At 45.1% G+C, this 144,179-nt stretch overlaps 1 protein-coding gene and 1 pseudogene across 1 annotated transcript; both read right to left on the bottom strand.

Moving 5' to 3' along the window:
* Window positions 1-9,373: 9,373 nt before the first annotated feature.
* LOC127192312 (40S ribosomal protein S2-like) lies at window positions 9,374-10,243 on the bottom strand (annotated as a pseudogene).
* Window positions 10,244-41,006: 30,763 nt separating this feature from the next.
* Insc (INSC spindle orientation adaptor protein) lies at window positions 41,007-139,007 on the bottom strand. The gene is made up of 12 exons (XM_051149258.1): window positions 138,774-139,007; window positions 115,179-115,524; window positions 113,934-113,986; window positions 112,180-112,303; window positions 99,090-99,203; window positions 90,190-90,315; window positions 59,051-59,222; window positions 55,236-55,414; window positions 48,264-48,330; window positions 45,390-45,545; window positions 44,378-44,454; window positions 41,007-41,135 (listed from the first exon to the last, which is right to left on the bottom strand). The coding sequence occupies exons 1-12, from the start codon at window positions 138,827-138,829 to the stop codon at window positions 41,007-41,009; spliced, it is 1,599 nt and encodes a 532-aa protein (XP_051005215.1). The 5' UTR covers window positions 138,830-139,007.
* Window positions 139,008-144,179: the final 5,172 nt, after the last annotated feature.

The following is a 144,179-nucleotide window of genomic DNA, read 5'->3' as shown; positions in this document are numbered from 1 at the left end:
CTAGCAATCCGATCTGAGATAACCAGCGTTTCAAACGGCTCATATTTCAGATAATGCTTTTAGCAGGCGTGTTTATTCCGATTCACATCTCTGATAGTCTCCATGAACAAAATCCTATAATGTTCTGCCGTTTCCGGACATACCCTATTAAAGTGCCTGTAAATTATAGAAATTATTTTATCGTCTGCATTAATTTCCTCTTGAAACATCTCAACACATCAACTCAAAATTAAGCATCAGGATTCTGCAGCTGCATTTAAATGTGTTAATAATCACAGGTAAACAAACTCAAGGCTGAAATTGTCCACAAAGAATAGAGGGCAGCTGGTCGGAGGCTCACAAACACAATACAGTATAATTATATGCTGAGACGCTTAACCTCCAGAACACATGGAAAATTCACAAAGATCAATTGCTCATAAAAAAAGAAAAAAAAAAGAAAAAGTTGTTAATCAAATGAGAGAGTTATCCAGTAAATGGTTAGAAAATTGATGGGAATTCCTTTGATAACACCATTTTGATTTGATTAGTTGTACTATTTTTATATCTTTAGTAAACAGAGTTTGATTAAACCACTGAGCTCTTTTGCTGCAGAAATATTACAAACTCATTAGTGGCTAAGAAGAAAGTACAGAAGGAAGATTCAAAACTCACTTTTAAAGGCACCCCCTGACAATCCCTGCTCCTTGCTTTCTGCTTGCATTCTAGCAGTCATTAAAATGAACTGCCCCAGCAGCCCAGTTGGCTGGTTTACACAACACAGGTTGCTGAAGACTAGTGAGTGGCTGAGGGGCCATCAGGCTTGGTTTCTTCCACTGCTTCTCTTTTTGTCTGGAGACTGACACCTGGGAAACCACGCCCCCCAACACAACCCCAAGGTTAATTACAGGATTTAAGAATAGGATCAATTGGAAGCTGGAATACAACTTTATTAGAACTGTTAAAGAACAGATCCCAGGACAGGCAAGCTGTAAATTCTGGCAACTTCCCAGAGGAGGAGCATAGAGGAGAGATGGGTGGGTGAGCCATTTGTGATACAGGGTAAGGTCTGCCACACAGCAGCAGGCAGCCACAGAGAAGGAAGAAGAGAGCGGCAGAGAAAGAGGAAGGAAGCCCAGAGTTTCAGAAGAAGCATAGTTATGTTCCGGCCAGCGTCCAAAAGAAAGAGAGGAAAAAAAGAAGAGTTGCCTCTGACCCAAAAAGGTAGGAAGACCCCACTGAGCTTCGTTGGCTGCTTGGCTTTAGGGACCTCACTGGGGAGGAGAGGATTCTTGGAAGAAAAACTTAGTATCTCACTAGAGGGATAATTATTTGGTGTATCTCTTTAGTATGGCTTAAGGTGAACCAGTCTCTTTAGGGGTGGTACCTTGGTTAGGTGATGGACCCAGTACAACGGGATTGTCAGCTCTCAACCCAGGTCACTGATTCTATTCTCCTGATTAAAAGTTTTCCCTAATGGGCCTTGATTGGTGCTCTCACAAGATGGCTCTCTGTCTTGTCTTCTTCCTGTAGTTGCCAGTGTCCTAACTGCCTCTTCTTACAGGGACGCTCACCACACTGGATTAGATTTCAAGATCTATCTCCAACTACAGTCATTTTCTACAGTCTTAGACTGTGGGAATTCAACATAGGAACTGAGGGATGAGGACACGACTAGATGCTAAGTCTTCACCTCTATTTTGTAAGAGTGTTGCTTCCTTAACATAATTACTCTCAAATGCTCACAGGATGCAGATCTGTCACCCACATCAAATCACAAGTGAGCCTGTTGACTTGCCACTCCTAAGACTGCCTCATCTCTCATGTAGATGATTCTGACAGCAGCTTCTTGCCTGACCTCTGCTGATATCCAGCGCCTGAGCGATCTTCCACAGAAAAATCTTACAGCTGCCTCCTTGCTTAAAATATCTCCTGGTTATTTAAGTATCCAAAAGTTCTAAAACGTTGTCAGTTATATTTATATGTATTTAATGGAAGGAAAGAATCAAAATATGCAAGTGTGCACTTGCAAAGAGTTCAAGAACAGAATCATCTATAGCAGAGAAGACGAAATCGCCGAGATCCAGTAATATATTAAAAATTATAATGTATTAATATATAAGGTGGGTGAACAAACATGTATTAAAATAGCCACAGAGAGGCTAAGACAAGGGAATATTTACAACAATGGGGGGGGGAGGTCTTGTCTGTTAAATTAAAATAATAAAATCTGAAAAAGAAGTCAATTCTGTGTATATATTTTCTATTTTTTAAGAATAATTAAATGTAGTGAGATAATCAATTATAAAAAGGTGAAGGTGAAATTATTTTCCTGATTGGGTGGGCTTAAAAGCAAAAATTTTTTATTTGCTTCAATGACACAACGCTTTGTTTTTTTAAAGCTATACTGCTTATGTAGCTAAGGCCTTAAAAACAAAAGTTCTGATAATTTCTCCATCATCACAGATATAAAATCAGGATTTTGAGCATGGTGTCCTGAGAGCTTTTGTACTGGAATCAGCCTTCCTTCCCACCCCACCCTCCACCTCACCACTCCCTGCTCCCCAGGAGCAGCCACAGAGAATAAATAACTAAAATGAATCTGTAGGATTGTATTTTAGAGACTAGAAACAAACCAATTGTGGTTTACATTTAAATCCTCTAAGCAGGCTGGAGAGGTTAAGAGCACTGGCTATTCCATTCCCAGCAACCATATGGTAGCTCACAACCATCAATAACATGATCTGGTGCCCTCTTCTGGCCTGCAGGCACATATACAGGCAGACTATATAAATAATACATAAATAAATCTTTAAATCCTAATAGTTCACAGCCCTCCACTCTCTTCATAATCACCTTGTATATTCACTTAAATTTGCTTACAAGAAGTGAATGTTCAAACCCACAGCAGTTATCTTGCTCAGCTGTGATTTCTTTTTTCTTTTTTCTTCCTTCCTTCTTTCTTTCATTTGTTTGCTTGTTTTTTGTTTTCTTTGAAACAGAAATTTTCTGTGTAGCCCTGGCTGTTCCTGAACTTGCTCTGTAGACCAGGCTGGCCTCCTATTTACGGAGAGCAGGCTGTCTCTGCCTCCCAAGTGCTGGGATTGAAGGTATGCACCACTACTGCCTGGCTTGATTTCTTTTAAAAAATGTTTAATAGTGTGTGTGTGTGTGTGTGTGTGTGTGTGTGTGTCTGTGCGCGCGCGCGCGCACGCACCCGTGGTACCTGTGGGAGCCAGGAGAGGAAGTCAGAACTCGAGGCAGTTGTGAGACACCTGACTTGGGTGCTCCTGTGCCAGAGAAGCAAGTGTTCTTAACTGCAGAGCTGCATGTCCAGTCCCCTCGATTCTTTAACTCGTGAGAATTTCACAGAACTGTCTTTTATTCCCCATCATGCCTTGCTCCTTACCCTAACCCTCATACTGTAAGTTTAGACTTCTTAAACGTTTAGCACTTACTACCCCTCTTTATGAAAAAAAATTCTTATGTGACCATAGGCGTAAAATAGACATACAAATAATGAATCATAAAGAAATTCATTTAAAACAATTCTTATGACCATGTAACCTTACTATCATTTAAAGATGAAAGTAAATTTGTTTCCTAATGACATGAGTATGCTTTGTTTATTTTACATAAAGATTAAATCAGGGCTGAATATTTGATGCCACAGAATGTATAGGATCGCTAATGTTTTTTAAGACTATTAGCTATTTTGCTCTTATAATAAGTGATTATAAGAGCAAGAACACCTCTTTGCAGAAATGTATGGTTCAAAATGACCAGAGGATGTTGTGTCCCATTTAAAATGGCCAGAATTCTGTTTAAATCCTAAGCCAAAACTCACTGAATGACTTTTTAAAAATGAAATTCAAGTCAGTAATTCAAACAGCACTTTTAATAATCAATCACTTAAATATAATTCAATCCCAATATATACTAATTTGATAATTATATTCCGATGAATAATGGCAGAAAAATATTAAAAGAGTTTGTTTTCTGCATTTAGATCATTAAAATTTTATCAGCAAACATTGTATGCATAGCAAAGGCATCTCTGTGTTTTAAACACATTCGTCTCAAGTCTGAGCTGAGTTGTTTGGGGCAGCTTTCTTTGACACTGGATGGTGTGATAGCTAGATCACTGCAAAGTACACATGCTGTCACATACTACACAGGCAATCACTGTTAGAAAGACCTTGGACGTGTTACCTGTTTGATTTTGAATTAATGTTCAGTCATTGAACATTGAGACTAAGTGCATAATTTGTAACACTTTACATAAAACACTTGTTAGTCACTGTATGCAGATACATATTTTTAAGTGCCCATAAGGCTCCTCTCTTCCTTCATGTCAGAGATAAAGCCCTATCCTGGCATCCATCACCACAGAGTAGTTTCCCTGAGTGATAGATACCGTACTCAAGGTTAGGCATGCGATAGGCGTCGTATTGCCACACACAACGCTTCCTCTTTTTTTTTTTTCCCCCTCATGGCCCCTGACTTTACATGTAGTCCTTCCCCGGCTTTGTGTTTGCATTCTGCTCTCTTATCCATGAATATGTCAGGCCATCTCTTCAAGTAACTACTTCTGCATTCATTTTTTCCTTCTTTGGTCATTCAAGTCTAGTTTGCTCTTTAGATTTAGGGCTCGATCCTCCTTCCTTAACTCAAGTGGTTCCTGACAACCCCTATCTTTGTCTAAGGCGAGACCAATTTCTCCATTCTTGTCTCACGTTATTCTGTCTTCTACTGGGGTGATTTCCTCTGAGAGCAGGAGTCACACACACCCCTTGAGCTGACCACTACACCCCGACACCACATTGGTGATGACCACTACACCCCGACACCGTAGGAACTCAGCTCTTTCTTCAGTAATGGAACACAGAAGAACAGCGCCTAGCTCAGTGTCCAGCCCCCTCAGGCTGCACACACAGTGTTCTCTTCCCTCTGCCATGGCATTATGAAGTCTGTATACCACACAGTGTGCCCTCTGCCCAAGCAATGCCCACGAGGTGAGGAGGCCCAGAAGTCACATCACATTCCCTCTCCACAGTGACTCTTGAAATGTTTGCACTCGCAGTGAGAGGGAGTGCTGACATTGCTTCACAGCGGACAGACATGTTGGTCCTTACAGCTCTGCCAGGAAGAACCCCCATGGAGACCATTCAGGAAAGTGTGAGCAAGGGTGAGCAGAGGGGAAAATAAGGATCAAGAAAAAAAAAGGGGGGTGGGGAATGTGAACATTGGCTTTCTCAGGATGGTGAGATGCTGGAAGACCGTCTTTTCTGTATCTTGGTTTCTAAATTCTCTATACGCAAAGCACTCTGTGCTCATGATAATACAGTGTTAACTCTATGAACAAGTCAGATCTGCCTGACCTGCAATGACACACAGGGGACTGATTGAGACGCATGCCCGCATCGACTCACAGGGGTAGTTCCCACAGCCTGGGGGACGCAGCCTTTCCCTAGACAGCCTGGGGAGAGACAGCGCGGACATAAATGAAAGTAACTATGGCTCAGTAGCCTTGCCAGATCATGGCTTAACTGGAAAGAGTGTGCTCAGTAAGCCTGAGTTCACCCACTGCCTAGCGAAGCTCTGATGGGCAGGACCTCAGAAAGACAGTTGCTAGGTCCCAGAGACAAAAGTCCCAGGTCCCTGCCAATTTGAGCGCAGTTGGCCTGGCCACTGCTCTGGGTGAGCTGGCTGCTGCCCATTTGAGCTCCCCTCCTTGAGGACACTGATCTTCAGGCCACACATTCCTCATCCTTTCTGACCTCCATGTAGACACTTCCAGTCCCAACAATAACACTTGAAACCAGCTCCCAGAAGGGGAGCACACTTGCTCACTGTGGGCCTTTCATCATGATAAGATTCTGTGACAACAGCGGGGCCTTAAAGGCACAGGGTGTCTAATTAGGGTGCCCTGTTCAAACCCAGCTCTAACACTAGCTGTGTGGTGTTGACCAAGCCCTCAGACATGTCCGTGCCTGCGTTCACTCTTCTGTAAACTGGTGATGTTGATCAACCATCCCCGCCTTAAAGGCCAGCAGAGAGGAGCAGGGGGCTGGCCTGCATTCAACACTCACCAGCCTGAGGATGAGGAGGGAGCTTTTTTTTTTCAATGAAGAAAAGGAGGGGAGCATCTAAAAATCCCTCATTGGCTGATATTGAGATGAGAGTTAAAACCCCTCAGATCTTGGTCCCCACCTTCCCATCTAGGAATCATTTGTTCATTTTTTGTTTTTGTTTTTGTTTTTGTTTTTTGTTTTTTGTTTTGGTTCTAGAAACAGCAGGGAAAAAATGCATCTTTTTTTTTTTTCCAGAGAAATTCCAGAGGGACAGTAAAAGGGAGAGAAAGCAGGGGAAGAACAGTGGCTGAGAGGAGAGACAGAGACAGAGACAGAGACAGGCAGAGACAGAGAGAGGGAGGGAGAAACAGAGAGACAGAGACAGAGAGAGAGGAAGGGAGAGACAGAGAGAAAGAGAGAGAGAGAGAGAGAGAGAGAGAGAGAGACAGACAGACAGACAGACAGAGACAGATAGACAGACAGAGACAGAGAGACAGAGAGAGAGGGAGGGAGAGAGAGCAGGAGGGAGAGAGAGAAAACAGATTGAAACTGCCAGCCTGGCAGCAGGAATGAAGCCTCAGAAAAGATGCTCACTTGCCAGCTGGGTTTTGCCAGTGATTTTTTTTTTTCTTTTTCATTTGTGTTCACACTTCCCCCTCTTGTGGCTCATCAGAAAATCACAGGTGCTGTTTAGCTCTCAGAACTGGTGGATGCGCCAGGTTAAGGCAAGCCAAGACAACTAGGTCCAACTCTACTTGAATTACAGAACAGGGAGGGGAAACAGGCTATGTTGTACACCCCCCCCCCCCCGGGCCAGATCTCTCTCCAAATGTCAGGAGAGCAAAGGGAACCTTCTGTTCCCATCTTTAAAGGGAAGAGTAGCTCCAAGAGACCCAAAAAAGCCACATCCTCCAAGGAAGACACCCTCCAAATGGGGCTTAAGGAGCTACTGGGATAGAGTAATTTAGGGACAAGCCAGCAGAGAGACAGATGATATATCCAGGCAAGTCCAAAGGAAAACTGATCGTCTATTGCTGTACCTACCCTGCTGAAACCAGCTCATGCCAGTTGGTTACACTGTCACTGACACCTAAAGTGCCCCTTCTTCAAAGGGTTGAGTAAATGTCTTCATCATGTCTACTGGCAACCCCTCCAGGCCCTTACCTCTAGTGGCCACACCTTATTTCTCTTCCTAATACAGCCCAGCCTGGTCTGCTTTCTGTTGCAATCGTGTGTGTACGCTTGTCCCATCCTCCCCTAGGGATGGAACAGTAAAGTCTGAGCTTCGTGCAACTGCAGGGGTCCATCCTCCTGTGAGGAAGGTGTGTAGTAACATTTCGTGGATATGAGTCATTCACATACAACAAATCCATCCCATAACAGAGGGACTAGGGGAGGCAGTGTCTGAAGCTAGGGCCCTAGGACCTTTCCCTGAGAACGCTGCAAGAGCAGTCATCTACGGCCAACTTAGCTCACCTGTGCTTAAATGATCCCGGCAACAGATCTCTAAATGCTTCGAAGAGGATGGATGGATGGATGGAGGAAGGGAGAGAGAGAGGAAGGGAGGAAGAAGGGCATATAGAAGAGAAGGTGGAAGGAAGGAAGAAACTAGAGGAACTCAAGGAAGATGAAAAGCAGAAAGGAGAAGTGAGAAGGAGAAGCTAAGTGGACAGGGAAACCTAGCCGCAGGATGCATGCCTATCCATACCCACTGGAGTTTTCCTTATATCTTTCCCAGTTTTGAAATATTCCAAAAACAAAAAGTTAAGATAAGTGCAAAAATCAACTCTATTTTAGACAGCTTATATGTTTAAAAGTAAAGTAAGTATGTGGGCAAACAAACAAACCAAATACGTATCAAAATGAGTTTTCCATCCCAGAGCACAGGTGGGCTTTAAGGCTTACAAGCGAAACAAAGCTGAGTATACATTCTGTGACTCTGTGTGATTTCCCAGGAAGACATTATAGCTTTTATCAAAACATTGCAGGTTTATAAGTCCCATACCACCGCCCCAAGTGTTAAAAAAGTGGCTTACAGGGAGACAAAGGAACTTGTATTAGGGAGTCAACAGTTGTAGAAGGCTAGATTTCAGAGACAAGGAATAGCTTGGAAAGCCTTGAGCCTTGACACTCCCCACCCCATCCACATAGGAACGCCAAGCCCAAAGCAGGGTCAGTGAGTTGACTCCAACAAATGAAACATGTACCACCGATTCCTAAGTAACAACTAGGACCAGAATGATTTCCTTATGTCATGGGGCTCCCCTGCCTCCTAGAAAAGCCATTCTGAAAAGCATTTCCAGACAACAATGGCCATCTTGTCAGCTCTCATGGACAAGGGCATGCATCTTTATTTGAAACCAGATGAACGCATTCTCACAGGGCCGATTGCAATGGAAGCTTTGTCGGGTGGGCTTGAGGCACATCACGGGGACCACAGATATTCTCAGCTGTAAGATAGATGGAGCAGGCCACTAACTAAGATTGATGGATGGTGCCAGCCCTGGAAGACCAAACACAATGCTGGGATGGCCAAGTGGGGGAAGAAAATTAGTTTGCTAGATTAGAACATATTAACACAAGTCAGACAACTGTCATGTCACAGCTCCTCACCGTAATGCTGATTGGCAGGCAAGCATTTCTGATTCTGATGGCCATGGAGGCGAAGCGTCTGCAATCTGTCTCGCATGACATTCCACCGGCTGGCAAGTCCCCGCTGCTAGAGAAGTCAGCTTTTCTTAGAAATCTGTCCCCCTTGGGTCTTGTTTGTCAGGTCCCCAGGCCAAAGGTGCATGGTGAAATGGGGCCAAACAAGGTAAACTAGCTATCAGTGGTGTCAGCTGCCAAGAAATAGGGAGGCTTCCTGAACTTCATTCAAGAAGTACTGTCAGACAGCTAACAGGCCTGGTACTGGGATGGCGAGGGCAGAGAGATACAAAGACAAGGCCCCAGCCCCAGGGAAGGTCTTACATCACCAGAGAGCCCAAACTTACATGTGTGGTCAAATTCAGTAATGAAGCAAAGCAGGCTGGCGTTGGTGGTGGTCCCCTGGTTAAACCTTATCTGGTTGATTCCAATGAATGCCACCATCTTGCCTCTGTCACTCCTTTTTGGACTCCACAGAAGATAAGCACACCCATTTTTCACTAATATTAAGCGAGCGAAATTGGGAATCAGTCATGAGTCACTGAGACCCAAGTCCTGACCGGCACGGTGTGATTGGCTTCTACTGTCTGGAATTTTCAATATGGGTCTTTGTGTTGTTTGTTTGTTTTGTTTTAACAGACTTAATTCACTTTATTTTTCTTGTATAAAAACCCCTATGTGGTAGCCAGAGCTGGATCCTGGGTCCTTTGAACATACACTCTGGTGTGGGTTTTCATGAGATGGCCGGTGAATTCCTGATAAGGAGACTTAGTGAACACAGTCTCTTTCCAGAGGTCGGGTGTCAGGTAGCTGTAGGCCTTGGAGATGGCATCAAAGGTGGCCTTGGCAAAGTTGCTCTGGGTGGCAGTACAGCCCCTGGCTGACGTATAGCAGTCATCAATACCAGCTGTCATCAGTAGCTTCTTGGGCACAGGAGCAGAGACAATGTCAGTGCCTCTGGGGGCAGGGATGAGACACACCAAAACAGAGCCACAGCAGCCTGTCACCTTGCATGGAACAGTGTGTGGCTCTCCAGTCTTGTTCCCCCAGCAGCCCTTACACACAAGGATGATGGAAAGCTTGGCCAAGATGATGGCCCCTTTGATAGCAGTAGCTACCTCCTCGGAGCATTTAACACCAAGACCAACGTGACCATTCTAGTCCCCAATAGCAACAAAAGCCTTGAACCTGGTCCGCTGGCCCAGCTGTGTCTGCTTCTACACTGGCATGATCTTGAGAACCTCATCCTTCAGGGATGCTCCAGGGAAAAAGTCAATAATCTTAGATTCCTAATAGGCAGAGAGAACAGGTAGATCTCCTCTAAGGACTTGATCTTCATGTCCTTCACCAGCTTGGTGATGGAGATCCACTTCTTTTCTTCAGATTTTTCTCCATGAGCCCTGAGGGCTCAGCCATGGCTGCAGGGTGCCCATGACTCTGGCCCCTAAAAGAGCTGCTGAATCCTCCATGGAAGCTGCTGAGGCCTCCTAATCCTGGGCCTCGGGCCCTCTGAGCACTCCTGCTGCCCCAGAGGCATCCACCATTTAGTGTTTTCCCATGGAAGAAGAAGAGGATCTTTGTTTTGATTTGGGTTGTTTTGTTCGGTTGGTTGATTTTTGTTTTGTTTTGTTTTTGAGACAGGAGAGAGAGAGGGAGAGAGAGAGAGAGAGAGAGAGAGAGAGAGAGAGAGAGAGAGAGAGAGAGAGAGAGTAGCCCTGGATTTCCTGGAACTCACTTTGTAGACGAGGCTGGCCTTGAACTCAGAGATTCACCTGCCTCTGCCTCCCCAAATGCTGGGATTAAAGGTGTATGCTACCCCACCTGGCTTCAATATGGGTCTTTTAACTGGTGTGATGAAATAGTAAATATAAAAGATATTTGTCAAAGCATGTATCTTAGTGAAGGAAGGATACGTTATGCTAACTATGGCAACAACCCTAAAATACAAATGGCTTAACACAGGCAACACAGGGTTCTCACCTCTGTAAACGAGCTGCTGTTGGCCACCTTCTCTGAGTTATTAACTCTTCTCAAGCTAATGGTTCAGAGATGCAGGCTGCTTTGAGAGTGATTAAAGTAACTCCATCTTGTCCTGATCTTCTCTGACTCTATTTCATGTCTGCTCAGAATGTCTCCTGAGATGTTCAGCCCTAACAACACCTTGAAGAACAGCCTTGGCAACACATTCAGGACCTTCCATGACCCTGACCATAGCCCAGTTGTATAACCAAATATAGGTTTGAACTATAACCAAAACAAATGCTACATATTCCCCTTGACCTGCACCTGACAATGACATCATTTGGGTTTTGCCTTTATAGACACTGTGCCCCTAAGCTTCAGTGCCATGAATTCTTTGGGGCAAGGGGCCTGCGCTTGTCACCAGCTAATAAAGGACTCTAATTTGGCCTTATATGCATGGTGGTCTATAACTTTCTTGCCTGGACTATATAGCACTTTGTTCTTTCAGGCTCCTTAATTTCAGTAGGGGGCCATGGGAGGTAAGAGTCACACACACTGACTTTTTCATCCTTTGATCCAGAAGTCAGGATTGCACACGCATCATCAAGTGTATACATACCAAGTCTGCCCAGGGCCTCTACAGTTCATTGGCTTACACCAATCTTATGACATTGCGGACCTTCAAGGGGCTTGAAGAGTGGGGGGAACGAGGATGGAAGGTGAGTGAATGCCTGTGCCACAACATGCCAGCCCTCCCTCTTCCAGAATTTCCTCCCAGAAATATTTCACCATTCTGAAAATTTGGTGATCTTTTCTTGTCTGAATCGCTTCAGCCACATGATACTGTTACTCTGGGCGCCATGGGTCTCAGTTTTGAAAGTTCATATTAGTGGAGAACCACACTGTATGCATTTTGTGACTTTACTTTTTGCTCAACATTCCTAAAATTTAGTCAAATTTTTTTCTGCACAGTCACAGCTCACTTTCCAGTGTTTTCATAGATTGCCCCTGAAGGACTATGATGAGCTATGTGCCCATGCCTACTGATGAATGAATGTCGACAAAGCCCACACCTATGCCTGAATAAACAACTACAGTGCCCACGCCTACTACTGAGTGGATGACTACAATGTCTATTCCTACTGTGGAACAAATGAAAGACTGCAAGGCCCACACTGAACAAACAACTACAATGCCCCACATCATCAGTTGAACGCAGGACCGCAATGTCCACGACTACTGTCAAATGAAAGGTTACAGTGTCCACATCATTGCGTGGACACTTGGGTCATCTCCAGGTTTGGACAGCACAGAAATGTTATGCGCCATGCACATTCTTGTTCCTGTCTCCTGAGGAACATGAGCAAAACTGTCTCTACTGAAAGTTAACCAAAGCAGAATGTGTAAGGTACAAGTTGGCACATTGGGTGGCACATTGGGTGGCACAACAAGCTGGCACAATGGGCAACGACATTGATAAATGTGTGGATATAAGAAAATTCTGATTACACAAAATCGTAATCGCTAATGGATTATAAAACAAGCAAGAATATGTATTTTAAAAACAGTAATGATTCTTTACCTGGAGGAGACCTGATAGGCTGTGATCATATGGTTGAGGAGGAGGTCCCCTTCTGCCACAGGCCTAGGGGAGGGGAATAGGGTGAAAGAGTGAGGGAGGGGTAACAGGAAGATACAAGCAAGGGTATAACAATCAAGATGTAATCTGAATAAATTATTTAAATAAAATAAAATAAAACAGTAATAATTCTCTATCAAGAATTGATTGAAGATATATCCTCGAGTCCTTGTAATTTCCAGAAAGGTGGCAAATTTATTGTTTAATTTTTGGCCTCTATTAGCTAAACATACATCACTTATTTCTGGGATAATTACAACATGGAAATAACTAAGAAAGAAGTATAATGCAAAAACAATCTGAAAACAGGCAAGAACTAAGAGTAAAGAAAGAACAGGGCACACAGAAGTTACAGAATAAGGTAACTGATGATGCCTACAATATAAACATGAATCCACTGAGCCCATTTAAAGACAGGTATCAGTGTGTGTGTGTGTGTGTGTGTGTGCCCACTGTGACCAGAGAATGTCTTCAACAATAGCATCGGGTCCTGGTTCTTCTTTCTCTTCAGTTGATGCTATATTTATTTTTTGAAACCAGTTGTGCCTTTCTGAATTTGTGCCTGGACTGGAAGTATTTGTGCACCACTGCACTTACTTATTTAAATGTTAGTTCTGACCCAACTTTTCAAATCATCTGTTTTCGATTGCCATTCATAAAATTTTCTAATGAATATAGTAGAAGAAATCAATAAATTTTCTCTTAAAACAACAAAACTACACTACTTCAAAACTATGATAGATGCTTAGATGAAAGTTACAGATGAGTAGATTTGTTGTTTAACTGGCCTCTTGGGCACGAGAAAAAAGGGAAGAATTGGACACTAATCCGAGGCTGTAGGCCTAAGCAATTAGATGGAAGAGTTGCTACCATCAAAGATGAATGTGGCTATAGGAACAAGATGCTCCCAGAGGTGGAAAAGCATCTAGATAAAAGCACTTCTGTCTCATGAACAGCAACCAATCTCTAAGGGCTTGTGAAGAATTTCACAATGAAAAGAAAAACCCACCACGGAAAATCTATAGATCATCACTCTGCAAGAAGACCTCAAGGTTGATTAACTATACAAACTCAACACGATGATTCAGGAGAAGCTGTGTGTCTGAAGAGTCAACAGTTGGCTTCTGAATAATTAAAGAACAACACAGCTCAAGAATGCACAGTAGGATACGGCCAAAGGCTGCTGCACAACTGTCCCACACGGTGAGTGGTGTGCCGTGACATTGTGCTCAAAATGGTGGAGTGCCTGCCTGCAATGTCCAAGGCACCTGGTTCAGTCTCTTCCATACAAGGGAACAAAGGAAAAAATAATATAGCCAGTGTAAACTGCCTTCTATACAGAATGAGGCCTTCTTAGTTACTAGAAGAAATTTCTCTAGTATTCTTTAAAGAAAACAAAATAAAATGCAAAACAATAAACCCATTAGGAATTGCAGTCAGCTAGACACAGACAAAAAGGTACCGCATCACGGCTGAGAAAGGACAAAAGGCCTGCAGAGGGTGGGAAATTGGATGTGCTGCGCTGCACCTAACAACACTTAGGAGACCACTGCCACTGCGAGGGTTACAAACAGCATCAGCAGCGCCTCCAAAGGAAGGCTCGGAGCATAGGGGAAGCCATGATAACTCATAACTGTGACTAATTGAACATTTAATAGGCCAGCTTAATATATAATAAACAAAGATTTAATCAAAGTACCCAATCCAAAAAGGATTACAGAGCATTCTGAATACCTGAGCACCTGGAAGGAAAAAACTGTGTTACCATACTGATGAAATAATGACTGCTAATGATATATACATATATACCTCTGAAGACAAAATTGCTGGCATACTGAGTGGAATATCATTGTTTCACAAGCAGTGACTGTTAATTAATTGGCATATTTTATTATAAGGAATTCAGATTCAAATGAATGCAAAAAATGTAAAAATTGCAGATTACTCTGTACTTATCAGTATGAATAGCAAATGTCGCATTTTCTGTATCAATTTGAAGTTAGCATTGTAGATATTTAGGGTAAACCTTACTTTTAAATAGCATTCTCGAAACCGATGTTATCAGAAAGGCTGCCACGGTGTATAAGCTACCCATGTTATCACCCAAATTTCAGCCCCTATGACTGTTTCAAAAGGGTTATCCTGGGATTGCTGTATGGTTCTAAAAATTCTGTAATTAAACTATAATATGTGTCTACCCTAAGTTACCTGGGGTAGCTCACCAGTCCTTACTAGCCAATGAGTTTTTTCTGACCACAGAACAAGAGATGAGATACAAGCGGAGCCTGGTACTCTCTCTGAAAGAAGAAAATGGAACTGGAAGTATAAGGCATCTAGAATTAAATGGTTCAATTCTGAGAGAGAGTGGGGAAGGGAGTAGTGATTTGAAAATTAGGTTCCTTTCAAGGTTCTTATTGCATAGTGCGTAATATAAGAAAACAATTTAGGGCTGGGGAAGACTTCAAAGGGTGGAAATCTCTGGCACTTAGACAGGGCTGGGAATAAGATGGTCCTACGATCCAGAAGAGGAAAAAAAAAAAAAACTTCTACCACGTGATGACTACACAGGAAAGCATTTCCTAAGTAGCAGGAAAAAAATGTATCTACAAGCTGAACGCTACTTTGGTTCTCCCAGGCAAAGGTTATAAGCCAGCCTGAAAGACTATGTCCAAACCCTAACACAAAATTCAAAGGTGTTTATAAAAATACAAAAATAATACAACACTCAAAAAGGTAAGGTCCACGATGTTTTGCATCAATGCGATAATAAAAAGGCACATGAGATGAGGACCTACCAAAAAATGGAAACTTCCAAATTGCACAGGCAATAGGATGACACAGCTAGTTTATAATGAAAAAAACTTCTGTAAAGACATCCTGCGTGTTCATGAAGGTAAAGGCCATCAAGAAAGTAAAGGGATGACAGGACATCTTAAGACATAATATCTAAATCAAGGATCTAGAGGTAAAACTGAAGGCCTGTCATGAGAGTTTATTGGTTGGGACCACCAGCAGATTTGATAATTTAACATAAGACATGTGTGAACTTGAAGACATAGAAATAGAAACTATGCAAAATAAAGCACAATATTAACAAAGACAGAAAGAAAAACCGCTGAACAGCACATGAATGAGCCATGGGAAAATATCGGACAGGCTAGTATGAATGTGATTGGAGTCTCTGAGTAAAAGAGAATGATGGACCCGGGGAAAAAAAAGAAAGAAAGAGAAAAGAAAAGAAAAAGGCCATCTGAAGAAACAATGCCCCAAATCTTCTCAAATTTGATGAAAATAAACAGATAAAAAAAAAAAAAAAAAAAAGCCAACAGAGCCCAAATTGTAATATTCATGAACACAAGCTTTCTATTGCTATTCTAAATACCATAAGCAAAAGCAACTTGGGGAGTCAAGGGTTTACTTCATCTTACAACTCCTAGGTCACACACCATCGTCCAGGGAGGCAAGAGCAGGATCACGGAGGCAGGAACAGAAGCAGAAATCATGGAAGAGAGGAAAGCTGCTGAGCGGCTTACTCGGCATGGCGTGCTGGATCCGCGTCCTTACACAACTCATGACCACTTGCACATAGCGACTGTTTTGTTCATTCTTTTTTTGTTTGTTTGTTTTGGTTTTTCCAGACAAGGTAACTCTGTGTTATCCTTGGTTGTCCTGGACTCACTTCGTAGACCAGGCTGGCCTCAAACTCACAACAGTCCGCCTGCCTCTGCCTCCCGGAGTGCTGGGATTAACGGCGTGCGCCACCATGCCTGGCTTGACTACTTCATTCTTTTGTCCATGCATTTCCTGCGAATGGCTGCATTGTCTCTCACTAAAGCTGGATCAACTTTAAACTTCTCTTTTACAGTTGATATATCCGGTCGGCTTTGGGTTTCTGTTGCTGTGAGGAGACACCATGACCACCGCAACTCTTATAAAAGGAAACATTTGATCGGGGCTGGCTTACAGTTCAGAGGTCTAGCCCATTATTGGCATGGTTGTGCAGGCAGACATGGTGCTGGAGAAGGAGCTGAGAGCTGAGCATTGGATGGATAGGCAACAGGACGTGAGCTGCCTCGAGCTTCTGAGACCTCAAAGCCCACACCCTAGTTATGCACATCCTCCAACAAAGCGACACCTGCTCCGAGGCTACACCTTCGAGTAGTGCCACCATCTTTGTGCCTATGGAAGCCATTTTTATTCAAACCACCACAGCAGTATAGAGCAGTATAGAGCAGAAGAGGGCTTCCTTTTATTCCAATAAAATATTGGGGGGAAATATATCTTTGATCTATCCCAGTGTAGTCTCGAACATGTACTCAAGTAACATGTTCCAAAATTCCATGTTTGTATCAGTCAGGATTCTCTAGGACAGAAGAGTGTGTGTATGTGTGTGTGTGTGTGTGTGTGTGTGTGCGTGTGTGTGTGTGTGTGTGTGTGTTACAAATAGATTCATTCAATTGACTTAAACAGTCTACTCTGACCTGAGCAATTCAACAATGGATGTCTACGGGCTGGAGAGGCTGAGAACCTGGTGACAGCTCAGTCCACGAGGCAGGATGTCTCAGTGCTCCCAAACTGGTACTGGCACTGGAGGATTCCCAGTGACCTCCTGGTCTTCAGTCTGTGTTGGAAAGCCAACGAAGCTGGGTTTCTGGTGCCACTGGAGGATGGTGGCAGCTGTGGTAGTGACAGTGAGCAGGCGGCAGCCATCAGCTCTTCCTTCACACTATAGTTACATCTGGGATGCCACTTGGAGGGAGGGCCAGCGAGCGGCACCAGTCTTAGTGCCCAGATCCAGTCAAGCTGACACGATCTTAGTATCATTCCTGTTCTCACACTTGCACTCATAGCTGGAAAAAAAATCAAGAAATTTCCTCAAATACGTGGTGAATGCCATGTGGACCTTCCCTGGGTTCCCCCTCAGTGAACATCGTGTTAGGTTGGAGTCCTGGGATGCTTATTTGAGTTGTCAACATGGCTGAGCTCTCAAGCATGGGAGTCTCTGCCCCTCTGCACACTCACAGAACCTTTCTGCCCAGCAGAACAAGACTATTTCAATTTTCAAAAAGTGTCATATACTTCTAAGTTCTACATTGATTTTATGATGACTGGGATATAATGCTAAAATATAAGGATACAGGAAAATGACATAAAACATATGCCTAAAAAATCCTGGCCATATCAAAGTCATAATTTTTAATGAATTATAAACAAACATAAAATAGAAAGTGTAGGCAAACCCATGAGTTAATTCTTGGAATGAGCTAACAAATTTGCAAGCTTCTGACAAATTTGAACGAGGAAAATATTTTGAAAAAGCTCAAAAAATACTACTAATTAGTAATAGGTTATAATCCAGATTCAGTAGGAGTTAAGAAGATTAAGTGGTTATTCTGAATTTTATGAATTTTCTGGCAATAACCAATTGAATAATTTATGAAACTCACCTCTAGATAAGGTGACCCAATCTAATAGTTCGTAAGTACTTTGAAGTGGTACCAAAAAAAAAAAAATCTCATGAAGAATACCACATGGACTTATTGATGAGTTGTACTGACAAAACTGTTAACATAAGTGATTAAAGAATGAAATTTACATAACTTTGATGAAGACTACATCACTTTGATTCCATACCCTAATTAAGGAGGCCTTTTGAATTCAAAGAACATATCCATACACATTAGACTGCATTCAATCCGTGTCATTTATCATGTCATGCATTTTCCTCTAGGTTTATTTTGTGTATACACATATGTAGGATGTGGGTGGGTGTGGGTGTGCATGCGTGTGCATTCATGCATGGGAATGAATCTGTAGGCATGCCATGGCATGCTTGTGGAGTTCAGAGGACAAGCTCAGGTGTCAGCCCTCACCCTTCACCTTGTTAGGCAGGATCTCTTTGCTGTCAGCAAACTTCCCATGATTCTCCTGTCCCTGGCTCCCCGTAGCAGTTCTGGGGTCACAAACACTCATATACTACGTGTAAAGGATTTGCATAGGTCCCAAGGGTTTCAATTTAACAACGACTTTTTCCCACGAGCCACCTCCCTGCCCTATTTTGCTTAATCCACAAAACACTCTCACTGCTTACTGCCTCAACCACAATCACCAATACCTACTTCCATTCATTTATTTGTCACCTTCTCTGCTTTTTATTCCTTCTTACATCTCATACTTTCCTTCAAGGCCGCACTTCTTCTATTACAGATCTCCTCTTCACGGGTTTCTTCAGTGAGGGTGTTGGACAAAGTCTCCTGGGCATTTATCAAGTACTATTTTCCTTTACTCTTGAGAAATAATTCAAATTAAGTGCTCTCTTAGTATGTGGTGGAGAGAAAAATGTCCATTCTCAAAGACACCCATGCTCTAATGCCTGGGATCTATCCACAGATTGCGTTATATGTCAAAACGGCATTTACAGGTATAATTAAGGTTAGTGACCTCTACCTCCTGAGACTATCCTACAGTATCCAGGTGGGTCCAACCTAATCATAAAAGCCTTTAAGAACAGAGAACTTTCTCTGTCCCTAGTGAAAAACATGCTACAGGAAAGGAAGAAGAGAGTCGAGTTGCAGGAAGACTGAAAAATTACCAGCAGGAAAAGAATTTCCTATTCTATTGCTGTCTGAGATAGGAAGGCCTGAGTCTAAGAACCAGAGAGATGCTTTTAGGAGATGGGGCTGAGCCCAGGGGCCAAGCAGCAAAGAAAGAGGCACTGCAGCCCCATAGACCAAGATTATGCTAAAGACGTCAATGCACTGGTTAATGGAGTCTTCCCACTCAGAGAACATATTTGGGAGAGCTCACAAGAGCACAACTCCAGCTCCAGGGTATCTGGTGCTCTCTGCTGGCCTCCCAGGGGCTTGCGCGTATGTGGCACATGTTTACAAAGACAAACACACACACACACACACACACACACACACACACACACACACACACACACACACACAGTAAAAAGACTCCAAAGTCACATTCTTGTCTTTCTTAGGCAATAACAAATTATAATGCAAACCAGGGCTTTGCATGGGCGTGTGTATCCAGCCTACCTCAAGCAAAGTTACTCAGGGATCTTAGCCATCTGAACTACCTCACCCTGGTTCAGGGCTCCATATTTACATCTTTATAAACTCCCGGATGGACCCAGAGAAAGAAGCAGGATTAGATGATTCTAAAGAGACAGTGGGGTAGTGGGGTAGTGAACTTGCAGCTAGGGGCAAGTGGGCCAAGGCCTGACAAGATTTTTTTCTTTTTCTTTCTTTCTTTCTTCTTTCTTTCTTTCTTTCTTTCTTTCTTTCTTCCTTCCTTCCTTCCTTTCTTCCTTCTCTCTCCCTCTCTCCCTCTCTCTCTCCCTCTCTCCCTCTCTCTCTCCCTCTCTCTCCCTCTCCCTCTCTCTCTCCCTCTCTCTCTCTCCCTCTCTCTCTCTCCCTCTCCCTCCCTCTCTCCCTCCCTCCCTCCATCTCTCCCTCTCTCCCTCTGTCTCTCCCTCTCTCCTTCTCTCCCTCTCTCTCTCCCTCTCTCCCTCTCTCTCTTTCTCTCTCTCTCCCTCTCTCCCTCTCTCCCTCTCCCTCTCCCTCTCTCCCTCTCTCACTCCCTCTCTCCCTCTCTCTCTACACAAAGGACAGAGCAATTTCTAAGCCTGGTCCTGAAAACAAGGCCTTTGTTTTGTGTGGTTACCACATGGTCTCGTCCTCTCCCTTTCGAATTTGACAAGCAAATTGGCATTTGTGTTTCTGAGACTGCCATAGAATAGTGATTGTTAATTATACCCTAGATGTCCTGCCTCATTCTGCCATGGATGTATTATGCTAAATGTGTTTAGTGAGCAAAAGATCTTAAATTTGATTTCAAGTTGCCTATCTCAGCATGCCAGTCAGACCGCCCCAGGTCAGAGAGCTCTTGAGGGGGCTGCTAGTCCCTGGTTCTAACACAGACCAGGAAGTATTCAGAGGGTCCAGCTGATGTCATTGAAAACTCTGTGAGCCTCTTTGGGTTGCATATTAATATCAGATTTAAAAAGATATTGTTAGAGTGTTAACTTCAGAGACAGTGGTTTGCATAAGAATCTATCTCTCTAATTAGTAAAAATTCTGACCTTACATCTCAATCCCAAAGCTGGGTAAGGGACGCAGTTACCATGCTAAATAAACGTCAAGGGATGAGATATGTGAATAAAGGTGTCTGTCTCTAAAAATGAATCTACTGGTTCTCACTGTGTGGCTTTCCCTGCACAGCCCCTCTGAGTTGATTCTCAGCAGATTTGGCCTAAACTGGAATGCTTTCACTTGACAGCCATGGACAGCCACAGACATCACAGGCAGGATTGTAACTTATTGAGTGCTTTAGAATTAACAAGTGACATTGGCACACCAGTCATAGGTATGGCAATATGCCTTTAATATTTTAATTAATTTCTTTGTATATATTAAAAAATGACATAGACTATATAGCAAGTATCTGTGTATCTACTGTATAGATTTAAGAACTACTGGTATTGTGTTACAGATGCTGAAGGTCTTTTATCACTAATGAAATAGACTAATATACTCCTTCCTTCTCTCCATGGGGTAGATATCACCCCTGTAATTGTTTCCTTGCACTAATGTAACAAATACCTGCAAGCCAGGTATCTTAAAGAACAGGAATGTATCATCCCATGTTTTTGGAAGCTCAGAGTTTGACATAAAGGTATTTGACAGGGCTGTGGGGGTTAACATTGTCAACTTAGCTGGATCTACAATCACCTACGAGTCTCTGGGTGTATATGTGAGACGTTATCTCCATTGGGTTAAGGAGGGAAGACCCACCCTAAGTGTTGGTGGCTCCATTCATTGTGCAAAACAGTGAAAGTGAACCGAGGGAGAACATTCACTGTTCTCTCTTTCCTGGCTGTAGCCACAATGTGACAAGCTGCCTCAAACTCCTGCTGCTGTGATGTCCCAGTCATGATGGCCTGCGCCCTCAAACGGTGAGCCAAAATAAGTCCTTCCTTCCTTAGGTTGCTTTAGTCATATAATTTGCCACCGAGACAAAGATGATCAAAGGATGTAGGCCTAAGGTGGCCAGGGCCAGCTCCGCTTACGTTCTAAACTCGACTGGGGCAACAAAGCTCCAGCCTCACGTGGCGCCCTCTGCAGGTGTGTGTGGACATCCTCATTTTAATAAGTGCCTACCATATTTGATCAGAGGGCCCGCCTACTGTGATAGGACCTCAAATTAACTAATTATATTTGCAGTGACCTTAAGGTCACATTCTGAGGAATTTCATCATGTGACTCCTGGAGGGATAAAAGTCAACCCACACCACCATCTAAGTGTTAATGCTTTGATAATATTTAACTTTCTAATAACTGTGCTGTAATAATGATGCATTTTCAACTTTGACATATCTAGCTTTGTACTCTGCATATTTTTTTAAAACTTTCTCTTTTTTAACCAAAAATATTTTTGAGATATATTCATATTTCCAGTGCATTTACAGTGTTTCATCAGGTGAATTTGCCATCTCTTCTCTCTACTGAAATGTAAAATAGCTACACAGTTCAAGATGGCACCCAACCTGGAATAATAAAAGCATGTGTTTGGGGCTTGGATCACAGGAGCTCTCTGTGTGCCTCTGCCTGCATTTCACAACCTTGCAGTGTTTGTGAGTTCAAGTATCAGAAAGAAGTCTTACTTATTAAGTCTTACTCATTGTTGCTTCTTCCAGGCAACAAAAAGAAAGCCTCTTCACAACTGCAAGACACTGTTAAACAGTGTTTCAGCTGGTGACCATGATCAACTGTGGCGTTTGAGCGAGTTTCTGGGATCTCAGCTGAGTGACCTAAGCTAACGGAATAAACCTTTAAGGAATAGGTGGGAAACCCATTCCCTTGACCTCTAAGAGGGGCTTTTTTTTTTTTTTTTTGTTGTTTTTTGTTTTGTTTTGTTTTGCTTTGCTTTGTTTTTAAACACAGGGTTTCTCTGTGTATCCCTGACTGTCCTAGAGCTCACTCTATAGACCAGGCTGGCCTCAAGGCCTCAAACTCAGAGAGATCCTCCTCCCTCTGCCTCCTGAGTGCTGCAATTAAAGGCATGTGCCAGCCAGCCTCTAAGAGGGTCTTTAAGGAGGAAATTTATCCCATTTTTTTTTTCACATCTCAATTTGCTTCTCCCACATTGGCACATTAACTTTTCCAAGGTAGAAGAAAAGGGAGTGGGGATGTGAAAGCAACATTTAATTATAGCTTCCACAAGGCCTGAAGGACCATTCCACACAATTGGGAGGCTGCGGCTGCCTGTCCAACCTTCTTTCTGCCTTCACTCACTAAATATAAACAATGCCTGGCTAGTGAAGGCACATGTCTTGTTTACTGGGATATATTAAATATTCCTATATGTGCTGACAGACTGTTTAGTGTCTTTTCATATTATTTTAAAGATGCTAACAGAATGAGGGTAGGGTTTATTTTTTTCTTAGCTTTTTATTGATTCTTTGTGACTTTCATATCATCCCACTATTTTTTAAACTTTTTATTTTTAATTTATATATTCACTTTACATACTGGTCGTAGCCCCCTCCCTTCTCTGTCCTCTGGTCCCTCCCTCCCACCATCTTCCCCTTCTCCTCAGGAAAGGGAAGCCCCCATCCCCACCCCACCAAACCAACCCAGCATGTCAAGTCACATCAGGACTGAACTCCTCCTCGTTCACTGAGGCCATGTAACAGCCCAGTTAGAGAGAAGTGATCGAAAGCAGGCAACAGAGTCACCCCCTCAACTTATTAGGGGACCCACATGAAGATCCAACTGCTCATCAGTTACATATGTATAGGGGGACATAGGTCCAGTCCGTGATGATCTTTGGTTAGCACTTCCTTCTCTGTATGCCCCCATGGGTCTATGTTAGTTGACTTTGTTGGTCTTTTTCACAACATTCTTGTCCTCTCTGGGTCCTTCTATCCGTCCCTCTCACTTTTCCACAGGACTCCCAGAGCTCTACTTAATGCTCGATCTGATCTGACCAGCTGCTGGATGGGGCCTCTCAGAGAACAGTCATGCTAGGCTGATACTGATGGATTTTCCTATGTTGTAGTGTCACTGTCCCTACAACCCTGGGATGGTGGATGATGAGTTTGATGTCTTCTTGGATTTGGTTGTGCAAGTATTTTACTGAGTATTTCTGCATCAATGTTCATAAGGGAGGTTGGTCTGAAATTTTCTTTCTTTGTTGAGTCTTTGTGTGGTTTAGGTATCAGGGTGACTGTGGCTTTATATACTGAGAATGGCAATGTTCCTTCTGTTTCTTCTATTTTGTGGAATAGCTTGAGAAGTGTTGGTATTAGCTCTTCTTTAAACGCCAGGCAGAATTCTAGGCTAAAACTATCTGGTCCTGGCCTTGTTATTGTTGTTGTTGTTGTTAAAAAGACTTTTGATGACTACTTCCATTTTCCTAGAGGTTATAAAACTGTTTAGACTGTTTATATGACCTTGATTTAACTTAGATAAGTGAAACCTATAAAGAAAACCATCTATTTCTTTTAGATTTTCCAGTTTTGTGGAATATAGGCTTTTGAATTTCCTCAGTATCTATTGTTATGTCTCCACTTTCATTTATGATTTTGTTAATTTGATACTGTCTCTTTGCCTTTTAGTTAGTTTGGCTAAGGGCTTGTCTGTCTTGTTGATTTTTTTTTTTTTTTTCAAAGAACCAGATCTTGGTTTCATTGATTCTTTGTAGTGTTCCTTTGTTTCTAAGTTATTGATTTCAGTCTTGACATTGATCTTTTTCCTGCAATCTTCTCCTCTTGGGTATGTTTGCTTCCTTTTGTTCTAGAGATTTTAGGTATGCTTTTAAGTTGCTAGCATGAGAACTGTCCAATTTCTTTATGAAGGCACTTAGTGCTATGAGCTTCCTCCTCAGCCCTGATTTTGCTGTATTCCAGAGTTTGGGAATGCTGTCCCTTCATTTTCATTTAATTCTAGAAAGTTTTTAGTATCGTTCTTACTGTGGTATATTTACACTGTGGAATACTACTCAGCTATTAAAAGCAAGAAATTCCTGAAATTTGTGGACAAATGGATTGAACTAGAAACAATCATGATGAGTGAGTTAACCCAGGAGCAGAAAGAGTCAAATAGTATATGCTCACTTATATCAGGACACTAGGCCAAGGAGCATTTCCCATGAGAGTCTTCACTTACCAGAGGGGAGGACATCCTATTGGGACTCTAGGTGAGAGAATCATGGGAGAATGGGGAAATAAAAGGATCTAGAGGGTCCTAGAAACCTACAAGAAGAACATTATAATGGGCCCAGGGGTCCTGCTCAAACTATGGCAGCAGCCAAGGACAATATGTGCAGTAAACTTCGAACCCCTACCCAGATCTAGCCAATGGACAGGACATTTTCCACAGTTGAGTGGAGAGTGGGGTCTGACTTTCACACAAATTCTGGTGCCCCATATTTGACCACATCCCCTGGATGGGGAGGTCTGGTGGCACTCAGAGGAAGGATAGCAGGCTACCAAGTAGAGACTTGATACCCTGTGAGCATTTACAGGGGGAGGAGGACCCCCTCAGTCACAGTCATAGGGGAGGGGAGTAAGGGGGAAATGGGAGGGAGGGATTAATGGGAGGATACAAGGGATGGGATAACAATTGAGATGTAATATGAACAAATTAATAAAATATATTAAAAAATCATTCTTTATTTCTTCCCAGCCCAGTGGTCATTGAGTAGAGAACTGTTCAGTTTCCATGAGTTTGTAGGCTTTCTGTTGTTTCTGTTGTTAAAGTCTAGTTTTAATCCATGGTGGTCTGATAAGAAATGTTTCAATCACCATAGATGGAGAAAACAACATTTCATTAAAATTCCAAATTTAAACAATTTCTTTCCACTAACCCAGCCCTACAGAGGACACTAGAAGGGAAACTCCAACACAAAGTGAGTAAGTACACCCAAGAAAACACAGGAAATAAATGACTCCACTGCAGAAAAACCAACAGAAGAGAAACACACTACAGCCACCAATATCAAAATAACAGGAGCTAGCAACCATTGGTCATTATATCTCTTAACATTAATGGGTTTAATTCTCTAATTAAAAGACACAGGCCAACAGAATGGATGTGTAAACAGGATCCATCATTCTGCTGCATACAAGAAACACACCATAGCAACAAAGATAGACATTACCTCAGAATAAAGGGCTGGGAAAAAGTCTTCCATGCAAAAGGATCCAAGAAGCAAGTTGGAGTAACCATTCTAATATCTAATAAAATAGACTTACAACCATTTATGAAAAGAGGTGAGGAAGGACACTTCATACTCATGAAAGGAAAAATCCGCCAAGATGACATCTCAATTCTTAACATCTATGCCCCAAATATGAGGGCACCCACATTTGTAAAAGAAACATTACTAAAGCTTAAAGCACACATCAGTCCCCACACATGAATACTGCACTCTCATCAAAGGATAGGTCATCGAGACAGAAACTAAACAGGGAAATAAAGAAACTAACAGATACCATGAATCAAATGGGCCTAACAGATATTTACAGAACATTTCACCCAAACACAAAGAAATACACCTTCTTCTCAGCACCTTATGGGATCTTCTCCAAAGTTGACCATATAGTTGGTCACAAAGTAAGCCTCAGCAGATACAAGAAGATTGAAATAACATCTCACTCTTGATCATAACTCACACCAAGCAGCTGATATGTAAAAATCCCTCCTGAAGACATGCCCTGTGACCTATCTGCTTATCTATAGTCTCTGCTGCTCAGGGGCTCTTATCATGGTGCCTGAAAGCTAGAGAAATAAAGCAAATCTGACAGTCAAAAACAGGGCATCCCTGAGGTAGGCTGTTTCATCCCATAGCAGAGATAAAATGACCACCATAACATCCAAGGACCCTGCAAGGTCCTTGCAGGCATAGATGAGGGAAGGTCAGGGTTGTGGAGAACTCACAAGGCCTCTGGTCACCGAGCTCCCAGTATGGATGGCCATACGGGGTTTCCTGAGAAGTTATCTCAGACAAAGAGGTGTCAGTGCCATTACCCAGCATGCTGCTTCTTAGATGATGGTAGGTCTGAGCTCCTTCTGGTTTTCTGAACCCAAGGAGTTTGGCCTTAGGACATCAGTGCTAATCCTACTGCCTGAAAAGCCCATGCAAAAGGCCCATGGCACTCCTAGACACTGGATGCTGGGGGAAAAATGCTAGAAAACAAGAGAGAACCTGTTTTCTGGAGGCCAAAAAGTAAGTTGGAAATGAATCCAGGAAAGATATCCATTTTCTTTGCCTGCTGCTCTGAACATTAAAATAACTCATCCAGGCCAAGTATAGGAAACAAGGGAAATCTTGAGTGAATGTTTGTTTCTGACATGGGTACAGCCATGTCAGAGAGCCCAATGTCGCAGGTCTGTGGGAGTGGCAAACCCTTCCCTGAGGGAGGCCCAGATGCATGGCAAAGCTTTCCTCTGGTCTGAGTATAAATGACAGGAGTGTGTACATGCCCACTGTGTTTTCTTCCACTGGCAGTTTCCAGCCTGAGGACTGCTCCCTAAAGAGACAGTTTCCAAGGAGATTAGTTAAACTCGCCTTGCTGCTCAGGTGTATATAGTAACTGCTAAACCATAGTCTGGTGTTTTGTATTTGTTAATTGCTTTCCCCAACCACCACCCCCAACCCCCACCCCAGCCCCGAGATTCTTAATGCTTACTACGAGCAGACTATCATGTATCCCAAGTATTGCTGTGTAGCCTTGCCTCCCTGTTTGAGCAATGAAAGGCCTACACCTGGGTAGTGCAGAAGGATAGAGTGGAGCAAAGGCTTTCGGGTTTTGAGGACAGAAGGATCTTGGGTATGGAGAGGTATCAGTGGCAAAACAAAGGGCAGAATCGCCATGGCACTGGAAAGAACCTCAGGGCCAGGAGGAGGGACTCTCAAGTTCTCGTGGAGGAAGAACTCTCAAGTTCTCATGGAAAGAAGTGCCCATATGGACATAAGCAAGTGTTTGGGGATTACGGATGGGAAATAGCCCAGATAGAAATGATTAAAGCAGATGGCCAGGGATGGGGCCTCGCAAGTGATAAAGATAGCTTAGGGGGTTAATATCTACCCGGCCCCAGGTAAAATAAGGATTATATAACAGTTGTCTGTGCCTTTTATTAATTATGATAGCCTGTTAGATAGATAATAGCGCAGTAATAATTATAGTTATTTAATAATAGAGTTTATCAGGAATTTTTTATTTACTACAATAAATAATTCTGCCTCTTTGTTTATCTGTATGCAATAATCCCAGGCCCTTGTTCATCTTTATCCAATAACACATCAACTATGTATAATAAATATGCTGACCTTTGGGGTGCTGTCGCTTCTCCAGCAGAGATCCATGTACGCAATCCCAGCATTCCTCAGTACACGTGTTTGTCCTTACTCATTCTCCTGCTGCCAACAGATAGGCCAATCTCTGGAGACATTCAAGAACACCCAACTGAGGAAATGGCTCAGTCCAGAGAGCTAGCGTCTGAGAATCTGCATGAAAATACCATGTATGAAAATGCATACCTATAATGCTACTGCTGTAGAGGCAGAGACAGGAGAAGCCTACGGATTTTGATACCCAGCCAGTCAAGCTGAATTAGTGCCAGAGAGTCATAGAGGAAGACAGCTGATGTCAGTATCTGGCCTCCATGCACATATGTACACATATACCCCCAATACATTTACCAGACATATAAATAAGCAAACAAATAAAAACAGCTTATTCAAAATTTGGAAATTCTCCCAAAGAAATGAAGTTGTGAGTCAGCTGTTTGTGTGGTCTTGCGCTCCACGGATACCATCTAAATAGGTCTCCCCAAGTGGACTCTGAAATGCTCTAGAGGTGTAGGCAAGTTCCTTGGTAAATATTAACATGTTGAGGTCTACAGAAGAAAAATTTTTGAGCATCCTCACTCACTGATGCACGTGTGCGTGTGTGTGTGTGTCTGTGTGTGTGTGTGTTTGTGTGTGTGTGTTCCTCAAGGGATATGTGGGTTCAGAGAAAACAAAGCCCAGCTGGGAGCGGTGAGTGGGGCTTATATTCCAAAAGCTGCTCTTTATCTCAGCTTCCCTGAGGGCAGATACCCAAGGAATCCCACCCATCTGCAAGGCTGCTCTCAGCTGTCGCCTGTGGTTACCATGATCTGCAGTGAGAAACATGGTTGTTTCACTTGATGGTGGAGTCTTCCTACATTGGGACTGATTCCGTCTCAAGAAATAAAGAAGAGAAGCCACAATCCTGAAAGAAAATGCCGGCTATTGTGTCTATAAAGGGATGGGAATCTTGTTTCTGAATGATGACAAAATCTGAAACTAAATATACAGAAATTTATGGATTTTTCTATAGACAACTGGACTCTGTAGTTTCCTTTGAAGGTTTCAGATCGAATGAGTCTGCTCCCACCCCACTCCGTACTCTCTCTATAGATAGATACAAAATATATATATATATATATATATATATATATATATATATATATATATATATATATAATTACACACACCTTCACATATAAATATCTTCTTTTCTGCTTCTATCAATCATGTAGAGCCCCCCAAAATATCTGTAAAAAATCTGAATAAAAGTCACCATAAGGAGGTAATAAGATTCTGAGCATAGACCGTTCCACTGATCCTTATGTAGAGAGTCTAAGAAAAAAAATAATACAACTCTTGTCCAAGGCTTGAAAAAGGAATCAATAGTGTGTGCTTTCCACCTTGGCTTGTCTTTGTCCTTTTGTCCAAAGCTAGAGTAGAGGGAAGCCACTTAGAGATTTTTCTGGAATTAGTCAGGAGTCATTAAGGGCGTCTGCTTTCATGAAGTTATATTTCACTCCCAATCCCAATCTTTCTCTCTGAAATAATTTTCATGTGTAGATTGGTAACTTCAGTAAGTAGATAACTAAAGACTCTAAATAATAAAATATTTAGAATGTCAATTACTTTTCTCAAAGAAAAAGTTTGGAATTATCAAAATATATTTCAATTTTTAAGATCACACGTGATACTTGAATATATATGTATATGTGTATATATTAAATGCAGGTGTGCCAAGGACAGTGATAACCAGCTTTGGCCCAATCCTGGTTGTGTGTTCTTGGCAACCAATAGTGTCTCTGGTGCCATGTGCTTATTTGTAAAAGGGGGTCAGTGAGCATTCCTGAGAGTTCTTTAGAATCTGGTGATATAGAGCCTGCACAAAAGCTGGCACAGAGATGATGCCAACCATGGCAGCTGTCTTGGGGTCACTTTTGCTGTGATGAAACAATATGACCAAAAGCAACTTGGAAAGGAAAGGGTTTATTTGGCTCACACTTCCACATCATTGTCCATCACTGAAGTCAGGACAGGAACAGGGTAGGATCCTGGAGGCAGGAGCTGATGCCGAGGCCATGGGAAAGTGCTGCTTACTGGCTTGAGCCTCATGGCTGGCTCAGCTGTTTTCTTATAGCAGCCAGGACCGCCTTCCCAGAAGCGGCACCACCCACAATGGGCCGGGCCCTCCCACATCAGTCACTAATTATGAAAATGCCCTACAGGCTTGCCTGCAGCCCAGTCTTACGGAGGCATTTTCAGAATCAAGGGTCCCACCTCTGAGATGACTATAGCTTGTGTCTAGTTGACATAAGACTAGCCAGCAGAGCGGTAAAGTGGTAGTAATATGTGTCTCAGTTGAAAGGTCCGGCTTTTCTATGCTTCTGCTCTGCAGTTGCAAGCATGTCCCTGCACTCCTATGTAAAGGATATGGAGATAAGATGAGACGAGCTATGTGTAACCCCCATGCCCCAGGATTGACCATCTTTACTTCTAAAACTGAGTCTACATGTGAAGCACTGTCATGTGGGACCAAGAAACCTGGACAGATGCAATGGTGAAATTAGGCTGTGTTTATTGAGAACTTGCCCTTAGACACTGTTTTATTCACTTTCCAATCATTAAAACATTCAATTATGGCCACAACTCTATGAATAAACTAATCTGGCTTCCTCCGGAGTAAATCCCTGAGATTATTTGCAGTGTATTGCTTTGCTGCTCTGGCACCTCTCTCCTGATGTCTTCTGTATCTCTGCTGGTGGCTGAATCTCCTACTTCCTCCTAAAACTCCTCCTCTCCTGGCTGGCAGGAAGTCCAGCCCTATTATCTCCCCTGCTCAATGGTTGGCTGTAAGCTGCTTTATTGGCATATCAGGGGACATTTGGGGAGCCATGTTTATCAACATTGAGACAGGAGATTCTCAGAACAAGGACTGCAACCTCTATGGAGAGTATAGAAATTAGCATTTGAATTACAAAATAACTTTATGTTCCCTTTTAGTCTAATCTCCCCCTTTTAGTCTAATAAAAGGCTGTTTTTCTTACAATAACAAACTATATGTAATAATAACAATTATGAAAATTACTAGGTAAGATTTATATTTGTATATTTGGCACCCTTGGATAAAGTATTTGATTATCTATAAATTTATATCATCCTAAACAATTTAAGTTTAAACATGAGGAGATAACTATCTAGTCTTCAACCCCATCAGCAACTTAAGAAGGAACAAATATTACCTAAATATGTAGGTAGTGAGGGCAAGCAGCTTCCAACAGTATAGAAATAACAGAGATATTTGGCTGCCTGGACAGTCCCCGCAAATTTTTCCATAATGTTGGAACATCATCTTCAGTCTTCTGGCTCAGATTATCTGACAGACTTTTCTATGAAGCAGGAATTATAAAGGACTTGTCTACCTTGTCCTTGCAAAGCTCTGGAGTCAACTCTCCCGCTGAGGAAAGGGAGCCCACCATCATTAACTGAGTGCCAAAAATGATTTTCCTGAGACATCAGACTTCAACCTTATCCAGCAGCATCCCATAAAGGGATGAGCAAATTATATTACCTGTCCTGCTTGGTCTTCTTGATTTCTTTTCTTCTCTCTGTAGCACAGATCTTCAGGAGGTCACTACCTATGAAATCTGATTTCCATCAGTTTGGATGGAATACATAGCTTTTTGTTTCCTGTTGAGATGAGAGCATATTCTCCTCCCCAACACAACACATTTCTTGTCTTCCATTTTGGAATTAGGACATTTATATGATGATCTAACTCAGCAGTCCTTTCTAAAATCCAATGTATCTTAGCAGATGTGCTATTTGTCTCAATAATTTTGAAATAGATAAATGATTATTTAATCTATTTTGGGGAGATACTATATTCCCCTTCTGTTTTATGCCCACCTTTTAAAAATTGTTGTTATAATTGTTTGAACCATAGGATTATAATTTATATCTGTGACAAGTTTCATGCCATAAAGACTAAAAAACTATTGTATTCCAATGCATATACATGCTGAAGCACCATCTGCTCCAATTTGCAAGGGCACCATCAAGACAGTCACCATCTCTGACAAATGTGTAACCTTAGAATCATGATCTCCAGAGTTTAAGGCAAAAACTAATTGAAATTCTGAATGTGAACCTATGGCATTGGTGCATACATTTCAGCTCTCTAATCTCCATAAAATGCAGCACACAAGACACTTTATGACCTTGTCCCAAGGCAACATCAACAAGATCTGCATTTCTGCTTTACCATATAGACCTTCATCCAGTAACTGAACCTTGACAATACACATGCAATATCCAGTCTGACCAAGTTGGCCTATAGCCAAAGCCTTTCTACCCAGCATCTCAGTGGGCAGCCATTGTACAATTTCTTCAAGCCTTTGTGCATTTTCCTCTTTTGGAATTACCTCTTGTAAGTACTGTTACTGTAAGCTCCAAATTGGATTTTTCCAAAGGTGCCATATTTTGATTCAATGACTTCTCCAACCTCTATTCTATGGCCTTTAATTTAGCCTCCAATTTCTCTGTCTTTTCTTTCTCCAAGTCTGTCTTATTCTGACCTCTCCCAAAGAGGATATACAGAACTGCAGTTGTCACTAAAAAAAAAATTACTTGCATGCTAAGAGAAACAACCTCAAATGGAGTCCAGAAGCCCCTGTGCCACTGTGTCTTCCTCCATTTTCAAAATAGGAAATCTTCTTCTTTAATCTCAAAACCTCTCCCTAAGGACTTTACTTTCTTAGACACAGCTTCCCTTCTCGACCTTACCAGTTCAGATGCTTGAGGTTCCTCAGTCTGACTCTAGCTCCTGCTCCTAGAGAGAGGCTTTTCTGCAGTCATCACTGGATCTTGACCCCCCCCCCCCCATTCTGGGAAGCTATTGGGCTCACAAGCTTTTGCTGCAGCCAGAAAGTCAGGCCAGCGAGAGCCCTTTCTCAAAAGGATTTGGCTTCTTGCCTTGGCTAGGAAACTCTGGCTTCGAGAAGCTTGCTTGTTTCCTTTCTTTTCTTTTCTCTCTTCTCTTTCTCTCTTTTCCCAAGGGCTTTCTAAAAGAACTGCCTCTGGGGTTTATATAAGCTTTCGTTCTTCTGTAGCTGGCTGAAGGTCTTGCTGATCTGGGTTGGGGAGACTTAATGAGGAAGCTAAAACCTTGATTGCTCTCTTTATGAGCAGAACTAAGAAACTGCTTTCTGTTTAAGTTTATACTCTATGTAAGTTTGGGCCCACTTGTTACACCAAAATGTTAGTGTTATTTTATAAAACTAGGTTTGTTTCTTTTTTTTTTTTTTCTGTTGAGTTATATTTTTAATTATTTTGGGTTTTTTTACATATACATTTATATTATTATACATATATACAATAGATTACCTATGGCAAGAAAAACCGTGACACAATCAGGAATTATATAAATGTTACCGTCTTAGTGTTTTGGCTATTTGTATTTCACAGCCTTGAAGAAAACATTTCTCCTATCTTGGTGCATCTAAATTTCTGAATGTAACCTATCTATTTTTTTATTAATTTATTCTTGTTACATCTCAATGGTTAGCCCATCCCTTTTATCCTCCCATTCTTCCCTCCCTCCCATTTTCCCCTTATTCCCCTCCCCTATGACTGTTCCTGGAGGGGATTTCTTCCCCCTGTATATGATCATAGGGTATCAAGTCTCTTCTTGGTAACCTGCTATCCTTCCTCTGAGTGCCACCAGGCCTCACCATCCAGGGAACCTGGTCAAATATGAGGCACCAGAGTTCATGTGAAAGTCATACCCCACTCTCCACTCAACTATGGAGAATGTTCTGACCATTGGCTAGATCTGGGTAGGGGTTTAATGTTTATGGCCTGTATTGTCCTTGGCTGGTGCCTTAGTTTGAGTGGGACCCCTGAACCCAAATCTGCCTATCATAATGTTCTACTTGTAGGTTTCTAGGACCCTCTGGATCCTTCTACTTTGCTATTCTCCCATGCTTCTCTCATCTAGAGTCCCAATAGGATGCCTTCCCCTCTGTCCCAGTTTCCTGGTAAGTGAAGGCTTTCATGGGACATGCCCCTTGGGCTAGTATGCAGATATAAGTGAGTATATACCATTTCAGTCTTGCTGCTTCTTGGTTAACTCACTCATTATGATCATTTCTAGCTTAATCCATTTGTCCACAAATTTTGGGAATTTCTTGTTTTTAATCGCTGAGTAGTATTCCATAGTGTATATGTACCACAGTTTTTTTTTTATCCATTTTTCCACTGAGGGACACTTAGGCTGTTTCCATGTTCTGGCTATTATGAATAAGGCTGCTATGAACATGGTTGAGCATATTTTCTTGTTGTGTGGTGAAGCCACCACACCAATCGCCTCTGCCACAGGGCTCCGATCTGCAAACATCAGCCGTTGTTGCTGCTGCTGCTGTTGCCACTGCTGCTGCTGCCGCTGCTGCTCCAATCCAAGAAAATCCATGCTCCTCCTGTGTGCAGGGGCATGCAGGTCCTCTGCACCCTGGTCCCTTCGAACCGTGGAGCACTCCTGCTGCTGTGGTATGGGGACCTCAGTGTTCTTGGTTCAGAAATCTGTGCAGTTCCCTGAATTGTTTACTGGAGCTTCTAAACACAGTCCACACTGCTCGCCGCCATCTTGGATCTCCATCAGAACACCTATCTAGACCTAAAAACATCTTAACCCCTAAACAATTAAGGTTCATTGTAAAACTAAGCTACTTTGTCTTCAACTCCCTCAGAGACTTGAGAAGGAGTAAACTTGATTATCTGAGTATGCCAAGAGTACAGGTTAGTAGCTTTTCAAATGAAAAGATGACTTAATCCGGCTATCACACAAATAATTGGGGCTCTATTTTATTATTTAGATAAGCTTCATAGCACAAGAACTGAGCAGTTATTACTCTAATCTTAACCCTCTAAGCTAATTTGGCTTCCTCATGGTTTACATCCTAGAGATACTTACACTTCATTGCCTTCCTGGCCCAGCTCCTCTCTCCTGAAGTTTTCTGGACTTCTCGGATGTCTGCATCCCCTACTTCCTCCTCTAGCTCCTCCTCCCCTGGCTGGCAGGAAGTCCAGCCCTATTCTTTCCTTTGCTCAGTGATTGGCTGTAAGCTGCTTTATTGCATACCAGGGGACAATTTGGGGAACAATGTTAACACAACACTGAAACAAAAGATTCTCAGAACAAGGATTGCAACCAGATACCGGGGGGGGGGGGGGGGGGGCAAAAATCAGCATTGGAATTTCACAATAGTCTTATGTCTATAAAAGTTAATATCATTTTCTCATCTTACAGACAAGAAAAGCAAAACCCAATGAGATCTGAATCATGCCAAAGACACAAACTGCATCTACATAGAACCAGGATTCAAACTGACAGCCTCAGAACTTAACCACTCTACTTTATCTGAATGGCCCGACTGAGTTGTTCCTTGCATTACTCACCCCTTTCCCATCTACATTGAAGATAATCCCAGCACAAACTCATTCTTCTTTTCTTTTCCTGAGCTACCAGCAATCCGTCAGGGTACATATGCTAAAAAATTATGGCTCTACAAAGACCTCAAGCCTTTCCAGACAGCCCTGCAACTAAGCTCCTGCTCCCTACATAATTGGCCTCTGAAGTCACATAGGTGTGGGCTCCATCTGTAGTGGGCATTGACTTTTGGTTTGACATTGCTAAGCAGGACCATCGAGCCTTAATTTCCTCAGCGGCAATGGAGACTGTGATTGGGTCTGATTCACGAATGTAAGACTGAGTGGTCGTACAGCCTCAAATGCCTGGTAGCTCACAGAAAATAGGTGTGTCGGGTGCTTTTCTTGTTCCTGGGACCCCAAATATCCAACAAAAAGAGAAAGGATTCATTTCGTTCATAGTTTGAGACTATAGTACATCAGGCAGGGAAGGTGTGATGGTGGCAGTGTGAGGAAACTGGTCACAGTGGGTCTGCTGTCAAGATACAGAAAGAGAGATGAATGTTGGCTTTCAGTTTCTCTCTCCGTGTGTGTGTGTGTGTGTGTGTGTGTGTGTGTGTGTGTGTGTGTGTGTTGTGTGTGTGTGTGTGTGTGTGTGTGTTCTTTTGTTCAGTCTGGAAACCTAGGACATAGGCCGGTCTGCCAGCATTCGGGATGTGTATTCCCTCCTCAGTGGAACCCCTCTGGAAAACATCCTCGTAGATACACCCGGAGGTGTATTTCCTAAGGCACTGTAAGTCAGTCAAGTGGACAGAGAAGATGAAACATTGGGCTGCAATTAACATTAATTCCATCCTTTGGGACAAACTTCAAGAGATCCACTAAGCTAACAGCTGTGCCCACTCTCCATCCTTCAGAGTCTCAGAGTAACATTCTTCTGCCTGGAGCCTCTGTTATGACTTCCCGCCTAGAGCACCCCAGGGGCCCAGAACCTCAGCATCTAGGATAGTCTATGGCCCAAAGCCACTTTAAAATTGGTGAGGCTTGAGGGTCTCACTAGTTAAGGCTCAGTCACATCATCCTGCCTGGGGAGTGGGGGTGGCATTTTTCTGTATCCTGTGGGTTTTAACTCCAAATTCTACCCAGCTCCTGATGTCTTTCTTTCATGCCTGTTTTAAACTTTCTCCTCCAAAAGATCACCACTCTGTATAACATTATATTTTGAAGACACCTCGAGCCTTATTTTGAATTTTCCTTTCAATGTCCACCTCCCTGCTTTATTTTTGCCCCTTCTTTGAGTTATTAATATAGCTTCCTTTGTGTGTAACACCATCTCTCCATACCATTACTGTGTGTTGCACAAAGACATTACTACAGGGATGATAATTATTTCAAGGTTTTTATAGCCCGGACAAGGCATGACAAAGTTGTGGGTTTCCTAAAGGCAGGACCTCTCATCCTGGAGCATGCAAGGTGGTTTTTTGTTGTTGTTGTTTTTTGTTTTGTTTTGTTTTTTGCTTGTTTGTTTGTTTGTTGGGGTTTTTTTGTTGTTGTTGTTATCTTGGTGCCTCTGAATAGGATCAGCTCACTCAGTCTTAAATCTTCCTTTCTCACTCTAAACCACAACTGATATTTGAAAGTGAGACCCACTACCCACTACTCCTAGCTAGTCTTAACCAAGCGGAAAGCCAGTAACAAAGAAATGTTCTCTATGACTTTTGAATATATTCTTAGCTCTCCTTTGGAACACTTTCCCTTTTAAGGCAAAATGTAGTGCCCATTTTCCCATCAACCCTCAGTTTATAACCTGTGCCCTTACTCATGGGTCTGCTCGGTCATAACTGGTGATTGTCCAAGTAGAGAGAGGAGGGGAGGGAGTGGAGGGAAAGGAGATACAGCTTTGGTTCTGGATGCTTCATTCTGATGAGAGTGGTTGTCTGGTGAGTGAGGGCTGGGTAATTTTGACACAGCCAGGTCTGTTCTTCCTTGCCTTCCACCCTGCTCTCGCATGAGGGATCCGGCTCCTCAATATTCTTTCACCTGGCTGTCAGAGGACTGAACGTCAGGAGGCACTGGTGGGAGGTCAGAGTGTGAGGGGAGGGGATGCAGATGCCTCTGTGCCAAGGCCTCTCGCTCCACATTGCTAAGAGCCCTCAGCTGTTAACCCCTGGCTGACTCAACAGTTTCCAGTGGCTCTCTGAACTCACAAGTCCGCAAGTAGTTCTTTTACTAGACTTCACTTGAACTGTCTGAATTAAATTCTGTGTCCTACCAGGAACATGCCTGATATACATATAAAACTACAAAGTACCACGCTGAAGATTTTCAACATACATATTTCATTTTCTTTAGACTCGGCTATTTCTGTCTTACTGACCAACTAGCCTGCAGAGTGGGCAGAGCTTTGACCTGCAACTCAACAGGTCTTCATTGTGTGTGCTCATGAGAAAATTACTTTCTTCCTATCAACACAGGCTCCAGTTTCCTGAATAACTAAATGCAAAGTTCAACTTTGACCAGTGATGCTCCAAACAGGGAACCACAATCTCCAGGGATTCCAAATATTCTTTTAGTAATTCTCAGAGGTCAAAACTATTTTCATAACATCAAGGACTGACTTACTTACCTTGTATCTCCACTTGATGGCATGACTAATGGTGCCCAAGGAATGGTAGATAACACTGTACATTCAAGGTTCAAGACAGTGGCACCAACGGCACTTCTGTTGAATTCTGCCACATACCTCAAAATCCAAGTAACAATTTCACTTAGGAATATTCCTTAATAAAGTACTTGAAAATGTTGATTTTATTAAACATGAATGAGAACAGGATCCTAAGTGTTTCCACTTTATACTGAGATATGAAAGGTGTCAGTTCCAAGGAGAAGGCAGAGAACAGGATCCTAAGTGTTTCCGCTTTATACTGAGATATGAAAGGTGTCAGTTCCAAGGAGAAGGCAGATGCATGACTGAGTTGTGATCTGGCCATTTTTCTTCTGCTACTTATAGTCAAAAGACTAACTGACAGGCAAACTATGGCTGCTAAGACTGAGATATCTGGAAGATGCTTTCTCAAAAACGAATTGAGTGAAGCTCTCTTTCCAAAGAAGATAACTGATAATATTGTCCTGAATGATATGATTTTTGAGCTCTCAAGCATGGCACCTTCCCAGTGTTTAAAGACTTTTCTGACGAGACCAGCCATGACATTAACAAGTCATGTGTTGCCATATGGTGAAAGGTGTCGACCCCCAACAAACATGTCATGTAACTTAGTGAAATACATCAAATCCCTCTTTCTTGTGCCTGGAAAGATGGCTCAATGGTGAAGAGGCGTTCTTGTTCTTCCAGAAGTCCTGGGTCTAGTTCCAGCACTCACATGGGGACTAACAGCTGTCTCTAACTACATTTCCAGAATATCTGGTTCCGTGTGCACTCTACACACATGGCGAACAGACATACATGTAGGCAAAGCATCCAAACACATAAAATAAATAAAATCGCATTTTAAAAACCCTTTCTAACTGTGCAAGCCTTGCACAGAGATACAGAGCCATTTATTTGGTGCCTCAGTTCCATTGTCTCAGCCGTAAAGAAAGTTTCTTTATGTCCTCATCTGCAAAGTGACCTTCCCTGGCCAGAAAAGAACTAAATAAATACTATAGGGATAAATATTAATGTATTCGAAATTTAGCATAGAAGCTTCAAAACAAGTCCTTGGAGATGGCAAATGGCATGCAAGTGCTTCTCACTATTATCATCATTGTCACTTTTCTTTGTGGGCTTTTGGGACAACCATGGCTCTGGTAATAGGAGTTGTGACATTCGTATTCCAGCATAGCTTACAAGCTACTACTGACCCCAGCCAAATGAATCAGTAATATGGTCATATACAATGATCTGCGAAGAGTGAGGAATGGCCATGGTCATTGTGAGGGATAGAGGAGATGTTGGGTGTTTAACCCAGACCCCGAAGCATTTATACTAACTGATTTATATTAGTATTTGGATGGTTCATAAATCTCTCTTAAACTTTATAAAATCATATCATGGGGCCAGCAAGATGACTCAGAGGGTAAAAGAACTTAGCACCAAACCTGAGAATCTGAGCTAGTCCGGAACAACAATATAAACATCTTCCAGTAGCTATCCTTTGACTTGCGCGCGTGCGCGCGCGCGCACACACACACACACACACACACACACACACACACACACACACACACACTAAAACCATGCCACAGCACAATGATATCATAACTTTCAGGACTCAGAACTCTGTGTACTACTGCTGAGCAGTGATAGTGAAAACACACAGCTTTGTGAAGAGTCTGGAAACTCATTTCTGTGGTGTGAATACTGTCACCATGGACAATACTCATTTCTGTGGTGTGAATACTGTCACCATGGACAATACTCATTTCTGTGGTGTGAATACTGTCACCATGGACAATACTCATTTCTGTGGTGTGAATACTGTCACCATGGACAATTCTGTGGTGTGAATACTGTCACCATGGACAATTTTTACCTATGAGCATGAGGACGCTGGACACAGAGCTGGGAAGAAATTCTCGGTCTCCGGCCACTTAGGCACCACCTCTTTCCCAGGAGCCTTCTGATGAGGACTTCTGCACTGTGCTCAGCTCAGGGCTCCCTCCACCCGAAGGTGTCAGTTTAGCAGGGCAGAGGGACCAAGGGAAGCTGAGTTTTGGTGTATTCAGAAGCACATTTCAAATGTACCCATAAAACAAGACAACTCTCTCTGTGCTTTAAACCATGAGAAATCTACAAGTAGAACAATATGATAGGCAGATTTGGGCCCAGGGGTCCCGCTCAAACTAAGGCACCAGCCAAGGACAATACAGGAGGTAAACTTTAAACCCCTACCCAGATCTAGCCAATGGTCAGAACATTCTCCACAGTTGAGTGGAGAGTGGGATATGACTTTCTCACGTACTCTGGTGCCTTACATTTGACCATGTCCCCTGGAGGGGGAGACCTGGTGGCACTCAGAGGAAGGACAGCTGGTAGCCAAAAAGAGACTTGATACCCTATGAGAATATACAGGGGGAGGTAATCCCCCTCAGGAACAGTCATAGGGGAGGGGAATAATGGGAAAATGGGGGAGGGAAGAATGGGAGGATACAAGGGATGGGATAAACATTGAGATGTAACAAGAATAAATTAATAATAATAAAAAAAAGAATAACAAAAAAAAACATGAGAAACAAAAACTGAGTTTAAAAACATGAGCATATGCAGGGGGAGGAGGTCCCCCTCAGTCACAGTCATAGGGGAGGAGGGTAAGGGGAAAATGGGAGGGAGGGAAGAATGGGAGGATACAAGGGATGGGATAACCATTGAGAAGTAATATGAATAAATTAATAAAATATATTTTTAAAAACATGATTAAAGCAAAACATAAAAGGACATATTTTCATGATTCCATTTATTAAAGAAAAACATTTCCTACAGTATATTTGTCCAACTGCAAAATTCACTTTAAATTTCTGAAAAGAGTAAAACTAACTTTTTTTAAAAAAAAAATGCTGGGCAGTTAAAATACCCTGGTTCAAAGTTAAAAAAAAAAATAGGCAAGAGTACATGTTGAGAAGAGAGAAAGCGTTATGAAGGGGAGTCACCTGTGACAACCTGCCAGGTTAACCTTGACACAACTCAACTTCTGTACCTGAACAACCACAGAAGTCAAAAAGAAAGAAATAGGGTCGGGGGGAGGAAAAGAGAGAAAGAAGGAAAAAAGAAAGAGGAAGGAAGAAGGAAGGAAGGAAGGAAGACAAAATGACCCCTGAGGACCAGCTATTGACTGATGAATATTTCCCTTTCTATTTCATGTAAAAAATAAATTACATATAAATAAAGAGGTGAGGAGAGCTAGCGTGTTCTGAGATGTGCGCACAGTGTGCCTCCTCTCTCACACAAAACTCTCCTCCATGTTGCTACACAGCAAGAAGGAATCCACAAGCCGAGGCTGGACCAGCTGCTGGAAATCAGAGTCCTGAAGGCCTTCTGGGCAGACCCCAGCCAACCGACGCAGGGCAGCCTGGGAGAGAGCAGAAGAGAAGACTCCGTCAGCGTGGGCTCCAGCAGGTGTGTGCTTCCTTCAGCCGCGTCAGAGATGCAGTTGAGAAATGTGGCGATCCCATTATCTGACACTTGCCCCATCATACTTTAGCAGTTGCCATTTTGGTTGTCACCACAGTCGGTCACCTGGTTTCATTTGCATTTGAGCTATTGGAAGCTCTTAATGAACTTAATAATGGTTTTCAACTAGTTGTTTTAAAGGTCTGTTTTCTTAAGGATCTAGTCAACTTAGTGATGTCTGGGACTTCAAAATGTGTTTGTCTCAGAGACCGGGACTTCCAGAAGCATCCATAGACTCAAATAATTGCTCTCAGGTGCTGTGAGTAACTTACAGAAATAAGGGCTATTCACTCACCTAAAACTGCAGCAAGCCCCACACAGCAAGAGTGCTATAAGATGGGCAGGAAAGAAGGAGGCAATGGGAAACACAGAACGGAGGTAGATAAAGGTGGTGTGGTGAGAAATCCAAGTTTAAAAAAGGAGGGGAGAGAGCAGGAGTGGGGTAGGGACAGCACAAGGAAGCAGGTCTCCTGATCTGCCCCACTGAGCACAGGGCTCACCTCTTCCACTCCTGGGTGGGTTCCTGTTCATGTGCTCCCTAGGGTGTGTCCTTCCCGCTCTTTCCTAGACAGTAGCATTCAGCTATTTTCACCTCCCCAGCAAAGCCGTCCTTGGTTACCCTCACAAAGGAACAATCTTTGTCCTTCTCCCTGTGCATATGCTCAGAGGCTCTGCACCCCCCTCACGCCTTGTTTCAGAGCCTCCTTCCTGGGGAGGGTTAAAGTCAGTCATTCCTGGGCCTTATGCTCAGACACCCAAGTATTAAACAAAGTCAGTTGCCTACTGCCAGCTGTTTTGCTATAGGAAAATCAATCCTGTTTGCCAAAGGTGATCTGGGCTGCCACTTTCCTTGACATAGGAGACAATAATCGAATTGTCCTCCCCCCACCTGAGGAAAGAGATGGTCTGTCAAAAAGCCCATGCCTCGAGAGAATTTCAAGTAGACTATCAAAAGGCAAGCTGGAGCACAGAGGGATGCCGGGAAACATCAGAGGATAAGGATTTGGCTTTGAGCCTCCAGGGCTGAACAACAGAGTAGAGATGGTGTTCATTTGGGGGTGTGGGAAAAGACAATGCTTCGAGGCAGAGCTGAAGGCCTGGAAACAGAGGGGGCCTTCGGGCAGTGTCAGGTCAGAGCCACACTAGGAAGGGCTGAGTGAGTGAGTGAGCAGTAGCTGGGGTCAACAATGGGAAAGTCTGCGCAAGCTTGGTGAAAACATCACGTGTCACACTCTCGCAGGAGAATTCACTAAGCATCCACAGCGAGGATGGGCTAGAAAGGAGCTCTCCTTGCCATCCATCCACCTGTCCACAGATCAAAGGCAGCCCCTCTCCACAGTTTCTTCAAGTGACTGAAGCCTGCAGCCAGAAAGTCTATGTACTCTCTCAAGAAACACAGTAAACATGCCAGTAGCAGTAGCGACAAGCGCTCACAACTGAGGCAGCCTGTGGTTTCCCAAGTGCTTTCCATGCCCTGACCTGCACCCATCAAGCAGTGAAAATAAGGGAGTTAAGGCCAATCATTATGTGCTTGTCAGCTATGAATTTCTCCTCATTTTGCTTGATAGGAAAATAGACCCAAGATGGTCTGTGAACTTGGATGAGAAAGGTTTTTATCTTTCCTCTTCTCTCCTCCTCTCCCCTCCCCTCTCCTCTCCTCTCCTCTCTTCTCTTCTCTCTCTCGCCTCCCCCCCCCCCCGTCTCTCTCTGATGCCTGCATATGTTGAAGGTGTTTTCAAATAGTATTTACTACCAGAACAAGCACATTTTAATATGCCATGTGCGTAAATATGGAATAGTCATTTAAAATAATTGGTGCCCTTTTAAAACTCCACATTAGTCTTTTTTTTTTTTTTTTTTTTTTTTTTTTTCATTTAAAAATTACCAGAAGATGGGAGGGAAACTTATTAGGAAGAAGGAATCCAAAGTGGACAAGCAGGACAGAAGGAGCTAATTGAGGGGTGTGTGTGTGAATCTGCTTAAAATACATTATATATGTTTGTGAGACTGGCAAGAAAAGATTCATAGAGGAAGTTAAAGTTTTCGCCAGACGTCAAAAGGCACAGAGGAGGTAAGAGTGTCCTGAACGTCCCAGAACAAAAGCTGCAGGACAGCTGTCTCCCATCTGTCTCCACAGCTGTACCCCAAGCCTAGAGGAAGAAGTGGCACATGTATCCACGCAGCAAATGTTTACTAGATAAGCGTCACAGCATTGTGATCTACTCGATGACACACTGCTCACCAAGGCACAGCCAGGACAGGCCCACTAATGGCAAGGCCAGCTGCTCCTGCAACTGCACGGTGCCCAGCAAGGAGGGGGCCTCTGCAGTGACTCAACTTGAAAAAGAACAAAAATGAAAACAAAAAACCCCCCACATTCGCTGCTTCTCTCTTGTGTTCTTTGAGAGCCAAAGATCTGGTGTTCTGTTCTGGAAGACAGCTCCTTCCCCATGAGCCCACACTTCTGTCTGCTCTGCCACTCTGCTCTGCGGTTCATCTCAGACTCATAGGAAGGAAGTGTGAACAAAGCATGCAACGCTCACATGCCACTACAGATTAGTTCAAGTACCCAGGACCCAGAAGTGGGAAGCTCCTAGGATGCACTTGCTCAAGAAGAAGGTCTTAGCCACTGGTTGAGTAACCCTCACTGTCCTGCCAAGCCCTTTCTAGTCACTTCCACAGCTTAGGGTGTAGCTACCTGGCTGGAAGGCCCGGCAGAGTGTTTCTCTTGGGCGGGAAAGGAGAAACTTTCTCATAACTGCTCCCTTTAGGCAGACAGCTGTCTATTTCCTGACCCCTGTGCTCTGGGGGCTCCATAACATCAAAACTACCACCTAGCATCACTCCAGCTCACTTCTCTGGTTCTAATCTGCTGTTGGTAGTTCGAAGAACCTAAAACAAAAAACCACTGAGATTGTGGGAACTGGATGGAGAGCCGCTTCTCCATCCTCATCCTTCATTTGATTTTCATCACAACCTTATCAACCAATAGAAATAAGCATCAGCATTATCATTTTAATATAAAAATCTAAAGCCTGGAGAGGTATCAAGGCTTATCCAACTTTGGCAGGACCAGCTGCTTTGGCCTCAGTCTGCCTTTCTCGGAGCCTTGGTGGACGCTGAAGGCAGGCTGCAACTTACCAGACAGGCCACCAGTACCGCGTCGCTGCTGTTCCTCTCAGACGGGGATCTGCAGAGTTCAATAAGGCGAGATATACCTGCCCAAGACACAAGGAGAGTGCCGAGAACGAGTCAGAGAAGCCTGGCCGGGTGACCCAGAGGTGCCGGCCAGCTTCACCCACACAACATGTCTATGCCAGACCACAGAGGAGCTCAGCTCGCCTGGAGGAACAGTTCAGGAGACTTTCTGCTCCCCGCTCGCTCAAGGCCAAGGAAGTAGAATGTCAAAGCCACAGCTACAAGCAGCAGAGCACCGGCCTGGGCTGCTCTTTGGTAAATGCTGCAAGCACATCACCTCGTCCTCTGAGCCTGGGCTTTGGAGGACATACTTCCTGCTTTACAGGCACAGTGCCTAACATCGACACCTATGCACTGGGGTCACCCAACCACATTTCTCCAATTCGCTATGTCAGTCAGATAAAGTATTTTAGCCAAACATTTTTAGAAAACTGTAGACCCTGTTAACATTCCCTGGAGATTTGCTGAGCGCATGTTGCTGTAAGCCACAAAGAAGATACACATTAATGCTAAAATGGCATTCTTCCACCCACGCAGAGAAGCAGGGCCTGTTCTGTCTAGCAGACGTGCTTTGAGCCTCACTCTCGTGATTCACGCAAGCAGACCGTTCTCCTTTCTGTCACCTCTCGGGGCAGATATTGGGATCTCCAGAGCAGGGGTTCTAATCCTTCCTAACACTGCAACCAATTAATACAGGGAGGATGAGTGGAGAGCGAGCGAAAACTGGGCGGATGAGAGAGAAAATGGCTAAGCGAAGGCAATAATCAGGTTCTGAGTGGCAAGGAGGCCGCAGGTTCTGGCCAACTATTTCTCTTGTTACAATTCAGATTAGGGGCTTCGACACCAGCACCACCCAGCACATGGAGAGTGGGGCTCACCTCGGTGCTAACCCTCTGCCCACTGACAGCACTCCGAGCTCCCCAATTCCCTTCCAGCTGCAGGCAGCATCCCTCACCACTGAGCCGCACGGCCTCCCGGGCCACATCTGGGTCTCGGCAGAGGCGGGCCAGAGTCACCGCGGCTTTCTGCTGTACTCTTTCACAGGCTGCCACTTCGGCGGGAGTCCCAGACCTTGGCTTCTCAGACAGCATGCCCATGATGGTCTGCACACCTGGGAGGGAAGCATTAGACTGTAAGCACAGGTTAGACCCACTTCCGGTGCAGAGCTTTCCAAGTGGTGCTAGTTGGGCAGATCGATGCAAGGCGCAAGCAAAGGCTTCTCATAGGGGAGTCTCAAACAGCGGTGGAAGCCGGATGTGGTCACCTCTTTCCTCTCCTCCATAGGGATGTGTCACTAGACTGGAAAGAAACATCCAGAAGACAATCCCACTTTTAAAAACAACATTATTGATTCTCTATCTTTCACACTGTGTGTGCGCACAGTAAACGAACATTCCCCTCAAACATTCCAACAGCCTTACGGGGCATGACCGTGGTAACCCTGCTTCCAGGTCCAGAGTGGTATCAGCCTCTTTCCCAGAGCACACAGTGCATGGGGGTGCTGGATGAAAGCTGAGCAGCTGGTCCCATTACTTGTCACCTCTGACGGGGCTGTCTCTGAGACAGGTCAGAGGTGTCAGTAGATGTCTCAGGTTTGGGCTGGAGAACCACTACAGCAAATGCACTCAAGGTGGGAGCGCCGGATGGAGGCTACCTTTGGTTCACCCAAGAGCCTCTTGTCTTCTCCCCAAACTCTGCCTCCTGTTTGTCCTATAAAGCACACGCACACCCATGCCATAGCCTGACTTTGCCCACTTTGTCTGTGGGAAACATCTCTTTCCCTCTTATTCTTGCATAGCAGGAGAAGCCTACCTTCTGTGTGAGCTGCCCTTAAATCACTCCCCCTCCCCCAACACACACACACACACAGCCTGGTCTCGACCAGCCATCTTGGAACTTAAACTAGGCATGATCTAAAGATATGCTTCCATTTGTTTCGTTGCTTCAAGAATTATATTGTGTGCAAGTTGATGAGTTCCACGAGAATTTGGATTTCTGTTTCTGAGCATGTTTCTTCTGAGTTGACCATGGTGACCACACATACATTTCTGTGTGGCCAGAAGCTTACTGTTGTGTCTTTGTTTCTACCTTTGTTTTGTATTAAGACAGGCTGTGCTGTGTATCTCAGGCTGGCTTGGCCTGGACTACATAGCTGAGGCTGGCCTACAACTCAAAATCCTCGTCCTGCGGCCTCCTAAATGCTGAGATTATAGGCATGTGGCTCCACACCTGTCATAAGTTTACTTTTTATTAATAAAACTGGTCTATTTTTTCTACCTTATGTATTTTATTGTGTCTGGACCCTACAGGCACCTACATGTACAACCTGTGACTTAGTTGTGGGCTCTCAAGGCTCAGACTATTAAACACGGCTTTCCCTTATTGAGACCCAGGGGTTTCCTGGCATCTAGTGGCCTCTGAGAATGTCACTGCCACTTGCATCCCTCAAATCCTGTTCTACTTTTACAAAAACCGCCCCCTTTAAACACTCTCTGTGAAATCCTGTAAGGCTCCCACCATTTAAAAAACAAAACAAAAACAAAAACAAAAAGGAGCTAGGCCTGGTACACGGTTCATCCTGGCCAGACACTCCTGACACTATTCACTGTCATTTGCCCACAATCCTGCGAGAGGGAAAAGTTCCCAAGGCCACACGTGTGGCTCCAGCGCCCGTGCTCTGCCCGCCCCCTGTGCGCTATACTGTTTTAGATGGCTTATTCGTCCTCACTTCAGTCTAGGCAGGTCCTCGTTCTGGACAGGGAAAGCCTTTAGGACGAATGTGGGGGCTCATTAAACTCCACACCCTCACTGTCCAGCACGATGCCAGGCACACAGTAGGTCCACCTGCGGGCTCAGTGAGTTAGTCAACGGCACTTTGTAAGCCACAAAGCATGCTCCAGATGGCGGCTACCCCAACCTTAACAGGCAAGTGGCAGCCCGCTGTCATCGGCCACTTGAGCCAAGATTCCAAGTGCTGACGGAAGAGAGTGCAAGTGACAGCACGCAGCCTCTCCTCTTGGCCTCAGCTGGCTCAGCACAGTTTCTCATTATTAGCTCAGTCACATGAAATTAACACAAAATGGTGTGTTTCAATTAGTCCTGGGGAAGTGCATGTTTGTTAAGACAGCAGGGCAGCCTGGGGGAAGGGACTTTGAGGAGAGCTGAGGTACGCAGGCTCCCTGCTCACTCTCTCTCATTAGTGTCTCTGGTCTCCAACTGCTTGCTAATTGCTCCCTCATTCCTCAGTCACAGGAAGCCCGAGCCACACCTTGTCTTTTGACAGAGACTGCTTGCACAAGCCTTCAGGCTGACAGGCCCGGTCCCACCTCCCCCTGACCGTGAACACACAAGGTAGAACAGAGAGGGCAAGTTGGAAGAGCAATGCCCTCAGAGAGTGATGGGGGCCGCCCTGCCGCTCTCTACTCCTCATCCTCACTCCTCCACACACTAGCTTTCCATGGAGGCCAAATGCAAAAAGGCAGTGTCTCCCACTTTAGGACAACCTTACCTCCTTCACTGTGTCACTGTCCCCATGCCACTAACACCACCTGGCATTATCTTCTTTCGTTTTTGTTTTTGTTTTTTTAAATCTCCCACTAGAATTTAAGACTATGAAGGCAAATAAGCATTTCACTTTTGACCAGGATATCCATGGAATCCCCCTCCCTCTCTGTGTGTGTGTATGTGTGTTTGTGTGTGTTGGGGGTGGACATACTTATACAGACATAGAAACATATGTGTATTTATCTATCTACAATAGGATTTATACAAGCACAAAGGCATGTGGCACCATATACCCTGATAGTCCACATGGCATGCCCTGACATACCATTCTCCTGAATGATGTCAGAGGCACACTGCTCCAGCACAGACATATTTGCCAAGATGGTCACAATCTGGAAAATAAATTGAGAAACTATAAAATAGACATACATGGTTGGTTCCCATGTTACTCTCTTTGGGCAGGTCAGCTTGGAGCTGCAGAGCTCCCATCCAGCCTCCTGTAACTCTGTCCATCCTTCCACGGCACTGTCTTCTTTTCTCATGGGGTCCTGCCACCCAGATGTCAGTCCCAGTGACCGATACCCATTAATCAGGGTGTGGCACTGGATGCTCACCTGGGGCCCCAGTAGAGAACAGCCTCATACTGGATGAAACTGAGGCCCAGATGTTTGAATGCAGGGACCTTCTTAGCCTGACCCCTAAGACTCAGACAAAATTGGTAAGTTCCAGACCCCTTGATGTTCTGGCTTGGTTCCTTGACGCTTTGATTGATCCTATGATTGGGTTCCCCAGTGTCACTTTGATTGGGTTCCCCAGTGTCACTTTTTTTCTCTGTGTCATTTACCTTCAACCTGAGATGGGTGAAGGCTGAGCTCAAGGCGAAGAGGATGCACAAAGGGTAGGTGCTGACGAGAAAGTTTAATTTGGCTGCACCTAACACATCTCTGCCCTACAAGCCTCATGTAGAGATCACCACCAAAGGACTTGGTCATTAGTGGCAGGGTACTGGCATTCCATGGCCATCCTGCCTTCGTTCCAGTCTCTTGAGCCTTAACACACTCCAGTTCCACTGCACAGCCAAGGGGCCTCAGCGAACCCACAGCACAAAAATAGATTAAGACATATCCAACAAGAGAACCAAACTGTAAATGGTGCCAATAAACAAATAGCCTAGAACGGAAGTGTGCTGCTCTGAACAGAGATGGACTGTAACAAAGAAACCACACAGTGCAAATGTGCCCGTCTCTCCAGATGCCAACAGCATGCACAGGTGGCGATTGAAGTAAATAGTAAAATCTAAAGCATTTCTCCCCAGTGTGAACCCACTCCCCGGAGAGCTTCTTTCCAAGCTGGTGACATGGTCTAAGCAGGAGCCATGCAGGAGGCATCGATCCTCAGGGTGGATGGTAGGGCAGTATCTGCCAAGAAAGAGTGTTAGCTGGATTTTAACTAGCTTAGTTTTATCTCATTCTCTCCATAGTAAAGCATCTAAAAGATCTCTTAAACAGAAAGGAAAAAGTATTGTCACGCTAATAGAGTATCCAATACTCTGCTCTCTCAAGACACATGCTGGCCATGGAGGCAATACCTCTGTGTGTCAGCCTCTCCCCACTCAGACCTGGTCAGGGCCTGGATGAGTAAGTAGCGACTGGAGTGAGATGTTGGGGGAAGGCAGGGAAAACCCTTAAAAGTGTTAATTCTGAAGTCAACTGCCATGCCCAGTGTTTCACGAGTAGGGTGGAAGGTATGCATTGGACATTCTTTTTCTCTTCTTTTAGAATAGGGAACACTTGTGGGCTCAGAGAAAGAAGTTAGAGAGAAGAGATGGGGTATAGATGCAGCCCTCAAATAGAACGTTCTCCAAGAGCCGTAAAGTTCACAGTCATAATAGAGACACACGGGCTGAGTCTGTCAGATACAGTGCATTCAGATGTCTCTGGGCTGCCAGTAACATCAAAACACAACCTGTTCCCAGCACACAGGGCTGCCACGGCCCACCCATCACCAGACAGGCATTTCTGTATTCAGACTACTGTTTGACCTGTACATTCATGAAGAACGGAAGGAAGAGAAGGAAGAAGGAAGAGAGGAAGGAAAATAAAACCTTTGTCTGCAGCAACGCCTTCATTATGTGGCAATCATTAGCTGAGTCACGGGCACCAGGTAGGTCTTTGTGTTGGGCTAATTTAGATCCTGTTAATGAAAATTACTTCCTCCTTACAGAGCCTGTACCCCATGTGGTTTTCTGAGGTGCAGATGAAGTAGTCAATTAAACACAATTTGAATAAATGCCAATTATACCCTGCTTGGAGTCTCCCTTTTGAAACACACTTGTATGCACCGTGCTAAAGAAGGGAAAGAAGCCAATGTTTTCACCTAGCAGTTAGCCTCACAACTGGAGTTTTCAGGACAACTGGTTTACCTAGCTGGAAGCAAGCTGGCAATGCTATCAAGATATGGAATGCAGGAGCCAAGTTCATGGTTTATCCTGGCCCAGCTTATTCAATTGGTGTAAAATCAAAGCCTATTTTTTCCTGACTCTTCTGCAGTTACTTGGTGAACATAGAGGACATTGGCCTCAAAAAATACCCTAGATGAGAGTAGTGTAGGCTCAGTTTCTGGCTCCGTTTGTTGTTCTTAACATGACTCTGGCAGTAGTACTCAACCTTATGTGCTTGGTTAATGAAAGGGTATATATTTCCTACTGCTGCTATAACAGATTACTGCAAACATTTTCAGTATCTTTCCTGAAGTCCTAAATAGATCATATTTGATTAAAGTGCGCACACACACACACACACACACACACACACACACACACACACACACACACACACACGTTGATTCCGGGGTCTCCAGGAAAGAACTAAATAAACTGTAATCTATGTGATGTGCACTTGCTCCCCCTTCTCTCTCACCTGTGCACTTTGGGACTGGAGAGATGGTTTAGTGCTGCCAGAATTCAGACTCCAGTCTCCAAATAACAAGTTGAGAAAGGCCCAGGTTAAAGGAGAGACCTTGCCTCAAAAGGAATGGTGGGAAGATGTGGAAGACACCTGACATCCTCTTATGGACTCTGCGATTACACACAGGTATGTGCATCTGCATACACTTGTCCATACGCCCTACTTACTTAAATAAATGAATAAATATTTATTTTTCTAAAGGTTTCGCATTTTATAAATCCTAGAGAACTTTCAATTTGGGACAAACATTCATTATCTTAAAATGAGAGAAAAGGAACTTTTAATAATGAAATCTAAGCCATTTTCTCTGGCCCTGATCCTCCTCCTTCCTCATGTAAAATCGTGTGTCATTACACTGGACCCACTTGGGTAACATTCCGAGGTTACGGGCCTTATCCTGTTTGCTATTTATCAGTTTGGGGGAATAGGAACAGGCATCTCTGTGGAGCATCACTGGGTATAACCACAGGAGGTTTTGTTTGTTTGTTTTTCAAAACAGGGTTTCTCTGTGTAGCCCTGGCTGTCCTGGACTCTCTTTGGAGACCAGGCTGGCCTCGAACTCACAGTGATCCACCTGCCTCTGCATCAGCAATTTTTTTTAAGTCATAAAACTATTATAAGCATTCAGTGTGTCTTATCAACCACCCAGAACACTTGTTAAATTAAGCAAGCATAACATGTTTCTACAAGGCAGGGCCTGAAAGGACCTAGACCTGATTGACTGATTCAAGGAGCAAACGCAATGTGACAGTCACACGAAGGGGTTGAACATTGATGTCACCACGAAGCACTGGGAATGGGAGATCCTCTCAAGGGAATAAAAGGTCTCATCTTTGGAAGAGCCTTTGGTGGGTCAAAGGAGAATGGGTCCACATTCCTGTATTCAGAGTCTTGGTTCCCAGTTGGTGAAACTGTTTGAGAAGGATCAGGAGGTGTGGCCTAGTTGGAAGAGGTATGTCACTGGGGTGGGCTTTGCAGTTTCAAAAGCCCACCCCATTCCTGTCGAGCTCTCTACCTCCTGGTTGTGGAATAAGATGTAAGCTTTCAGCTACTGTTCCAGTGCCATGCCTGCCTTTCTGCCTGCTGTCATGTTCCTTGCCATGACAGGCATGGACTCCAACCCTCTGAACCTAGAATCCCCAAATACACTCTTTCTTTTATGAGTTGCCTTGGTCATGGTGATTAATCTCAGCAATATAAAAGTAACTAAAACAAAGCCCTTCCTTAGCTAGAAAACAACCAACACCTCCAGCAGCATTCTGGAGTCATTTTTCATTTGGAATGTAAAGGCCTTAGGAAAATTGAAGTAGATAGCAAATCAACCTAGACCAGCAGGGGATCTCCCCATATCGCTAGTTTGAAAACAAATGTTCCTTTTTGGTAGGATGTAGGTTGGCTAAGTCTTCTGATGCCAGAACACACGGACAAAATGCTCACCCTGTGCTCCCCTAGAGCACGTGGTTAAGAAATGCTTGCTCACAGGCAGACATGAAGACATGGCCCAGACTGTGTCACATTCCTAGCAGTCTGAGTTTGGCTCTGGAATCCTCCGCACCCTCTCTCATGATGTGTGTGAGTGCATATGGAAGCCCGAGATCCATAATTCTCCGCCTGTGTATACTGAGTGGTCTGCACTAGCCTGGGGCTCATCAGCTCAGTTTGGATGACTGGCCAGCAAGCTCCATGGACCTGCTTGTCTCTTCTTTCCAGCACCAAAACCGCAGGTACACGCTTTCACGCTCAGCTTTTATGTGGGTTCTACAGATCTGAATCAGGTTCTCTTACTTGCGCAGCAAGGATTATTCCCAACTGAACCATCTCCCCAGACCCAGCTTAGAGTCCTTTCCAACCTTTATCACACATAAGTACACACACACACACACACACACACACACACACACACACACACACACACACACACTTAGATGTGTCCACATACAACCTGAAGACATACGTGCCACCCATTATTTCACACCATACAACTTTCCCCCACTGTATTAAATTGCATTTCCTGCCCTAAGTTAGACATCTGCATCTAGATCCATCCCATCTATCAGTTACTTACCCCAGTCACTACTGAGCACTTACTTCGATTCTAAATGCTCTATGAGCACCACCCCATTTAATCCTATAAGGGCCGGAGGGAAGAAGAGATGTCGCTATCTTCATAACACAGATGGAAAAATGTGGCTTAGAGAGATTAAGAGATTGGTCCAAGGACACACAGCTAGGAAGTGATGGAGATGGGATTTGAGCTCAACTGTACCTAAAGGTACAGAGTTTCTACTCTTATTTTACACATGTGGCAGAGATTTATAAACTACTGAAGGCCTTTGAAGGACAAGTCGCTATTACATCCCCTAGTAATTGGCATTTCTGATGAAGGGATTCCTGATAAAGTAGTGTTCACACTGAAGTCCCAAATGATGTAAAAAGTGGTCATTCTGAAATGCCAAACACACCAGGGTTGTCTATGGGAAGTGCAGGCAGCACACTGCCTCTGTAAAAGCGATTCATAGTGAGGGTCATTGAGTTTCGGTTCTAATTACCTTCTACTTCAGAGGTCACTGACATTGCTTGTGCAGAGTCTTGGAGGCTGTCCTTCCTATCCTGTTGTGTCTGTGGTTAGATCCCTGAACAGTACAGCCTCTGCACAGCACTCCACGGGTGTGAAATCACAGGACCATGGAACTGCCAGGTGTGCATGGTCTTCTTTTTCTTTTCCTTTTTCTTTTCTTTCTTTTTTTTCCCCCAAAGATATGGTCTCAAGTTGTCTTCAAACTCTCTAAGTATCTGAGGGTGACCTTGAACTTCTGATCCTCCTGCTTCCACTTCCTGAGTACTGAAATTACAGGCATGTGCTATACTGCCCTGCTCTGGGAGTTCAAGTCAGGCTTTTGTATACGGTAGGTATATGGCATTCTACCAACTGAGCTACATCCTCAGCCTAGGACAATCTTCCTGATGCCTGATATCCAGATGGAACCCGTACTATCTTCTTCTAGATGGGCAGACTATCTTCTTCTAGATTGGCAGACATAAATGGAAGACCCCAGACCCATGGCTAAGTTGAAAGCTGCTCACACCCCAAGGGTGAACACAGAATGGACTTTGTCAGAGAGGCTTCTGCTCAACAAATTAAGTGGACTTGGCTCGCCTAGATAATAGAGGAGTTCTCACTGTCCAAACAGAGGTGCACTGAGTACATAGCCAAGACCAGGAGGCTTTGCACAGCGTTGGCGTCACTGGCGTGCTCATTACCGGAAGCCTTACTGGGCATTTAATTTCTTAAGTATTTCAGGGGAAGGTGAGCACTCAGAGCCCAATTTATCTTCTTTGTCTTCATTACAGAGAGCCCTCTGATCACCTTAATCCTCCCTCTGCCACAGCAAAGAGCCATTTGTTTCTTTAATGGGTATGCTCTCACTAGCTAAGTGGCTGCTTGGAGCCAGGGCAGAAGGTGAAGCCATGCTGAGGACAGTGGGAGATGTGTATGGTTCAGACAGAGGGACTGGGGGAAAAAACCCTCCTGAATCCAGACGCAGGAAAGTGTCCACCTGCCTCCTACGTGTCCACATTCTCACTCTTTTGAGATGCCCTTCTCCTAAGTGTTGGTGAGACTCCATGAAGGGCACTGCCATTCCTTGTGCTCAGGTGAGGGACTCTGAAGAGTCACGGGAGAGCCACGCCAGAAACAACATCCCATTCTACACACAAGGAGACTTCATGCTGCAGGTTCTCACTCAGTGCTGTGTACAGGGTTTAACAACCCCAATGGGCCATCTACCCACTTTACAGCATCTTTGTGCCAGAGTCTACACCAAGAGTCCGTATTCTCTCAATCTTTTTTTAAAAATCTGGTTCCTACCTCAACTCTGCAATTATGTATACACATTTCACAAATGAAGAAAAGTGGATTGCCCAAAGCAACATAATTATCTACAGTAAAGATCTGATGAACCCAAAATATCTGTCTTCAAAAGCTTTGTTCTGATTATAATTACTGGATCTCATCTGACATGACCAGAGTAAGCCTTGCATAAGGCACTTGATGGCCAAGGTGCCTGAAACCATGCCACGTGGTGGAGAAACTCAATAGGTGCAGCCATCTAGGTAAAGGAAATCCATAATGAAGACCAATAGATGGCAGAACCTCCAGCCATGACTAGCACCTGTGGGTACAATAGGCACTGAGCATCGCCTGTGAGAAGCCAACCAGTCAGGCAAACAGCCGAGTCTGTGTGGACATGGTCTCTACCTGTTCCCACCCTGACTATCTGCGGGTGCGTCCAGCTCTAAGGAGTGAACTACAAAGTCTTCCTGGTTCTCACCTGGTCCCGAGTATAAGGTGTGTCCACTCTCTGCTTGTCACCACAGGCTTCCAGGAGGATATGGATGGCATTCAACCTCAGCAGCATCTCACAGGCCATCTTGTCAAAGAAGGTGATGTTGGCAAGGGCCGCAGAAGCCAAAAGGAAGACTTCTCCTGATGAGGCCTCTTGGCACAGTTCTGAGAAGTGAAAAGAGAGAAATCGTTCAAGGCTAAGTGTTTGCACATGACTCATCTCCCTTAGTCCCCACGGTAGCTCTGAGTGGGCGTCTTGGCAGGCCTTTTAGAGGTGAGCAAATTAGTTAGTGGAGAGGGAACCATGCTATCTGCAGAAGTAGCAGAGCTGAGACAGGAGCCTTGTGTGTGATTCCTGCTCACCCACAGTACTTACTGGGTGAACCCTAGGTACCTAGAGTCTTTTCATGGTAGATTGGACCAAACAGGCCACATCTTTGTCCTTTTGGGTCATAGTCTCTGCCAGCAGGCAAGGGAAAGCGGACCTTGCAGAGTTGATGTGAATAGTTGCCAATTATAGTAAACATGAGAGAGAAAACAGACAAGCACTAAGGTAGAGAATAAGTGGAGAACCAATGGGTCACTTAGGAAGATGTATCGAAGGACACGCCTTCACAGATGAAGCCTAACAAAAGGTGAGGAGCCAGTCATGAAAATATTTGGGGGGAGGACATGTTCTAGATGAAAGGAGTAGTGTGTGCATACAGAGGCCATGGGGCAGGAAGGAGTTCCCATCTCTCCAGTGATGTACACTAGAATGTTAAAGTTGCCTGAGTGGCAAGACTAAAATTGAAGGAGATACTTTGCCTTCCAGATGCCCACTGCATCTCTTTTTAGTCTTGGTCTCAAGATGGCAAGGGCCATCTGGCCGCAGAAAGTATTACACACGCTCTTGAGTGGCAGGGCTCTCTCTCTCTTCAGTCCTAATGGTGTGACTCAGCACTAACCAAATGTCCCTACCTGCAATTTGTGATTGGCCTAAGGCCTTTTTTTAGAAGGACAATGCCTTGATCCTTACAGAACCTGCAATGGACGTGCACCTCAAGAGACAGAAGAGGCGCTGTCCATGGTGCTGCTTGTTTCTATAGCCCTGGCTTCCACGTCTCAGCTCTAACTTGGGTCAGCAGTCGGGATGTGACAGGTCAAGGCCTATCCTTCTTGTAACACTTCTACAGAGACAGAAGAAGGAAGACCAAGACAGGCCCCCCTTTCCCAGCAGAATAAGGAAGTGCAGAGACAGTCCTGAGCTCGGCCCCGTGCTGGCCTACACTTCAGAGTTCTGACTCTGCAGCTGTCATTTCTCGGCATCCTCATGGGTGTAGCTGTGGGTCGCCCCTGAAGTGGGATGGGCAGGGTTATCAGTTACACATCTACAGTCTGCCTTGTGCTGCACCAGTCCACTTGGACCCACCTTCAAGGGAGAAAGAGATATGTAGAGATATGGAAGCTGAGTTTCACAGGGGGCAGCCAAAGGTACCACTTACTCTAGGACAGAAGCTGCTTTAATTTTTCACCTCATTTGGTCCTTTTATCTTTACAGTAATCCACTTTTATTGTGACTTTATAAATTAAATACCTGATGCTGCAGCTTGCTGAGCTCTTACATCCAGTAAGGAACAAATCTAGGTCAATCTTATGCCCAAATCCTCATTGCTTCTGTTCTTCAGGTTACATCTTGTTTCAGGCCCTCAGACTCATCCTCGGTGATGTCCCCATAGACATAGACTTTGGCCCTATTGGAGAGTAATGTCTACCTCCGCGGTGTTCTGCTCCCTGTTGACCAGCCCAGATGTGACCACCAAACATCTACATCTCATCATCCAGAGCTAGGGGTCACAGATTAGACAAGTAATTAAAAGCTCCTCACAGCCGATGCTCCCCTCATCCTCTGACTAGAGAAAGCATCTGACTCCATCCAAATACAGGTCTTTACATCTGGGCTTTGGTGTGGGACCACTCTACTTGCAGATTTGTCCTTAGGGGGAAATGTTGCCCCTTATCCTAGTGCACTTGTCGTTGGTGCTGACACATAGATTATTAGCACAGCCATTTAAGTGCCTTTTAATTTTGCTGCACATTTATTTGAACTACAGTCTGAGTCACCTGGGGTGTGTTAGGAAGATTAAATTGAGGATTCCAGTGACTCATTTATAAATGTTTCCAGGGAATGGCAAGAAATCAGAGGGCTATTTCTCACCAAAGAACAGATCTCTGGCATCCTGCCCAGAACTTGTGTCCCATCTGCTGACTCTGTGAATGGGCTGAAGAGTGCATCTTCAATGGGGATGGGTTAAACAAGAAGGTTCTTCTCCAGGGGAAAATGCAGTCTGGACAAAGGAACAGGAACAGGCACCTAACAACAGTGAAGGGTCGTTTGGAGTATACACACTTCAGCCTGTTTATTATTTGGAGAGCTTCTACACAGTGTGGCATTTAATTCTCAGATTAAAATATGTCCAGCCTTCCCTACAAGGCAATAATCTGCTGGGTTTAACTCGTGCCTGACCACATTCAGTCTGTACTTGTGCTTGTCAGCTTAATGCGGATCCCAAAGCCTCTTGTTTTCCTCTTCTTTTCTGGCTTCTTTCAAGTCGTTTCATTCCTGCCGAGTCCTGGTGGGAGCCTGGCATGGTGGATCATGACACTATCCTTCTCTCACACCCTTTCTGGGCCTCCAGATTTCACACCAGAGTAAGCACGGGCTTCGCGACCTCCTGAGATTCCTCCAGCCAAGGCTCTGTCTGGATCCCATGTTTTCTTGCTCTTGAAGCAATGTAAATGTCGGCACACTATTTCTCCTAACTCAGGCCCTGTGGCCAAGGTAGACCGTGAAGTCCACCTAACTGATGTTTCCTGTATGTAGAGCTCTATCTGAGTGGTAAATCCTAGAACCAGAAGGCACCACTTAGAGAAGTGGGTTCCAATCCCTCATTATACATAGGAAGAGAGTTGTCAAGTGAGACTTACAAGATGCCCTGGTAAGTGCATGCCAGAATCCCACACAATTGTGTTGCTGACTGGTAGCTGTTATGTAGAAAGCCAGAACCCAAGCTAGCAACTGATATCCCAGTGTGCTATACTGTCTCTAAATCCAGGCAGTTTTCCCAGTTATTCCCAGACCTGGTGTGGCAACTCCAAGAGCCAGCCCTGATTATTTTTCATTTAGTTTTGATAAGAGATGGACATAGAGATGGTGAGTAACACAGGTAGGAATGGAAGTGGAAACTCAGACCTTGCCACAAAAGGTCCTGAGCATTATTACCTAGTTTCTGCAGGTTGGCAAAGTGAAGGCTAGACAGAGGACTATGGCTTTCCTGCCATGCATGCATAGGTCTGGATAAGAGGCCCAAGAAGAGTTGATGTGTTCATGGCCCCATGATGGGAGGCCAAAAGGTGGGGTTTACCACAGCAGGTAGGGGCAACTGAATGGCTAGTTCTCTCTGGGAAGTCACTTGTGCTGGTCAGTACTGCTCCAGCCATTGGGTGCAATGACTGAAAATTTAAGAATACAGACTATTTAATTCAATAGTCAAAGTTGGAGTCCCTATTTGTCCCTGATTCCTATAGTCTGTTCTCCTTCTGAAAAGCCATAGATCCCTAACTACTGTTCAAGTCGATGCTGAAGAGCTGCTAGCTTTCCAATAGGAGACCCCTGATCACAGGGCTCCTCAAAGCTGCCCCTGACCCATTGATGGTGAGGGTTTGGTGTGGACAGGCAGGGAGTGCTTCCTGGTTCTTCTTGAAGACAATTGTGCTGAGGCCCTCTCACCAAGGGGTCCCGCTCACCCCAGGGTAACTCACTGATGAGGGCTGTCACAATTTCCTCCATGTTCTCCAGGAAGCTCGTGAGGTGCTGGGTGAAGGACAGATGTGGGGAGGTAACCTGAGCCACCACGGCCGCAGCCTCGGCTCGAGTGGCCTCTGAGTGGCTGTCATCAGTCAAGATATCAGCCAAGCACAGGATACCATCCACCTGCAGATGGGGAGAGAGAGAGAACTTCCTATGTATCTTGAGAGGGAGGGTGCCGCTGCTTGTAACCGTCCCGAGACAGGGCCAACACCTCTCACCTTTCGCTTCTGAGAACAGCTCACATCCCTTGCAGAGCCAGAGAAACCCTGAGGACGTGCCCCTTCCCAAGTGACCCAAAGCTGGACATTTAAACGCCTCTGCTTAGAGCCCAGGAGGGATGCATGACCTCCCGTAGGCTTTCTAGATAGCAAACAGTAAGCCAAGTGTCCAGAGGCTGACCTCAGCCATGCATCACTACAAAAAGCAGCAGAAACAGTGGTGATCTTAGTGATCTTCTGACCCTGAGCTCCAATCTGGGCTCCATCTTTCACGCTGTGTGACTTCGCAACCCTGACACTATCCTGTCACACACCAGCAAAGTGTCAGAAGGTCAGGAGATGATAAGAATGGGTGATGTCTTACAGAGAAGACAAGTTCAAGCAGTGTGGGCTCCCTTCCTCTCCTCTTCACCTTTGGCAGCACGCTGTGCTCACTGCATTCCTTCCCTGTCTTGTTCTCCATAGAAAGAGTGCTGCGCCCATGGAAGCCGTGCTCTCTCTGCCCAATCAGAGAGGGCTTGTTTCCCAGCCCTACCCCAGACAGACTCGCTTTTGGCGCAGTAGGAGGGCAGCGTAGTGCGCCGGGTTCCACACGTGGTAGAATGTGTGTGTCGCTGCATCAAGCATCCCCAGGTCACAGAAAGAAAAACTAGGAAAAAGCTCTTCCGCCTGCCCTGGATCCTTAACTTTCAAACTCATGGGTTTGGGAGGGGATGACCTGCTCCTCAACACCCAGGGCCTGAAAACGACATGACCCGTCTCCCTGAGGAGTCAGTGGGTGGGCCTTAGGGGGAAGCAGCAGGATCTTGCCACAGACAGATCATAAGTGTTCCTGCAGCTGCTCAAGGAGCGAGGATGAGGATTGAGGATGCCAGACGTCTAAGGACAGCCCTGGGGCAGGGGGCATGAGGAGGGGTGACAGGGAGGAACACAAAGATGCCTTGACTAATGTCCCCGCCACCTGCCTCTCACTTGATCCTCCTGTCTCCGTATCCCTACCTCTTGCAGGGGGCATGAGGAGGGGTGACAGGGAGGAACACAAAGATGCCTTGACTAATGTCCCCACCACCTGCCTCTCACTTGATCCTCCTGTCTCCGTATCCCTACCTCTTGCTACTAGCTCTAGTGGCCCCCAGAGCTCGCCTTTCATTTGATTAATTACCATCACCTCCCATCCTGTGCCTCCCTCAAATGGCTCTGGGGACCTGAGAGGTCCATTAGCTGCAAAGGCCATTGGCAATTTCAGACTCAAAGGAGACAAATGCAGAAACAAGAGCCCAGGAAACAGGCTGCAGTAAAAACCCACCTGAATGTGCTTAATAAAAGGAACAAAGCTCAGTCAGCCTGCCCCTGGCAGGTCTGGACTCAAACCAGGTATTTTATTAACAGGCCTTTAGAGAGGCCTGTTTGAGCCCACATGGCAGCTGCAGGCCTAGAAACAGGAAGCAGCTCTATTGCCAACACAAGAAGCCTCTCAGCTGACTGGCTCACATCCCCTTTAGAGCATCAGTCAAGAGCATTGCTAAGAAGCTATGAGGTCTCCAGTGGGAAAATGTCCCCATCCGTCCAGTGCCCTCAAACTTGTCTTGGCTGTAGCTACTGCTGCTACCCTTGTCTCTTACTCCATTGGAACACCAGTCAGACTCAACCAAGCATGCTGCTGCTCTGATTCTCAGCTGATCTGAGTTGGCGGTCTCAGGACCCAGTGAAACCTAAGGTCCACATATGAACCCCTCTCTCCAGGCCGTTAGTCAGTCAGTCTGTGGCCTGCATAAGTACAGACCAAGTGCCAAGCCTCGTGCTGCAGAAACACTGATCCAGGAGAGAGCGAGCCTGTGGTGGAGGAAGTGACTGTCACCACAGAAAACCAGCATGCAGGGTGACTTCCCATAGATGCTCTACCTCTTTTGGAAGCCGCCTCTGGCTTAACATATATCCACAGTCCAGCTTGGCAAGAGGGCTCACTCTGGCTTCCCACGCTGAAGTACTTCTGTTGTTTTTATTACATTTTAATAAAGAAGAACATTGTTTCTCCAGGTGGGATTAAGTAACTGTGAGTTACTTAAAAGAGACTCTCTGCATCCCTCTCCACACCACTCCTACCAGATTCACAGACTGGCCGGAACCCTGTGTGGTAGCAGGTCTACAGAGAACTTGCATGCAGTATACAATGATGTGAGTCTCTACTCCTATGTCTGCCCAGACTCCTGTTCTGCTAGCATGGGGACCACAGCTAGTTCACTGTGAGTTCTTGATGCCTGAAATATACTGGGATTTTGAGAGATGGGGAAAAAATAATGCCAGAAAGTAACATTTGACCTAACACTTTAGGATACATTGTAGATTAATACCAATAAAAAAAAGTGATGACATTGTAAACAGGAGGAGACTGTAAGCAAAGACTGAAAAGAGGACAGCATTTGAATAGAAGCCAATTCAATTTCAATTCCACAGATCCTTGGCCCCAGGTGATGTGGACCCTGGAGTCCTTGTGCCTGCTGGATTTCCCAGAGGACCTGCGGGGTCCTGGGTGTCCAAGTGATGAACTGCTCACTGTCTTGCCTTCTTCTGGTGTGTTGACTACGCTTCAAATTGCCCCTGGCTGAGTACTAACTACGAAATATATTGTTCCTTCAACATCAATCACACAACAGACATTACTTATTCTTATATATAATACACGGATAGCACACATATGTACTCATAAAATGCATTATCTATGTAAAGGAATAGAATATATAATATATGCGTACTTATTTACATTTGAATACATTGAATATATAAGGGGTAGCATGGTTTATAAAGGATTCCAATAATAAAATGGACACCTATGAGAAGACATATGTATGCTGAATATTCAGAAATTCTAGATTTTAGAAACAGCATTAAGCTAAGGCTTCTTCATTTCATCCCTCCAATCACCTTCCACTGACAAGGCCTCGCCCTGGGATCTGTGTTGCTGATGCCCTTTGTTTTTATTATACCCATGTCTAAATAAACCAAGGTCTATGGGCTTCACAGTAGACATAAATGGTGCTATCAGATACAAAGGGATTCTCCTTCTCCCCCAGACACCCTTGTGTTTATGAAACTCCTTCTTTGTCACTGTGTGTGTCTGTGGGCCATTTGTTTTCACAGCTGTACGTTATTTCACTATGTATACCCTTTGCAATTCATGCATGCATGCCCCTGACAATGGCCACTTGAGTGTCTTTGAGGGTGGGTTGCTATACTGGACAATGCTGTTCCAAGTATTCTTCTAAACATCTCCTGGTGGGAATGTGCCAATTTCCCTGGGGGGTCTTAACGTAGGACTTAAGGCACAGTCTTTGCACATTCTTACTAATACTGAGAATTTGCTTTGCTATATGGCTGGAGCAAATTATACTTACCAAGCCTATAGAAAGATATGTAATGCAATATTTTTTTCCGGTTTTCATATTATGCTTATAATCTTTAGTAATTTGATGGCTTGGATGGACAATATCTCCAGTAGGCACTTGCCTCCAGATGGTGGCGCTGTCTGGGGTAGTTATGGGACTTTCAGGAGATGTGGCCTTGCTGGAGGAATTTCACCACTGGAGGAAGGCTTTGAGGGTCCATAGTCTCACCCACTCTCTCCCTCTCTGCTTCCTGTGCAGATAAAACATGATCAACCAGCTCCCTGCTCTGCCACCCGCTGCCATGCCTCCCCACAGCCATGGACTCTCCTTGTGGAATCATAAGCCCAAAATCATGTTTTCTTTAAGTTTGTCTAGTCGTGGCATTTTATCACAGCAACAGAAAAGTAATAAAGATGGAACTATAAAACTGCATTTTAACTTGTGTGAATCAAAATCAATGAGCTTGAGTCTTTCATATTGTTTTGGTTTTTGCCTTACGTGGTTTGCTTGGGCTCTGTGTTTGGTAAGCTGGGTGATGCTGTTCACATGTTCTGATTGTTTCTCTGTTTGGTGGCTTTTTCTGTAGGAGCCAGGTTCCCTTGGTTCAGATGCTGCTGATTTCCCTTAGCTTGCCACTAGCAGCTGCCACACAAATCAGTCTCCATACACACCATCATCCCCAGAGCTCCAGTCCAGCCCAGCTCACCACACCACCATCCCCAAAGCTCCAGCTCACCAGAGCTCATCACCTAGGGCTCCATGCCACTGGGTTATGGGCTTTTTAGCACTCATGCCAATTCCGAGAATATCACAATGTGCAGATGTTGGGCCCAGACCTATTAATGTGAATCCTGCCTCTTAATACCTCAACACTTTCCTTATTCCTTTGAGCCTTTATCCTAAAATTTAGGGCAATAATACCAGTGTCAGCAGCTTTCATTTTTCTTATAAAACAGTATTCAAACCATCAACTTGAACGGAGTATTGTAATTATTCAGTGAGAGGCTGCATGGCCAGTGCCTGCCACATGGTGGCGCTATCAATCCATCATCTCCCCACCTGAGGCTTAGTTGTCTTCTGCCAGGAGGCCATCTCCTCTATTCTGTGTGCCTCAGAGACTCCTAAGTCCCTCTCTCTCTGCAGTCTCCTCCAAAACTGAGAACCTCAGGCCTCTGGGTAACGTGTCAGTTAGCTTTCCTTCACTATGACAAAATACTTGAGAAAATTACCTCATAAGGAGGACAGGCTTGTTTGGGCTCCTAGTTTCAGTGATTTTTGTGGTCCATGGTTACTTGGCCTTTTTGCTTTAGGCCCATGGCAACACACTGACTGCCTCATGGTGGGAACATGTTATGGAGGTGCCCTGTTCACCTTAAGGCAGCCAGGTGGTAAAGAAAGAGAAGCCAGGGTTCCAGTGTTCTCTAGGGCATTGCCAACGTCCTAGCTTCCTTCCACCAACCCTTAGCCACAATGGTTCCACCAGCTCCCAGTAGCACCACAGGCCGGCAACCAGGCCTCTACCATCCGACCCTCTTGGAAGCACTTAGGTGTCAGGGGATCCACAAGTTGACCCACTTGTGCATACATATGTGAGAGGCCGCACTCACATTCGCCATTACAAGATGGCGCTGACATCCTGTGTCCCAAACTGGTAAACAAGTAATCTGCGCATGTGCGATGGAACTTTCCACTTGTTGTGCTCTGCCTCAACCGTGGCATCATATCGCCTGATGAGTAACAGCCAATCAGGGACTGACACATCCTAAGCGGAGAACAGTTTCCTATATAAGGGATGGGTTTCTGCTGTTTGGGGTCTCCATTTTACTTGTCGTAAGCTTATGCTCTCCCTCTTATGACGCATTAAAGCTTTACTGCAGAAGGATCCTGTGTGTGCAGCGTCGTTCTTGCTGGCGAGACAGTAACGTGAGTCACATCTGGTGCCGAAACCTGGAAAATTGACCACACCATCGTCAGCACCTTCGGAGACCTGTTGACTTCAAGGAGGATTCAGAACTGCAGGGATAGGTAAGTTCGGAGAGGTATGCATATTTCTGAATTTCTTGGGCCGATTCTAGGAGTGATATTTTTTATCTTTTTACTTGTAAAAAATTGCTTAGAGGATGACAATTGCAAGAGGGCAGTAGAGGAAGGACAGGTCGCCCTAGAGGAAGTTCAGGATAGCATGTCAGAAACCGAACATAGTGAGAGGTTGGGTGCGCGCAAGAAAAGGGATACCCGTAAAAGGAAAGAAGCTAAGAACCCTCCTGTAAAAGGAGTGCAGTCCCCTGATTCCCCCAGAAGGGGACATCACAAGGACTTTACCCCATTAAGGGAACTTGAGGCATTAAATATTGATAGCTCTGCAAGCTCTAGCCCAATGCCTCTGACAATGAGGCTCTTGATTCAGAGGAAGAAGCAGAGTTAGAGGAGGAGGCAGCCAAATATGAGGAGGAGAGATACTACCCAGACGAACGAGGAAATAATAAAAACCCTCCCATAACTCCTCTCGTAGGGTAGCACCCACCGCTCCTCCACCCTACGAACTGCCGTCTGGATTTTCCTTTTGGCCGGAAAAGATTCATAAAAAATTACACAATTTTTTTCCTGTTTTTGAAACAGAGAACGGGGACGAGTACATGCCCCCGTCGAATATAACCTAATTAAAGAATTGGCTGAGTCTGTCCGTAAATACGGGGTTAATGCAAATTTTACCCTGGTAATGTTGGATAGAATTGGCACTGGCAACTTAACTCCTTCTGATTGGCAGATGGTAACAAAAGCCGCACTTGCAGACATGGGTCAATACATGGAATGGAGGGCTCTCTGCTATGAGGCCGCTCAAACACAAGCCCAGGCCAATGCTCTTGCCCTTACTCCTGAACAGAGAAACTGGACCTTTGACTTGTTGACAGGTCAAGGTCAATTTACTGTGAATCAGACAAATTACCATTGGGGAGCTGTAAGAGTGGCCATTTCCATGGCACTCTTTACCCTAAATTTTTTAAATCTAGATGATAAAGGCCATACTGCGGCAGAAAGACACTATTTAGAGCCCAGCAGGCCAAAAGAAATGGTCAAATGGAAGGATGTTCTGAGTAACAAATGGAAAGGACCGGATCCTATTCTTATAAGATCCAGGGGAGCTGTGTGCGTTTTTCCACAGGATGAAGACAATCCGTTTTGGGTACCAGAAAGACTTACCAGAAAAAATCCAGACGGTTCCAGAAGATGCTGATACTCAGCCTGGTGATGACCCAAGTGATAATAACAAAGGGGAACAACGCTGGGGGATCATGTCAACATTCCCACTCCCGATGCCGAATTGGACAACAGAATTCGAACAAACATTAAGAGAATTAAGAACTTCCATCATTCAAGTTAATTCCACACGCGTGGATCTGTCGCTTACAGAGGGACTTTCGTCATTGATATCTTCGGCTTTCTCCTTCTTTAAGGAATGCGTTGGGGTTGGATTATTTGGAGCTGCGATCTGCTGTGGGTTAGTGTTGACCCTATGGTTGGTCTGTAAACTCAGGGCTCAAACAAAAAGAGACAAGGTGGTTATTGCCCAAGCACTTGCAGCAGTAGTAAGTGGGACCTCCCCTGATATATGGCTATCCATACTTAAGCAATAAGTCGCTGGCTGCTCAGCTCCTGTACCCTCAGAGTCTCAGCTCATTGCACGAGGGTGGAGTGAGTAAGTTTCAGCAGCCCTGGAGAGTTGCATAGTGAGGGCATTGCAGTTAAAATGGCTCTGCGGCAATATGAGCTATTTACCCTCTGTCTCCACTCTCTTTTATGGGTGTCTTATTGCTTCCTAAATAAAGGAATAGGGAGAGACGGTGGCTTGCGGGCAGCCTTTAAGTCCTAAATAAGGGCAATGAGTTTTCTCTCTCTCTTTCTTCTCTCTGCGTGGCCTTTGCACTCGACTGGGCCTAGTTGCAATTGCACGTCGAAAGGCACCCTATATCTACGTGCACCCAGTGGCCGTTGCACCCCGCGGGGAAAATTGCCCATTGCACACGGGACGGCACTGAGTAGGTACCTCTAAATGGTCCTCGATTCGGTTGGTCCAGAGTCATGCTCCAGCCTTGATCGGACCATTTCCTTTTCCTAAGCTCATTGCCCATACAACAAACTGTAGCGAGCTGCGAACCTGATGTGGCACCAGTTTTCACCTATTCTTTTAGTTAGGCCTTTAATTAAAAGAGAAGGGGAGATGTGAGAGGCCTGCACTCACATCCGCCATTACAAGATGGCGCTGACATCCTGTGTCCCAAACTGGTAAACAAGTAATCTGCGCATGTGCGAAGGAACTTTCCACTTGTTGTGCTCTGCCTCTCCCGTGGCGTCATATCACCTGATGAGTAACAGCCAATCAGGGACTGACACATCCTAAGCGGAGAACAGTTTCCTATATAAGGGATGGGTTTCTGCTGTTTGGGGTCTCCATTTTACTTGTCGTAAGCTTATGCTCTCCCTCTTAAGACGCATTAAAGCTTTACTGCAGAAGGATCCTGTGTGTGCAGCGTCGTTCTTGCTGGCGAGACGGTAACGCGAGTCACATACATAGGGTCACACAACCTAGAGCCAAGGCTTTTTTAACTGGGTATCGTCTGTGAATGACTGGGAATGCTAAGATACACGATTAGAAACCATTTAGCCAGAGGTCCTAGGCTGGTGTAGCACCAGGCATTGCTATTGTCAGTCACTGAGTCCTGCATTGTGACAAGCACCTAGTCAGTCATCAGCATAGAGATAAAGCAGAAATAAGTGACAGAGACATAGAAATGACAAGAACAGAGAGAAACGGGAATAAGAGAGTGTCCAGGGCGAGGTGGGGCAGAACACTAAGCTCACAGAGGACATGGCTCAGTCACGCTCTTGGTTTGATTTTCTGCAACGCTGACTCCTCCTGCTGAGAACTCTCTCCATCTTGAACTTCTTTCCCAGGACTCCAGTACAGATCATTTTAAGGGTCTGTGTCCTCAGCTGGTAGCACCCTCTGTGTGCTCTCTTAGCCTCTTCTCATTGAGAGCCACATGCCAGCTTTTGCCGCCACTCTGTGCCATATTGGAAGCTAGACTCAAATTCACATGGCCTAGGGTCTCATTCTGGTGACTCTCAGGGCTAAATCTTGACTCCTTTTCCCCAACATGCACATCTGTATTTCCAAACCCCTACTGGACCTTTATATGTTTAACTCCAAAAACATAATTAGCCTATATATTCCAAGAGCATCTCAGACTCAATTTGCTTAAAACTCAAGTGTTGTTCCTGCTTCCCTCCTACCTCCTGGTTTTTAGACCTAGGTCAAGTCACCTACCTCCCTGGGCTGAGGCCAGCTCTGTCCTTCTAGCTGCCATACCACCCTGATCTGATCACAATTGCAACACGTATTATTTACCTGATATGATCATTCCAGGTCACTTACACACACACACACACACACACACACACACACACACACACACCTCTAGTTTGGAGCCCTCGGTCTTAACTCTGCACTGTAATTCTCTTTAGGGGTGCCTCTTGACACCCCAATGAGGTCCAGGATTCAATGAGGAGGAAACAGGCAGAGAAGCGTGGAGCTCACCCAGGCTACACAGCACAGCATACTGACCCTGATGTTGTTTCTGGATCCTAGCCCTGTGCCTTCCTCTATGGAGCCTTTGAGAAGGAAAGGGAAGAACTGGAGAAATGGCCAGGTCAGTGAAGGTCATCAGCTCAGCTCCTCTGAAAGGCTGAGGAGTAGCCCTGCCTGAGGCCAGCTCCTCCAAACACTAGTTCCATCTCAGGAAAGTCTCTAAACCCTAATTGCCCATTTCTCATCCCTAGCCATAAAGTTGGTGCCAAGAGAGTCATCTAATCAAAGCACGTTTGCACCCTTAAAGAACGGGCTGCTAGAAGCTCTTACAGCTAATTAGCTCTTATGTGGAGTGGGATGGAGGGGCCTGAAGTCAGATATTCCCAGTGAGTAGGTGTGCATGTGAGGGATGAGGTTGGGCACCTGGACAGCAGGGCTCATAGACCTGGGTCTGAGGGTAGGAGTGTGGAACTCATGCAACCGGGGTGCTCAAAGTGTATAAAATTATGTCAGATTTATGAGTAGTATTTTCCCATAGATTGCCAAAAACAGTGTAGAAGCAGCCCTTATGCAAATATGGAAAGAACACAAGCTCTATACGAGGGCTCTTCATATATCGTTGGTTCTGGTCAGCCATCTTGGTTTGTGCTAGAGCTTTAATTTTGACTTTGCTTTAGGTTTAATTTTCAGTGAATTCCAGAGGAACCAGCTAGTGGCTTACAACAATGGAATTGTGTAAATGTGGTGGAAACTTGGCCATGGGGGAAAAAACACAAAGACGAGAGAGGCTCCTCCTCCTCCTCCTCTTCCTCCTCCTCTTCTTCTTCTTCTTCTTCTTCTTCTTCTTCTTCTTCCCCTCTCTCTCTCTCTCTCTCTCTCTCTCTCTCTCTCTCTCTCTCTCCCTCAAACTTAAGATCTTCCTGCCTCAGCCTCCCAAGTGCTGGAATGACAGGCACCATGCCCAACTCTTAAGACTTTTCTCCTTCATGATTCTGTCTTCTCAAATATCCAAGACCTACAGGAAAACTCAAAATGAATGAGAATTCTAAAAAGCCTGTTTCTGGGTCCTGGAAGAATGGGTCAGTTCATCTAGAATATAATCAGTCAAAAGAAAACTTTAGTTATGGACAGAGAGAAAAACAAAGGCAAGTGGAAGCTGAGGACAGGGCAGAGAGTCACGTGAGTCAGAAGCAGAAATCAAAGTATGAGCCAGATTGGGATGGGGTTCGGGACTAAGCCATGTCAGTGCCTGTGGTTCAAGGCTCCCCTATAAAAGGACTTGTTTTAGACTTGTGAACAACTCAAAAAGGCACAGAAACTAAACAAGCCAACATATCAACCTCCACCTACCTTTCCTGTTCTTTCAAGCACAGTGAATAAATACAAACATAAAATCACAATAGAAAATAGAATAGTGTCTTACCAAAAGCAATCTACAGATTCAATGCAATCCCTATCAAAATACCTACACAATTTTTTAAAGACTTTGAAAGATCAATTCTCAACTTCGTTTGGAAAAAACCAGAATAGTTATAACTATTCTGTACAATAAAAGATCCCCCAGAGGAATCTCCATCCCTGATCTCAAACTGTACTATAGAAAAACAGTAATTAAAACAGCATGGTATTGGCACAGAAATAGGCTGATTGATCAATGGAATCAAATCGAAGACCCAGAAATAAATCCACACACATATGGACACTTGATTTTTGACAAAGAACCCAAATCTATTCAATGGAAAAAGGATAGCATCTTCAACAAATAGTGCTAGTCTAACTGGATAGCTACATGTAGAAAAATGCAATTAGACCCATATTTATCACCATGCACAAAATTCAAGTCCAAGTGGATTAAAGACCTCAATATAAAACCAGAGACACTAAATCTGTTAGAAGAAACAGTGGGGAAGAGCCTGGAACTCATTGGCACAGGAGACAACTTCTTAAACAGAGCACCAACAGCTCAGGCTCTAAGATGAACAATTGATAAATGGGACCCCATGAAACTGAAAAGCTTCTGAAAGGCAAAGGACACTGTCAACAGAACAAAATGGCAGCCTACACACTGGGAAAAGATCTTCACCAACTTTACATCTGACAAAGGGCTAATATCCAAAATATATAAAGAACTCAAGAAATTAAATACCACCAAACCAAATAACCCAATTAAGAAATGGAGTTCAGAGCTAAACAGAGAATTCTCAATAGAGAAATATTGAATGGCTGAGAAACACTTAAAGAAATAGTCAACGTCTTTAGTCATCAGAGAAATACAAATCAAAATGACTCTGAGGTTCCATCTTATACCCATCAGGAGGGCTGAGATCAAAAACTCAAGTGACAGCACATCGTGGTGAGGATGTGGAGAAAGAACACTCCTTCATTGTTGGTGGGAGTGCAAACTTGTACAACCACTTTGGAAATCAATCTGGCGCTCAGAAAATAGGGAATAAATCTACTTCAAGACCCAACTATTCCACTCATTGACATATACCCAAAAGACATTTGCTCAACAAGCCTTATTCATAATAGCCAGAATCTGGAAACAACCTAGATGTCCCACAATTGAGGAACAGATTAAAAAAAAAAAAAAACATACTATTCAGATATTAAAAACAAGAAAATCTTGAAATTTGCAGGGAAATGAATGGAACTAGAAATGATCATCCTGAGTAAGACACCCCAGACCTAAGGAAACATGCATGGCATATACTCACTTATAAGTGAATATTAGCCCAACATAGATGTCCCCTGAGAGTCTCCACTCAGTGGGGGATTGGGACAGATGCTGGAACTTGCTGCTGGACTTCATGTGAGAGTGGTGTGGAAGAACGGGTAGATAGAAGGACTCAGAGGGTCCAGGAGCCCCACAGGAAGACCATCAAGGCTGGTGGATCTGGACCCAGGGGGTCGCTGCACAAACTGCTGTACCAACCAAGGTCAATGCACACAGTAAACCTAGACCCCCTGTCAGATCTATCCAACTGACAGCTCATTCTCCACAGTTGTCGGGATAGTGGGGACTGCCTCTGCTATGTACTCTGGTGCCCCCAATTTAACCATTTCCCCTTGGTCGAGAGGCCTGGTGGCACTCACAAGAAGGGGAAGCAGGCCATCAGGATGAGACCTGATGGGCTGTGATCATATGGTGGGAGAGGAGGTCCCCTAGAGGTCTAGGGGAGGGGAATAGGATGAAAGAGGAAGAGAGCAAGAGGAAGATACACGTGATGGGATAGCAGTCAGGATGTAATCTGAATAAATTATTTTTAAAAAGAAAGAAAGGAAGGAAAGGAAATGGGATAGTGGGTAGCAGGATTATGTGGCCCCTTTGAGGGGAAAGCCAGTAAGGCCTAGGGAGAAAGATTCAAAGAAAGCAGAGAGCAGTGTTGGCAGTGGAGAGACATCGTGGCCTAGATCACTTGGGAGTCTAGCTAGAAAATAACCTCTCTCTTAGGAGAGGAGTGCCTTTAAAGCACATTTCAAAGAGCTGCTATGAAGGCATTTAGCTCAGGGTGGCTGTTCCTTGGGTCAGTGTTACTAGCTTTGTGCTGATATGAAAATGCCGAGGATCCAAGATGGCGGCGAGCAGTGTGGACCGTGTTTGGAGGCTCCAGTGAACAATTCAGGGATTTGCACATACCGAGGTTCGAACATCACGGCAGCGGGAGTGCTCCACGGTTCGGAGGGACCAGGGTGCGGAGGACCTGCGTGCCCCTGCACACAGGAGGAGTGTGGATTTTCTCTGATCAGAGCGGCAGCGGCAGAGGCAGCAGCACCAGCGGCACCAGCAGCGGTGGCTGAGGTTTGCAGCTCATAACCTTCCAGTGGAGGCGATTGGTGTGGTGGCTGGTGGGAGTTGCTGCGGGAGAAGGGACTTGGGGCAGGATTTGGGTCGCGTGGAGCCTTCGGACCCAGACTAGACTCGGCAGACAGTTCGGCCCCAGAGTCCCGGGTACTGGCCCAGCCCAGCAAGCAATTCTACCCGAGGCACTAACTCAGCTTCGGCCACAGCTCCCCTGCTGTGGCGCAGGCTTAGTTGAGCCCGCAGCTCCACACTAGGCAGCACCTCAGCTCAGCGGCAGCTCCCCTGCAGTGACACAGTCTGGGCAGAGCACTTGGTCCACCACTGGCGCTAACTCAGAGCAGCCGCAGCTCTCCTGCTGTGGCGCAGGCTGGACAGAGCGCTCGGTTCCACCAGCTCTAAGACTCTGGTTGGACACAGTGTGCAGTTTGAATCCAGAATTCCTGGCTGAGATTGGTGGTCAGTTCAGGCCCTGAGTCAATGACTGACCACAGCACGCACTTTGGGCCAAAAGGCCCTAGCGGAGCTTGGTGCGTAGTCCCAGCCCAAAAATTCTGGCTGGACCCTGCGTGCATTCTGGGCCCAGAATCTCTAGCTGAGCTTGGCAGACGGTTCAGGCCCTGAGAATCTAGCTGAGTTCAGCCCGTGGTTCGGGCCCAGTGTTCCTGGCTGGACTTGGCAGGGAACACAGAAGGCTGTGGATACCTTGGCCTGACCCAACACTCATTCAGAGACCCAGAACAATTGCAGGATCCACAGCACAGGGGGGCTGAAGATCACTGGCTGTGAGAGACCAGAAAAACAGGGCTAACCTCCTAATATCCACACCAGTGAAGCTTTGAGCTCGCAGCCTAGGGAAATCGTGAGAAAACAAGTGAATCTATCGTCAGACACCCTCCATCCAACTCTGGAAGCTACAAAATAAAAACAAAGACGGCAAGATGTCTAAAGGACAACAAAAAAGCATACGCAAAAAACCCCAAAACAACATGGCGTCTCCAGTTTCCAGCTATCCCAAAGAAAACAACCCAGAGAACTCAAATACAATGGAAATACAAGAAAATGACCTCAAATCCTTAGTAATGAGGATGATAAGGAGAAACAAATAAATTCGTAATCAAATGCAGGAAGACGCAACAAACAGGTGAGAGACATAAAAGAAGCATAGAGTGGAACTGGAAAAATTGCAGGAAAATGCAAACAACCAGATGAAAGAAATAAATAAACGGTTCAAGATCTGAGACCTATAAAGAGGCAATGGAAGAAACTCAGGAATATACAAAAAATCAGATGAAAGAAATCAAAAAATCAGTTCAAGATCTGAAAATGAAAATGGATTCAATGATAAACACACAGACAGAAAAAAACGAGAACTGAGACCTCAGAGAAGAAGGCGAGCAACACAGAGGTGAGCTTTTCTAACAGAATCCAAGAGATGGAAGAACGAATCTCAGAGCTAGAATATACAATCACAGATATTGAAATCAACCATTAAAGAAAATGCCAAATCTGGAAACTCCTGACACAAAACATCCAAGAATTAAGGACAACCATGAAAAGAAGAATTTGCGGATAATAGGCATTGAAGAAAGAAACATCAGACTCCAGGGCCCAGAAACTATTCTCAACAAAATCATAGAAGAAATTTCCCAATCTAAAGAAAGCGAATGATATAAACACAAGAGGCCTACAGAACACCAAATAGAATTGACCAGAAAAGAAAAACTGCCCGCCATAATATTCAAAACACAAACATACAGAACAAAGAAAAAATATTAAAAGCTGCAAGGGAAAAGGCCAAATAACATTTAATGGTAAAACCTATCAGAATTACACCTGACTCTCAGCAGAGACAATAAAAGCCAGAAGGGCCTGACAGAGATCCTGCAAACCCTAAGAGAACACAGATGCCAGGCCGACTACTTACCCAGCAAAACAATAACCATTGATGGAGAAAAAAAAATATTCCATGACAAAAACAAATTCAAACAGTACTATCCACAAACGCTTTACAGAAGTACGAAGGAAAACTCCATCCCAAAGGGTCAAGCTACAACCAAAACTACCCAGGAAATAGATAACTATCCCATGGCAAAAACACAAATACACAAACGCTCGGACTGGAAACAACATCAAAATTAAGACTCTTAACAGTCACTGGTCATTAATATCTCTCACATCAATGGCCTCATTCTAATAAAAGACACAGACTAACCGAATGGGTACAATAAACAAGACCCAACATTCTTCTGCATCCAAGAAACACATCTCACCCATAATGAAAGGCATTACTCAGGGTAAAAGGTTGGAAAAAAATATTCCAAGCAAAATGGTCACAAGAAGCAACAGGTGTAGCCATTTTAGTATCGAACAAAATAGACTTTCAACCAAAATTAATCAAAGGGATGAGGAAGGACACTTCATACTCATCAAAGGCAAAGTCAACCAAGATGGACATCACAATTCTGAACATCTATGCTCCTAATACAAGGGCACCCACATATGTAAAAGATCTCCTAAAAAAGCTTAAACCACACATCGATCCCACACAATATAGTGGGAGACTTCAACACCCCACTCTCACTGAAGGATAAGTCATGAAACAGAAACTAAGCCGAGAAATAACATCATTAACCATGCCATGGGTCAAATGGATCTAACTAACGATATCTATAGAACCGTTTCACCCAAACAAGAAAGAATACACCTTCTTCTCTGCACCCCATGGAACCTTCTCCAAAATTGATCACACGTAGGTCACAAAGCAAGCCTCAACAGATACAAGAGGATTGAAATAATACCTTGTATCCTATCAGATCACCATGCTCTTAGGCTGCAATTCAACAACAACAGAAATAACAAAAAGCCTACACTTTTGGAAACTAAACAACTCTCTGCTAAATGACACCTGGGTCAGGGAAGAAATAAAGAAAGAAATCAAGGAGTTTCTGAAATTCATGGAAAATGAAAGAAACAACATACCCAAATTTGTGGATACATTGAAAGCTGGCTAAGAGGAAAATTCATAGCACTAAGTGCCTTTAAAAAGAAATTGGAAACATCGCACATAAGCATCTTAACAACACAACTGGAAGCCCTAGAAAAAAAGAAGCAGAAACACCCAAGAGGAGTAGACGCCCTGGAAATTATCAAACTCAGGGCTGAAATTAACAAATTAGAAACTAAGAAAACAGTCCAAAGAATCAACAAAACCAAAGCTGGTTCTTTGAGAAAATCAACAAGATAGACAGAGACCATTAGCCAACTAACTAAAAGGCAGAGAGACAGTATTGAAATGAACAAAATCAGAAATGAAAAGGAAGACAATAACAACAGACAACGATGAAATTCAAAGAATCATAAGATCCTACTTTGAAGGCATATACGCCACAAAATTGAAAATCTAAGGGAAATGGACGATTTTCTTGATCAAGTTCACTTGCCAAAGTTGAGTGAAGAACAGATAAACAAGTAAATAGTCCCATTTCCCCTACAGAAATAGAAGCAATCATCGATGGTCTCCCAACCAAAAAAAGCCCAGGGCCAGATGGTTTCAGTGCAGAATTCTACCAGACCTTTAAGGGCGAGCTAATACCGATACTCTTCAAGCTATCCAAAAGATAGAATGGATGGAAAATTACCAACTTCATTCTATGAGGCCATAGTCTCATTGATACCTAAACCTCACAAAGACTCAACAAAGAAAGAGAATTTCAGACCAATTTCTCTTATAACATAGATGCAAAATACTAAATAAACTTGCAAAACGAATACAGGAGCACATCAAAGATATCATCATCATGACCAAGTAGGCTTCATCCAGCAGCAGGGATGGTTTAATATACGGAAATCCATCAATGTAATCCATCATATAAACAAACTGAAAATAAAAAACCACATGATCATCTCCTTGGATGCAGAGAAAGCATTTCATAAAATTCAACACCCATTCATGTTTAAAGTTTTAGAAGATCGGGGGATACAAGGCACTTTCCTCAACATAATAAGGCTATATACAGCAAGCCAATAGCCAAAATCAAAGTAAATGGTGAGATACTCAAGAAATTCCTCTCAAATCGGGAACAGGCAAGCTGCCCACACTCTCTCCATATCTCTTCAATATGTACTCGAAGTTCTAGCCAGAGCAATAAGACAACAAAAGGAGATCAAGGGTATCCAAATGGGAAAGGAGGAGTCAAATTATCCCTCTTTGCAGATGATATGATAGTGTACATAAGTGACCCTCAAAACTCCACCAGAGAACTCCTAAAGCTGATAAACACCTTCAGCAAATTGGCTGGATACAAAATTAACTCAAAAAAGTCTGTAGCCTTCCTATACACAAATGACAAGCTTACAGAGGAAGAAATTAGGAAAACCACACCCTTCACATTAGCCACAAGCAATATAAAATATCTAGGAGTTACCCTAACTAAGCAAGTGAAGGACCTTGTATGAAAAAAATTTCAAAACTCTGAAGAGAGATTGAAGATGACCTGAGAAGATGGCGTGATCTTCCTTGCTCATGGATCGGGAGAATTAACATAGTAAAAATGGCCATTTACCAAAAGCAATCTACAGATTCAATGCAATCCCTATCAAAATAACTACACAATTTTAAAAGACATTGAAAGTTCAATTCTGAACTTCATATGGAAAAACAAAAAACCCAGAATAGCTAAAACAATCTTGTACAATAAAGATGCTCCGGAGGAATCTCCATACCTGATCTCAAACTGTACTATAAAGCAATAGTACTTAAAACAGCATGGTACTGGCACAGCAACAGGCTGGTTGATCAGTGGAATCGAATCGAAGACCCAGATATGAATCCACACACATATGTCACTTGATTTTTGACAAAGAAGCCAAATCCATTCAATGGAAAAAGGATAGCATCTTCAAAAATGGTGGGTCTAACTGGAGGTCTATGTGTAAAAAAATGAAACTGGACCCATATTTGTCACCTTGCACAAAACTCAAATCCAAGTGGATTAAAGACCTCAACATAAAACCAGAGCACTAACTCACTTAGAAGAAAAAGTGGGAAAGAGCCTGGAACATATTGGCATAGGAGACAACTTCCTGAACAGAACACCAACGGCCCAGGCCTTAATGTCAACCATTAATAAATGGGACCTCATGAGGCTGAGAAGCTTCTGTAAGGCAGGAGACACTGTCAAGAGAACAAAGCGACAGCCTACAGACTGGGAAAAAATCTTCACCAACCCTACATCTGACAAAGGTCTAATATCCAAAATATATAAAGAACTCAAGAAATTAAACACCACCAAACCGAATAACCCAATTGAGAAATGGGGCTTGGAACTAAACAGAGATTCTCAACAGAGGAGTATCAATGGCTGAGAAACACTTAAAGAAATGCTCAACCTCCTTAGTCATCAGGGAAATGCAAATCAAAACAACTCTGAGATTCCATCTTACACCCATCAGAATGGCTAAGATCAAAATTCAAGCGACACCACATGCTGGCGAGGATGTGGGGAGAGAGGAACACTCCTTCATTGCTGGTGGGAATGCAAACTAGTACAGCCACTTTGGAAATCTATCTGGTGCTATCTCAGAAAACTGGGAATAGGGCTTCCTCAAGACCCAGCTATTCCACTCCTTGGAATATACCCAGAAGATGCTCCAGCACACAACAAGAAATTTGCTCAACCATGTTCATAGCAGCCTTATTCATAATAGCCAGAACATGGAAACAGCCTAAGTGTCCCTCAGTAGAAGAGTGGATAAAGAAACTGTGGTACATATACACTATGGAATACTACTAAGCTATTAAAAACAAGGAATTCCCGAAATTTGTGGATAAATGGATTGAGCTAGAAATGATCATAATGAGTGAGTTAACCCAGAAGCAGAAAGAATCAAATGGTATATACTCACTTATATCTGCATACTAGCCCAAGGGGCATGTCCACGAAAGCCTTCACTTACCAGGAAACTGGGACAGAGGGGAAGGCATCCTATTGGGACTCTAAATGAGAGACGCATGGGAGAACAGCAAATAAAAGGATCCAGAGGGTCCTAGAAATCTACAAGTAGAACAATATGATAGGCAGATTTGGGCCCAGGGGTCCCGCTCAAACTAAGGCACCAGCCAAGGACAATACAGGAGGTAAACTTTAAACCCCTTCCCAGATCTAGCCAATGGTCAGAATTTCTCCACAGTTGAGTGGAGAGTGTGATACGACTTTCTCACGTACTCTGGTGCCTCACATTTGACCATGTCCCCTGGAGGGGGAGACCTGGTGGCACTCAGAGGAAGGACAGCAAGTAGCCAAGAAGAGACTTGATACCCTATGAGAATATATAGGGGGACGTAATCCCCTCAGGAACAGTCATAGGGGAGGGGAATGGTGGGAAAATGGGGGGGGAGGAATGGGAGGATACAAGGGATGGGATAAACATGAGATGTAACAAGAATAAATTAATAAAAAAAAAATAAAAAATAAAAAAAAATAAAAATAAAAAAAAAATAAAAAAAATAAAAAAAAAAGAAAAAAAAAAAAAAATTAGTTCAAGATCTGAAAATGAAAATGGATTCAATGATAAACACACAGACAGAAGAAAAATGAGAACAGGAGACTCAGAGAAGAGGCGAGCAACACAGAGGTGAGCTTTTCTAACAGAATCCAAGAGATGGAAGAACGAATCTCAGGGCTAGAAGATACAATCACAGATATTGAACCAACCATTAAAGAAAATGCCAAATCTGGAAAACTCCTGACACAAAACATCCAAGAAATTAAGGACACCATGAAAAGAAGAAATCTGAGGATAATAGGCCATTGAAGAAAGAGAAGACATCAGACTCCAGGGCCCAGAAACTATTCTCACAAAATCATAGAAGAAAATTTCCCCAATCTAAAGAAAGAAATGCCTATAAACACACAAGAGGCCTACAGAACACCAAATAGAATTGACCAGAAAAGAAAAACTGCCTGCCACATAATAATCAAAACACAAAACATGCAGAACAAAGAAAAAATCTTAAAAGCTGCAAGGGAAAAGGGCCAAATAACATTTAATGGTTAAACCTATCAGAATTTACACCCGACTTCTCAGCAGAGACCATAAAAGCCAGAAGGGCCTGGACAGAGATCCTGCAAACCCTAAGAGACCACAGATGCCAGGCAGACTACATTACCCAGCAAAATTATCAATAACCATTGATGGAGAAAACAAAATATTCCATGACAAAAACAAATTCAAACAGTACCTATCCACAAATCCAGCTTTACAGAAGGTACTAGAAGGAAAACTCCATCCCAAAGGGTCAAGCTACACCAAAACTACTCAGGAAATAGATAACTATCCCATGGCAAAAACACAACTACACAAACGCTCGACTGGAAACAACATCAAAATTAAGACTCTTAACAGTCCTGATCATTAATATCTCTCAACATCAATGGCCTCAATTCTCCAATAAAAAGACAACAGACTAACTGAATGGGTGCATAACAAGATCCAACATCCAAGAAACACATCTCACCATAATGAAAGGCATTACCTCAGGGTAAAAAGGTTGGAAAAAATATTCCAAGCAAATGGTCACAAGAAGCAAGCAGGCGTAGCCATTTTAGTATTGAACAAAATAGACTTTCAACCAAAATTAATCAAAAGGGATGAGGAAGGACACTTCATACTCATCAAAGGTAAAGTCAACAAGATGACATCACAATTCTGAACATCTATGCTCCAATACCAGGGCACCCACATTTGTAAAAGATCTCCTAAAAAAGCTTAAACCACACATCGATCCCCACACAATAATAGTGGGAGATTTCAACACCCCACTCTCACTGAAGGATAAGTCATTGAAACAGAAACTAAGCCAAGAAATAACATCATTAACCAATACCATGGGCCAAATGGATCTAAACAGATATCTATAGAACCTTTCACCCAACAAGAAAGGAATACAACCTTCTTCTCTGCACCCCATGGAACCTTCTCCAAAATTGATCACATCGTAGGTCACAAAGCAAGCCTCAATAGATACAAGAGGATTGAAATAATACCTTGTATCCTATCAGATCACCATGCTCTTAGGCTGCAATTAAACAACAACAACAGAAATAACAAAAAGCCTACATGTACGTGGAAACTAAACAACTCTCTGCTAAATGACACCTGGGTCAGGGAAGAAATAAAGAAAAGAAATCAAGGAGTTTCTGAAATTCAATGAAAATGAAGAAACAACATACCCAAATTTGTGGGATACATTGAAAGCAGTGCTAAGAGGAAAATTCATAGCACTAAGTGCCTTTAAAAAGAAATTGGAAACATCGCACATAAGCATCTTAACAACACAACTGGAAAGCCCTAGAAAAAAAAAGAAGCAGAAACACCCAAGAGGAGTAGACGCCTGGAAATAATCAAACTAAGGGCTGAAATTAACAAATTAGAAACTAAGAAAACAGTCCAAAGAATCAACAAAACCAAAAGCTGGTTCTTTGAGAAATCAACAAGATAGACAGACCATTAGCCAAACTAACTAAAAGGCAGAGAGACAGTATTGAAATCAACAAAATCAGAAATGAAAAGGGAGACATAACAACAAGACACTGAAGAAATTCAAAGAATCATAAGATCTACTTTGAAGGCATACGCCACAAAATTGAAAATCTAAGGGAAATGGACAATTTTTCTTGATCAATTTCACTTGCCAAAGTTGAATGAAGAACAGATAAACAAGCTAAATAGTCCCATTTCCCCTACAGAAATAGAAGCAATCATCGATGGTCTCCCAACCAAAAAAAGCCCAGGGCCAGATGGGTTCAGTGCAGAATTCTACCAGACCCTTCAAGGGCGAGCTAATACCGATACTCTTCAAGCTACTCCAAAAGATAGAAATGGATGGAAAATTACCAAATTCATTCTATGAGGCCATAGTCTCATTGATACCTAAACCTCACAAAGATTCAACAAAGAAAGAGAATTTCAGACCAATTTCTCTTATGAACATAGATGCAAAAAATACTAAATAAAATACTTGCAAAACAATACAGGAACACCATCAAGATATCATTCACCATGACCAAGTAGGCTTCATTCCAGGCATGCAGGGATGGTTTAATATACGGAAATCCATCAATGTAATCCACCATATAAACAAACTGAAAATAAAAAACCACATGATCATCTCCTTGGATGCAGAGAAAGCATTTGATAAAATTCAACACCCATTCATGTTTAAAGTTTTAGAGAGATTGGGGATACAAGGCACTTTCCTCAACATAATAAAGGCTATATACAGCAAGCCAATAGCCAAAATCAAAGTAAATGGTGAGATACTCAAGGAAATTCCTCTCAAATCGGGAACAAGGCAAGGCTGCCCACTCTCTCCATATCTCTTCAATATAGTACTCGAAGTTTCTAGCCAGAGCAATAGACAACAAAAGGAGATCAAGGGTATCCAAATGGGAAAGGAGGAAGTCAAATTATCCCTATTTGCAGATGATATGATAGTGTACATAAGTGACCCTCAAAATTCCACCAGAGAACTTCCTAAGCTGATAACACCTTCAGCAAATTGGCTGGATACAAAATTAACTCAAAAAAGTCTGTAGCCTTCCTATACAACAAATGACAAGCTTGCAGAGGAAGAAATTAGGAAAACCACACCCTTCACATTAGCCACAAGCAATATAAAATATCTAGGAGTTACCCTAACTAAGCAAGTGAAGGACTTGTATAAAAAAAATTTCAAAACTCTGAAGAAAGAGATTGAAGATGACCTGAGAAGATGGCATGATCTTTCTTGCTCATGGATCGGGAGAATTAACGTAGTAAAAATGGCCATTCTACCAAAAGCAATCTACAGATTTAATGCAATCCCTATCAAAATACCTATACAATTTTTTAAAGACATTGAAAGTTCAATTCTGAACTTCATATGGAAAAACAAAAAACCAAAATAGCTAAAACAATCTTGTACAATAAAAGGTGCTCCGGAAGAATCTCCATACCTGATTTCAAACTATACTATAAAGCAATAGTAATTAAAACAGCATGGTACTGGCACAGCAACAGGCTGGTTGATCAGTGGAATCGAATCAAAGACCCAGATATGAATCCACACACATATGGTCACTTGATTTTTGACAAAGAAGCCAAATCCATTCAATGGAAAAAGGATAGCATCTTCAACAAATGGTGCTGGTCTAACTGGAGGTCTATGTGTAAAAAAATGAAACTGGACCCATATTTGTCACCTTGCACAAAACTCAAATCCAAGTGGATTAAAGACCTCAACATAAAACCAGAGACACTAAGCCACTTAGAGGAAAAAGTGGGAAAGAGCCTGGAACATATTGGCACAGGAGACAACTTCCTGAACAGAACACCAACGGCCCAGGCCTTAATGTCAACCATTAATAAATGGGACCTCATGAGGCTGAGAAGCTTCTGTAAGGCAGGAGACACTGTCAAGAGAACAAAGTGACAGCCTACAGACTGGGAAAAAATCTTCACCAACCCCACATCTGACAAAGGTCTAATATCCAAAATATATAAAGAACTCAAGAAATTAAACACCACCAAACCGAATAACCCAATTGAGAAATGGGGCTTGGAACTAAACAGAGAATTCTCAACAGAGGAATATCAAATGGCTGAGAAACACTTAAAGAAATGCTCAACCTCCTTAGTCATCAGGGAAATGCAAATCAAAACAACTCTGAGATTCCATCTTACACCCATCAGAATGGCTAAGATCAAAAACTCAAGCGACACCACATGCTGGCGAGGATGTGGGGAGAGAGGAACACTCCTTCATTGCTGGTGGGAATGCAAACTAGTACAGCCACTTTGGAAATCTATCTGGTGCTATCTCAGAAAAATGGGAATAGGGCTTCCTCAAGACCCAGCTATTCCACTCCTTGGAATATACTCAGAAGATGCTCCAGCACACAACAAGAAAATTTGCTCAACCATGTTCATAGCAGCCTTATTCATAATAGCCAGAACATGGAAACAGCCTAAGTGTCCCTCAGTAGAAGAGTGGATAAAGAAACTGTGGTACATATACACTATGGAATACTACTCAGCTATTAAAAACAAGAAATTCCCAAAATTTGTGGATAAATGGATTGAGCTAGAAATGATCATAATGAGTGAGTTAACCCAGAAGCAGAAAGAATCAAATGGTATATACTCACTTATATCTGCATACTAGCCCAAGGGGCATGTCCCACGAAAGCCTTCACTTACCAGGAAACTGGGACAGAGGGCAAGGCATCCTATTGGGACTCTAAATGAGAGACGCATGGGAGAATAGCAAAATAAAAGGATCCAAAGGGTCCTAGAAACCTACAAGTAGAACATTATGATAGGCAGATTTGGGCCCAGGGGTCCCGCTCAAACTAAGGCACCAGCCAAGGACAATACAGGAGGTAAACTTTAAACCCCTTCCCAGATCTAGCCAATGGTCAGAATATTCTCCACAGTTGAGTGGAGAGTGTGATATGACTTTCTCACGTACTATGGTGCCTCACATTTGACCATGTCCCCTGGAGGGGGAGACCTGGTGGCACTCAGAGGAAGGACAGCAGGTAGCCCAGAAGAGCCTTGATATCCTATGAGAATATATAGGGGGAGGTAATCCTCCTCAGGAACAGTCATAGGGGAGGGGAATAATGGGGGGGGGGGAGGAATGGGAGGATACAAGGGATGGGATAAACATTGAGATGTAACAAGAATAAATTAATTAAAAAAAAGAAAAGAAAAGAAAAGAAAATGCCAAGTTTCCAACAAAGTCCCATGGAGGCCCAGCTGGGACCTGGGCTGCACCCAAAGCACTCAGCTCAGCGATTTGCAGATGATAGATGCTATTGTCTAGGGAAATATTAAAAGTTATAATCCTAGATGGGCGTGCTGACACATGCCTTTAATCCCAGCACTCGGGAGGCAGGGGAAGGTGGGTCTCTGAGTTTTAGGTCAGCCTGGTCTACAGAGTGAGCTCCAAAACATCCGTGGCTACACAGAGAAACCTTGTGGTACAAAAAAAAAAAAATTTTTTTTTTGTTTGGAGAGTGTGCCTGCTTCCTAACTTCACTTCCTCAAGATCCACCACACATGCCAATGAGCCAGTCAGTGGTACATTTGCCTTCTTTTGAAACCAGCAGCAAGACAAAGGAATCCATCATCAGTGCCTCCATCCTAACACTGTGCCCACCAAAGCAGTCACACAAGAAATGATGGTTGTAGAAGAGCAAACCTCCTGCTATTCTTTATACCGTTATTTACCCATGGTGCACATGTGCAGAAAGACGTGAACCAGTCAGCTCTCTACTAAAGTGGACTTAGCACAACTACTGAATACAATATCAAAAGTGTATTTTCAGTGTATTAGTAGCAACATTTCAAAACCAATCACTTACAAGCACTGCTTACATTACCATAAAACATAGCTTTGAATTAAAAAATATGTAAGGAGTCAATCCTTAAAGGCATTGTGTATTCAGGAGTGAAATGTGTTGCGTTCACTGATCAGAACACACAACTGTTTAAGATGTCAAACTAATATAAAAATTTGAAGAACTCTTAATTAAAGTATAAAACACTAAGAAGCTGGTTGTAAAATGAATATAGAAGCACAAACAACGGCCACTGTAATCTTAAAGAACAAAATAAGTACTTGCACTGCTATCAATATCAATTTTTCTTAAATAAGGAGATTTGTGTTACATTGGTAAAAGGATGGTCCAAAAAGACTAATAGAAGAGAGAAAAAATCAAGCCCAGAAACCTGTCGCCTTGTTTACGTGAATGCGCCACTTCAACTTAGAGGTGGCCTTTTCACTACATGGTATAGGCTCAACTGCCTAACTGTATGGGGAGAAGAACTGAGCTTTTGGACATGAGGTGAAACGAGTCATGAGTCAAAAATGCAGACAGCCATGCAGTGAGTGAGCCTCCTGGTGATGGCTGGCTATGCACAGCCCAGAATCATCTGGGAAGAGGCTCTCAATAAGGGACTTCCTAGACCAGTTGGCCTGAGGGGCATGTCTGTGGGGATTTGTTAGCTGGTTTAGGAAGACCTGGTCCATTGTGGGTGCCACCAGGCCCTAGGCAGTATAATTAGCTAGGCAGTGTAACTGTAGGAAGCTAGCTGAGAGCAAGCAAGCAAGGATTCCTGCAGTCTGTACTCTCTGCTTTTGGCTGAGGATGTGATGTCACCAGCTGCGCTGTGACAGCCCAACCCTCAGTGACAGACTGTAATCTAAAACTGTCAACTCCAATATGTCAGGATATTTTATCACAACAACAGAAATTAAACAAGGACAGTCTCAAATAAAATACAAGGACTATCCTCATAGTTTTGGAGAAAGCAAGGGTTTCTTAAGTGGATGGAAGTAGCACTCACTATAAAAAGAAAGATCAATAAATAGGACCTTAACAAAATCAAGAATTTCTATTTATCAAATGACAGCATTAAGAGAATGATAAAGCAAACCGCGGGCTGACAACATTTATTTTCACTACCTCTATCTGAAGAGGGATTTGTGTCTAGAATACGTTTTAAAATGTATACATCAATAAGGCAAGACAAACGATGTATCATTTTTAAACAAGAAAACATCTCAGACTGACATTTCACACACACACACACACACACACACACACACACACACACACAAAAGGCAGCCAAGTGGACAACAGGGATAGGAAACAGTGCTCCAGATCACTATGCACAAGAAAAACAAACTTTAAAATCATAATGAAAGATGAGTTTGTGCCCGAGTGAGTCAGAGGCAGTGGACCCCTCACCTCATAGATCTACAAGCAGCTTCCCCTGGCCTCTGAAGTGGCCTGAGGAGAGGCCCCAGCACCGCTTTGGGGAACTGCACACAATCCTTGTCTCCACCGTCTCTACTCATCTTTCCTGTCCCTGTCTCTCTCCCTCTGGGAGCCTTCTCTTCTTTTTCACAGCCCTTCCCTCACCCTGTTTCTCCCCATTCTCCGTGGGTGACCAGCGGACCCACCACTTGCTCTCAGGGAATAGCAGGTGATGACTCCTGATCCATGATCTGAGGGCTGACCTGTCCTGCTCTCCCTTCTGCACTGTCAGTACCAGAATGTCGCAGAAAGGGCATCTTCCTGGTCCCATTCTGCCCCAGTCTGAATGCAGGCTCTCAATCTCCCATTTCCTTTTGCTGCCAGAAACCTCGTGTCCCCAGCTCCTCTCCCAGTGGCACTTCTCCACTCAGAAGCCAAAGTCCAGCCTGGTGTTGGTATCCAAAAGCATCACCTCGACCCCCAGTCAAGCCCTCTTTGTGAGGTCCCTGTAGCATGGCTTCCCTCCACCTCAGCACCAGTACCATGTTCACAGGCAATTTTCTGTCCTCTCTGACTGTTTTGGATTCTAAGGAGGAAGTGAACACCAAGCAAAACATTTTATCCACAGGCCTGCATCTTCTAACCCTGGCCCCCCCACCCTCCCCCCTCTGGGTCACTGCACACAGGGGAGGAAGGGAGCTTTCAGAAGCCAGGCTCAGGGACAGAAGGCTGCAAACTCTGCTTCAGTGTCTTCTCTGGCAGCATCTCCTCAGGCACGCAGGCAATGGGGACCAGCATTCCCAGGGAAGAGAGCTCAGCAGGTCCTTCTTTTCCTGCACCACACTGTGTCTTACAAAGTTCCTTCATGCTCCACATGCTACCAGATAACTCCCTCGTTGGTACTTGGAAACATCCTTCTGTTTCCTTAGCAAACCAGTAGACAAGAGAGAACATGCCTTGCCCAGGAGGCATGCCTGGTCTCAACTGCTTGCTCTTAATCTCACCTGTCTCACACGGCCTGTTCAGCCTGGCCCACCAGCCCCCTATGTCTGCTTGGAGATGTGATAATTTGAGTCCTAGCTCTGAGGAGGGAGGGAGGGACAGAGAGATGGAGGGATGGAGAGAGGGACGGAGGGAGGGAGGAGAATGTGGCACAAACCTGAGATCCTAGTGTGCAAATGGGACTTAGCTCACATCCCAGAGCAGTCTTTTTATCTATTTTAGCCATCATTCCCTTGCTGAAGGGCCCTGTAGGTTTTACACCCCACCCCACCCATCCAGCTGCTGCCCCCGCCTCACACAGGCCCCTGAAACTGCTGGCAAAGGCTTTGAAAGGCACACCTTCAACACCTACCATCATCCCTCTGACTGGTGGTAGAAATGATATAGGTGTGCATGGTGAGTGTGAGCGCGCGCACACACACACACACACATACACACACACACACACATACACACACACACATACACACACACACACATACACACACACATACACACACACATACACACACACACACATACACATACACACACATACACACACACACACACACACACACACATACACACACACACACACATACACACACACACACACACATACACACACACACACATACACACACACATACACACACACACATACACACACACACATACACACACACACATACACACACACACATACACACACACACACATACACACACACACACACACACACACACACACACACACATCTTCCCATTGACAAACAGTGTGTCCTCAGCCATGCCCAAACGCCACTGGCCTGCACAGCTCTACACACAAGCCATTTCCTTGACAAACCAAAGCGGCTTGCAGGATAGTGTTCCTTGGTGTGGCAGCCCAGGCAGAGCTCTGGGTATTCATGCCAAAGAGGTGAGAGAGCTTTTGGAAAGGATGTCAGTCAGAGCTGGCTATGAACTTGGAGTCATTAAGATAGCCCAGCAGAAGCAGAGGCCTCACAGGGGAATGTGCCGTACAAGGGGACACAGTGTGTGTAGCACAAGCAGAAGGTCACCACTCCAAATTTACCTCAGATGAGCTCAGAGGGGAGCAAGGTTACATATGGAGCTGGGCAGCATCTCCAGCTCTGAATACAGAAGGCAGTGAGGGTCAGGGAGCATGCTCAGTAATTACCTGAGAGACAGGAGGGTGTCTGTGCCCAGAAGTTACAGAGCGGGACCAGCTGCTCAGCCTCCTCAACCCACATGGTGTAAGAAAAGAAAGAACTAGCTCTTACAAGGTGACCTTTGACCTCCACATGTACATTTGTGGTACATGCATATGCTCACTCTAGCACACATGATTGATTAGCTAATTAACTGTAAAAGATGCATAGCTGATCTTCTTGGGGATAGAGGTTAGGGACATAGTAGAGACATAGCAAGATCTGTTGGCACCTTTCACCTGGAGAGTAACACACCTGTAAGAAACACTGGTTGGCCTGAATTTTAAACACTGCCCCCACGTACATCACAGGATATATTTTTGTGGTCCTAACTGCTGGGCCCAGAGCCCAGTAGCCACAGTAGTTCCAGGAAAAGACCTTCTTGGGCAGCTTGAAAGGGCTGCCAGTGGAGCTCTTGTCCACCAGGGGCCGCTGTTGCACAGCACATGGTGTCCCACAGAGCCCACCCCCCCCCCCCCCCCCCCATTTGAATCACTTTGGTCTCCAGACTGCCTGACAGCTCTCATCCATCTGTAAATTCAGGAAGGAACTGATTGGCAGGGAGAGTGCCGCTCCCAGCCAGCACTCGGGACAGTATTGGCCCACCATGTGGGTCAATCCTAGTAAAAAAACAAGTGAGAAAATACACGGGGGGGGGGGGGGCGAGGCCGGGGGGGGGGGGCGGTGTCGGAGTTTGAGTCTGCCTTTTCAAGCCATAATCCTCTCCGTTCCTGCCACACTGGAAACTAGATTGTAAGAAAAAGAAATGATCCACACCCCTTAACAGAAGACTGGGCCACAGAGCCTCCTCTGTCCTGCCCCAGTCCAAGCCTCTCCCTTGCCCCCCTCAAAGCCCACTTCTTCCTGTCCAGGGCCTCTGCCTAGGCCTCCCCGTCTCCATCTTCCATGCACCCCAGAGCTTGACTGATGAGCTGCTGCTCACACGATAAGCAGCAGTTTCCGTTCCCACGCCCCCAGAGATTTTCTAGTTGGACTTGAAATTGAGCACATCTACCTTTCCCTGCTCATCCTTAATTTCCTTATCGATCTTCATTAAACTCTCCCTTTGGCTCCAGGACACAGTGAACTAACTCCTTATTACACACACACACACACACACACACACACACACACACACACGGAGGTGGAGGTGGTGGGGCAGACCTCAATGTGTGTAGTGCAATTCCATGGGCCAAGGTCCAGAGGGCAAGAAAGCAAAAGCCAAAGTGTGCTCTCTGTCTCTGTCTCTGTCTCTCTCTGTGTGTGTGTGTGTGTGTGTGTGTGTGTGTGTGTGTGTGTGTGTGTCTGTCTGTCTGTCTCTCTCTCTTTCTCCATATCTACTGTCTCTCTCTCATCTAATTATATGTGTGTGTGTGTCTAGCTCTATATGTCTCTCTGTCTCTGTCTCACTCCCTATATATACACATATGTATGTATGTATGTCTCTCTGTCTCTGTCTCTCGTCTCTGTCTCTGTCTCTGTCTCTCTCTCTCTCTCTCTCTCTCCCTCTCTCTCTCTCCCCTTCATGGCTACCATAACATAACAAATAATGAAATAACCACACTTCTCCATCTCCTCCAGCACTATGATGTACTGCCTTACCTCAGGCCCATCAACACTGGACTGAAACTATGAACTAAATTAAACCCTTTTCCCTTCAAGCTGATCTGCTCAGGTATTTTATCACAAATGTGGAAAACCAACCAGCAATATACCCAATAGCATCTCGCCACATCCATCCACTTCCTCTGGCACCTGCTGTGACATGAACCAACCACCCCCAAACTTACAAACCATTCTCCACCTGCTTTCCTGCTAAGGGCTTGTTTGTCTCACACACTAGACTCTCTTGGTCAGTCACCCAACCCAGAAAACGCTTTGTTTCCCTGTAGATCTGTCATTCCTGATTATACCCCGGAGCCAGTTTCCACTTCATTTCATCAAACCCACAGTCGCATACCTAACAGTCCCATCTGAAAAGTGCCTCGCAGAAGGGCGTTAGGGTGAACTTGCCTTATGAAGAGGACCAAACGGCCACCGCCAGGCTCCCCACCCCAGCTGGCTCAGAGACTTCAGCCCCTGAGTCAGCTGCCTTTACCTTCTCCAGCTGATGGACGCCCTCTTCTACACAACAGATAGAGGCCAGTGTGCGGAGCGCCTGGGGGTACAAACACCGGAAGCTGTCCTGCCGGCAGACCTTAAAGAGGGCTACAACGCCACCTTCCTGTTGAGAAGAGGACAAAGATATTACCTCACTGTGTTCCCTGGATTGGCCTGAGGATAACTGACAGCCCTTGTTTGGCTGGCATGTTTAGGTTGGTCCTCACACACACCGCCCCTGGTGGTCCAAATTGGAAGTAAGGTACAGGGGCTAGCAACAGGAACTTCTGTAGGGTTGAGGATCCAGACCCTTCGGCTTGGACCCCAGAAGAGCTGACCGGAAGTCACCAGAATGAGTCCAGAGTCTAGAATTCAGTGCCCATTTCCACTCTATTAGCTGCCATCCTTCTCCTTGCTCTTTGCCCTGTCGTGGAAGGCAGGCAGAAGAGGAAGGAGCTTTATAGCAAGTCTGTTACTCATTCTCACTATACGGTGGAAAAACAAGCCACTATGGGGAAAGCCATCCACCCAGATCCACAGCCCCCTACTCCCGCTTATAGAAGGAAACGAGTGCTTTGGGGGACACTTGTGCAGCCTTTGGTAGAAACTGCTGATGGAATCGTCTTCCTCTCATTGTGTGGAGACTGCCTAATAGTGTGCATCCCAGAGAGACTCATCTGGGCATAAGACGTATTCTGTAATCACCGCTGCAGCCCTCCATGTACAGAGTGGTCAGTCGCACCAGCAAGCCAGGATAAGTAAATTAGGCAGAATGTTACAGGAAGGTAAGTTTAGTAAAATACTATGCCCTGTCAGGTTTTTTAAAAATATACTTACCATGTACCAGGCTCTTTTCACATTTGGGGGACGCAGCCGTGACTGGCTGAAAGGATAATGGATGAGCTTGCTCAGAGCAGACAAGGACCATTGCAGCCCAGCATGGCTGCCCTGAAACAACCTCAGACCTTCCTCCTGTCCCCTCCAAACAGAGGCTCAGGGGCCCTACTTGCTCTAAGAGTTTTGCTTCTGACCAATGTAGGGATCAAAATGAAGGCATCCAAATGCTAATTCAGGATGCTTTATACTCAGCTAATATTGATTATAAGCTTTTCTATCCCTACCTCCTCCTGGGGTGGTTGCTTTGCTGGGGAAGAAAAGGTAGGAAAATGCATTCGTGCACTCAAAATAGTGGTTTATTACACTCCAGATGCTGCCTTGGTCCCAGTCCATACTGGACTCATGGTTTGGCAGAGAAGGCAGACAGTTCTAAAATCAGGAACAAAGCTGGGCAGGGATGCAGTGAGAAGGCAGGCATGGGGCAGGGATGCAGTGGGAAGGCAGGTGCAGGGCAGGGATGCAGTGAGAAGGCAGGCACAGGGCAGGGATGCAGTGAGAAGGCAGGTGTGGGGCAGGGATGCAGTGGGAAGGCAGGTGTGGGGCAGGGATGCAGTGAGAAGGCAGGTGTGGGGCAGGGATGCAGTGGGAAGGCAGGCACGGGGCAGGGATGCAGTGGGAAGGCAGGCGCGGGGCAGGGATGCAGTGAGAAGGCAGGCACAGGGCAGGGATGCAGTGAGAAGGCAGGTGTGGGGCAGGGATGCAGTGGGAAGGCAGGCGCGGGGCAGGGATGCAGTGGGAAGGCAGGCGCGGGGCAGGGATGCAGTGGGAAGGCAGGCGCGGGGCAGGGATGCAGTGAGAAGGCAGGCGCGGGGCAGGGATGCAGTGACAAGGCAGGCGCGGGGCAGGGATGCAGTGGGAAGGCAGGTGTGGGGCAGGGATGCAGTGACAAGGCAGGCACGGGGCAGGGATGCAGTGGGAAGGCAGGTGTGGGGCAGGGATGCAGTGGGAAGGCAGGCGCAGGGCAGGGATGCAGTGGGAAGGCAGGTGTGGGGCAGGGATGCAGTGGGAAGGCAGGTGTGGGGCAGGGATGCAGTGACAAGGCAGGCACGGGGCAGGGATGCATTGGGAAGGCAGGTGTGGGGCAGGGATGCAGTGGGAAGGCAGGCGCGGGGCAGGGATGCAGTGGGAAGGCAGGCGCGGGGCAGGGATGCAGTGAGAAGGCAGGCGCAGGGCAGGATTCCTGGAGCACAGAGTGGGAACCCCTCAATCTGGAACCGGTTGTTTGTGGAGTGACAAGTCAGAACCTCTCTGCTTTCAAATACATGTCACTATTACAGAGAAACTGTGCCTCTCATGAGAAAAGATGCCTACCCCTCAAATTTTTCGATCTGTGACCCTTTGTCCTGCTTTCTTATTTTCTTAGAGGATATCTGCAAGTTCCACATGAGGACCCTAGTTAGACAGTCAACAAAGCACAGCCGAGTTACAGAAACACAGAACACCAGGAGTTTCCAGCTGTTTCCCGCCAGCCTTATTGGCTGTCAGTAGTCTCCCTCCCTCAATATACAATATATTCAGATAGATATTTATATCTGGGTATTGTAATATTTATTCATCTAACTTGTATAGATACCACTTTATTAGATGTACCAATTGGTGACTAACATATAAATAGTTACGCTGGGAGCAGACAATGAGGAAATGATGCCACAGGATCCATGGCTGGGGAAGCCCACAGACCCAGGGATGAATCCACTACCTGCTGTTTTGATGCATGGACAGACTCTCTCGAGCTTCCTTCTGATGAGCATTTTCCTACCCAGAGGCAGCTCCTGGCACATCAGAGGAGCCTCTTTGTGTAGTGGACACAGAACCTGTCTATGTGCAAAGACTGTTTCTGTGGAGTGCTCAGCCTCAAACAGAATACACCACACCCCTTTCTCAAGCCTCTAGGATCACTGTGCTCATATCTCATAGCAGCTATGGGTGTCTGTGTAAGACCTATGTAAGATCAGGCTAGTCAGGCTCCCACCCCTAACTGAGGAGCTAGGACAGCGGGGGGTTCTGGGGAGGGAGAGTCAGTTTTCCTGAAAGGTGTGGCTCCTGATAGGTACACACTCCAGTGGATGGCGCCATGCTCAGAGGTATACGGGAAGCACAGATTGGTTACTTTAAAAAAAAATAGAAAACAGAGGGCATCAAGTCAAGAAGGGGTTGTAGATGTCTTGAAAGAGCTAGTGGCTGGAGGTGAGTGTGATCAAGGTAATTGTGTTGCATTGTGAAATGCTCAAGGAATTAGTAAAATTATTGAGGTTTGGAAGGTTTGCTCTCTTCCTCCTCCTCCTCCTCCTCCTCCTCCTCCTCCTCCTCCTCCTCCTCCTCCTCCTCCTCCTCCTTTTTCCTTAAGGAACCCAAGACCAATGCCAGGAAGGCTGTGGCAGCCTCCTTTGTCTCGGAAAGCACTTAGGCCAGCAAATCTATCTGAGCTCTGCATTTGCATTGGACCCTCATGTCTTTTCCCAAACCTGTAGGGGAAAACGACCTCCTTATCATTTTTAGTCATAGAGAGAAAAAAGTCCTAGATCCTTGCTAAGGGGATTTAGGGCTCAATCTTGGCTCCACATCTGGTTAGTCTGAGCTAAAAGGCTCTGCAAAAGTTTAGTAGGAAAAGTAGCTGGGGCAGTTAGTGTGTGTGGAAGGGCCTGGTGCTAGCTCTCTGGACAGTGGTGTGGGAGTTAGGCTGTGGGAGGCTTCCTGACCAGAAGATGGCCTTGTCCCCTCATGAAATGTGTGTAAAGGCCATGTGAAAAGGGAAAGCGGGAAGGAGAGCTTCCCAGGAGTTTGGACGGATTGTTTCATGGACAGCCCTAGAGCCCCCACCCAGGACCTGAGAGCAGCACTTATTCTGGGGTAACACTGGGATCGTCTGAGCTAGCAGATCCCATCACACTCTTGGCTTGGGCTTGTTTAATTTTATAGAAAGCTCTGGGCAGTAAGCCCAGATGCATAACAGTATGAATTATTCAGACAGCTTGGGATGAGTTGTCATAATGCTGGCAGGGGCCACTCCAGGGTGTGCAGGCTGGCGATGGAAGGAGTCACAGAGGAGCTGGGTGACTGTGACACAGCACAGGAGAGGCTTGTGTCCTCTGCTTGAGGAGGGGAGAGGGTTGCCACCATCAGCATGGGAGGGCTGGGCTCATTCATGGGTATCTGGATACAGATATACTGAGAGGACAGGCCCCCTAGATCCCCACTAGAAGCAGCTTAGACAGATGGATGACCCAGAGGTCACAGTGGGCTCCAGAAGTGCATGAGGAACACTACTGGGGAAAGTTGCACATTGGTCCCAATGTTGAGTTCTTTATTGTATCTTAAGTAGGATCTTTTCTTTTCTTTTAAGCTATTTTTTAATTTTTTAATTCAGATTTACTTATTTACTTTTTATTATGGATACATTATTCTGCCTGCAGGCCAGAAGAGGGCACCAGATCTCATTATACATGGTTGTGAGCCACCATGTGGTTGCTGGGAATTGAACTCAGGACCTTTGGAAGAGCAGCCAGTGCCCTTAACCTCTGAGCCATCTCTCCAGCCCCCAGGTAGGATCTTTTCAACACTGGACTCCCACATGGTGCTTCTGTCACTGGAACTCATCTTGCCTTCTTCAGGACTGAGAAGATGGAGAGCAGCACTGCATCCTCTTGCAGTTCTGCATCCTCTCCCTGCTTCTACCCTCAGGCTGCTCCATCCCAAGGACCAGACACAAGAAGGTTGAGATGAAGGTTGGCATCAGGAGACTTGCTTAAAAGCCCAGCTCTATGTGGACTTCTGAACTTGTAACTCCAGACAAGCCCTGACTGTCTGAAAACCTGCTTCCTCCCTTTAAAGGTGTGAGTTGCAGAGTCTGGGAAGATGGCTCAGTGGGCAAAAGCACTTGGTGCTCAACTGTGAGGACCGGGGTTCAGATCCCCAGCACCCAGATAGATGTCCGGGAGGTTTGGCAGCCTTCCTAGCATTGCAGCACACGGAGGTAAAGACAAGGGATTCCCAGCACAAGCTGGCTTGCTGGATTAGCCAGGTCAGTGAGCTCTGAATTGAGAACCCTGCCTCCATGTACAAAGTGGAAGACAACCAAGGAAGATAGGTAACATCAACCTCAGGCCTTCCAATACATTCATCTGCATGTGTAGCTGCACACACATGTGAGCATACACACGTGCGTACACACATACACACCCCTAGTTCACATATACACAGAAAGAATGTAGGAACTGTAACTCAACACATCTAAGGATGGCTGGTCCATCAGAGGAGATACCAAGTGGAAAGCACAGCACAGTGCTTGGGTCACTGATGAAAGACATGGAACTAGGACAGGGGAAGAAGGCTGTGAGGAGAGAGAGAGAAAAGGGAGATGAGAAGGCCATGGTCCTGGGAGAAGTTCATGTCGCCTTGAATGCTGAGCAGCCTAGCTCAAATTCAATCAGTTTTGACGTCTCAGCTCTCCTCCTATGCAGTGGGAGTGGATGCTGTCTTCTCCACTGGACTTTGAGTAGGTTTAAACAAGCACTCAAAACATTATCGTGTGCATAGTAAATGCTATAGAAGTGCTATGTTGCTGTTTTTATACCGATGCTATCATCATTGTAGTTGTTGTTGTCATCGTCATCATCATCATCATCATCATCATCACAGTGACCAGTTCCAGCTTTAGAAAACTCAGGTTCCATGTCTCTCCAGCTCCCACCAAGGCCTCCCAGTCCTGGCATTCACCAGGCTCACCCACAGGGAAAGTTAATCATTCATTGTGTAGTTACACCAGGAGCCAAAAAAGAAGAGACGATGATAGACAGAGATGGAGTTCTTGGAACAGGGACTTTGCCTTGTCAGGGAAAGACTCTAAGTTTAAAGCGATTCAGCTGGTGAAATGCGGAAAACATGGGCTCCAGAGGAAGGAAAATCTGGCTTCAGTATGAACTGGACAAGGTGCTCAAACACTGTGAGTCCTACAGCCTTTGTGTGTGCAGGGTCACTGATGCTCATCTCAGAGGATATGTGTGGGCCAAACACTATATGCAAAGAGTATCAATCTGGAGCCTGTGTGTGTGTGTGTGTGTGTGTGTTGTTATTCAACTAGGCTCATGGCTTCCCTTAGAGAGGCTGTAGCAGGGTGTGGCTCAACACATCAAGAATTCAAAGCATTTGAAACTTCTAACCATAGCTGTTAACCCAGGCTGCATTTGGGAAACCGGGGTTGTGTGGGTAGCTGGGGGGGGGGTGGTGTGGAGGGAGAGTGGGAGAAGTAAGGAAATTGAGGAAACAGGGCCCAAATGAAGAGAGCAGCTCACCGTGGGCGCCCACTCAGACTAGAGTTCGACAAAAACAAGAGCTGCAGACTTACTTTTCCACTCTCAAGGCCAGACACAGTGGTAGATTAGGGAAGTCTCTTAAGATCCCACAGTTGACCAAGGTAGGCTGATGAGCCCAGGGCCTGGCCAGCCTCCTGCCAGGAGCTAACAGGAGGATGAGGAGAACTGCCTGTGCTCCTTACCCAGGCCTTTCCTCTGCCTTCTACCATTGGGCATCTTGGAATCAACGTTAACCCAGGGTAGGTCCAAGGCCTTTGAGGAGACTAACTAACGGGAAGGTAAACACTACCAGTGGCTTAGATTCAAGCTCACATCTATTGTCTGTTTCCGTGAAAGAGGAACATGGGGCAGGCAGGCAGGCACTGTCTACATGAGCGCCACACAGAAAGGAGGTTTTGAGTACCTGGACCAGCCAAGATCTGCCCACTTGTTTTCTAACAGAAAAATGTTCTTTGTTCCAAAAGAAATTCAGCTATATCTGTGGGAATTTAATCACCAAATGGGAGTTGAGAGGCTGAAGAATTTCTTTGTTCTGCACAGTATCATGTGACCTCTGCAGGTCAAGACTCTTTACCAAGCTGAATGATAGAGTCACAGAATCCTTCTCTGTTTCCTTTGCCCTAATACTACAATACGCATTCAAGTAGAATCTCAACTAAAGCTTCCTAAAGAGAGTAGTGGTCTGCAAGGGATGAGAAATCACCTGGAAAGCAAACCTATCTGCCATCCCAGGCCAACTAAAACTGAATCAGAAATTGTTTCAAATTCTACTATGATTCTCATGGGCTTCCGGCCTTGAGAACTCTGAGTCATAACTCTGGCCTAAGGTTTGAATCAGGAGTCACCCACCATCATGTACCTTGAGCCACGAACTCTGAACCAGACCTCTTGGTTCTAGTTCTGAGAGAGTCATTTATTAGCTACATGACTTTGGACAAGTTCCTCAGGCCATATATCTATTATAAATGGGGACCACACAGTGCCAGCTACATAGGCTGTTCTCATGTTTTAAAAGAAACAAGTTATGCAGGACACGAGTGGGAGTGACATAATGTCAGCTATTGTCATTAAATCCAGTTCTCTTGTCCCCTGGCTGGAGCTGACAAAGCTTTACCCCACTCTCAGTTCCTTAAGGGCTTTGGTCAGTAACTCAGAGGTTTACTGTCCTTCAGAGCTTGGTGAAAGGAAAGGTCACAAGCATCACTCAGAGCTGCAGTAACTCGGTGGCAGTGCCAAAGTATCTGGTGCTCCCAAACTCTCTGAAGGATTGCAATGCAGATAGAGGACTAAGGCCCACTCACCTGGATCCTCTTCCTGTGGCTGGCACCCTGAATCTATGGAAGACAGAACTGATTTCCACTTATATCATTACTTCTCAGATAAAAAAAAGAAGAATGCAATAACCCAAACCTTGGTCCTACAGCCTGAAGCTTTGGGGGCCACAGTCAAGAGCGAGTTAACCAGGAAGTTAGTGATTTACACCCCTGTCCATTTTTATTTCATCTCACTCCCATGTATTGCTGGAGTGTTATGGGCATTTTGGGGATCCAACCAAGAAGTTTAGAATGGGGTTCAAGACAGAGCCCTTGATAACACATGTGTCTGACAAAATGGAGTTCATGTTTACAGACACATTCTCCTGAAAACACTGCTGCTAATTATTATGTGGCAGAAGGAACAGCAAGAGGTATTAAGAGGTGTGGATGGAGCTTACCATACAGATAAGACTATATTTTAAAGCTTTCCTTTTAACTAGGTTTAAGGCACTACATTTCTTACATCCGTAGTGAAGTGAGGTCATACAAAAATCAGCCCTTATGGATTTATTTATTTATGGCATTACTGCTGTATGCCAGATAGTCTTTGTACTACTAAATCTTCCTGAAAACACCAGGGTCACCACATTGTCAAGAAGACGTGTGTGGAATGCGAAGGAATGTTGACACTGATAACAGGTGCCTCATCAGAAAGATGGCAGAAGTACCATGGGCTTATCTGCAATGGTTAATCTTGGCTGTCAACTTAGGAATCGAATCGACTAAGAAACATACCTGTGAGGGATGTTCGATTAGGCTAACTGAAGTGGACAGTCTCCCTAAATGTGGGTAGTATCCACTAGCAGTGGTCTGAGGAATCAGGAGGAAAACTTTAGTTTTTTGCCTGCTTGCATTTGCATCTTGCTGGCAAGTTCATCTACTCTGCTTACAAGTTCGCCCACTCATCTACTTTGTTGTTGCTGCTGCCTTTACCACATCCTCTGCTGATGTTGGAAACCGGCTTATTCAGCCATCCAATGTGGTATAAAGGCCAGCAGCTTTCCAGGAATGCTCCAGGCTTTCAGCACCAGACTGGTACTGCTAGAGTGTGGACTGAGAAGCTACTGGCTCTCAGTCTCTCCACTATGAAGGTAGCCAGCCATTGATGGACTACCCAGACTGTGCTGTGTTATATCAGTTATGTTCCTTTAGGGAAACCCAACTACTATATCTTTTTGGGTTAACTGTGTCAAGTGGGAAGTGAAATCATGGGACCTAGGAAACATCAAAAAAAGTAACTCTTCCAAGGTCACACAGCAAGCTAGTGCTGTGGCCAAGACAAATCTGAGCCAGCTGTCCCCACTCACCCATAAGCAGGTCTTCCTCTTGCTTTCTGCAAACCTGCTCTCTGGCCCCCCAGCCATGAAATTTACCTTGGCTATGATGCGGCACAAAGGAGCCCCCTCCTGGGTCAGGCTGAACAGGTTCCCTGTGGTAGACTCCATGATGTAGATATTGTCTGAGGTATCGATTTTTCTCACAAGTGCCTAAGAGGAGAGAAAAGTCAGCTGGTTAACTCACTTCCACCTGCCCCCCTGTTCCTCTTCCTCAATGGAATACCAGAGGTCCCATGCTTCTAATAGCGTCTTTGGATTCTACAGTCCTGTTTCGTCTACTTAGGGGAGCAATACGACCCTAGCTGTAGGTGAGGTCTGAGCTCCATCGCAAAGATGCAGAGATGGTGAGTCCTTTCAGATCAATAGTGCTTGAGGGGCAAATGAGCTGCTATAGATCACTGAAGACCTAGGCAAATGCCACTCGGTAGTTCACAATGAGAACAGAAACCACAGGTGCAACACACTAGCATCGACGTGACAACAGTGGAGTGCCCATGGCTGTGGCCAAAGAATCTGCTCGTTTTTCACAGCTTCTAGACAAGGATGAACTCCTGCTGGTGGTGGGTCCAAGGCTTTAGACCAGCACTCTCCAGTAGCATCACACTGGCCAGGGGCTATTTGCACTGGGAATAGAACCATGCTGCCAGAATTCTACTGACAGGTAGGTAACGCCACGAGGAATGAATGCCATGCTGACCTAGGATAAAACACTCTAGTGTGTATGGAGAAGGTTGCATACAGAAACACAAAATTAAGGAAGAGCCAGGAAAGCCATTAGCAAATAAGATATGAAGATTATTCCTAGAAGAGTTTAGCAAATTTCTGGGGGCAGGCAGGGAGGGTGAAGCCTTACAAATTGAAATCGCTTCATAATCAGCCATTAGCTTTGGCACACGTGACTCCTTATTGACTATCATCTATCCTTACCTACTAAGAAATGCAGCTGTTCCTGTTTCCCCTGGAATATGTGGATATGGAGACCTGCTTTCCAGGGCCTCCTAAGAGAAGACAAAATCTGAAATATATGGGTGTAAATTTCAGGTATTCTTTTAGTGGCTCTCTGTGTATACATAGGCATATTTGTTCATGCAAATGTATGCACATGTGTGTATGCATCTAAATATGTGTATGCATGCAAGTATGGCATGTGTATACGGCTGGGTGCTCATGTTTGCATGTATATTCAGATATGTGTACATGCATGTATCTGCATTGTTTGTGCATCCATGTGTGTGCACATGTGTGTATGCATGAATGCATATATGTTTACGAAATTGTATGTACATGCATGTGTGCATGTGTGTATCCATGAATGTGTGCATGTATGCATGAATACATATATGTATGCATACATGTGTGCATATATGTGAGTGAATGGATGTGTGCATGAATGTGCACATGTGTGTATGCATGTGTATGTCTGTATCTCTTCATCTAATATTTTGATACAAGGTCTCCCACTGAACCCAAAGCTCGCCAAGTTAGTCAGTGAGCTCAAAGGGTCTCACTGTCTTTCTCTTCATTTCTAGAATGACAGACACACATCACTGCTCCTGACTTCTTTAAGATGGTGGATCTGGGAGGTTGAGTTTATGTCTTCATTCTTGCACAGCAATCACTTTACAGGTTAAGCCATCTCCCCAGCCAATCTTTATTTTGTCTTGGAACAGAGTCTCATGCAACCCAGGCCACCTGTGAACCTCCAATCCTCCTGCCTCTGTCCCTGAGTGCTGGGATTTTAGGCACGCACAGCAAACCCTGTAATGCTTATTTTTAAATACTAAAATGCCCACAGCTTTAAATAACCTGCGTATTGTAGGAAGGACTCTTGAAGGAAGTAGGAGATCCGGGCTCTAGGCTCAGCTTCAGGCTCTAGGCTCAGCTTGCCGTTAGCTTGCTATGCTAACCAAGAATGCATTTGGTGAAGAGTGGGTTCTGAGACTGAAACGCCAGTGTTCCAATCCTGGCCCTGCCACTTGTGGCCATGTGCCTTAGAGCAGATGGTTTACTGTAGCCCTTCTTTGCCTCAGTTTCCTCACCTGCACAGTGTTGGACTAAACAGCATCTGTCTCTCACAGTGAGAATGCTCTCATCCTGACCTTGCCGATGTGCACAGCGAAAACGCTGTGAGAGGTCATCCTTTTGTGGCCGTGAGAAAATGAGATAAACCTCTTAGGACTTCGTTTCATCACTTAAAAATTAATAAAATGAAGAGATTTGCATCTCTTTCTCTCTCTTTTTCTTTATTTAAACTCATAGAATTTTTTGCACACAGCATATTAATCCTCTACATTGAACGGCCTTAGATTAAGTGTGTATTTAAGCAAACTATATTAAAAATGAAATTGTTTATTCTCTATGATCTGGTAGGTGCCTTATACAAGAGGTTCAACTGAAGCCCACGTTATTAGCCAAGGTTTGTCAACACAGACCTCTGTCACGAGCATGTTAAGCTCCTTCCCCACTGTTTGCATGAGCAGCTACACACGCAATAACACACACGCAAATGGAAATGCAGATTTCATATATTGGGGACCTGTACCTAAATGATAATTACCTAATGCTCCTGATGAGTGTTTGCACTTGAAGCAAATTAGCATTAAATTAAACAATTCGAGCCCAATGTCTTCTGCAATCAACTGCTAATATTAGACCATTTATGTCTGAGAATAATTTCATGTTAATGTCTATACACATATATACAGTAATTACACCCCAGGTATGTCTCTGGGACAAAGAAAAGTTGTAAGCATACTTTCCAACAGCATAAATTCAGAAAAACAGATTAAAGGCTCCTGTGGAATCCACAAAGCCTTGAACATTACAGTGTCAGTCTCTAATTCAACTCTCATTTCACATTCAAGGAGCATGAAGCACACACAACTGACCAAGGTCGAACACACGTGGTCGATAGGAGCTGGACTTTGTCCTCGTGTTGTCTCTGGTGTGATGGCCAATCCTTGTGGCCCGCCTGGCTGTTCTTCACATCACCATGGAAACACAGCTTTAGGGGCATCTATGAGAGTGTTTCTAGAAAGGTTTAAGTGAGGAAGAAGGGCCTATCCTGAGAATGGGCAGCACCATCTCATGAGCTAGGGTCCCAGAATGACCACCAGGGAGAAAGCAAGCTGAGCATCCGCATCTCTGCTTCCTGGATGCTCCATGCCTTCCCACCACAATGGACTGCATCCCTCTTCCTACAGTAAGCCAAAGTAAACCCTCCCGTTTTAAGGTTGCTTTTGTCACAGCCACAAAGAAAGTAACACGAGTCTGCAGTAGTTCCATTCCTAATATGCACATGACCTCACTTAGACCAGAAAAGCTAGAAGCCAAAGCACTAAGTATGCTGTGCGGTCCCATCAGCAGTGTCAACTGTGTCCTGACCTCCATCAGTATCAGTTAGTGAAGTCGCCAGAGCGCCACAGGAGGCAGAGGAGAACTGAGCCAGAGCCCTTTGCTGATCCCAGGGTTTCATACCATGTTCTTGCCAAAACCACTCTTCCCTGAACTACTTCTGGGTGAGATTGAGCTCAGCATGTCTGTGGTATGGGGGTCTCCCTCCCCGGAACCCCCCTGCTCCGCTGATCCCTTCATTTTTAATCCTTAAGTCTCTCCTCCTCCTCAATTCCTTTTCTTTGCCAGAATTGAAACCCAGCTCTCTACATCATCTGCAGTTTCCTTCCATTATTCCCTAGGAACAGCCTACCTATCTTAGCAACTGATACACACTGAGACATTTCTAAAAGTCAATTGGGGGAGGAATGTTTGACTTCCCTTTTTTTAAAAAGGAAATCAGGAGATTCTGGAGACATTGCAAAGAGATACCTCATTCTAGAGTGTAAGAAGGGTGGCCAACGATTGTCGACAAAATAAAACAAGAAGGCTAACAGGTGAGAGACAAATGCTTTCTTAAAAGATAGGACATACAGACATGAAACAACCACAACAAAACAACAATGTCATTAAGACCAGGAGAAAAGGGCTTGGAGAGCAAGGATGGGTGAAGTCTACCAGCTCTAAACACAGCACTGGAAAGCAGAGCATCTTTCAATTGTCTCAATCAGAAGGGGCCACTGAAAGCCAGTGAAGTCTATCAGAAGGAAGACAACCTGAGCGGCTCGAATGCGTTTCTTGGAAGAAACCAGGGAAATATTGTAAGACTTTCCCTGAAGCTTCAGATGGAAAGTGTGTAGTTGGACAAAGTGGGCCAGGGAACTCCCAGCAGACCTCGGCAGGTCTGGCAGGGTGTTGTGGACTAAAGACAGCTACGGACTCTGACCTATTCCTCCCAAAAAAGGTTGCATTCTAACAACCTCTCCCTTGAATTTCAATGCTTTGCTCAACCGATAGAAGCCAGTGCCTGTCAGGAATGCCGTTCTAGGACTCCCAAGACTAGATCATAAGAAGCCTTGCGCCTTCCACCCAGGATTCTTGGGATAGTCCTTTGAGAACCCTGGGGCTGAACCCTGAAAAAGTCTCCTCTATATACTCTCCACTGAGAACATTCTTGCTACATACATACATGCATACATACATACATACATACATACATACATACATACATACGTTCCTCCAGGAAGCTGCCTGAAGCTCATCAAATCGCCTTCCAGCTGTGTAGCATCTCCTTTAGAGACAGGGAATAGGAGACTCACTCAGCTAAGCCCCACCCAAATCACTTAGCCCTTATCATCATGAACAACAATGAAAGCTATCATTGGGTTTGCTTTTATGTTTTAACACGGTTATAAAACATAGAGAAATGCCACAGAGATCAGCATGGATACTTCAAAGGGTACATGGATAAATGTCCAGGTGGAAAGTTCCAGAAAGTGGGAATGGGGAACATGCTGGAGAAATCATGACTCAGGAAAGATAGCATAGAAAGATTGGATGCACCAGATAGAACCTAGAAAAGTATCAGCTGAATCCCGCTGGATGACCTGCTGATCAGAGGGGATATCTCTTGGCCAAGCGTAGAATTCTATCTGAATTCAGAAACCCCACACTGGGGAGGGTAAATGGAGATAAGACATGAGAACCAAGTTTTGGAAGGTGAAAACTTGAGTGATTTCACTTCTTTCGAGAAGCAAAACTATCCTTAAGTCAAGAAGAAGAAGGAAAACACAACAAAAGAATGTGCCAGAAACCTACAGTATGTGGGAAAGGCTGCCCAGATCCAGAGGCCATATAGAGAGGCCTGTGTGAAGCAGAGCGCGACAGCTCAGAACTTAGAGGGGTCTCGTTGGAAGTAACACTGCGTCAACAGGAAGAAAGATAACTAGGGACCAGGGTCACCGCTGACAAACAGTGATGTAGCCCACAGAAATGCTTCTCAAGCCTGAACTATTCAAAGGTATAAAGAGATGGTGCTGCAAGCAGCGTCTGCCTCCAGAGCTAGTCCTCACGGCCCAACGGTGCCAGGGGTCTGCCCCAGAGGGCACCTCCATGCAGCAAGACTGGGACCCCGAAGGCGATCCTCCAGAAGAGCCAGGAGTCTCATGTCCAAAGCAACCTTCCAGTGAGAAGTAGGGACAGCAGCCATCGTGACATAATGCTGTTTGTGTCTGCAATTTTTCATATTTTTAATTTGACGGCTAAAATTTTTCAGCACAGTATTATGTAATTTCCCATAGATTATATGTATTGGCATAAAAATAAAATTCCTGCATCAGTCATTCAGATGTGGTCACTGTAATTTGAATATCAAAACAACTTAACATCATTATCCATTTAAAAATATGCGGAAAATATTTCTTTGACATTTTTTGTAACTGCTCATCTTTAAATTTATGCCCCCAGTGTACTTTCTTTTCAATATTTTTCCTTACTGTATTAAACTTAAAAGTGCTTCACTCATCACCCTTATGATACTTTCCACTGACATTTGATCTTTTATTTTATATACCTTCAGTATAACGTTCAAGGTGTCATACACAAACGAAGTCAACCGTTTCCTGGTTGGTTGACATCACAGTTATCATCAGTGCAATTGATAAACATGGAAAAAAATTGGTAACTATGAAGCTTATGAACTAAAATTTTATTGTTAGAACATCTTGATGGAATAGGTATTTGAAATATATATTTTTATTATGTTATTATTACATGTGATAACTGGGACTAATTAGTCCAGTTGTTAGTAACTAATTTTATGATTTGAAGCATTAAATAGGTATTATAGTTCTACTATAAATATTTTTTTAAACTTTTTGTTTGTTGTTTCAAGACAGGGTTTCTCTGCGTAGCCCTGGCTGTCCTAGACTCATTTTGTAGACCAGGCTGGCCTTGAACTCACAGCAATCCACCTGCCTCTGCTTCCCTGGGTGCTGGGATTAAAGGTGTGCACCACTACATCCAACTAGGATAAATATTTTGACAAAAAGACTTTAATTGCTCTTTTAAATAGCGCACAGCAAATGTGGGGAGGGGAGCAACTGGAAGTTAAGCTCATTGCATTCAGAATAGGCCATGTCATTTAGATCTTTGTCTCTCTCTCTTTTTTTTTTTTTTTTAAAGCTTAAAAACATAGGGTATTTTTATTTATAGATTAAAAATTGAGTCTTTCGATGTGGATTCTTGTATCATGTCTTCCATGATATTATAATAGAGGGAAAACGTCATAATGGAATTTTCTTTTTTCTTTTCTTTTTTTTTTTTTATTAATTTATTCTTGTTACATCTCAATGTTTATCCCATCCCTTGTATCCTCCCATTCCTCCCCCGCCCCCATTTTCCCATTATTTCCCTCCCCTATGACTGTTCCTGAGGGGGATTACGTCCCCCTATATATAGGCAGATTTGGGCCCTGGGGTCCCGCTCAAACTAAGGCACCAGCCAAGGACAATACAGGAGGTAAACTTTAAACCCCTTCCCAGATCTAGCCAATGGTCAGATCATTCTCCACAGTTGAGTGGAGAGTGTGATACGACTTTCTCACATACTCTGGTGCCTCACATTTGACCATGTCCCCTGGAGGGGGAGACCTGGTGGCACTCAGAGGAAGGACAGCAAGTAGCCAAGAAGAGACTTGATACCCTATGAGAATAGATCTTTGTCTCTTCTGTGACACTTTTCTTTCCAGCTAGTGTCGCAGTCTAGGATGGATACAAAAAGTGGCTGAAGAGGATTGCTTTCACTTAAGTACATACTTTAAAACAGCCATTTTTAAGACTAGATATACCGCACCAATCTTCTCTTTGTTCTGATCCAAAAAGCCATACACTTTTCCACAATAAAATAGATAGAAAAGATAAAATAACCAGAAATTCCCCTAAGTGCCTCTGCCCCGAGTCACATCCTCTACCATTTGTCTGAATTCAGAAAACCCCACACTGGGGAAAACAGACAATTTCTAATGCCCTTATCAGCACAAATATGCAGAAATCTACTAAACTAATCATGGCAGCCCGAGGCTTTATTGTTCCTGCATGGTAGCTTCTCCTTTGCTTGATTCCCCACCACCAGCCCCAATTTTTTGGAGGACAGGGCATCTGGGATGTGGGATAAGCACACATTTCCTCTGGGAAGTTACAGAAGTGCTAACAAAAAACCGCATGCATTCCTGGGAGAGAAAACAAATGAAAACTGAAAGATCTAGAAATAGATTTACTTAAAATGCTCTGTGCTTCCGTGTCTCTTGGGAGCCTGCTGGGAATCTGAGAAAGACAGTGCGTCTAAAATGGCCCGAACATCACTGGCTCCCCACCTGAAAGAGCCCTGGCAAGGCAGCCTGGGGTGCTAGGAGCACACTGTCCAGAGGGAGCGCAGAACGAAGGTGATTCATCTGCGCAGGGCAGGGAAGGACGCACACCGTGCATGCCCACGTAACGTGCTTGCAAATTCCTGACTTTGCAGGAAGGAGAAAATATCCAAACGCCCTTCTCTGAGAACAGGGACATTTTTCTCCCATATATGGTAAATATAGCAGCATAATTAATCTGCAATGGCTCTTGCCCTAGCAGGTATATGTTCACACATGCTTGTGGCTGTGGACAAGTGAAATAAATACTCTGGCTGGCATCGTGTCCAGGCCACATCCAAGACTGTATTCTGTTTTTCTCAGCTGCAATGTACACTCAAGGCCTGTGGAAGCCCTGGGGATGGAGTGGTACCCTGGGGATGGAGTGGTACCCTGGGGATGGAGTCGTGCCCTGGGGCTGGAGTGGTGCCCTGGGGATGGAGTGGTGCCCTGGGGATGGAGTGGTGCCCTGGGGATGGAGTGGTGCCCTGGGGCTGGAGTGGTGCCCTGGGGATGGAGTGGTGCCCTGGGGATGGAGTGGTGCCCTCAGACTGAGAATGGGCCTATTTCAATCTTCTTGGAGTCAAAACTAGTAGTGAGATAACACTGGGTCTGAGGTACTACCTACATCTCCAGGCATTTCAGTTTTGTTTGGGATGAACCAGAACATGTAGATAATTGTTGAAATTCCCCCTCCCACATGACTGTAGAGACAGTCTGAATTGTAGCCCTGAAGGAAACTAGACTCTGCCTGTAACGGTTAATTTTTTGTTGTCAAAGGGACAGTCTGTAGAATCATCCACCTGAGCTGGGGAGAACGCATCTGAAATGTGAGCAGCACTCTAAGCGCTTGCATCCCAGAACCAGTGAAAAGGGGACCGAGCGCTGAGCACTGGTACCTGCTTTTTGCTTCCGGACTGCAGATACACTATGGCCTCACTCACATTCCTGCTGCTGGAGCTTGGGCTCGCCTGTAAACCTAAAGCCAGAACAAACCCCTTTCCTTAAGTGGCTCTCAGCAGAAAATAAAATAAAATAAAATAACAGCAATGAGCAGTGAATACAGCCCTGCACACAGGCTGGAAGAAACCCTCCTGGTTGGGATAAACAGTAGGAATGAAGTTTGTTTTCTGCTTGCTCTTTCCCCCAGGGAGGTATAGAGTAAGATCAGAGGAGACGTGTCTGGAGACTCCTGCTTCTCTGTCAAGGGCACCAGGGCTACGTAAACAGCCTCCCTTTGCCTGTACTGGGCAACATGGCTGAGAGAATCAGCACTGACAAACAGAATCAGATGGACATTTTAGGCCCGAGTGTCAGGGAATCTACACACGACTTCATGACCACAGCATCATCAACTACTTTTCAGCTTCCTAGAAGCAAACTGATCGCTGACAATGACTCCCAAAGGGCCCGCCAAGGAGCCAGGGCAGTGGCTTCAGGAAGGGGAGGGCTTCCCCATGGACAGCTGACGTCCCTCTGCTCCATCCTGCCACCAGCCTAAGCAATATCATCCTTGCCAAAAAGTTAAAATAGTATTAGTCCACAGCTACAAAATTAGGAAACTCCAGTAGCAAAAATTACTGTGTTCTTTTAAGACAGAGCATATTTCCAGTCAATAATGTACAATCCAGAAAGCGGAACCAATTACCTTGTGTTATTTCATTTACTCCAACCCAGCCCACTGCAGTAGCAAGGAAAACAAGGGTCAGAAAGATTGACTTGTCCAAGTTTGCAGGACGAATTAGTAGCAGTCCTGATTTGAACCCTGACTTGATTCCAACCACTATACCAAGTCTACTGCCTCCATCCCATAATGCCCACATTCATAGAATTACAACCTATTTGAGAGAGAAGGAACTTAAAAGACATCCAGCCCGCCTTCCGCCTACTGCCTCTGTGTTCCCATCATTGGTGTCCTACCTTAGCCATGGGACCTTCCTAGGGCAGCCCTCACACGGCTGGGAAGCCCCACTCACCACCTGGGGTAGCCGGGGGGTTAAATCCAGGGACCCTAGTACACTGCCCTTTATTTCAATGTCCATTTCTAGACTGAGTATCTCTTGCCCCCTCTAAACACTCTTCAAAACCTCTATCTTCAGCACGTCCATTTGTTCTTGGAGTGTCCTCTGAGTGCGTGTGATGATTAATTGTCATTTTCAACTTGGAGTCGCTTAGAAGATACACCTCTAAGAATGCCTGTGAGAGTGTTTTCAGAAAGATTTAACAAGGACGGGCATGACCATTCAGTAGAATGGGATCCCAGGATGATTAATAGGAGGGGAGAGGTCAGCTGAGCATCAGCATTCTCTGCTCTCTGCTTCCCTCTTCTCAGATGTGAGGTGCCCAAGCTGCATGACCTGTTCCTGTGAACCAAGCCATGCCTGTCTGCCACAATGGACAGGTCCTCTCTCAAACCATGGGCCAAAATAAATCCTTCTTCCCTTAAGATGCTTTTTGCCAGGCATTTTGTCAACAGAGATATTGCCAATAACTAATCGAGGGTCCAGAACTGAACTTAATTATATTCCAGGGTAAGTCGGGAAAATATGGATTATATTGTTTATTTTTATTATTATTATTATTATTATTATTATTATTATTATTATTATTATTATTATTATTATTATTATTATTACCCTTGTGGTATGCATTATTTAACTATTTATTTATATGCAGTTTTAGAGAGATTATTCCCCCATAATAGCCAACATAGCTCCATAGTGCTGAAAAAAAAAAAAGTCTCCAAAATGCGTACTTTGAAACACCAAGATCCAAGCATAAGTAAACAGACATTTAACTTTTAAAAATGCAATCCTACCAGTTTGAAACACACCACTTGGCCTTCTCCACCACATACTGTTCAAGTCTTCAAGAGATATGTGCCTTACAAAGTCATGAACAAGTCAAACCCCCTGCCATTCATAGACAAAAATCCTGTGAATGTAAGAGGATATATCTCTAAGCATGCCTGTGGAAATGTTTTTAAAGGGCTTAAAGAGGGTAGAAAGCCCACCCTGAGTATGGGGTGCACCATCCAATGGGTCCTTGGAAAGATCTATGAAGCAGATAGTTTTTCCTATACAAATAAAGAGATTTTATTTAATTTATGTCCAGACACCCCAACTATAAGTTCTTGATGGAATAGGTTCTCCTAGCATCTTAGGGAGTGACATTGAGTCACTGGCTTAATAAACTTGTAGCCAGTGACCCTGCCTACAGCCAATATAGCTCCTGAAGTCACCACTGTCCTTCAAGGGACCTTGCTCAGCAGATAAAGATTGTCCAAGAGACAGTATGAACACAGCAAGCTTGCCTCATAGGAGAGTTGGAGGACACCACGGGGAATGCTGGGAGGGAAAGAGGAAAACACCAAGAAAGGAAGTTGTGAGGAAGAAAATAAATATGTGAACACACCAAGAACAGACTTTGTCACCAAGAACAGACTTTGTCATCCCTCCCTGAGAAGCAAGGCTGAGGGAATTCACCTGTAATGTAAGAGCAGCTGACCCAGATCAGCTGCCAGGCCAGGCCTCAGAGACCTGGGCAGCCATACCTTGCAATGGGGCAGCAGCCAGCCAGAGGCTTAGGAGTGTGTTCTACCCTGAATGAAATCAGAATGAGTGACAAGCTGAATGACATGTGTCGGGACATCAAATGATCTAAGTCTCCAAAGAGCCCAGCCTTTCCCATGACTCTATGACCCAAAGGCAAGAGAGACCCTGCCCAACGGCTCACTGCAGAAAGAGACGCTGTACATACCCTTGCTTAGGAATTCCTTTGGTGAATTTGGAAGGCAGAGGCAGCCGGATCTCTGTGATCCCAGGCCAGCCTGGTCTTCTACAAAGTGAGTCCAGGGCAGCCAAGGCTACACAGAGAAACCCTGTCTTGAAAAACCAAACAAAACAGAAAGAAAGAAAGAAAGAAAGAAAGAAAAGAGAAGAAAAGAAAAGAAGAAAGAAAGAAAGAAAGAAAGAAAGAAAGAAAGAAAGAAAGAAAGAAAGAAAAGAAAAGAAATTCCTCTGGTGAGATAGGGTCCCAGGCTTTTAGATCTTCTTCAGACTTCAATATTTCTGTTCACCACGCACTAGACTTTTCTTGCCAACATGGACAGTCATGTTTTAATGATTCAGAGTGGGACATGAACCTAGAGAGCTTGAACACCCTTTCTCCTTCATGGCATTGCTGATGCTGGTTCATCAACTCAGAGTGCCCAGCGCAAAGCCCCATCCCTCCTCAGATCCCCAGTGTCCCAGGGGCCTCAAAGCACTGATGCAGCCTTGAGACTCTCTGTCCATTTGTTTCAGATCTAAGGACTGGAAGGGTGGCCTTTGAGGTCCCTCCTGTGGCTGCGAGGGTGAGAAGACCCGGGCCAGCCGCACTGTCACCAGGGTAGGGACATGGACCAAGACAGGACTAGCAGGAGAATCAGATCCAAAGAGCCCAAGCCCTGTGCAAAATGGGATACACACAGGAGAGGAAGAAAGGAATCTGTGAGCTCATCAGAGAGGCCAAGTATGGAGGAAATCGGTGGTTTATTATTTATGGGAGGCTTTTATTTGGTGGTGGGAAAGAATGGTAAGTATGTGGCACAGTATTCCCGAACTATAAATAACATGTAAACAGCTCTCCTAATGAAAACCGTATGGAGCCTGCTGTATTGGAAGGCGTCAAGAGGGAAATGGTGGGTATCTAACCCAGGCCTTCCACCTGCTGTCACATCTTCTTTCTTTCATTCTTGGGAAGTTTCACCTCACAGAGCAAGCGCGGGAGGAAGGGAAGACGGGAGAAGTTAAAAAACCTCAGTATCCATTCTGTTGTGAACCTGTTTACAGCACATCTGTCTTAGACTACAGAGTGTAGCACACCCTCTTTCTGGAAATAAGTATGAGCCTGCCTAGAAGCACAGGATGACCTTTCCAGAGTCTTCTCCATGACCAGAACTTCAAAAATTGGTTCATCCCTCTGGAGGTAGTTTGAGTTCTTCAAGGTAAGAAGGCTCCCACCCACCCACTCACAGTGTGCACTGTGAAAGGAGCTCAACAAAGAAGATGCAGGACACTGGGGACAGTGCTGGAAGATATACTAGGCTCTGGGGTCATCTTGCCGTGTGGCTTTGGCTAAATTGCTTTGCTCTCTGAAGTTCTCCAGTTCTCAGATCTGGAAAATGCAGAGTTGGGTTCACTATTCTGGAACTCCCCAGCCCCCCACCCCCCACCCCCACCCGAGTCCTGGCACACTCTGCATAGATGTTGGTGTGGACATCAGTGGTCTGAAGAGGGTCCCTCTCAAGAAAGGCCACTTCACATTTTTCTCCCAGTCTAGCTGGGTCACTCAATGATCCCTCCCTGGTGACCCCACAGTGTCCTCTGTCTCCCAGTTCACACTGACCTGCACTTCCCGTGTCAGGGCCAGCTCCAGGAGCTGGCCAAAGTGCTGGCCCAGCATGCTCAGGGTCTCACTCACGCAGGCCTTCATTGACTTCAGGACATGCTCATTTTCCACCTGGAGGCACCTGGGAGGAGGAACCAGGGAGTGGGCCACCAGAAGGGGTACCTGGTTGGACCACAGCTGTGACTAGGGCAAACCTGGGCTTGCTCAAGGCATGTGTGTGGGAAGAACAGACTACAGGGGAAGACACCAGTCCCAAAAGGACCAGGGATGGAGCCTGCCAGCCTGATTCATCCCCTGGCCTTTGGGCATATAGAGAAGTGCTGAAGTCATCATATTTCCTGTTTTGGGGAAGTGCTATAACCAGAAAGTGGCAATGTCCGATCTCTGGGTTCTCTCACCTTGGGAGAGCGGGCTATCATTATGGCCAAGTTGTCTGGTCTCAGTGGTGCCTGTGGTGGAGGGGCAGTAAGCTTTGGAGAAGGTAGAGCTATCTCTATGCAGCTTATAAGAACTGCTGCCTATACATAAACAAGACTGGAGCAATGGTAAGGCCAGTGCACATGTTAACACTGAAAAGGGAAAGTGTGAGGCATCCCACCTCTAGACAAAGAACTACGACTGCCCACTGGAGAAGAAGCAGCCTTATTTCTCATTGGTGGTTCAGTACAGAGTGGTCAGCCGTGAAACCATGTACACACTACCACCAAAAATGGACTTAGAAAGTCATAGTTTATGTATACATATATGTACGTAATGATAAAATAATCAAAAGAGACTATTCAGTGGAGAGTGGGGGCGGGTCACAAGCAGGCATTGAGGGAGGGAAGGGATGGGGGAGTGATGTGACTCTATTTCAGTTTAAAACTTATTTTTAACAAGAAAAACAACAGAACTGCTGCCACAATATGAAAAACAAAAGGCTGCTTCAAAAGTTTTCCTTCTAGACAGGCAGGCAGAGGGGATTAGACTGAGGTTCACCCACGGCCTGAGATTATTCTATCCAGAAAAGGAAAAGACTCTGGCTTCGCACAGACACCGAAATCCAGGTTTCAGGCACGAAGAGCAAAGGAACATGTCAACACACACTCATGGCGTGTCCATATGAGGTCAAACGTGTATGTGGGCGTCAGAGTGTGAACTCGTGTATGTTTATGGTGTGAGACAGAGGGAGGGGCTGTGGGTGGATTTCTGTGATCACATGAGTGTGTGTTTATATAGCTCTGTGAGAGCAAGTACATGTCTGTGAACTTCTCTGTCTCTATGCATCTGTGCAGAGGTGTGAGTTCGGCTTTCACCTTACCTGGGCTCTTGCCTTAACTTTGCAGTCCAAGGGGGCTCTCCAAACCTGAAGGAAATCTTTCCCTATTATCAGCTTACTTCGAACAACTCCCCACTAATTTCCCTTTCCCTAAACTCTGAATATGGGACAAAAACTGCATGGAATTCTTTTATTATTTCATTCTACTTCTTGGCTTTATTATGCAGCCCTTGCTGGTCTGGAACTCACTGTGTAAACCATGGTTGCCTTGTACCACTCTTCCTGCTTATGCCTTCTGAGTTACAACTGCAGCCGTGCATCACTATTCTGACTTGGAGAAAATCTTTAGAAGTTTCTGAGACTGTCCAGAAAAAGAAACTCTAGCCAACCAGGCCCTAGTGCATACAACCCCTGGCATCCAGAGACAAAACTAGTCCCTTCCAGAGGCAGGAGGATGCCAGCTGGCCAAACAGAAAGCCCAGGGTGCACTTGCCTCTCCGTGACCGCCGAGAGCTCAGAGCATTTCTCCATGAGCAGCTTCTCTGCCTGTAACAAAAAGGTCAGTGTCATTCCGTGGAGGGCCAGCTGCTGCCCTGGGAACTCCAGGCCTGAAGATGGAGGGGGAAACAGGTACAGTAAGGAGAACACACTGTGACCTGAGATGTAGTTAGCCAAAGAGGCCAAGGACAGCTGCTTTGAAAGAATAAGAAACAGTGGCATGCAGTTAGTTATACTGTGGGATCTGGGGAAGCCTCGGGGAAGAAGAGACATTTAAATTGGCTTCAGAGAGTGAACAGACACTTGCTGCTGGCACAGCGAAGGAAGGGGAAGTTTAAGGCGAAAGATCAAGAAAGAAAGGAGATTTGATGTTTACTGTTTGTATTGGACATTCTCCACAGTTATGTGGCGAGCAGGGACTGACTCTGACATGAACTCTGGTGCCCCATATTTGACCACCTCCCCTTGGTGGGGAGGCCTGGTGGCACTCAGAGAAAGAATAAGCAGGCTACCAAGATGAGACCTGATAGCCTATGACCATATAGTGGGGGAGGAGGTCCCCTCAGTCATAGACATAGGGGAGGGGAATAGGGTGAAAGCGGGAGGAAGGGAGGAATGGGAGGATATGAGTGATGGGGTAACAATTGAGTTGTAATCTGAATAAATTAATTAAATTTTAAAAAAGAAAATAAAAGAAAGAAAGGAGAGAGAAATGAGGAGGGGGTGGAGGTTCAGTGGTTCGCTTTGGGCATGGGAAGACTCGAATGCATTTTGGAATCAGAAAAGCTGACTCTGAACTTTTTCCACGTCATCTCCTGCATAGCTCAGGGCATGTGACTCAGACCCGAGTGTTTATCTCCTCAACCTTACTACTATAATATTAATCTTTTAAGACAACTCAGTCGTCCTCCTGGAATAAATGTTGCTATCCTCACCTTTATAGTTGAGTACCTTGACAAAGTCACACCGTGTAAACTGACCGTTGAAGCCATGCAGTCTGTACTAAGGCTTTTTTCATATAAATAACCACTGTCAAGCTGCTCATAGTGGGTGTGCAGGGGGTTAAATGAGATATTTGTACCAAACATCTGTCACTACACCTTGCACAAGTGTCCTCACTACCCTTCTCTACGTTGTTACAAGTCAGGCCAGCTCACTGACCAGGAAAGGTTCAGACTCCAGAACTCAGGAAGGCATGCCCACCCCCAGCACCCACTAGCCCCATCCCGGCATGGCTGACCTGGCCCATTTCCTGGGAGGTGGTCCTGCTGACCGTGCTGTACTCGCTGACCATGGAGCGAGCGTGGCACGTCAGGCGCACGCTCATGCTGTGCACACGTGCCCAGCGGTCCTGGGCCAGCTTCTGCCCGATCCTGCGCAGCTCCGTGCTGATGACCCAGCCTCGCTTCAGGAGCAGGTGGAGGGGCTCTCCCGGGCTGGGACCACCTGCTAGGATGAGGTCACTTTGCGTGTCTTCCTCCAAGCTGATGGGCTTTGCCTGCAAGACGCACATGCACTCACACTCCGTCATGAGCTTCAGGTCCTCCATCCAGCGCTGGACCGAGTCCACCTGCATGAAGTGTAGCCTGCAACCAGGGAACAGCGGCATGGTGACTGCCAACACCCCACCCTTCCAAGAGAGTCCCATCCCAGGCCACCAATGTTCACAGAGCATCTAGTTTAAGCTCAGTGCTATCTTTCCAATTCTCTCCATGATTTCTCAGTATCGCCATTCAGCAGATAATAAGGTGGGGGTGTGATGCTTTGAGGGAGGATGGCCAGGCTGATGACTGACAGACCGTGACTCCTGACAGAAGGGATCAGGTAACGGCGACCTGTGGCAGGCCTACATGGCCATGTTGAGTGCATTCTCTTAAAATAATGCCTTCCAGGGAGTTGGCAACAGTGAAAAGAGAGAAGTCAGTATACAGAGTACACATACAAAATGAAGACAATGGCACAGAAATGATAATCCAGGGGAAATGTTCAAAGGAAAGGTAGAAATCCTAAGGGATCTTTGGGGGTCATGGCATCAAAGCAGAGATCAAGGAAAGAGATTGTCAGAGGGGCGAAGCCGTCAGAGGGGCGGGGCCGTCAGAGGGGCGGGGCCGTCAGAGGGGCGGGGCCGTCAGAGGGGCGGGGCCATCTGAGGGGCGGGGCCATCGGAGGTGCAGGCAGTGGAGCAGAGCACAGTGGTTTGGACCCATCAAGGTAGAAGAAGCATACTAAAGTATGGCAGTCAAAGGGACAGTGAGTCAGTCCCTCTAATCAAATTTGTGCATTTGGAAGGACAAGAGCAGTGAGGAGACAGAAAGGCCTGACCTTGAGGGTAGGGTCCGGACATTTGTGCTAAAAGCCCGATGAAATGGGGTTCAAGAGTGGTGTGGCGGCACAGAGGGTTGGACAGACAGAAGATAGGTAAGTCACAGCCCTCAGGACCGCGTGCCAGGCCAGATCTCAGTGTACCTCCATCAGAATGAGCCTGACCATCGAATCTTCCAAGTGGAGACACTCTTACCTCTGGCCGGCAGGGGTGTGCTAGCCAGCTTTCTGAGACTGTGACAAAGCACTTGAGGAGACTTGTGGAGAGGAAAGGACTGGTTTTGCTCAGGGTTTCAGAGCTTTCAGTCCACAATTTCCTTGTCCCATTGCTGTGGTGGTGGTGTGGTACAAATGCCTCTTTCCTCCCCGGGTTGCTTTTTGTCCTAGTGTTTTATCACAGCAAAAAACCAAAAAACAAAACAAAAAACTAAAACCCTAGCTAAGAAGGGATCACACCACAAAACTGTATGGCTCTAGTCCTTAAAACTGTCAAGGTCATCAAAATAAGAGAAATGGGAAGAACTGACATAGGCCAGAAGACACTTAGGAGATATATGCCGAGTAAAGAGAAGATTATGTTCCAGGAGGAATCCTCAAAACAGAATAGTGACATGTGTGAGCACACTGGGGGACTCTAGATACACCATGTGAAGTTCAGTTAAATAGTAACGGATCCATACCGGTTCCTTAGTGTGACAAATAAAAATAATGGGAAAAACTGGGCTTAGAGCCGAAAGGAACATATTTTACTGTCTCTGCAGCTTTGGACATGTCTGAAGCTGTCTCGATAGGTGCAATGTTGTTTTTAAAACAATGACATTACACCCAGAGTGACTTTCATTCCCTTATTTTTTCCTCAAGCACGAGCCTGCACTGAGATGCTTGCCTGTCCTGCCATACGTAGTGAGCCCCTCTGGAGGAAGGCTGGTGGGACCTGGCTAACGAGCCAGCAGTGGAGGCATCTTCAGAGACCCTCGCAGTGGAAGGAGAAAGGGAGCTGCCTGGCCTCGGGGTAAATCCACTGACTTCATTGTACAGTGGGCGCTCCCAGTTTGCACTTAAATCTTGCTGCAGGTGAATCTCAGGTGTTCTCTTGGGCCAATGCCTTCTGTCCCCTCTGAAGCCTACAGCCTCTCCAACTAGGTCCTAATGCCCTTTCTCCCTCCTCAATCAGCCTCCTCAAAACAAAACAAAACAAAACAAAAAACCAAAAAACAAAAACAAACAAGCAAACCCAGCTTTATCCAGAGCTTCCTGGGATGACGTATCAACCCCAGGTTAACAAGGCTTGCACAATGAACGGATGGCATGTGAGGATAGGCAAAGCTGGCTCAGCTCATCACTCAAGTGGTGGAGTTTCCTGGTCATTTTCGTCTTTTCTGAGATTGTTATTGAAATTTGACATATGCACCTAAAATACAATATAGGTCTTGATAAAGTTTTATAAGGTCAATATCCCAACATAACCACATTTTTTTTAAAAGGGAAGAAACAGTCATGTGATAATGTCAGCACTAGGGAAACAGAGACAGAAGGGTGGCTTCAAGTTCAAGGACATGCTAGGCTGTATTGTGCGTTCCAGGCGACTTGGTTAACTGAGTTGGACCCTGTCAAATGAAAAAAAAAAAAAAGTGCTATTAACCCCAGGGCTCCCTGTACAGTTCCTAGGTCATTCTTCCACTAAGATCTTCAGGATTATGTTTCTTTTTAAATCAAGCAAGTTTTTTTCCATACAGTTTTTTTTTAACTTCTTTGAGCCTTAGGATCATCATATTTAAAATAAAACAAACAGAACCTTCCAGTTAGGGCTCAGAGAAGATGTGAGTTAAACAGTGAGGGTGAAGGTCTGACATGGTAGGAAGCATGTTCGTTTTCTTTGCTGCTTTCCTCACAGTCAACACTCGTGACAGTAAACAGAGTGATGACTAGACTCGCTGAGCACATCCACACACTGAGAGGAGCCCCACACCAAGTGCCTTCTGTGAATTCTTTCATTTGCTTCCCAGAACAACTGTCTCAGTCAGGTATCATGTGGGTGGAGATTAGGAAAGTGAGATGTGGAAAAAACAAAACCCTAAAATCTAAGAAAAAAAAGCCATAGCTCTGAGATCAAACCTTGATTTCTCTGGCTCTAGAGCCTGTTTTTTACCCATAAGTCCCTACATAGTAGGCATCAAAAGCTACATAAGTGAGCTGAGACCACCAGGCAGGCATGAAGATTAAGCCTCACAGTGTAAGCCAGAAATAAGCTCTGAACTTTCAAGGTTAAAATATAAATGTTTCTTCCCCTGTGGTAAAAATTATGACTTGGGCGAAGTAGCTAAAAAAAAAAGAAAGAAAGAAAGAAAGAAAAAGCATGACACTGGTGATTTCGCTTTCAAATAGAAATACTTGAAACAGATGTTAAGTAGAACCAGAGAAAGCTCTTGTGTAAGACACTTTACAAATGCCCCTTGACTGGATGGTAGCACTTGGGCCCTTAGCAACTGCTGCCCCAATCTCTGAGTCCTGATGCTCTAAAAAGAACTGCCTGAAGCTCCAAAGGGAAGCACCTGTCCCCACATGACACCAGTAATAAACAAAATATTCTCTGGACCAGCTGAAGTCAAGGCTTCCAGTGGTGAGAATTATCCCCCAAGCAAGCTTGGGCCAGCTTGATTCAGTGACCCTGGCGGCTGCCTGCTGGCTTGTGCTGCTGAGCACATGGAATCCGGCTTCTTTTCCCGTCATCATGACAGGACATGGCATTCTCTCTGGTGCCTCGGGAGCTCCCGGAGTTTCCCTCGTGTGTGCCCTTGCCTGGTTAATCACAGCAGGAGTTGAGTGGAACCCCTCTCTCTCCCCCGCTAACTCTTAGACCACGTGATCTCTGGTGCTACCCCCAAGATTGCTCTCTCCTTGTGCCTGCCTTCCTTTCTGTACCACAGCGGACGGTTATGTCAACACTTCCTCCCTGTAGCACCAGGCATGGTATGTCAACACTTCCTCCCTATAGCACCAGGCGTGGCTCAGAGTATCACACTGAGGCTTCTGGTGTGCACCACTGTTTCCAAAAGAAGGCAGATTATCTGGCTTTGAATCCCAACTCTGACATCAGATGAGTGCCTGGGTAAACTACACAGCTTCTCTGTGCTCCAGAGCCCTCACTGGCAAGCAGGGAAAGACCATAGCCTCTCACTCCTAGGCTTTTGGCCATCATTGATTGAAGTGGTTGTTATATTTATATATTTACATATAATGTGAATATATTCATATTAATATGTTTGTTTTGATAAAATATATAAAACTGGGCAGACTATTTCATATGTGCTACTATCACTTGGGAGATTTTAATAAAGCATCTTTTTTTGCAGTTTTTGTGGTTTTATTTTAACACAAATAAAACACACTCTCAAGCCATCTGCTAATTTTCTTCGTTGCATAGCCTGGCATTGGGATTGGTGATTCTGATGGCCAATAAAGCAGCTTTTAGTTAGGAGTGGAAAAAAAAATGAGGAACAATCTGGAAAACGATGTGACATATTTTTCCATCTCTCCGAATCCCCACATAAAAACTTGACAGAGCAACTATGTAACAGAATTTTTCATAGATAATAAGCACTAAAACCTGAGCTTCCCCACCAACTTCAAATTATGGAGATGTTGGGACAAACCAGCCACTGGTGTCTCCTTACAGGAAGATGACTAGTGAAGCAGACAGTCGCACCTGGTGTTCACTGCAGAGCATAGCAGCACAGTCTAAGAACAGCAGCTGACAGGCCGAGGACACTCACCCTTCACTACCTGGTGCATCAGGTGAACAGTATGAGCCCTCAACACTGAGCCACCAGGAAGCTCTTCTATAAGGAGAGGGGTGGTGTCACAGACACCAGAGGCAAAGGAAGGCGATATGACGTCAGTGTGAAAGGAGGAGCAGAGCCGGAAAGCCTGTGAAGGCAAAGCAAGAAGTCAGCTTTGCTCCCTCACCCCGCCTGCCCCTGAGAGCTCCGGCTGCCTAATTTCACACAACAACGAGCATCACCAAGCATTTAAACCTCATCCCACCTACGGCTACTTGAAAAGAATAGAGAATATAATACTATCCCTGCATTGAGAAAATGAGAGACAAGCAAACTCACAAAGTAGGTAAAAACTAGGGTTTACTATCTGAATATAGGCTTTGTTTTTCAAGAAAATTATGCAAGACTTGAAGGAGAAACATAAATTCTCGGAATGAAGATGACATAACTTGGGAAAGAATTAAAAATGAAACAAGAACGTTCATTTTAGAAAGAGACGAAACAACGACGACAACAAACCTCCATACACTCATGCTTTTTGAGAATCGAATAGAAAAGGAGAAAATCGTAAAATGAAAAAAAAAAGCTATGAAAGAATTTAAGGGAGAATGGCAGATGGTAGGTGTAGGTGACGAAGGAACAGCACACAGGAGACAAGTCCCAGAAGGTGAAATGCAAAGTGAGAAATGAAAAATGCTGAAAACTGCACATCAGGGAAAGAGGCTTAAAGAGGCACATGAGAAGAGCAAACTACCTGCACCACGGAAACAGGCACATCCTAGACATAGTCTAGTGAGAAGGCTGAAGAGAGCGCAGGACAGGTGCGCTGCTGCGTCCCTGCCCCCTCTCCGCATTAGGGTGTGGAGGCAGAAGAGCCTGAAGAAGCTTGCGGTCATCTCCAGTTCTGTGCAAGGCCAGGCGAGACCACAGAAGACTGCTTAAAAAGGAGTGAACAGCAAAGATCAGCGAAGCTGACTGAAGAAGAGAAGAGTGCAGTGGCCCCTGCACATCTGGAAGAGAGTACATGTCAGTAACAAAGAAGAGAAATGTGCGCCGACATTAGAATATTTTTGGACCGAGATGTTATTCAAAAGGAGTCACAATGAAATACACAAAGAAAATAAGGCGATAGCCAAGGATTTTATATGCGGCTGTAATGCCTCAAATAGAAGATGAGGAAGAGTCCCCGGGCTCCAGTAGGAATGGAGTCTTTGGAGAAGAAGCCTTCAAGAACAGCTGAGAAAGGGGGCTGCAGACCCGGCTCAGTGGGTAAGAGCATGGGCTGCCCTTCCAGAGGACCCAGGTTCAGGTCCCTGGATTCACATGGCCACCACTCACAGCCATCCGTACCTCCAGTTCCAGGGATCTGATGTGCTCCTCTGAACCCCTTGGGCACTGTGCATGCATGCGGTGCACATATATTCGTGCAGGCAAAAACACCTATACGTGTAAAATAAATATTTGTGAGAAAATGGTTAAGGAAGAGCTGGAGTGTACCTCTCCCGCAGAGTGCTTGCCTATCGTGCCCAAGGCCACGTGTTCAAGCCTCAGCAGCGAAGCAAAGACTATTAAGAAGGTAAAATCATGGAGACTTTGGCTCATAGAGGTAATGAATGAAGAAGTCGTCAAAGCCTAACCGCTGCTCTGTGAACGGGCGGAGAAAGGAGCTTGGGAGCTAATGATAAGTTCTGACTGAGAGGGCCAGCTAACAGACCTCACATTTCTACTTTCCAAGATGTTCTGTCTCTCAGTGCCCTCCATGGAGTCTCATTCCACAGATGCGATGTGTGTCCCACATGTGCTCACAGAGCCCGTGCGGACATGCACTCTTCTATGGAACCATCCCTTAGCACCTGTGATGTGCCAGGAACTAGAATGAACCAGCAAACAAAGCAACCAGCATCAATCCCCTTATGAAGAGGGCACACGAGAGGCAGAAAAACAAACAATAAACACAGAGCAAATGACAGCTGTGTGGTATCCTAAGAGTCGATCACTTCTACTGAAAAAGGTGAGGCAGAGCCAGGGGGATCAAGAATGCTCCCTCTTGTGAGACATGAGAAGGACATCGCCACTTTAAGCGACAGGCTGGGCCATGGCACTGCTCCCAGGAGGCAAGAGGGTTAGCCATAATAAGATATGGAAAGTGAGTGCTCACAGCAGAGGAAGAGCCCAGGCAAAGGCTCTGGGAGGGAGCTAACAGGGCGACAGGGTAGCTGCGGTGGAGTATACGGAGAAAGATGAGCAGGAGGTAGGCTCAGGAAAGAGACTGGCCAGCACATCAGTGGCTCCTGAGGCAGTATAAACACGGGGTTTTGCTCTGAATACTAAAATGCTTCTTGAATCCCCAAAGAATATCCCTCCCCCTGCCCCACCTCTCATCAAAACAAGACGTAGATTAATTTAGAATGACCTAACCTCCGCAATGCAAAACTATACACTGTTTACTAGGCAGCCAATTTAAGCATAATAATTTATGCAGTGAGTTATAAATAATGGACAGTGCGGTTGGGGTTTTAACTTCTAACCTTTCCGCTCCAGGCACTGTGGGGTTAGAAAGCACCGCCACTTCGTGTTGCTGAAGTTTCCCACTGTGCTCATCACTCAGCCTCAATAAGCTCCATGCTGAGTGGCTGAGTGGCACCAGTGTGAGTCTCTGAGGGTACCTGGAACAGGTTAGCCAAGGGCCTTCGCCACTCTGCAGTGCCAAATAACTCAGACAGCGTGGTTCCCTATCACCAGGAAAGCATCTGTGCAAGGCTAGAAATGCCAGTGAGCTTTTCTTTACCTCAGAAGACTCTACAAACTCCCCTCATCTGCCCATTATGTGGTAAATGTCCCCTCTGTCCTCTGTGTTCTCACCTGTCTCCCTGCACTGACCTGTCCCAAGCGAGGTCCCAGCCCCGCCTCAAGATTAAGCAGAAACCCCCATTAATATTTGCCATCTATGCCCCATGACATTTTCTTTTCATCAAACTGTGCGACATAACATGGTAAAGGAGTGGACCCTACATTCTGGATAACTCCAGGGGTCCTAACAAATGGAAGTAGTGTCCTCTAGCAACCTGGGTGCGGAGGGCTGAGAGTAATTTCTACACAGGCATTCTGTTGTCTGCGATACTCTCTCCAGAAACAGGAGACTTTGAAGGTATCTGACTTGTTTTTTGGTTTGGTTCGGTTTGGGTTTTTGTTTTTGAAACCTAACATAGTTTCGAGCACAACAGTTTCTAGAAGAAACTATTTGTTGAATACTATGATAATTTAATAAACAATATCAATCTACTTGCCAGCATGTAGAACCACCCATAAGGAAAATAAAAACCTCTGGGCTCGTCTATAAGGAGCTTTCTAGATTAGCTTCAGTGAGATAGGAATCATCTCTCTCTCTCTCTCTCTGCCTTCTGACAGCTAACACACTGCTGCAAGTGTAATGTAGCCCCCTAACCCTGCTGCCATGGCTTCCAGACCATGGTGGGAACCTTCAAACTGTGAGCCAAAACAGCCCATCCATCCCTCAGTTGTTCTTGTCTGGCATTTTGTCACGATGATTAGAAATGTGGCCATGCAAATACCTTCTGCATACCTGGCACGTGTGGTCTCTGACCTGTGTTCATAGAAACCCCTTATGAAGTATCCTCACTGAGAGAAATTCCTACAGCGAGCTGATAAGAGGGCTAAGAATCAGGTGCAGGTCATGAGAGTCCCTTTTCTGTTTTGGAATGCTGAGGGACACGAGTCAGGCACCTGTTTCCGGCACGTGAGCTAGCATGCCCCTTTGACAGTTGTCCCCTCTCTAATGACTCAGAGCCCGCCCTCATTAACTCCGGCATTCTAGATGCCTTTAGCTTCAAAGAAGTTATTAGTACTCCCCGACTTTCATTAATTCCTCCATGACTTATTCTTTTTAATGTTTATTGACTGCGTGTGTCAACACTCACATGCACACATGTGGAACTCAGAACACAACTTGTGGCAGCTCAGTTCTGTCCCTCCACCATGTGAATCCCAGGGATCAAACTCGGTAGCTGAGCTTGGCAGCCAGCACCTTACCCACTGAACCACCTGTCCAGCCTATGGCTTACCTCATAACCTCTGTGAAAGGTGTGCGTATGTTGGCTCTGTATGTGTCTGAGCATCTATGGTGATGTCAGCAGGAGGGAGAACTGACTGAGAGCCACTGCCTATGCCATCCACCCTCCCACTTGCCCCTCTTAAGGGCTATATGCCCTTGCACGTGACACAGGTGTTCTGGGCCTCAGTTCTCTCACCTAGCCCTTCCCCCTCACTTTTAATCACTGTCCCCAAGTCCTGTCCATCTCTCAGGCCTGCCCTCTCCTCCTCCTGACCCATCACTGAAGGAGAGATAAACCTGGTTTTTAGGATTCCAAGTGTGGGATCAGAACAATCTCGTGAGAGAACAGGTGAGGTTAATTCACTAGAAGAGCAACCACCTCGTGCAGGAGCTTAATTGTTGCCAGCTGAAAAGATCCTGTGAACAGACTCTGGAAGGAGATGTATAAATGAGCCCAAAACTGGAGGCGGGGCTTTTTGGAGACTTGGGATAGATTTGGCTGTTCATCGCTGCACTTCAAGACACTCCTAGAGAGAACTGCTCGAGGGAAGGCTTTGGGGCTCCAGCTCCAGCTGAGGTTCTGGGTTCTGGTTACCCCAGATTCCAACAGAAAAATCCTGCGGCTCATGCCCGGAGAATCATTCCTCAGAACTGATATCCTTAAGGTTTTGTTACTGTGTCCATTAATCCTCATTTCCTATTGTTTTGGTCAGTCGGGTTATAAGGGACGTAGGCTCGGTCACTAAGTTGTTAATAAAATATATTGATTAAAAAAATTAAACCTACACAACACCTCTGAAGGAGCCTTCTGGATGAGTTCATGTCTCATGTGTCCCACATGTGTGCACATGCCATAGGGTTCACTGTCATGCACTGGTCTCAACTGCTTAAAGCCTTGGAAATGATCTATCCACTCCATTTCCGGTTCTTACACTGCAGGTCACCCCCTTGTATAGGACTGCACCACAAAAAGGTTCCCATGGTGACCAAAAGTTAACTCCAAACCAAACGTGCTGTGAATCTGAGGTATGCCTGACAGCACTGGCTCCTGTTACATCTTGAGACTTCACTGCAGATTGGTTCTGAACACACAGGCGCACTTTGCACTGTGGGTGTTGTCACATCACCTGACTGCAGAACACCACCCAAGACACCTCAGCTCAGACTCCAGCCTACTGTCTGTCATAGTTACATAACTGCAGTGTTTCTACTGTGCACACGCATGCGCACGCACACACACACACACACACATATGCACACACAGACACACACAGAGTTTTCTGCTCTTGGGAGATGTGATGGTCCAATTGTAGAAAACAAAGACATTTAATATTTTCCTATCATCATCCTCAGCATGTAAATATCAAATTAGTATATCCTTGAACTGTATTAGAATGCTTGAGTTTAAAATTGCTGCTTGAGTTGCTAATTTGAATTTCAGTTAAAAATTCATTAATTTTCACTTGCAAATAGAATGGAATTTCTAACAACATCTGAAATGTCACATGCATACTTCTGCTATTTCTTATTCCATGTTTACATGAACAACATTCTCAATACTGACAATGATAAATTAATTATAAAGTCAAAATATTAGTCAGCTCTAAAAACATAGAAGTCACCCTATTTATACAAGGCCAGACGCTCAGCTAAGATTTAATTTTTTTATGCAAAAAGAAACAACATACCCAGTCTCTTTAGCGTACAGATATGCCTTTATACCTGATAGAACTGTGTGTACACAACAAGAAGATTTGCTCAGCCATGTTCATAGCAGCCTTATTCATAATAGCCAGAACATGGAAACAGCCTAAGTGTCCCTCAGTAGAAGAATGGATAAAGAAACTGTGGTACATATACACTATGGAATATTACTCAGCTATTAAAAACAAGGAATTCCCAAAATTTGTGGACAAATGGATTGAGCTAGAAATGATCATAATGAGTGAGTTAACCCAGAAGCAGAGAGACTCAAATGGTATATACTCACTTATATCTGCATACTAGCCCAAGGGGCATGTCCCACGAAAGCCTTCACTTACCAGGAAACTGGGACAGAGGGGAGGACATCCTATTGGGACTCTAAATGAGAGAAGCATGGGAGAATAGCAAAGTAGAAGGATCCAGAGGGTCCTAGAAACCTACAACAAGAACATTATGATAGACAGATTTGGGCCCAGGGGTCCCACTCAAATTAAGGCACCAGCCAAGGACAATACAGGCGGTAAACTTTAAACCCCTACCCAGATCTAGCCAATGGTCAGATCATTCTCCACAGTTGAGTGGAGAGTGGGGTATGACTTTCACACGAACTCTGGTGCCTCATATTTGACCATGTCCCCTGGAGGGGGAGACCTGGTGGCACTCAGAGGAAGGATAGCAGGTTACGGAGAAGAGACTTGATACCCTATGAGCATATACAGGGGGAGGAGGTCCCCCTCAGGAACAGTCATTGGGGAGGGGAATAAGGGGAAAATGGGAGGGAGGGAAGAATGGGAGGATACAAGGGATGGGATAACCATTGAGATGTAACAAGAAAAAAATTAATAAAAAATTAAAAAAAAAAAGAACTGTGTGTATACAAATAGAGTTGCTTTAGGACAAATGTATTCAGGATTATATAAACTAATAAACATTTGGCTGTATACTAGTTAATATGCCCATATACTTGGAGTCATGTAAACATTCTTTGGGTCAAAGAGGTCATGGTATAATGTTCAAAAGTCCTCAGGAGATCCAGTCTGTGTGTGCCTAGCATGAGCAGGTCCAGCATGCCTAGCACACTGAATCAGTTACATACATACATACATACTACATATGTGTGTGTGTATGATTTAAGCATAATTATCTTGTGAATGATAATTCACTTGTAGCCGTCAGTCTGTCTGTTTCATGGGGAGATGGGAATCCAAGGAGGAAAAAAAATGTTTCTAGTGATTTATGTAGGCTCAATTTTCTTAGCAAATATATTTTATTATGAACTTATTAACTAAGAATACCTCACTTATAACTCGACTAACCTAGACAATAGGAAAAGAATATTAAAGAATAACGAAACCATAAGGATATCAGTTCAGAGGAACGATTCTCCTGGTGTAATCAGATGGATTTCTTCTGCTGGAACCTGGAGCAACCAGAACCCAGAACTTCAGCCAGAGCCCGGAGCCCTGAAGCCTTCCCTGGAGTGGTTCTCTTTAGGAGCATCTCGAAGTGAAGCAATGAACAGCCAAAACTATCCCAAGTCTCCAGAGCCCCGCCTCTTGTTTTTGGCTCACATTTATACCTCTTCTCAGAACTTGTTCAAGGATGTTTTTCAGCTGGTTAATAACCAATCTCCCCCACATGGTGGTTTGATTTCTAAGGGGATAAACATCACCTGCTCTCTCACAGGTCTTTTTTATCATCCCCCACTTGTGATCTAAACAAAAAACATGTTTATCTCTCCTTCAGATTTAGCAGTGTGTATTGAGGCAGGTCCTATGCCAGTCATGACATGGTGCTCCCCATTATGATAACCCACTCCCCCATGACCCTGGAAGAGGTTCTCTAAGGATCTCTTACAGATTCAGAAAGTGACGTTTAGTGAGGGTGAGTAACCATCACACAGCTCGGAAGCAGCAATGTCAGGTGTTGGATACAACACTTGAGCCCACAGAGCTCTGTTCTGTAATGCTACATTACAGGATCTTATGAGTGTTCTCTGCTGCAGTGCCACGTGCAGTGTCCTTGGGTAAAGCCTACAAATGCATCTACACACACAGGAATTCACACTCAGCTGTCTCTGTGCTCGGGCCCCACCACAACATTGCAGTGGAACTCCATATGAATGTTAACAGAAATGAGATGTGCCTTCCCTGACCTTTTCTCTTTCCTGCCTCAAAAAAAAAAAAAAAAAAAAAAAAAAAAAAAAAAAAAAAGGTCCTTTTAATCAATATGGTGAATGGATTCCATTTCACCTACCCTGCAAGGCTCAGGCTCTAGCACAAGTTCCCTGCCTCTATGGGAAGACCTGAAGGACAGAAAAGTCTTTCTTTGGGTTCCACTGCTGCCTGTCCTCCAGCAGGTCCCCAGACGCAGCTACAATTTGCCCATCCTACCAAGTCCCATAGCCTGGATGTGCCAGGCCCAGCCTATGTCAGATGTTTCCCATGTACTCTCCCTATACCAGTAGATACTCCAAAGCTGAAGAGAAACTCTCAGTCCGAACAAAGCTCATTAACACCTCCAACAGGCGAGGCAATCCCAACAATCAAATCTGCAAATGATCCTAACAGTAGCCAATGTGTTGAGGTCCAGCAAGAAGGCAGCTGATCTCCTAAGGCTCCATCTACAGGGTCTCCTTTCATCTTGCCCACAGCACTCTGAGAGAAAGGACCATTATTACTTCCAGATGAGGAAACCTCTGCCAGAGGGGTGGGGGCACTCGGTAAGTGCACGGTAGAGCCATCACTCAAACCCGGGCTGCCAGGGCCCAAAGTCTTGGCTTCACTAAACACCAGGCTGTCATCAAGACACTGTGACACAGTAGCCCGTGATCGCAAGAGATGGAGCCTGACCTCGCCTGGGAATATTTACACAAAGTAAATAGCATTTACCCTGTTCTCAGAAGAGAGGGGCTGGCCCAAGGGACAAGAGTCAGAGGACTTCTATGCAGAGGTGGACGTGATGTCCAAAGTAATACAGCAGGATCTGCGCTGACTAAAGCAGGACGCCCGGTGGGGGTGACAAGGAAAGGGTTTGGAGAGGCAGACTGGCCCCTGATCAAAGTCCTTGAACGCAGTAAGTTTAGGAATTTGGGTTTAGCCTTGAGCATGTTTAGAGCCACTGATGGCATTTTCAGACAGAGGAGTGACACAGTGGTGAAAGAAGTCGGTAGGAGGAGGAGGAGTAAAGCAGGGTCAAATACCAGTCAGAAGGCTACCTGAGAGATGGTGCTGATGGCAGGGAGAGAACACAGCCTGAACAACGGCAGTGCCTGGGCATGGAAAGAAGTGGCTGTCCCAGGAGGCAAGTGGGGGGACATGAAGGAAGATCAGAATCGATCCCTGGATGTTGGGTCCCAGGGGCTGATGTTCTCCTTCCTTCTTGCGACAGGAAACAAAGCCAAGGAGGAGCTGGTTTTCATTGTGTTTGGTTGTGGGGAGAGGAGGTGCTATAGTAACTAGACTCCACAGGCCACCGCAGAAGGGGGAACAGGCCCTGGAGAGATGCGTCTCTAAGAGTCCTCAGCGTCTTCCAAGGAGGAGGCTGGGCAAGGTAACACACGCCCTCCCCCAGATGCAGGCCCAGCACCACCAACTCACCCACACCCAGCCTTGGTCACTGTGCCGCCACAAAACGAGCTTCTCTCCTCAATTTCAGAGTCTAGGGACTGTGGCTCATTAAGGTTTGGACCATGTTAGCATTGAACATCCCATAATTGCACAGCTTGCCTGACTCTCTGTCATTAGCTCGCTAGATCTCTGGCCCCACCTCTCTATTGGATTTGCTGACTGACCCCAACATAAAAAGTGTCTGGTTAAGCCGGGCAGCTCTGTCTATGTGGTAGGGGCTCCTGCTGTCCTTGCCACACCCTGACTCCTAGCAGTTCAATGGTCCTCATCCATGAACTCTGAGCCGCCGTCTCAAGATGCGTGAAATCTGTCCTTTGCAAGTGCAGACAACTGATCCTATTACTCACACAGAGGAGAACTGAAAATTGAGGACAACGCAGAGGGCCTGGCAGTGAGTCACACTCCCTTGAGGGTGGAAAATCACCAGTTGGGAGCTCCCAGGGTCTCTGCTCAAGGAGGCAGGGCTGGGACCGGGATTCAGTTTTCACCCTATCCGGGATAAACAGGAAGCGGAACCTGATGCTATAAAGGTCATTCCTGTGCCTGGGGAGCAGGGTGATGGTGTCTCCCAGGGATGGGGTGCCTAGGGGTCCTGCTGGATCCCTGAGGATACCCTGTTCCCCATGTTACTCCTCTACTCTCTCAGACAGAAGTTTTCCTAGACATCTAGGGTGAGGTAGCTAAGGCCCCAGATCTGGATCTTCTGGAGTCTTGCAGACTGCAAACACAACTCCAGATGCAACCACAGCCCTCTCCGCACCCCAGACTCCTGGCCACATGATGCATTTTAGGCTGGAATTACGCAGGGTGGGGTTGGAAGAGGGGGCAGGGAGTTACAGAACCTCATGTTAAGGAGCTCCAGGACCAATGCATTCCTAACACATCCCTGCAGGGCCGCTCCAGGCCAGAGGGAACAGATTACCCTTCCCAACAAGTAGAGGGATAGCCAATTGCAGAGCACCATTTGTGTATCAGCCTTCGAGGTAGTCTGGCGGTCGGAGAGGGCCATTCCACCTCACAGATGTAGAAACACGGAGACTTAGGGGCATCCTGTAATCTGCCTAGGGGCCCACCTGCAACTGTTTGAATAAATGTTCTGGCCACTGGGCTAAGTACTTGACTCAACCTCCGTTGCTCGCATTAATGCTCAAAGCAGACCTGTGAAACTTCTGTCACTGAAACGGATATGTCCAGTGTCACCTAAGGAAGCAGCGGAAACAAACCTCCAAAACCGTGAGGCTAGAGTCATGGTGTTCTCTAATGTGCTGGACCCTTGGACGGTGTCCAGCGATTCAGCTGAGGGTTCAACCCCTAGGATGCAAGGTCAGCTCCTCCCACTGTGCAAAGCTGCCCTTATGTTGCATAGTGGTGCCAAGGTCAGCTCCTCCCACTATGCAAAGCTGCTCTTTCTTACATAGTGATGCCTTTGTAAAGCTGGTCACTTCCCTGATCCTTCGCTCATATCTTCCTGAGAAGCAATGGGCTGTGCTAGACCTCAGGGCCACTCTGCTGCCTTGGTCCTGTTATTATAGATGCTGGCGACCCGGTAGCAGGACAGGCAAGCTGGGGGCATTACATGGACAGGAGTGCAGGAAGAATAACACTATCAGAGCTCCGAGAGCCTCGCTCAAGGTCTCCCCAACTCTTCACTGCCCTCACCCCCTTTAGGTTTCTCCCTTTATTCTTTGAAGTCCTCCAGTGAAGAAAACCCTCTAGGGCTGATCCTTTCCATACCAACGGGGATGATGGCCCCGCCATGGCAGACCTATTCCTGGCCTCCAGCTCCTAGCATCAGTTCCTCATTCCTAGTTTATCCCACTGGTCCTGTGTACAGTGTTTTCCAAAATTCTGGAGTCAGTAGCGGAAAGCTACACGTACTCTATGCTTGGCTCATTTTAATTTCTTCATATTTCAAGTGAAATTTTCATTTCAAAGTCTTCCAGGTCTAGAATCTGGATTCCTCTGCCTCACTCTTTTCCACTTGTTGTGCAATGCAATTCTGCGCAAATAAATACTTTCCTATGTAAAAAGCATTGATAAACAGTGTGTGAAATCTACTGTGCACACTGGGCTGGGTGCTCTAGGATTGTGCAGAGGAGATACCTGGGATGGTTTAAGCCATAATCCCCCTCTCCCCATAGGATCAGGAGTCTGAATACTTATCGCAAGTTGGTGGCTGTGTGTGGAAACTTAAAAGGTGTGGCTTGTCAGAGGATGTCACTAGAGGCAGAATTTGAGGTGTCAAAGCTCTGAACAATTCCTGGTTCACTTCCTTCTCCTCCTGCTTGAGGTTCAAGTCATGGGAATGCTCAGCCCTCGCCTTCCAGCTCCAACCACCATGTCTGCTCCCCGCGTCCGTGCTGTCTCTTTGCATGGTGGACCTAACCCTCTGGAGTCATAAGCCCCAAACAAACCTTTCCTTTTTATAATTGCCCTAGCCATGGGGTCTCATTATGGCAACAGGAAAGTAACTAAGAGAATACCAGCATATGATCCCCATGAGGGCTGATCCTTTAATTACGCAGCCATGTTCCTTCCACCAAGTATATACTGCACATGGCACATAGGCATTAGCAGACAGTTATGGAAGAAAAGAGGAGCCTGTCTAGGGTACCCCTGTAAGTTTCTTAGCCTCACAGAATGCTCTCAAGTCAGCAGGACTTCAGAGAAATTAGCTCCTTACAGAGGGAGTATCACGTGCCAAGAAGGAAAGGCTTGGGATCCCCGTCCTGGGGACGTGGTGAGTTGCCAAGTGTAGCCAGAGGGGTGAGTTTGAAGATGGCTGGGTAGAGTTCAGAAGCCTGCTGAAATGCCTTCACTTGTGGGCTTATCAACAGTGCACTCCAAAAACTTTCTTCCTCTGCATACACCCAGTCTTATCAAGGAGTTCTGTACGAGCTAAACAGAACCCACCCTCAGAGGATGAAAGAGCTCTGAAACTAGCATACTCTAGAATTTCTCCCCAGCTACAAGGCAGACACTGAACCTCACTGACTGAACATCTCATGGGAGGGACTGAGGAGGCCCTCCTGCTAGTCAATGTGGCACTAACGACCATTCTGTCCAGAAAGGGACAAACCTTCTATAATTTAGCCTTATATTCCTAAAACATTCACTCAGGGGAGTTTGCCCCATCTCCCATTCCTTGGGTGAAAAAAACTGAACCGTGAAGGAGAAGGTTTGCCCAAGGATGTGCAGCATGTTGGTGGCAGGCTGGCCTCTGGCCCCCAACCCATGCTCCCCACTGCACTGTGTTCTCCTACAAGAGATTTGATAAGCAAATTATAGACACTCTCTCTTCCAATGAACTTAAAATCAAAGGCTAAAACTATTTCTGAATCATTCTTCTTTAGATGGGAAAAAAAAATAAGGTCTCTCTCAACTCTAACCCTTCAGACCAACTAACCCTTTGGCTCCGTCCCCCCACCCCCCAGAGTTCACAAGATAACTAGCTTATCCTTTCCTCCAAATGCAGTTTTCTCTAAAAGAAGAAAAGAAGGAAAAGAGGATGGTAGGGAAATGTAGAAGAATAGTGGAGGGAGGTTTTGGAGAAAAGAAAGGAAGGAAGGGAAAGAGGATAGGAGAGAGTCAAGGAGAAAGGCTAGCATGCTGGAGACCAGAGAACAGGCAGGGAAAAGAACCAAGTCCCACTGCTAAGCTATGCATGCTTAATTCCCCTTACTCACCTGAAGCTCCCTAGCAAAGGTTTATTCATTCATTAAACATCTGTGGGGATCTGGGGGGGGGGGGGCACACGTACGAGAGTCTGTGCCCACGCAGGTGCATGCAGGTACTAGGCCAGGGACCAGCAGCCTCCTCTGTCACTCACCACCTTGTGTCTTGAGACAGAGCCTCTCACTGAGTGGGAAGATTGCTGTTTGGATAGGCTGGGCAGCCAGTGAGCTCCCAAGATGTACCTGGGTGCCCTCCTCCTATGCTGGGGTGACAGGCATCTTTGTGGCTGTGCCTGGAATTTTACATGAGTGGTGAGGATTCCAACTAAAGTGCTCGTGCTTGCACTACAAGCACTCATACTTACCCATCTCCTCAGGCCGTTAGACACTTGACAGACATTTATTCACTCAACAACCACTTACAGAGCTCCTAGGTTACACATTCTAATCATAATCAGGAGAACAAATACAAACGAAATACTCATTTAGCCTTGGGTGCTAAAGACACTTGTTATTGCATAAGGTGCCATGTCCCAAATCAAGTAAGCTCTTAATCCCACTTATTAAAGGAATAAAAGGAACAAAATGTTTCTCTATTCTAGATCCCTGCCATAGGAAATTCCTGGAGGAAATGAGTTTATGAAATAAAAGTCAGGGAGAAATGACTTCTTAAACAGGGAAGGCACCTGAGAGTAACCAGCTCTGGGCCTCGGTTTCCCAGGCTTGCCTTGGAAGACATAGATGAGCTCAGAGGAAATTTGCAGCAACAACATTCAGTGCCTCTGTAAGCCCAGTTCCCAGAAGCGTATGGGAATTTATATTCAACCTCTTCTTAAAAATAACTACTGAATCATTCCTGTCTGCCTTTTCAAGGTCACACACCATGTTGTTGTGGATTTCTCCTGGGAAACCTGAGAAGGGAGGGAGTTTAATTCTAGCTTTGATTGGTCTGCCTTTTGGCTTATACAACAGAAAAACATACAATTATCCCATTGACAATTACAGTCTGCACACTTCACCACAGTCACAGAAAATGACCCTCGGCAGCAGAATGGCAGCCACAGCAGGGAGCACACATGTAAGCCATTACTGACTCAGGGATGGGCTGGCCTGCGATGGCCCCCACTGGGTCTCCATACCAGGCTGGACAACCAGAGGACCACTCAACACCAGCTACCAAGGTACCCAACCCTGGTCATCGAGGACTTCTGCTTAAAAAGAATTCACAAAACAAAGAGGTTCTCGGTCAGGGAAAAGTCACAGGTGCAGCAAATCTAACTCAATCAAAGGGAAGTCACCAGATGGAGTGTGAGTTTCTTGCTGGCAGAAATCATATCCAAGCCAGTCATGTGAGTCCTCAGCTACAATGTACCATACAAGGTATGTGACGTATGCTCAATAAATATTTGAACAATTATTTCACAGAAGGCTAACGAGCACATGGTTGCTTGATTCGTTGAGTATGTGATGTGTTTGGATGGTGCCACAAGAACACTATGGAAAAACAGGATGGCTTGAGTCTCGTCCAGCACTAGGATAAAAGAGTCATCTTAGCTCATCAGTTCTGTCACCATCCCAAGCCTCAGTTTCCCCATGGGATGCAGACTCATCAGTGTTTCCAAGCTTCTTGTTTCTAGAAAGATGTGTCACATAGCTGCTGGAAGTATCATAACCCGAAGTCTTCATCTGTATTCTGGGCATGTCCTCAGAGCCTTCCTATACCAGGCCTTTCATCAGAGAGAAACCGGACCAAATGTTTTTCATAGAATATGATGGTTAATATTGCTCGTCAGCGTGCCTGGGTCTAGAGCAGTAGTTCTCACCTTCCTAATGCTGCCACCACCAATAGTGTAGTTCCTCATGTTGTGATGACCCCAACCGTAGTGTTATTCATTACCACTTCATAATTGCAATGTTGCTACTGTTATGAACCTGATTCACAGGATATCTGATACGCAACTTCCAACAAGATCACAACCCACGGGTTGAGAACCATTGATCTAGAGTCTCCTAGGAGACCAACCTCTGCCCATGACTGTGGGCAAGTCTCCAGATGGGGGTTGATTGATCTAGAAAGACACAGCATCCATGTAAGTGGCGTCATTCCATGGGTTGGAAGAAAACAGAGGAAGCAAGCTGAGCACCATCATTTATCCCACTGGTTCTCAACCTGCTTTCAGGGGTCAGACTTCCTTTTCACAGGAGTCATCTAGGACCACTGGAAAACACAGATAGTTACACCACAATTCATAACAGTAGGAAATTACAGTTATTAGGTAGCAATAAAAATGATTTTATGGTTTGGGGTCACCACAACATGAGGAAGTGTATTAAAGGATCACAACATTAGGACGATTGGGAACCCCTGACTTAGCCCTATCCACTTCCCAACTCTGGACATAATGTGATCAGCTTCATGTTCCTACTCACCTGTTTTCCCTTCCATGGACTGTGCCTTTAAACCGTGAGCCAAAATATGCCCTTCCTTCTTTAAGGTAGTTTTTTGGTTTTGGTTTTGGTTTTGGTCTGGTATTTTGTCACAGTAAGAAGGAAGTACTGATGCATAGAGTTGATCTGCGCACAGAGTTTGTAGGTCGCAGTGTTGCGCTGCAGCAGCATGCACTGTAAGCTCCCATACGCATGGAACACATGGAAACAGAACATCTCCTTGGCTGGTCAGAATGGAAGGACTCCAGTGAGAGTGTGGCTCATGGCTTCTGGTTGGTGGAACCTCTAGTTCCAGTTGACTCTTTTCCTTGACCTCTACTTTGCCTAAATCAGACGAGCAGACCTAGCCTACTGGCTTCTGACATCTACACTCCAGTGGCAGAGCAAGGTGGAACCAAAGTACTAGCCACATGGGCCAGTGGGAAACTCTGATTGCAAAGCTCCCAGTGAAGTCAGCTGGATTGCCACAGAGCCAGCACTGGAATCCAGTTTAAGCCCCTGCCCAGCCTTCTCTGTCCCACAAACATCGATCTCCAAGGGCCTCCCAACACCTACGCTGGACTTTGAACACTACCTCAAAGGCTGCTTCCAAGGGAACCTGACCTATGACTTTCTCATTTGCAAAATAGAAATAATAATAATTACATCAGCCACAGTGAAAGCTCAGTGAGTAGCAACATGCCATAGAAAGTGCTTGTGTATGCAAGCCAGTGATGAGATGTGCCCTGCGTAAGGCCAGCTCTTTGCCTAGCTGTGAGGACCATAGCACAATTCCCCACTAGAGAGGCCTCCGCAGCATGTTGCAGTGATATCTACTGTAACCTGTCTATGATATAGTATCCAGTTGAACAAACTGGGCCTCTCTAACACCCTGTAAGCATGAACTAGCTTTCCCTGTGAGCAAAGCCCAAATATACGGCCCAGAACATACCTGATGGCGGGGTCTCCAGACCCAATGGTTTTATCCCCCAAGTATTTCCAATTAGCTTTGCAATGCTAGGTTAGGAATATATGAAAGGAAACAGCCCCCCTTCACTGGACTTCACTGTCCCATCAGAAATACAACACAAGGACACTGTAATCCAGCTCGTGCACAGGTCACAGCTCTTATGCCCGGTCTCAATGCCTCGAGTTTCCAAGGTGCCTGGATAAGGCAAAACTGGATTCCTGTATCATGTTCGTGCAATCTAATTTCTGCTTCCCCTTAAAATTTCTGAGGGCATTGGAAGCTGGGGAGAGGAAAAGAAAGGTCAGTGGGTAACCAAGGAGACATAAGGGCTGCCAAGATCTGACCTCATATCCTTTCTCCAGGGGAACCTATACCTCATCTGAAGGAGAAGCTAACCAGCTGAGGAGGTCCTATGTGCCAATGGGTTTTAGCTTCCACCTCGTGTGTGTGTGTATGTGTGAGAGAGAGGGGGGGGGAGGGAGAATGAGATTTTACAGTCACATAAGAAACCACTGACGTAAAAGTACAAATTTCTCACAGTTCATAGATAAAGAAATTGGCGTTCAATTAGAGTAGGGACCAGAGTCAAGCCAAGGCACTCTGTCCTCCTCACCACTGTCCGAAATGCTTCTCCAGCCTAAGAACAGATTTTGTCTGACTCTCTCAGGGCCCCATTGCTGGAACTGCTGCTTTTCCACGGCCCAACTTAATGTCGCACAGGGCAGGGGTGGACAGCGCAGTGGCAGGCAGACTGTATGTATGCTCTTCACCAGGCCTCTCCCAGTTGTTTTAGGTTTACAATTATAAAAGAATTGTGTTGTTTTACTTATTGGTGAGGTCACTCACAGATGGGGAAGAGGGCCAGAAGGGTGGATGCCACAAGAATTCTTTAACACCTACACAAAGCGACCTTGACATTAGCAGAGAGCTGTTAAACAGTAGTCTCTCCTCATATCTCTAGATATTTTGCATATATTAATTTGATTAGCCCTACATCAACCCCGCATGGTATGTGCGGTCATTAGCCCCACCCTAAACATGAGAGGACTGGAGGACAAACGGGGCTCCAGAATTGTCACCAGCCACATGGTGAATAAGAAGTAAAAGCCAGCTCTAAAGCCAGGTGGACACATGACCATAGATGAGCACATTTGATTATGTCCAGAACACACTACACCAGCTATCCCGAGCTGAGGCAGCCCTATCTCTCAGGCACCCTGACAGTCATGTCTCACCATTTCTGAGTTTCATCACACAGACCATGCAAAGATATGATCCCTTATTTTCTGCTTCTGGCTATACAAGAAACTTCAAATTATACTTCTAACAGTGTTCTGTGTCCTCAGGAACATACAAGAACTGTGTATCTAATTTCTACACCTCTTCTAATGATGGCTTTGGACAGCAGGCCATGCCATCACAGACAGTGATTAACTCTGTCCCACTAGGGAAACTCAGCTAACAGACCATCCTTTTTACTTTAAAGAATCACATTATTTTTTAATGTGTCCACCTATCATCCATCATCTATTAATACACACACATACATACATACATACATATATACATCTATTCAAAAGTCAATTAAGCAGTATGGAAATGAACATGAAGTAATTCAGCTCTGGTTAAAAGTTCCAGATACAGAAAAGGCGAGATATAAGCGAAGCCAACCAAAACATGAGAAAATAGAACAACACAGGACTTAACAGGATTATGTTTTCTCTAAACAGCTCATCAAAATGTCTCAAAAAAAAAATCAAGAAGCAGTATTTTAATTACTGCTGACTGATAGGGCTAAAGGCAAAGACGCTGTGATGATGGAGGGTGTAACAGATCCAAGGCTAATGCAGCTACCAGAAGTCTGGAGCACCAGGTCGCCCGGCTCCTCTAGAGGCCAATCCTACCCCAGAGTCGCCAACTGCCCCAGTTGTCTGAGCCTGAAGAATTTCTAGGGGCATGCAGCCCTCATGTCAACCACGGCAGTCCCAGGAACTGCTCATCAGGCACAGATGTAACACCTTGGACTTCCACCCCTGCCTCTGGCTCAGGGCTCCAGGGTCTGCCAGGTCAACACTGCAGTAGTAGCTCTGTGTGGACTTGCCGGCTGGGTACAGGCACCTTGGTGGCCTCACATCTCACCTGCAGACTCAATACTCTCAGGCGTTCAGTCTTCACACACCGCTAACAGCACCCTCCTCCCACTGCTCACAGCACCCCATTCAGTGCAACTCCTGGGTGGGATAAGCTGCGGAACTTACCTCTGCTCTTGCAGAGGAATGGAATCCAGGTGGCGGCCTCCAGGCAGTGCCATCATGTTGATCCCAATCCGCAGCAATGCCTGCCCACAGCGGTCGGGACCCTGAAAAGACAGGCCAGGACGGGTCTGTTGAGAGAGGAGGTCCAGCCTCTTCACTTCTCCATTCTGGGCTATACGGAGGCAAAGTGGACGGGGCAGAAGGTCTCCCAAGCCTCCTCTTCTTTTGAGCTGATTTACACACCCATGTCCTCACACAGGTAAGGCGGATCCCAGCTCTGACCTTCTTTCCAAATCCCTGGCTTACTACAACCCCCTACGAGCCTTCCCTTTGCCCTATTGCCAAATATTTGCCCTTTTTGTGTGTGACTGACTCTGGGCCAGCAAACATTGTGCAGGATGTACGCATATTAAAGAAGCAGCCAAACGCATCCCACTTCAGATGACGTCATTATACCTGAACGGCAAGTGGAGAGCTCAGGATGTGACCCAAGTGTAACTCTCAGGCAAGGTTTTCTTTCTCTAAGCAGAACCTCCCTGTGAGACAGTCTCTCTCCTAGCAGACCCAGGAGATGATGGAAATCTACTTCAATGAGAGCATTATGTAGTCATGAGAGAGCTAGCTGCAGAACAGAGATGGTGTGCCGAGAAAAGTTGTCTGGGTCCCCAGATCACAGAGCCTCTGAATCAGGTAATCCTGTTGTCTAACCTATCTCTACCCTCCTCCACCCTCCCTCCATCTAAGGTCATCATGTAACTTCTCATTGGTTAAGTCAGTGGACATGAAGGCCTGTGTTCTGTAGAGCCAAAGGCTTGCCAATGGAAAGATGGATGGGCTAACAGACTTCCAGTCCTGGAACTGAAAGTGCATTTGGCTTACTTGAACCTCCCTGTAACATGTTACAGGGTCAAACCTCCTTCTTCTCAGCTCGCCTCACCTCACCTCACCTTGCCTCACCTCACCTCACTCCTACAGCGTTTCAGAAGGAATTCTCTCCACATTCCCTCTTCATTATCTTCCTGTAGAGTGGGCTTCTAATCCAAGCAGAGAGTGGATGGTTACTCTTTTAATAGCAATACTATTGCACTGGTAGGCATATCTTAGCAGGCAGGTCCTCACTATAGCTCATGCTATTCACAGTCGGGTAGAAGCATTGATATTTTTTTCTCCCAGAACTATGAAAGCTGGCCAGGAGGAAGAAAATTCCAGCTCAGACCCAACTTGATTTCTCAATATCTTATGACCCAAATGTATGGTATCTTCAGCAAGAAGGTCTTACAAACTCAATCTGTTGGGCAGCCAAGAGGATTGGTAATCACCTTCAATGTTCTGGGTCAGGGGGGCCCTAGAAGGCTCTAGAACATAGAGAGTATAGGGAAAAATCCAAGTTTCATGTGCATTGGTGTAAGGGTGTCAGATCATCTAGAACTGGAATTACAGATAGTTATGAGCCATCATGTGGGGCCTGGGAATTGAACCCCATTCCTTTGGAAGAGCAGACAGTGCTCTTAACCAATGAGCCATCTCTCCAGTCCCTGAGCATTTTTGTCTTACTTCTATATTTATCACAAAGAAGAAAAGAGGCAAACAAAAAGCATTGAAGAGGGCATCAAAGCCTATGGTAGGTTAGAAGACTGGGAGACCATTGGCAAGCAAAGGCCTTTTACAGTGTAAACCCAAGGATGCTACAAGGCAAGGAGATGGCCATGGAACACTGGGGGAAGAGCTGGATCTGATTCCATCGACTCTGAGCAACTCCAGGGAAGGACAGTAGCCATGAGCAGAAACCTGAATGCAGACAAATGTTTGGGTTTCTATGACAAGATTATATAAATACAGCTTGGAGATCATAGCATTCTGTCAGCTATTTCTAATGCATGTTCTTCATTCAGAGCTGCCCAGAAGGGGTGCAGAGGCAGCCCACAGGCTAGCAAACCTTTATTGGGGTGCTCTCTTGCATTCCATGTCTCTTTCCAGGCTGAGAATGTCCCTCAGGGACATCTAGGGCTCTTCTGTATAGCACTAAGCTGTTCACAGGCTCTAGTTTTCAGTTTGAGAGTAGCCACAGGACCGACCCTACACAATGACATCACATTGTCAGGAGTCCCTGCAGAACCATAGCTTTCACTCATGGGGATGACAAACAGGAGAGGGAGACCATTTAGAAGATCAGATAGCAAACACCAGGCATTTAACCTAGATGATATTTGGGGAGATCCCATAATAATAACTTTCATAGATAATATTCATGGAGCATAAACTATGTGACATGTGCCCTCTTAGATGCATCATATGCTATTAACTCACAGTATATTATTTCCATATATATATAGAGAGGGGGTGTATGTACTGAAGACATCGCAATGGAACTCATATTTGAGGCTGGAGGACAGGTGCTAAGCAGGTGAAGATGATGAGAGGCATGACTCCACTCCGTGGACGCTAGATCCATCTCCAAAGCCCTTCACTGAAAGCCCCAGCTAAGGTATCAAGTATGGGCCACTACCCTTACAGTGAGAACTGCTAAGAAGGCCGCTCTTGCAGAATTTCCTCACCAGTTCTCCACCTCCTTCTGATGCCCTTACACCTCCAGCATCCCACTGCCCTAGCCCCCACCCATCCTCTGAGCAAAGGTTCAGAGAGTTAAGACCAACCCAAAGCTACATAGTGTATCAGGAAACCGAGGACAGATTCAAGGGGACACCCTACTTCTTACACAACAGGGGAGATAAACTCAAACCCTGACTCTATGTGATCAGCATGTGACCTTGAAAGCTCAGCATCCCTCTGGGACAGTGGTTCCCTCAACTACTACCACCGACTCCAGAAGCTCCAGGAGGATTAGGAGGTCTAGGGGCTCTGGCATTGTACTTGGGTACATGAATGAGGAAGTGCCCTTTTCTTAACAAATGGAGTTGAGAAATGCAGAAGAGGTGAAAAGGGCACATGTAGATATAAACAGGCCCTCACCATGTCACTCCATGGATTCTCAGTCTTGTGCTTCCACTCCTTTGTGTCCCTTGGCTGTGTCTCCCACACTCTGCATGTCTGTTTGGAAGGACTTGAAGCCTTGAGTATCTCTGACTTAATTCAACTCAGTAGATCAGTTTAGATGGCTCAGTTCTGTTCCCAGATCCCATCCGAGGCAGCCTTTGCTTACCTCCACTTGGCTAAGGCAACTGGTCTCCTGCAGGAAACTGACTATTTACAGTAAAGTATTTCACTAGAACCAGCAAGAAAGGGTAGTTTTGCTCTCATCTAATGGGACAGGGCGGGGGGGGGGCGGGGGCAGGAGGGGAGCTCACCGCACAGCTGGAGTTGTTTAATCCGAGGAGTTCAGTACAACTGACCACATAGGAGTGTCAGTAAATACTGTGGGAAACAGTAGGTTCCAGAAGCAGCACCATAGGCTGCTTGGGGAAGGAGAGCAGGACAATTAGATATGGCTCTGGTCCCTTTTTCTCCAAGACTTCAGAGTGCACAGGTGGTAAGTGATGGGACCATCTCGCTAACCCATCATTCTAAGTCATCCCACCTTTTGAGCTAAAATGTCTCTCAGGGATACTGCTTCATTCGGAAAGCAAATAGGACTTTCCTGGTGCCCCCACATCTCTTCCCCATCTGCAGAATTGTAATATTGTAGGCATTAAGATAACCCATGGTCAAATATTGTTCCTTTGGTTTCTAACACGCCTCTACCTCCTACATCTGAGAAATACCCCTACCATTATGAATTTTCATGACATAATATTCAAACAGAAAAGGCTGGGCATTTGTATCCTGAACCCACTGCAGTAGTAACAAATGCCAGCCAGTCACACAGAACAGAAACACAAGACCTCAGCTTTACAAACTGTGTGCAGAGCTTGAATTTTGAACCTGTGATGTTTCTTCCTGGAGCCTGTAACTGCAGGAAAAAGATCTCCTGTACCTGGTATGCAGGTAACTCTTTGCGATAGCCCTGTAATGTATGTTTTTATTACAATTTTTCTTCTTTAGTATGTGAATTTTTGAAAAATGCCTAGGAGATAAAATCTGGTAGATTAGATTCTAGAAATACAGCCTACAAATTATCCCAAACAGCTTCATGTCCCTCATTCTCCACTATGTCATTGTCCTATGACATTTATCACCATGAAAGAGCTCCTTGAAGGTCACCAAGTATCGCTTACTTCTCTCCAGCCTTGTTCAACTCAAACCTTTCTCAGCACATTTCCGCAATGACCTAAAGCCCATATCATCTCACTATTCACCCCACCCCCCCCCCCACCAGGAATGGCTTCCTACGCCACACAAAGATCAAACCCTCTCTCTGGGTGGCCCTCCTAGGTCCCATAGATCTGACTGCTGAATACCACTTTAATCTCTTTAGCTGGTCCCTCTCCCTTCCCCACCTCTCTCTCTCTCTCTCTCTCTCTCTCTCTCTCTCTCTCTCTCTCTCTCTCTCTCTCTCTCTCTCTCATCTAGACAATCTGGTTGTTGTTCATCATTTTAACACCCACATTTCTTCTACTCAAGCATTTTCTCTTCCATGACAACTCCACCTCCATTCTTCTCATCAAGTTGCCTCTAGGACTCTAGGACTCTGCCCAAGCACCACTCTCCAGGGAAGGCTTCCCCAGCCTGTGGAGTCAAGTCCCTCAACGTACAAAGGGCTTACATCAGTGTTCCCCCCCCCGCCCAGAACTTATCAAACTTAACTATAGCATTAACAACTCAGTATATTTCTCTCCTGAAGATCCTGGGACAGGAACAGAGGCCTCGCCTGCTCAATGTTGCCTCCTCTATACCTGACGAGTTGTCTGATCCATAATGATTAGTAAGTACTTGTTGACTGAGTGGATGAGATCTTGCTGAACTTACTTAAGTTTCCTAACTGATAGACAATGGTAAGCATTTCAGTGTTGCCCAGTTATTCAGAGGGCCTGTGATGGGATAACAGACACAACATCCTCCCAGCCATAAGACAGACACCCAGGGTCTTGTAGCCCTAACTGTCTGATCGTGCCAAGAAGGGCAGCTCCCCTTCCCAGCTGCAGATCTAGATTTATGAAGCTCTTCCAGATGGACAGATGGGTGAACCAATGGGCCAGAAGAATGCTTCATGAAAACAGCACCTGCAGGCAATCTAGAGAGATCTGGTGAACTCCTGAGAGTACAACGTCAGAAAGCACCATGGAAAGCACCATGGACGTCAGAAAGCACCATGGGAAGCTCCTTGGAGCATGGTCGCAATACTGAACCGCCAAAGGAGAATCTGGGATTATTAAAAGCAGAGGCAGGAGGGGGTCTAGAAGGAAGACTGATGAGGAGAGCAAGCAGCCACTACAGATTCTGAGTACCATGAGCTCGGGAAGCAGGTATTTCTAGAAGGTGGAACATTCTGGAATACGGCAGAGTTTAAAGGAA

This window comes from Acomys russatus, chromosome 7 (assembly GCF_903995435.1).
Source record: "Acomys russatus chromosome 7, mAcoRus1.1, whole genome shotgun sequence".
NCBI classification, from domain to species: Eukaryota; Metazoa; Chordata; class Mammalia; order Rodentia; family Muridae; genus Acomys; species Acomys russatus.
This window is presented reverse-complemented; position numbering and strand designations above follow the sequence as displayed.

Excerpts from the sequence above, each read along its gene's own strand:
- Insc (XM_051149258.1), bottom strand. The coding sequence starts at position 138,829 with ATGATGGCACTGCCTGGAGGCCGCCACCTGGATTCCATTCCTCTGCAA. Across the intron at positions 48,331-55,235 it reads CACCTTATACTCGGGACCAG|ATTGTGACCATCTTGGCAAA; the intron begins GTGAGAACCAGG and ends TTTATTTTCCAG. Across the intron at positions 41,136-44,377 it reads CGGTACTGGTGGCCTGTCTG|GCTGCCCTGCGTCGGTTGGC; the intron begins GTAAGTTGCAGC and ends GCTCTCTCCCAG.